The sequence below is a fragment of the Oryctolagus cuniculus genome, chromosome 2 (genome assembly GCF_964237555.1).
Source record: "Oryctolagus cuniculus chromosome 2, mOryCun1.1, whole genome shotgun sequence".
Classification (NCBI taxonomy): Eukaryota; Metazoa; Chordata; class Mammalia; order Lagomorpha; family Leporidae; genus Oryctolagus; species Oryctolagus cuniculus.
The window spans coordinates 78443247-78585553 of record NC_091433.1 but is presented as its reverse complement, the minus strand read 5'-3'; the positions used below and the strand labels follow the sequence as shown (position 1 = coordinate 78585553).

The window sequence follows — 142307 nt, the reverse complement described above, 5'->3', positions numbered from 1 at the left end:
CTTGGGCCCCTGCACCCTCGTGGGAGACCTGGAAGAAGCTCCTGGCTCCTGGCTTCAGATCGGCACAGCTCTGGCCGTCGCGGCCATCTTGGGAGTGAACCAGCAGATGGAAGACCTCTGCCTCTCCTCTCTCTATGTAACTGTGACTTTCAAATAAAAATAAATAAATCTTTAAAAAAAAATCTGCGAAGGACAAAAACCCCTAGACAGGTGTGGGTTAATCAGGGTAGAAGTGTCCTTTTCCTTCCATGTGAATTCAGCTGGCACGGTGTCTCCACAGTCATGAGAAGAAAGACTTCTTCCATCTCGACGCTCCTGTCCTCAGCCTGTGGGTCTCCATCCCAGACACCATGTCGTCATCAGCCCAGCAGAGCAGAAGTGAGAAGAGCTCACGGAGGCTAGCTGGAGCTCCACGGTTGCCTTCAGCCATAGCGCAGGGCTTGTGAACTGTCTCTTTTGCCTTTAGTCTGACTGACAGCTCATTTCCAGAGCTACAGGGGTGAACACCCCTCACCCTTCCCCGTCCCTGCCCCTTCAGTAAGGTGTCTCATAGTTTTGTAACACAGATTGTTGTTTTGCATTCTGCATTCTCTACAGAGATCCCTTAACCTGTTCAATGACTTAAACATTGGCACATATTAAGGCTTACTCTTTGTGTTATCAAATTGTATGAGTTTTGGGGCTGGCGCCATAGCGTAGTAGGTTAGTCCTCTGCCTGCAGCACTGGCATCCCAAATGGTCTTTGGTTCTAGTCCTGGCTGCCCCTATTCCAATCCAGCACTCTGCTGTGGCCTGGGAAAGCAGTAGAGGATGGCCCAAGTGCTTGGGCCCTGCACCCTCAGGGGAGACCGGAAAGAAGCACCTGGCTTCTGGCTTCGGATTGGCGCAGCTCCAACCATTGCAGCCATCTGGGGAGTGAACCAGTGGAACGAAGACTTCTCTCACTGTCTGTAACTCTACCTCTCAAATAAATAAATAAAATCTTTAAAAAATTTTTATGAGTTTTGTTATATATCATTTCAAATACTAAAGATGTCATTTAAATATTATTTTAATACATTTTATGTAATAATTTACTATGTTAATATCAATTTACAATAAACAATAAGATAATTGTCCCAAGATTGCACAGTTGTTCAACAACAGAGCTAGGCCTGATTCCCTTTCCCCTCCTTCCCCCATGGCATTATTTTGAATCAGGAATGTTAAATTCCAAAGCTCCTCATATATTTGGGCCATTTTTAGATTTTACTGGGTAGAGTTCCTGTTCTTTCCCACGTAGCAACATGACCCTTTCCAGACACTGAGTCAGATTTGGAAAGTGGGCTTGTGTTTGTGTTTAGAATTGCCAATGCCGCTGGATGAAAATATCATTACCAACAACTGATTTGCCACTAAATCAATAAAGGGGCACAGATTAGTCAAAAGTGTGGATGGGCATCAGTAACAGTCAACGGTAAAAGTCATGCTGTCACCCACGGGCCTTTCCCGTGGCTGTCGTATCTGGGATCACCTGCACCCATATGCTGAACCAGCCTGCCAGCCGGCCATTGCCTCTGTGTTGCCCCGTGGTGTCTCTCCCCTGGCACTCTGTAATGAACTCATACACATTTCTCCCCATACTCTGTTCGTGATGGCTGACGGCTGTGCGGGCTGAGGGAGGAGGGAGGTGGTGCAGTGACAGGGAAGGACGTGGCATCATGTTAAGTAGATTTTAGGATGAAAAAACTGAGCATTCCATAGCAGTTCAGCAGATGAACCCACTGTGCTGTTCTCCCCGACCTGCCGAGGCAATGCACCCCGTGTGGAGACTCCTGTCTTCTCTCAGCTCTCTTTCCTCCTTAGTAACACACTTGTTGAACAGTACAGACACATGGCCATCCAGAATTCTGTCTTCTGGGCTCTCTGATAGGTTAATGACAATCTCATGCCTCTATACATGTAGAAAGAAATTGAACATTTAACTTACATGGATGTTGGAGGGTGGGAGCCAGGTTTCTTTCTGTCGGAGCAAGGGAGGGAGGCTAGACGGATGCGGGTGGTAATAGATTAGTTGGAGACATCCCTAGGAATTTAAGACTAGTCTAATGTACCCAGCAGTGGAGCGTACAGGAATATCCGTGGATATGTGTAAACCCCTGGGCTGGTACATGCACATCCATTTCCTTCCTCTTCCAGCTGAGAAGCAAAGATACCCCAGCAGCACCAACAATGCCTGATACCCAGATCTTTATTTCTTTTTCTCTTTCTTTCTTTCTTTCTTTCTTTCTTTTTTTTTTTTTTTCAGGCAGAGTGGACAGTGAGAGAGAGACAGAGAGAAAGGTCTTCCTTTGCCGTTGGTTCACCCTTCAATGGCCTCCACGGCTGGCGCACCGCGCTGATCCGATGGCAGGAGCCAGGTGCTTCTCCTGGTCTCCCATGGGGTGCAGGGCCATCCTCCACTGCACTCCTGGGCCACAGCAGAGAGCTGGCCTGGAAGAGGAGCAACTGGGACAGAATCCGGCGCCCCGACCGGGACTAGAACCCAGTGTGCCGGTGCCGCAAGGCGGAGGATTAGCCTAGTGAGCCGCGGTGACGGCCCCAGATCTTTATTTCTAATGCTATTTTCCAATATCAGGAACCAGGGTTCCTTGGAGAAATGGCTGATTCTTGGGCCAGGGCAGGAAATATTTGAGATGAAGCCAGAGCATCTTGTAGAGACAGAAATTCAAGAAATGCTCAAAAGGAAAAAATAAATCACAAAAACAAAAAAATCCCACAATTAAGGAGTATGTCAAAAGGACCAAGGAGCCGACTGAAAAGGTTTGCAGGGGTCAAAGCTGAGAAAATTTGAGCAAGAAAAAAAAAGTATTTATAAAATATCCACACTGAAAAATAAGTTAAGACCATCAGACAATGTATGTAGACACTCTTTGTCAAGGAGGTGGCCATGGCTTTCATGCCTTAGGGGTGGGCTGTATGTAGTGTCATTCTTCCAAAAGTACAGAATGAAGAGAGGGGTGGCGAGGACTGTGCAGGTACAAACTCTGTTCAGCCAGCTGCTCAGGGCAGCACCAAGTGATAAGTCATGTCAGCAGTATGCACGTTGGCAGGACATGATGAAGATGGCCTGTACCGCTGTGGTTGTCCTCCTAGGAACCCTTAGCCCCAGTCTAATAAGAAAACATTAGACAAATCCCATGGATGGGCTTTCTGCAGAATGCCTGAACAGGGCTCCTCCAAACTGTCAAGTTCACCACAAATAAAGCAAGTCTGAGAATCTGTCCCAGCAGAGAGGAGCCCTGGGAGACACAATGTCCTAGTGTAATGTATCTGGGATGGGATCCCAGAGAAAGGATAATAGGTAAACGCTAGGGAAATAGGAATCAAGTATGACTTAGTCACAATGCACTGATATTGATATATTATGTCATTACATTAATCAGAACAAATGTATCATACTAATGTAAAGCATTAATAATAGTAGTAAGTGGACATGGGATTTATGGGAACTCCTGTACTGTTTTTACAATATGTTAATCTAAAACTGTCCTAAACTAAACTGGTGTTGTCAAAGAATGATATATAAAAAGAACCTGGCTCATTGTGAATACGCAATACCTGTGTGTTGACCTGAACTAGCACAGTAGGACAATTGATATGATTCCCCCAAAGGAGAGAACAAATGATCTTCTTGTCCTGGGAATTCTAAAACAGTAGGCTAGCATTACTGGGATTCCCCTAAATTCCTGTGCCATTAGTTCTGCTCTTGAGAGGGAATCTAGAATGTTTATAGAAAAAAAAACCAGACTTTTTTCTAAAAGTCTGGAGTCTGGAACAAATATAGACATGCACATCAGAAGTGACTAGGCAGTCACATGTGATCATTGACTCACTTCACAGAAGATAAGAGAGATGAACTGGACTCGATGATTAGTCACGCTGCTCTGGTCTCATTGTGATTACAAAAGCCAAACTGTTTTTATGGGCAACACCCAATGAGCCAGACTAAACAGAAGGAATTAAGGGAGTGTTCAAATAAGGGTGCTGAATGATGACACTGGTCTCATCCCTTTTGAAAACCTACACCAAACGCAAGCCCAACAGCCTGGGGCAAAGTAGGGGGGAAACAACTCTTTCACAGAGCTTAAGTAATCAAGCCACAAGGCCCAAGCCAAGGAAGGGAGGGAAGGACTCAGGGGTGCTGGCTTCTGGAAGCACTCAACCAGACACAAAGGATGCGAGCAGCAGATGTTCTAGGTCCAGTGATTTAGGATGCTGAGTTCATAGGGTTTTTTCTTGCCGATTTTTAAAAAACACATTTGTTTTTCAGTATTTCTTTCCCTGTTTCTATCTAATTTTCTGTGTGTGTGTGTGTTTTTTTTTTTTTTTTTTTGCTACCTTTTACAATTGAGTAGTACATCATATCGAAATAATCCCAGGGTATAGAATACTCTAAGATATTCCTAGTGTCAATACTGAAATAGTTTAAAATATCTAGAATTACAGAGAAATCTGGAAACCGTGATATGACTGGTGTCCACTGGTCTCCCCGCCTCCTTCGCCCTGGTGCCCAGGAGACCCGTGAACAGAGCCTTCTCTATGAGAACTTTGATCTTGTTTGTGACATACTGTCACGATGCTCAGGCCACCCTCCATGTGAAACAAACCAGCATCTCTCGGGATAGGATCCAGGGTATTATCTGATTCCAAAACAAAGCCAAACTTGACAACCACTGTACCCACATGAAAAGCTAATTGCTGGTTTACAATGGGATTGTGTGTTCCTCTGGCGCATTGAGTTCCGGGTCCTATCATTTCTACTCACGTTTGAAAAATGGAAAGTGAAATTAGACTTTGAGCAAATCTTTTAGAGGCATTGTACAAAGGGTTTCCACCACATTTGCAACAGATTTGGGGTGGCAGGATCCATTTGAAAACTAAACGTGGGATGAGCATTAATGAAAGTGCAAATGACAAATTACTTAATGACCACAGATTTCTGCTTAGATGGCAATTTTCTTTGTGAATTAGTGAACACGGATTGAGGAACGAGTTTTTGAAAGAGCATTCGTGGTAACTGAGTCACCTGCTATTGCAACAAACCAATTTCTCACCTAAGAGGCTTTTAAGTTCAGGAACAGTAAATGCCTTGAAATGAGCTGTTAGAAGCAGAAGATACGGCCAAACAATGTTGCAGAGTCAGTTGCTCAAGACTAGATTGCCAAAATTCTCCTCTTCATCTAGCCTTGACACTCATTCACTCATGGATCTTTGGGGATTTGATCTTTCCATTTTTTTTTTTTTTTTTTAATCTGTTAGATGGAGTATTAGCAACTGTTTTATAGAGTAAAATAAAACTTATTTGTAATGTGCTTTGAAGATGAGAAGTACATGTAATTAAATTCCATGAGAAGTTCCAAGGAGGTTGAGGATGATATGACTGAAGTTTGTTGTTCTAGCAATAGTTAGAATCTCTTTAGAAGTTCTTTTTCAACTCTGGCCACTTGTTCATTCAATAAATATTCATTTGGGGGCCTATGATGTGCCATGGTCTTGGTTAAGTCAGTGTTGAATAAAATGGTCAAATTGCCTTCCTTATGAAGTTCTACTCTTGTGGGGAAAAATAAACCAGGTCGTGATCAGTGCTTAGGGAAGGAGGTGGACAAAGGTGAAGGGTCAGAGAGTTAGAATGGGTGCGAAGTGGATTGTGCTAGGGTCTTCAAGCAAAGCACAAGCTCATGACAGCCGGAAGCAGTGAGGGAGAAGGCTGCTTTTACACTAGGATCAACACACACTAAGAGTTGAAGTGAAGTCCAGGGGGACCTGTCTTCCTCGAATGATGTTTGGGTGTGGCATAGTGGGTAAAGCCACCTCTTGAAGGGCCGGGATCCTATATGGGTGCTGGTTCAAGTCTTGGCTGCTCCTCTTCCGATCCAGCTCCCTGCTAATGGGCCTGGGAAAGCAGCAAAAGATGGCCGAAGTGCTTGCCCCCCTGCCATCCACATGGGAGACCCAGATGAAGCTCCTGGCTCCTGGCTCCTGGTTTCAGATCATCCTGGCTGCAGCCCATCTCTGGCAGTTGTAGCTGTTTGTGGAGTGAACCAGCAGATGGAAGATACCTCTGTAACTCTGCCTTTCAAATTAAAAAAATCTTAAAAAAAGAGAAAAAGATGATAGTTTATAGGTCAGCACAGAACTTCCAAAGATGGAGCACTGGGCATTATTTTCTTCATTAGTATCCATTATTTTCTAGATTGAAAAGAAACAAATTTTAGTTTCAAGAAGTATACAGTTTAGAGAGTATGTACATAAGTTCACTCTCAACTTTACTAAGGGAAACAAATTAACTACAGGAAATTATATAAGTAACAGATTTTGGTTTAATCTATAATAATCTATTTTGGTTTCATTTATGTAAGTTTAGTAGCAATATGTATTTATAGTCTTGCTTTTCACCCTCCTTTTTACATTTTTAAAAAAGTTTATTTACTTCTATTTATTTGAAGGGGGGGGAGAGAGAGACAGAGAGAGAGAGAGCGAGAGAGAGAGAGAGCGAGCTTCCATTAGCCCGGTTCACTTCCCAAATCCCCAAATGCTTGCAGTAGCTAGGGCTGGGCCAGGCCCAATACAGGAGCCAGAACTCCGTCTGGGTCTCCCCCATGGCTGGCAGGGACCCAAGTTCTTAAGCTACATCGACTGCCTCTCAGGTTGTATCCAGCAGGAAGCTGGACTGGAAGCAGAGATGGAATTGTACCAGGCCCTCTGCTACAGGATGCCGGCATCCCGAGCGGTGGCGGAACCCGCACTGCCCACCCCATTCTCATTTTGTACTTAATCAGCTAGTAGCAAGCATTATTTTATCTATATTCCCCTGTTGCTCATCACCAGATTATTCTGAAGCCCATGACAGATAAAATTTCATCTGTAAATATTTCAATTTGTATCGCTAACAAATCTTTCAAAAATGAACATTTTCTTTTTTATCATTGCATATCTCATTAGTGTTCAGATTTCCTTCATTGTTTCATAATTCCTTATTCTTATAATTCAGTGGATTTTTTGAAATTATGATAAAACACCTTACATAAAATGCACCATCTTGACCATTTTTAAGAGTGCAATTCAGTGGCATTAAGCACATTCATCTTGTGTAGCTATCGCCACCACCACCTCCAGAGGTCTTTTCTTCCTCTCAAACTGACATGCCGTGTCCACTCAGCCCTAGCTCCTCACCCTGACCTGTCTCCCTCCGTAGCTTGGAACCCACCATTCTACTTTCTGTTCCCATGAATGTGACTAGTACAGGGCCCTCACATAGAAGTGGACCACGTAGCACTTGTCCTTTTATATCTGGGGGCTTATCTCACTCAGCAGCATCTTCAAAGAGCACCCATATTATAGCAAGCATCAGAATGTGCTTCCTGGGGCCGGCGCTGTGGCTCACTTGGTTAATCCTCCGCCTGCCGCGCCAGCATCTCATATGGGCGCCGGTTCTAGTTCCAGCTGCTCCTCCCTCTTCCAGTCCAGCTCTCTGGTATGGCCCAGGAAGGCAGTGGAGGATGGCCCAAGTGCTTGGGCCCTGCACCCACATGGGAGACCAGGAGGAAGCACCTGGCTCCTGGCTTCGGATCAGTGCAGTGCCGGCTGTGGCAGCCATTTGGGGGGTGAACCAACGGAACGAAGACCTTTCTCTCTGTCTCTTTCTCTCTGTAACTCTACCTCTCAAAAAAAAAATAATTTGCTTCCTTTTAATGACTAATATTCCATGTACCCGTTGCCATAAAATTACTTTTAACTGTTTTACTTTGTTCTTTATTTCCAAATTTGCTGAATTCTTTGGGGGGCCAAAACTACATACAAAACATGTGGCAGTGATACTTTCCAAAATGCCAAAGACATGAGGAACATAAGAATCAAATAACCTCACAGTTAGCCCTTTTTATATGAGTTGTAAAGATTCAAGATTAACCAGTACTAAATCTTTTTACAAGGTTATTTACTTGAGAGGAAGAGAGAGAATTCCCCTCCACTGGTTCACTCCCCAAATGCCTGCAAAGGCCAGAGCTGGGCTGGGCTGGGCTGAAGCTGGGAGCCAGGAACTTACCGCGGGCATCCCCAGTAGGTGGGATCATCATCTGCTGCCTCATAGGGTCTGAATTAGCAAGGAGCTAGAGTTGGGAGCTAGAGCTGGGAATCGAACCCACGGACTCTGATATGTCCCAACCAGCATCTCAACCACTAGGCTAAATGCCTTCTTGACCACATTTAAAATACAACCAAGCTGCTCTCTGCGGCTGCAGGGCCGGGCTGTGGTGTGTAGGCTCTGCTGTGCACTTTGAGATGGTTGCGGAACACCTTGGACCACTGAGATCAGGGCTGCCGAGGAAGAGGTCTGTGATCTTGCACGATGAGCCAGTGCCCCTGCCAGAGATGCTGCCAGTGTCCATTCCCCAGAATTTCCCAGGACACCTGCAGTCGGTTTCTTCAGCGGCAAGGGGCCCTGTGCCCACATCATCAAGCCACTCCTAACATGTTGTTTTGAAGGAACAGGTAAATGTCAGAGGGACCTATGTGAATAGATATGTTGAATTATTGATATCAAGTAGGTAATGCAAATCTAAAGGGTCTGGATTCTTTATTTTTCTACTATTTATATATTGATGGGATTGGAGGATTGGAATTATAATTCTGTGATTGTTCATCACTTCATCCTAATCTACGCTTAAAATATTGTAAGGGGTAAGCATTTGGCCTAGTGTTCTTTTTCTAAGATTTATTCATTTAGTTGAGTTACACAGAGAGAGAAGAGGCAGAAAGAGAGAGAAGGAGAGAGAGAGGCAGAGAGAGAGAGAGAGAGAGGTCTTCCATACATTGGTTCACTCCCTAATTGGCTACAATGGTTGGAGCTGCACTGATCCGAAGCCAGGAGCCAGGAGCTTCTTCCGGGTCTCCTACACGGGTGCAGGGGCCCAAGGACTTGGGCCATCCTCAACTGCTTTCCCAGGCCATAGCAGAGAGCTGGATCACAAGTGGAACAGCCGGGACTTGAACCAGCACCCATATGGAATGCCAGCACTGCAGGCGGTGGCTTTACCTGCTGTGCCACAGTGCTGGGCCTGGCCTAGTGGTTTAGGTGCTGTTAAGTGCCAGTGTCTCACACTGGAGTGTGCCTGGGTTCTAGTCCCAGCCCGGTTTCTGATTCCAGCTTTCTGGTAATGAACACCTGGGAGGCAGCAGACAATAGCTCAAGTACCTGGGCTCCTGCCGCCTCTGTGTTCCCAGCTGCAGGCGTTACAGGCATTTGGGAGAAGGAATTGCAGTTGGGAGATCTCTTTCTGTCTCACAAATAAAAATTTAATAAAATATTGAATTTTAAAAATTCAAGTCAGCATCATAATCATGTAGTGATGACACTGTGTACAATAATCCTTAACACACATTGATTTCAATATTTTATTTGACCTGTGAGATGTGTAAATTGTGTCTGATTTCACACAATTGCAAAATTTCCTTCAGTGCTATGAAATATAATTGATGTTTAAGACATCAATACATTTTCTGTATTTTGTAGCTATTGTGAATGCATACAAAAAAAATCCCTTTTACAGCAAAAACCCTTTTAAATTAAAGAGTAAATGCAGAGGCCGGCGCCGCAGCTGACTAGGCTAACCCTCCGCCTTGCGGCGCTGGCACACCGGGTTCTAGTCCCGGTCGGGGCGCCGGATTCTGTCCCAGTTGCCCCTCTTCCAGGCCAGCTCTCTGCTGTGGCCCGGGAGTGCAGTGGAGGATGGCCCAAGTGCTTGGGCCCTGCACCCCATGGGAGACCAGGATAAGTACCTGGTTCCTGCCATCGGATCAGCGCGGTGCGCCAGCCACAGCACACCGGCTGTGACGGCCATTGGAGGGTGAACCAATGGCAGAGGAAGACCTTTCTTTCTGTCTCTCTCTCACTGTCCACTCTGCCTGTCAAAAAAAAAAAAAAAAAAAAAAAGAGTAAATGCAATTTTCACTTCATACTGGAGTCTAGCCTCACTATGCATGCTATAAAATAATCATTTTTCAGCCGGCGCCATGGCTCACTAGGCTAATCCTCCACCTGTGGCGCCAGCACCCTGGGTTCTAGTCCCGGTTGGGGCGCCAGATTCTGTCCCGGTTGCTCCTCTTCCAGTCCAGCTCTCTGCTGTGGCCTGGGAAGGCTGTGGAGGATGGCCCAAGTGCTTGGGCCCTGCACCCATGGGAGACCAGGAGGAAGCACCTGGCTCCTGGCTTCGGATCGGTGCAGTGCGCCGGCCATAGCAGCCACTTAGTGGGTGAACCAACAGAAAAAGGAAGACCTCTTTCTCTCTCTCTCTCTCTGTCTAACTCTGCCTGTCAAAAAAAATATAATCATTTTTCTAGTCAAGCAAAAGTGCTATCAAAAATATGCATAAAAGGAAAGTGATGGAGTATCAGTGTTCAGTGGCATTAAAGATTGTGTAATTCAGTAGGCCATAAGCTCCCTTGGGTAATAATTAAGAACATGATGAAAGTTGTGTGTCTTTTCCTAGAAACATGCACAACATTTTGCTTATAATTTCACTGATGTTCCTGATCCTTCTGATTCCACTGATTAAGCTTCTGCTCTCAGGAGCTGTAGGTCAAGATGCATATTTTCAGCTGGTAGGAGGGATAAATCCAAGAGATCCAGCATATAGCATGTGACTGCAGTTTGTGACAACATGTTTGTATTCCTGAAAAATTCTGAGAGCGCATGAGAAGTGTTCTTTTCTTAATTTTTTTTATTTGACAGGTAGAGTAATAGACAGTGAGAGAGAGAGAGAGAAAGAGAGAGAGAGAGAGAGAGAGAGAGAGAGAGAGAGAGAAAGGTCTTCCTTCCATTGGTTCATCCCCCAAATGGCCGCTACAGCCGGCGCTGCGCCAATCCAAAGTCAGGAGCCAGGTGCTTCCCCCTGGTCTCCCATGCAGGTGCAGGAGCCCAAGCACTTGGGCCATCCTCCACTGCCTTCCTGGGTCACAGCAGAGAGCTGGACTGCAAGAGGAGCAACCAGGACTAGAACCCGGTGCCCATATGGGATGCTGGCACCTCAGGCAGAGGATTAAACCAAGTGAGCCACGGCACCGGCCCCAAGAAGTGTTCTTATCACAAATGTGGTAACTCTGTGAGTTAATGTAATCTTATTAGCTAGAGCTAACCATTCCACAATGCATAAATATACTTCAAAACATCATATTGTGTACAATAGACATACAATTATATATGTCAATTAAAAATAAATTATAAAAAAGAATCTGATGGAATTCAGCCTTTTTTTTTTTTTTTTTTAAGATGTGTTTCTTTATTTGAGAGGCAGAGTGACACAGAGAGAGGGAGAGACAGAGAGAGTCTTCCATCTGCTGTTCATCCCCAAATGGCGGCAACAACTGGAGCTAGGCTGATTGAAAACCAGGAGCCAGGACTCCTTCCAGGTCTCCCTCATGGGTGCAGGGGCCCAAGCACTTAGGCCATCTTCCACTGCTTTCCCAGGCCATAAGCAGAGAGCTGAATCAGAAGAGAAGCAGCCGGGACTCGAATCAGCAGCCCCTCAGCTCTTTTCTTTATGGTTGATGGAAGAGTGGCCAGAGTGAGGCAGGGGAGAGAGTTCGCTCTAGTTACAAAGCAACGTTTACTATCACTTGGCTATGAAACTTCAGAATAGAGCTCACCCAATCTACATGAGGGACACCAGAGGCTCCATTGCCCCAGATAAATCCCCGCACCAGTCTCAGAGTGTGCCTCCAAATCCTCACGTGTGGGGTCTTCTGGTAGCATGCTTCTATGAACTTGGACAAGACATGTAGCACTGTCCTTTGTTAAAACGCAAGGCAAACTGGTCTACTCTTCCCGCCGGCCAATTCTCTTTGGGGGCTCTGGGTCTCCTTAGCTGCTGTTAACCTTGACTCCTCTACAGATCTGCCTGCAGCAACTGGCTCTGCAGAACAATGAGAAGGTGCTGGAGAAATGTGGTGTCTGAAAGATGTGGGACAGAAGAGCTTGGAGCAGAAGAATCTCTTTAGCAAGATTCAAGTTAAGCCCAAGCAGCTTTTTCAGAACTTCATCTGCTTCAAAAAAAAAAAATTTTTTTTTCAGCTAGAAGAGAGTTCTGGAAACGTTTTGTATTACAATCCTAAGCAACCGAATTCCTGACATTGCTGAAATGTATTAAAAAATCCCCAATTTTATGGGCCTTGCGAAATTAACTTAGGGAAACTGCACATGTTGGATAAGGGTTGTATTAAGGCCGGGAAAAGAGCTTAGACTGATCTGCCAGGAAAGGAAAGGGGGATTCCTTGTGACCATATTTGCTCTCAAGCAATCACCAAGTGAAATGCAGAAGTACATCATTAAAGATAACAAGGGCTTTTCATGATTGTTTAAACAAAAACATGGATGTGTATATTTTCACATGAGTCTCTTTCGAGATGTCATGTATTCTAAAGACATATCCCTGGTATAGAAAGCAAAAGAGGAAGAAATAAGCTTGCTGTAATTCCGGCAAATGGAAGTAAAAACTGCTGACAACATGATGCATCTATTTCCAGGGTTTGCTCCATGAATGTGTATTTACACACACACCCACATACACATACGAATATATACGTTTACATTCTATAACAAGGTTGGTTGTGCTTTATATAAAGAATTACAGCTTGATGTTTTCAACAAATGTGATGGCATATTGACTCATTTTTTTTGAAAAATGTTTTTTTTTTTTTTTTTTTTTTTTTTGACAGGCAGAGTGGACAGTCAGAGAGAGAGACAGAGAGAAAGGTCTTCCTTTGCCGTTGGTTCACCCTTCAATGGCCGCCATGGCCTGTGCACTACGGCCAGCACACCGCACTGATCTGAAGGCAGGAGCCAGGTGCTTCTCCTGGTCTCCCATGGGGTGCAGGGACCCAAGCACTTGGGCCATCCTCCACTGCACTCCCTGGCCACAGCACAGAGCTGGCCTGGAAGAGGGGCAACCGGGACAGAATCTGGCGCCCCGACAGGGGCTAGAACCTGGGGTGCCGGTGCCACTAGGCTGAGGATTAGCCTGTTGAGCCGTGGCGCCGGCTGAAAAATAAGTTTTAATGGGCACTTGGATTTTATAATTTATTCAGCTCAACATTCATTGAACCATTACTTTACTACTGGAAACCTAGGGTGTTTTCAGCTTCTCCACTGAATATCCTTGTACATGGATCTTTGGGTGTATCTCTATTTTTTTTTCTTTTTTTTTTCTTAAAAAATATTTTATTTATTTATTTGAGAGGCAAAGTTACAGACAGAGGAAGAAAGAGAGAAAAAGGTTCTCATCGTTGGTTCACTCCCCAAATGGCCACAATAGCTGGAACAGAGCTGATCCGAAGCCAGGAGCCAGGAGCAGCCAGGAGCTTCTTCCAGGTCTCTTATGTGAGTGCAGGGGCCCAAACACTTGGGCCATCTTCTACAGCTTTCCCAGGCCATAGCAGAGAGCTGGATTGGAAGAGGAGCAGCGGGACTAGAACCAGCGCTCATATGGGATGCCAGAGCTTCAGGCCAGGACTTTAACCCTCTGCGCCGCAGCACCAGCCTCAGGTATTCAATTTCTATTTGCCAAAATTATGCATTTTTCTCTACAAACTATCCAATTTTAGCTTCAAAAACAGTTATGGGGCCGGCTCTGTGACATAGTGGGTAAAGCTACTGCCTGAAGTGCCGGCATCCCATATGGTCACTGGTTCAAGACCTAGTTGCTCCTCTTCTGATCCAGCTCTCTGCTATGGCCTGGGAAGGCAGTAGAAGATGGCCCAAGTGCTTGGGCCCCTGCACTCACGTGGGAGACCCGGAGGAAGCTCCTGGCTCCTGGCTTTGGATCAGAGCATCTCCAGCCATTGCTGTCATCTGGAGAGTGAACCAGCATGTGGAAGACTCTGTCTCTGCCTTTCAAATAAATAAATAAATCTTTTTTTAAAAAAATAGTTACAACACAGACTCTGCTTGCTACTAACTAAGCAAGATGCATGATTAACGTCATTTGTAGATGCTTCCAAGGCTGACTTTAAGCAGCCTCCTATGGCTGGGTATGATCAGAAAGGTGCCTGGTCTGTGAGGGCATTCCTGTTCTATTCTCCTGTGTCTGCTTTTGTCAACGCAACCTTGGCCTGAAATCCCGTTCCTTCTTGCACGGCACTTCCTTGAAAGACTGCAAGAACTGAGCGCACTCTAACAGACGCTTTCTTGTTTAGAGACTGTTCCCTGCTCACTCCATCTGCTTTGACATAACCATTTTCTCTGATGGACTGTAACTTGCAAACTCCCTTGCACGGAAAAATTTCTATGCTAAGATTCTTTCAGCTTCAAAACAGAAAAGCCAATTCAAGGTCACTCTAGCAAAAGCAGAGGATTTATTATAAGTCTGTACGACAGGGAATGCAGCTAGGACTCAAGCATATTAGTCCTGAAACCAAAACGTGCCTAGAAACCCAAGAAATATGCTCTCTCCCTCTCTCGTGTATGCTATCATTTCATGTCTCTTTCTTTTCTTTTTTTTTAAGATTTATTTATTTATTTGAAAGTCAGGGTTACACAGAGAGAAGGAGAGACAGAAAGGGAAACAGAGGGAGAGAGAGAGAGAGAGAGAAAGGACTTCCATCCGTTGGTTCACTCACCAAATGGCTGCAACGGCTGGTGCTGCACCTATCTGAAGCCAGGAGCCAGGAACTTCCTCTGGGTCTCCCACATGGGTGCAGGGACCCAAGGACTTGGGCCATCTTCTACTGCTTTCCCAGGCCACAGCAGAGAGCTAGATTGGAAGTGGAGCAGCCAGGCTTTGAACCGGTGCCCATATGGGATGCCCGCACTGCAAGCGGTGGCTTTACCTGCTATGCCATAGCACCGACCCCTCATGTCTTTTTCTTAGTGAACTGGCTTTTTAAAAATTATTATTGGAGGGGCCAGCGCTGTAGTACAGTAGGTTAAAGCTCCAGCCTGTAGCACTGGCATCCCATATGGGCCCCAGTTTGAGTTCCAGCCGCTCCACTTCTGACGCAGCTCCCTGCTAATGCACCTGAGAAACCAGCAGAAGACCCAGAAGAAGCTCCTGACTCCTGGCTTTGGATCAGCTCAGCTCCGGCCATTGCAGCCATATGGAGTGTGAACCAGCAGATGAAAGACACACACACACACACTCTCTCTACCTTTCTCTGTAACTCTACCTTTCAAATAAATAAAAATATATCTTTAAAAAAACATTATTCTTGGAGAGACAGAGACGGAGAGACAGAGACAGAGAGACAGAGGCAGGGAGAGATACAGTTCTCTCCCACTGGTTCACTGTCTAAATAACAGAAGTCAGGAGCTTAATCCAGGAATTGCTATGGGGACCCAACCACTTGCCCCATTCCCTGCTGCCTCTGAGGGCATGACTTTGCAGGGAGCTGGGATCAGGAGCAAGAGCTGGGATTCCAGCCCAGTTGCTTGGACGTAGGATACAGGCATCCCAAGTGGCATCTTAACTGCTGTGACAAATGTCCACCCCTGAACTGGCTTTCTGATCGCCTTCCTTAATGGGCCAGTTTTCCCCTGCTCCTGAGTCCCTTCGGTCATTTGGAGGTGGCTGCTCATAGCTTTAAACGTACCATCTAGAACCACAGAAAGACTGCTGTTCCCTCTCCCAATTCCAAGTCTGAAATTCTGGAGAGGGACTTTTCTGGTCCAGTTTTGATTCTGTGCCCACGTCAGGTCTTGTGGGACCACAGAGACTGATGTCTGCTGGCGTAGGCAGGGGACAATGAGAAGCAACACTGTGAACTTACAAAGATCCTGGAAAATTGTACACCACACCAGCTGTGTTTTTTAACAGCATGTCCTATACCCCTCTGTCACATTAATGTTATAGATGGGGCAGGGAGAAATAGAGTTCTCTATTTTGTTTGTATAAAAATAAATGAAACTATTCATTTTGAGAATATCATCTGCAAAAAAAAGTGAACTAAATATTTAAAAAGGAAACCTAAGAGTTTGGTTCCAGTTAAATTCAGTTGTTTTGTGGAGACAGAGCCTCTGACACAGTAATAACAAGAGGGTACAAGGGACCTTAGAGTTCATGGAGAATGCCTGTTGTGAAAAATGCCTATTACTTGCCAAAATAAATGCATCTTTTAATTTCTCTTTCTATGAACTTGTTGAAGTTCCTTCATCTGCGATCATGTCACATGGAGTGAAAAATATAAACTGTTAGGATAAAGCTCCTAGAATTTTTCCAGGTAATCTTGGGGTATATTTTCATTTAATTTTTACATCATGTTAAGCTTACTGAAAAACCTATTAAAACAAGCAAACTCAGAAAAAAGAATGATTACCTATTCCCTACCAGAATGAACCCAGATCTTTAATAGGTCAATTTAATAGTCCAAGTAGAGCTTTGAAAGTAAATGAAACATTAATATGAACATAACTGTGTTCTACAATCACCAAGACAATGAAACAGTTCACCTTACAGGGGAAGGGCAGGGCTTCCTCAAATTGTTCTTTAGGACCTGAAAGGCTATATGGTTTGAGAACAAAAGAACCAAACGGAGGTGTCTGCTAGCCACTTGATCTAGAAACCCACCAGATCTGCTCTGAGCACTCTTAAGCGCACAGTGTCTTTTTAACTTAACCAGAGGCCAACAGATTTGAATACAGCCTTGATCAATACTTCTAGTGCACAAACACTTCCTTCCTGCAGATTGATGAAACAAAGATAGAAGTCTTCTCCAGGCATTTTTGTTTGTTTTATTTTATTTATTTGAAAGGCCGGAGGACAGAGAGAGATTTCCTGTCCACAGTTCACTTCTCTACTGCCCACTACAGCCAGAACTGGAATAGGCTGAAGCCAGAAGCTGGGAACTCAGTCTATGTCTCCCATGTGGGTGGCAGAGACCCAACTACTTGAACCTCTTACCTGCTGCCTCTCAGCTGGTGATCCATTAGCAGGATGCTGGGGCTGGGAGCAGAGCCAGGACTTGAACCCAGGCGCTTTGATATACAGGTGTGGTCATCCTAGGTTCCACCTTAATCCCTAAGCCACATGCTTGCCCCCTCAAGTTAGCTTGTACTCAGGTACCTTAGAAAGGGACCTCCATAAAGTTCCTTTTGCTGATTTTATAATGAAATTCTAATCAACTGTGATGCTTATATTATGACACACCACAGTCCCATATATTTACATGGTTTTACTTCAAGGAACATCAACATTTCACAGGATGAAGTTGGCAGTAGACAGGGAATTTAGTTTTCTTGTTCTGTTTTATAGGAGTGTAAACAGAAATGAAATCCTTTTGCTACAAGAATAATAATATCAAGAAGACCATACATGGTAACTGGCTTCCCTGTCTTTTATAATAAATGGCTTTATTATAATAATAATCAAGATCACAGCTCCTTGGGTGTGGGGAGCAACTCGGACTAGACTGTTACTGGAATTAAGACTTATTCTATGCATCTGCTCTCCCACAATATGGCGCTGAGAAGGGAGTAACAACTTCTACGCAGCTGCCTCTCGCCAACTTGAGTGATGACCTGCAGGAGCTGATCCTGCTCCTGATTGGAGGAGAGCAGCGTACTCGGCATGTGGGTAGCAGAGTTGGGATTGGTGGAAGAGGACTATAAAGGAGGAGAGAGACAACATGCACCAGGAACATCTAGCTGAAGGAACACCTGTGCAGCCCCCGAGAGAGCCGGCCGGCAGTGTGCCGCTCCCCCGCGGAAGTGGGGAAAGTGGCAGGGGGAACCGCCCTTCCACGGAGGTGGAAGGGTCGGTAGCCAACCCGGGAAGAACCAGCAGCAAACCCGGGGAGGGCTGAGCAGACAAAAGAACAGCGCAGGGTCCTGTGTCGTTCCTCCGCGAAGAGGGGGAGCGACACTTGGGAGAACTTTTTATTCTTGATGCTGTACTTTATGGTATGTGTTGTGCTATGCCACGGTAGACTTGGAATCTGGGACTATTTTTCATAATCGTGCAGACAGAAGCAAGGTCTTGAACCACTCGTCTCATGGTCATCCAATCTCACTACATTTCAGACTAGTCACCCAAACTCCACAACCAGAGCCGCACAGCCTGCGCACAGCCCTCACCAGCTTTGCAGGGAGTGGGTGGGAGCAAAAATCAGCTGGGCTTCCCTTCCCACCCCGTGCAACATGGCCAGGAACATGGAGAGCCGTGCCTTGTTCCATCTTGCACAGAAGCACCATGGAAGCACTCTCACAAAGCCCCACCCTACGGTGGCCCCCTGTGCCTGGCATACCTTGGGTACTGGGCACAGTGCAGTGGGGCAAGAGGCAGAAGTCTTTCTGCACCCCTGTCTCCCTGTCCCTCCTCCTGGGCGTGCTTCGTGTCAAAGGACCAAGTGTGCTATAGTGAGCTTCGTTGGCCATAACTGTTTCACAGATGTTTTCCATTTATCTTTCATGGGATGCATTTTCCTTCTTTTTCTCTGAAAGAGGATGTTTGCTCCAGAGTTGAGACTGAGAATGGCAGGCAGCCGGGGGGGGGGGGGGGGGGATAGGGCACACCGCTACTTACGGACCCTGAAGGAAAGTTCTGGAATTCTAGGTGACATTGCGGCAAATCCTTTAGCCAGCAGTGAAACAGCCTGGATTCTGCAGGATATCTTCAGCTGAAAGTATTTTCAACGGATGCTAAAAATACATTGCAGTTTATTTTCCTCAGTAGGGAGCCTATGTGTTCCCACTTGACCTGGAAACACAAAGAGATGCAATGTTAAATTTAAGGCTGCCCATTCCAAGATAAATTTGTTTTCTGTAGAGCAGGGGAAAGAAAAAACAACAGACATATTGGTACAATTTTGCCTTTGCTCTCTGGAGGAGTCAGTGTCTTGGACGCATTTCTTATGCTCCTGTTTGTAGTTAAGTGACAACTCTTGGGCTTCCTAGCTCTTGTTGAGATGAAGTGGCTAGCATTCAAAACAGATGCTAAGCCTAGGTACATTTGTTAAATGTGGGGAAAGGAGGTACATTGAACATTTTTTCTCCCATCCTAATCAAAGATGTAACATTCTTTGTACTTCATCTCAGCTTAATGAATTAGTCTTCCATCTTTTTAAAAATGTTCTTATCAAAATACAGTCTTAAATACCTCTAATTGTAATGTAGGCTTATAGACACTGCTATTAAACCTCTCTTTTTCAAAATTAAACAAACTGAACACACACCACTGATGTACAATCAGCACAGAAGTTCTGTTATTTTCCTATAGTAACATTTAATAACAGATGTTAAGCCCTGTTCAGGAAGTTTGGCGATACTGTTTGTTTAGAACTTTTGATTGCACAATATGACATTCTTCGATTTTGTAAGAGTAAAGTTCACTTTCTGTCGAGAACCTGATGTCTGCCATGTCTCCAGCTGGTGTCCCTTCTTACAGGCTGAAGTCCACAGTCAGGTCCTGGTGAACTTGGAACCCCTGCCCTCTGCTCTCCCAACCTCCAGCACAGCTCAGTGATAAACTACATAAGTCCTGCACTCTGCCTTGCTTTGCGTCTTCCTTCTGCTATGAGAGATCTCTCCATTTTTCTCTATCCATAAAATGAGGATAATAGCAAAACCTACTATGAAGATGAAATGAAGTAGTACATGAAAAGTACACAGCACAGTTCCTGGGTACATAGAAAGCATTTGCATGTCAACGATGGGGACTGCCCACTACTCTCAGTGATGCCCAGTTTAGGAGTTCAGACAGCATGACCCCCAAGACTCCCTTGGACTCCCCTAACTGATGTCAATTTTTAAGGCTTTATTTTTAATCCTCTCCTTTGGGACAACTGGAAATCCTTATGGAGGCATTCCTCCTCATTCTCTGTTTTCCCCTTGATTGTCTCCCGCAAAGGCAAGCCAAGAAGGGTGTGGTTTAATGAAAATCATGGAGGTGAGGTTTTTTCTTTCAGTTGCTTTTAGCCACCCAGGAGAGAAGACTCTTGTGATTTAAAGCAAAGTCTTGGCTGCATCCAAAACTCCAAGAATGGGGAAAGGTGGGAAGCCCTGTCCCACATTCATAACAAAAGCAGCACATTCTTCACAGCTCCAGACTTCAAGGAAAGAATGAAGTTCATTCTCTCACAAAATGTTGCAACCTGCTCCTCGGCTTCATTCACACCAAAGGGTTAAGGGATTGCCAAAGTTCCTTTCAAGACCAGACAAGTAGTCCCATACTCCAAAGTTCTGCAGAATCTCCAGCCCACAAATGTCTGGTACATCAGAGAGCAGCTAAGTAATGAAGCAAGCACTGTTTTCAAAGTCTCAAGCCAGCGGAGCAAGAGCTGTGCTCTCTGAACTCCTTAGGCCGGCGCCGCGGCTCACTAGGCTAATCCTCCACCTTGCGGCACCAGCACACCGGGTTCTAGTCCCGGTCGGGGCGCCGGATTCTGTCCCGGTTGCCCCTCTTCCAGGCCAGCTCTCTGCTGTGGCCAGGGAGTGCAGTGGAGGATGGCCCAAGTGCTTGGGCCCTGCACCCCATGGGAGAAGCACCTGGCTCCTGCTATCGGATCAGCGCGGTGCGCCGGCCGCAGATTGGAGGGTGAACCAACGGCAAAGGAAGACCTTTCCCTCTGTCTCTCTCTCTCACTGTCCACACTGCCTGTCAAAAAAAAAAAAAAAAAAAAAAAACAACCAAAAAACAAAAAACAAAACAAAACAAAACACGCTATGCTCTCTGAACTCCTGAGAGTAAAAGGAGAGCAAGAGAAAGGGTTCTTCTTAAAGACCAAGTAGGTAATGAACTTCACTAATTTCTGGGATTACTCTGGTTCTAAGCACACAATGTCTCCCATCCTGGGAAACTCTGCATCTTGTGCACCCTGGACTGTTGGAAAGCTTCAAGATTTAATGGGGCCAGTGCTGTGGCACAGTGGGTAAAACCGCCCTCTGTAGTGCCAGCATCCCATACGGGTGCCAGTTCGAGTTCCGGCTGCTCCACTTCTGATCCAGCTCTCTGCTGTGGCCTGGGAAAGCAGTGGAAGATGGTCCATGTCCTTGGGCCCCTGAACCCATGTGGGAGACCTGGAAGAAGCTCCTGGCTCCTGCCTCCTGGCTTTGGATAGGCACAGCTCTGGCCATTGCAGCCATTTGGGGAATGAACCAATGGAGGGAAGACTTCTCTCTCTCTCTTAGCCTCTGCCTCTCTGTAACTCTGCCTTTCAAATAAATCAATCAATCTTTAAAAATAAAGATTTGATGAAGTTCTGACAGAAGTTAATTCATTGGAAAAGAGCACCTATATGATTTTACACACCATGTGTCTGTAATACAAGTAGAAAAGGTATGGGGATGAAATGCTCTGTGAGAAGCCACCCGCACGCAGGCAGTCCTGCCCAGTTTGTCCATATTCTCAGTGGTTTATTTCACAGCACTTAATCTGACAACTTGATCCCTACAAGGAAATAATTAACCTTTATGAGGCCTTTTTTTTTTAAGTTTTATTTATTTATTTGAAAGGCAGAGTTACAGTGAGGCAGAGGCAGAAAGAGGGAGAGACAGACAGACAGACAGTCTTCCATCCACCGGTTCACTCCCCAAATGGCTGCAATGGCCAGCGCTGGGCTGATCGGAAGCCAGGAGCCATATAGGAGTTTCTTCCAGGTCTCCCTTGTGGGTGCAGGGGCCCAAGTACTTGGGCCACCTTCCACTGCTTTTCCAGGTACATTAGCAGGGAGCTGGATCAGGAGTGGAGTGGTTATATGGGATGCTGGTGTTGCAGGCTGTGGCTTAACCCACTGTGTCACAAGGCCAGCCCCATGCAGTTTTATTTTATTTCTGAGGCTTTCTGATTTCACTGTCTAGTTTTCAGCAAAATGTCTTCCAAAGAATCTGACAAGGCTTCCTGCAATATTAACCGTATCAGTGGTCCCTTCTGAGAGAGGCCGAGGGGCTTTGAAACAATTGTTTCTGCTAAGCTAATTCCCAGTATGGGGGCTCCAGTGAGGCCTGAGAGTTCTTAGTCGAGGGGTGTTCTTGGGTGTTACCAGGTTCTCTTTACTGGAAAAAGAAAATTCTGGGCTACCAAATAACAAGGGAAGAGTACAATCTGCAACAGACATTGAGAATAGCAGGATAATTTTCTAAGGTTTCTGAAGGGTACCAGGTTAGCGTACTACTTAGAGATTATCTGAACCACTTATCTGAACCTATTTAAGGTAAGATAGGGAGCTGTGCCTTCTCTGGTCCGCTTTGCAGGGCCGATGCTCAGGTTTGTGTTAGAGGGATCGAAAGATGGAGGGTTTGGGGTCTGACTCAGCAACATGGTGATGACGATGCATTCTGGGTACAGCCTCGCCTGGGGTGGCAGCACACCCTTCACCTTGCTGGCTGATTGGGAAGTCACTTACCATCTTCGGTCCACTTTTATCCTGTGTGTGTAGGTGGGGGGGGGGGTGTCAGCCTGGACGACTTGGAATTTTTTCCCGTAAAATTCTGACCATCAGGGAGAGGCAAAGAGGGCCCTTGAAATATGACTTTCCCAGCAAGTTTGTCAGAGTGAACACAGATCAGGTGACCCCGTTAAACCACGCACATTCATCTGCCGTGCCACGGCCTCCGGGGTCCCGGAGCAACCTCGTACTGCCCTGGGACCTGACAGCCGGCACCGGGCTAGATTCCTCCGTCTCCGACATTCAGCCGCTGTCTTTGAGGCACCAGTCTTACCCCTAACTCCGCCGCGCACAGGTCCCGAGCGTCCACGTGTAGCGCAGTCAGAGGCGCGTGCCAACCAACCGAGGTCAGCTCCGGGCCCCCGCGAGCCGTCTGCTTCCTTTTTCTCCGACGTGTAGGCAATGGTGAGGTCCTACCACAGCTTTCCGGGCTGCGGCATATTCCGAAGACATTTTTTTTTGCTTGGTACAGATCGGATCTCAAAGAAACTTTTCCTCACAGCGGGAAAAATAAATGCGAGGTGAGCACTGGCCTGAGAGGGCTGCCATTTTCTTGAACCCACAGAGCGGCAGGTACTGAACTCCTGGGCATATAGTGGGGCTGTGGTGAAGATAAATGCGGCACCCCCAGATAAAACCCCACGCGCCCCCCGCACCAGGCCAGCGAGGTGCCCGCGCACCGGCGGCTCTGACACAACACAGGGCCTCGGCGTCCACCACACGAACGCGTGACTGCCTGCTCTGCCCCGCTTTTGTTTACCCGCCCTCCTCCCCCTGAGCCCCCGCAACGACCCCCGGCCCCCCGAAGCCGCCAGACCCAGGACGACGGCGCGTGCGGGGCAAGGGGCAGGCGGGGCGGGAAGTCTGTGGCTCCCACACTTCAGGGAGCAAGAGAAAGACATCCTCAGAGACCCAGGGGCAACAAAGGCGACGCGGACGAACCCGACCCAGGCCGCCCCGCCGCTCCAGGACCCCGCGGCGAGGACAGCCTCGCGCGCCTCCGCGCCCGGCGCGCTCCCGCACCCAGCGAGGCGCCCCCAGCCCCGCAGCCGGCGCTCGTCCGCGGCACCCGCCCCCGGGGCGGTGCCGGGAACACGCGGCGCCTCCGCCGGTCACGTGGGGGGCTGCTCCGCCGGGCGGCGCTGCCGCTTCCCGATCGCGCCCTCCCAGCGCCGGGGACGCGGCGCTCGCGCTCCCGCCCGAGCCCGGGGGAAGCGGAGACAAGGAGGCGCCGCCGCCCCCCTCCTCGCCGCGGCGCCCCGGCCCCGAGCCCGCAGCATGCCCGCCGCGGAGCCGAGCGCCGCCCTCCTCCCGGAGCTCGCGGCGGTGACGACGCTGCCGGCCGCGGGCCCGCGGCTGCGAGGGTAGCGGGACCGGGGAGTCGGGCACCCCCAGGCGCCGCGCGGCGGGCGGAGCGCGAGGAGGAGGAGCAGGCATCCTCCGCGGCGCGGCGCGCCCATGGCCCGCGAGCTAGGAGAATGCGAGCTGCGCTCCCCGCCGGCCGCCGCCTCCCCCAGCGCCGCGTGCTCGGCGCCCCCCAGAGCTGCTCGCGTCGCCGCCGCCGCCCCGCAGCTTCGGGCGCCCGGCCGCTGGCTGCGCTAGGACCCACGGCCGCCGGCCGCCGAGGGGCACTGGGAAGGGAGGAGCGGGCGCCGGCCGGGGCGCAGCGCGGCATGCAGCGGCGGGCTCCTGCGCCCGCGTGAGGCTGTCGGCCCCGCGCCCCGCCATGGCTGGGAAGGACAGTGGCAACCTGAAGACGGTGAGGCTGTGGCGGGACGCCGCCCTGCGCGCCAGGAAGCTGCGGAGCAACCTGCGCCAGCTCACGCTCAGCGCGGCCGGGGGCTGCCCCGGGGCAGGCGCCGACCCGCTCGAGTCCCCCGACGCCCCCCAGCTCGTGCTGCCGGCCAACATCGGGGACATTGAGGTGCTGAACTTGGGGAACAACGGCCTGGAGGAGGTGCCCGAGGGGTTGGGGTCGGCGCTAGGCAGCCTGCGCGTCCTGGTACTGCGCAGGAACCGCTTTGCCCGGCTGCCCCCGGCCGTGGCCGAGCTCGGCCACCACCTCACCGAGCTGGACGTGAGCCACAACCGGCTGGCCGCCCTGGGAGCGGAGGTGGTGAGCGCCCTGCGGGAGCTGCGCAAGCTCAACCTCAGCCACAACCAGCTGCCCGCGCTGCCCGCCCAGCTGGGCTCCCTCGCGCACCTGGAGGAGCTGGACGTCAGCTTTAACCGGCTGGCGCACCTGCCCGACTCGCTGTCTTGCCTCCACCGCCTGCGCACCCTGGACGTGGACCACAACCAGCTCAGCGCCTTCCCCCGGCAGCTGCTGCAGCTGGCAGCACTGGAGGAACTGGACGTGTCCAGCAACCGGCTGCGGGGCCTACCTGAGGATATCAGCGCCCTGAGCGCCCTCAAGATCCTGTGGCTGAGCGGCGCCGAGCTGGGCACCTTGCCCAGCGGCTTCTGCGAGCTGGCCAGTTTGGAGAGCCTCATGCTGGACAGCAACGGGCTGCAGGCTCTGCCCGCCCAGTTCAGCCGGCTGCAACGGCTCAAAATGCTTAACCTCTCCTCCAACCTCTTTGAGGAGTTCCCTGCCGCGCTGCTGCCTCTGGCTGGCCTGGAGGAGCTCTACCTGAGCCGCAACCAGCTCACCTCGGTGCCATCGCTGATCTCGGGCCTGAGCCGGCTGCTCACTCTGTGGCTGGATAACAACCGCATCCGCTACCTGCCCGACTCCATCGTGGAGCTGACCGGCCTGGAGGAGCTGGTGCTGCAGGGCAATCAGATCGCTGTGCTGCCGGACAACTTTGGCCAGCTCTCCAGGGTGGGCCTGTGGAAGATCAAGGACAACCCCCTGATCCAGCCCCCCTACGAGGTCTGCATGAAGGGGATCCCCTACATCGCAGCCTACCAGAAGGAGCTGGCGCATTCTCAGCCAGCGGTGCAGCCCCGCCTCAAACTGCTCCTGCTGGGCCACAAGGCTGCAGGCAAGACCTTGCTCCGCCATGGCCTCACGGAGGAGCGAGTGGAGGGCGGCCAGGGAGGAGGGGACCAGGAGAAGAGCTGCCCACCTGCGCCTCCGCAGGGGAGCAAGGGCATCGAAGTGACCAGCTGGACGGCCGATGCTTCCCGGGGCCTGCGCTTCATCGTGTATGACTTGGCCGGGGACGAAAGTTACGAGGTGATCCAGCCCTTCTTCCTCTCCCCGGGGGCCCTGTACGTGCTGGTGGTCAACTTGGCCACCTATGAGCCACGCCGCTTTCCCAGCACCGTGGGCTCCTTCTTGCACCGGGTGGGGGCGCGGGTGCCTCACGCCGTGGTGTGCATCGTGGGCACGCACGCAGACCTGTGCGGGGAGCGGGAACTGGAGGAGAAGTGCCTGGACATCCACCGGCAGATCGCCCTGCAGGAGAAGCGCGATGCTGAGGGGCTGAGCCGTCTGGCCCGGGTGGTGGACGAGGCCCTGGCCCGGGACTTCGAGCTGCGTTCGGCCAGCCCCCACGCGGCCTACTACGGCGTGTCCGACAAGAACCTGCGGCGGCGCAAGGCCCATTTCCAGTACCTGCTCAACCACCGGCTGCAGATCCTTTCCCCGGTGCTGCCGGTGAGCTGCAGGGACCCCCGCCAGTTGCAGCGCCTCCGGGACAAGCTGCTCTCGGTAGCCGAGCACCGAGAAATCTTCCCCAACCTGCATCGCGTCCTGCCTCGGTCCTGGCAGGTGCTGGAGGAGCTGCACTTCCAGCCACCGCAGGCGCAACGACTTTGGCTGAGCTGGTGGGACTCGGCGCGCCTGGGCTTGCAGGCAGGGCTGACGGAGGACCGGCTGCAGAGCGCCCTCTCCTACCTGCACGAGAGTGGCAAGCTGCTCTACTTCGAAGACAGCCCAGCCCTCAAGGAGCACGTCTTCCACAACCTCACCCGCCTCATCGACATCCTCAATGTCTTCTTCCAGAGGGATGCTTCCCTGCTGTTGCACAAACTGCTGCTGGGCGCCAGTGGAGAGGGCGAGGGCGAGGCAGATGGCTCCCCCGCCGGGGCGCTGCCCGCGCCCGGCCAGGACCTGCTGCGGGCCACCCAGCTCCATCATTACGTGGAGGGCTTCCTGCTGCACGGGCTCCTGCCAGCCCACGTCATTCGGTTGCTGCTCAAGCCTCACGTCCAGGCCCAGCAGGATTTGCAGCTGCTGCTGGAGTTGCTGGAGAAGATGGGACTCTGTTACTGCCTCAATAAACCCAAGGGGAAGCCTCTGAATGGGTCCACGGCCTGGTACAAGTTCCCCTGCTACGTGCAGAACGAGGTGCCCCACGCAGAGGCCTGGATCAATGGGACCAACCTAGCCGGGCAGTCTTTTGTGGCGGAGCAGCTGCAGATTGAATATAGTTTCCCTTTTACCTTTCCACCGGGCTTGTTTGCGCGCTACAGCGTGCAGATCAACAGCCATGTGGTGCACAGGTCGGACGGCAAATTTCAGATCTTTGCGTACAGAGGGAAAGTGCCCGTGGTGGTGAGTTACAGACCTGCCAAGGGGGTCCTGCAGCCAGACACCCTGTCCATTGCCAGCCATGCCTCGTTGCCCAACATATGGACCGCATGGCAAGCCATAACCCCGTTGGTGGAGGAGCTCAACGTACTGCTGCAGGAGTGGCCCGGTCTGCACTACACCGTGCACATCCTCTGTTCTAAGTGCCTTAAGAGAGGGTCGCCCAATCCGCACGCTTTCCCAGGTAAGAGGAGATGGTTGCATTCTTAAGACTGCTGATACTTGTTTCTCCTTTGGCTGAGTGTTGGCTTAACCCCACAGGTTTTCCAGGGACGCTTTTGCAGGGTGCACAGAGGGGGATTTGGGGACCAGCAGAAGGCGGGCAGTCCTCGAGCAACGTAAAATGCTCGCTCACAAGTTGTCACAGTAGACTCAGGCCCCCGAAGCAGGTTGCAGCCCCAGCATCCCCCGTGACCCTTCTGGTTTGAGTCCCTGTCGCGCGGAGGGAGATTTCAGGTCGGTGCCAAGGAGCTGGGTGGTGTCTGGCCTTAAGAAAGCCCTTTGCTCAGGCTCCATTGAGATGCATGTCAGACGCCTGGGAGACAGAGGGAAGGCTGGGTTTTAAGTGCCTATTGTCATGTTCTTTTGTTTAAATTCAGTAGTGCTAGCGTCCAGCAAAAGTTATCTTAGCTCCTTTTTATTAAGAAATTCCAGAGAAGACTGTGGTGTGATTAGGGTGGGTGACGGATGAGTAATGACAAAAACGCATGACTAAATCCTGAGCTCGCCGTCCCGCCCGCACACTCCAGCAGGAGAGAGCCAGCCGTCACCCAGGGCTCCGAGGGGGGACTTTCCGTGGGCTTTTCCTGGCCATTTGGAGCTTTACGTGCAACTCGAGGTGGGGTTTTTTGGTGGTGGGAGTGCAGAGCTCTGACAGTGTTTTAGAAGACAAGGAAAGGATGCAAAACCGACAAGACTTCTGGCTTCTGGACCGTGTTTTCCAATGGCCTCATTTTGTTCCTTTTCATAACCCTTGGAAGATGAATGGGAGAATCCCCAGGACTAGTTGCCTGTTTTTTTTTTTCTTTTTCCCCAAGACTTACTTTTTTTTTTTTTTTTTTTTTTAGAACAATTTCAGGTTTACAACCAAACTGAGCAGAAGGCACAGGGGGTTTTCCATGTTGCCCCCTGCCCCTGTACCCCTCCCCCCGAGGCGTAGCCTCCTGCTCTGTCAACATCTCCCACTGCGTGGGTCACTGGTTCCCACTGATGAAGCTGCAGTGACGCATCATTATCACCCCGAGTGCTGAGTTTACGTTAGGGTTCATTGTCGGCGTTGCGCGTCCCGTGGGTTTGGACAAATATACAGTGATAGGAAGCCGGCATTATACTCTCAGGAGAGTAGTTTTACTGCCCTAAACACCTCTGTACCCCACTGGTTCAAACCTCCTCCTCCACGCCTGGCAACCACTGAGCTGCTTTCTCTGTAGTTTTGCCTTTTCCTTGTCTGGGATGTTTTTCCAGCCTGGTTAATTGGTATCCAGAGAGTCTTTAGCTGGGAATGTGCCTGTTTCCTTATCCCTCGTAGTTCTTTAAACAACGGATTTTTGTGGAGCAGCTTTGGTTAACAGCGTTACAGGCGTTGCAGTGGTGTCACTGCTGGGTTCTCACCTCGGCCCCCTCCCCAGGGTGCACGGCGGGCTGCCCAATGGAAGAGCACTTGCCACTCGGATCTTTGTCCCAGCCTGAGTGCCAACCAGAATGCAGCTCCCAACAGTATCAGGAAGGAATCGGATGCCCCTGTTTGCAAAGAGAACATCTTTCCGTTGCTCCAGATCTAGGCTGCAGTTAGTTCCTCAGTGTGAAGAAAGCCACCATATTCAGTTACCGGTCAGCTGAGCCTTCCACCCTGGTGCTGGCCGGTGTCTTGTCAGGCAGGGTGGGACTGGGTAGGTTCTGTGTATTTGCCTTTGTCTTTTATTCACGGGAGCAAAAGTGCTTTTTCTTGTGTCCCCGAGAGGAATAAAGTGGTGGGGGATTACATATTCGCAGACTCGCTTGGTGACTAAGGGCAGTTCTTCCTCCGGAGAGGGAGTCTTGCTAACACCCAGGCTATCTGCAACAAAGGGAATGACGTATGGTATCGAACAAGTAAAGATCCGCGCAGAGGAATTCCAAGAACTTTGAGGAGTAAGCAGTGAGGCTGGAATCTTTTGACTTCCGCTCGTTATTTTTGCTTTTTAGCAGTCGTACATTCCACAGACAAGCTGGGACTGGGATGCAGACACAAGCCCATTCTCTTGCTGCTGGTTGTCTTTCAAAGGAGACACGCCTGGTTTGCAATCCAGGCTGTAAGGAAGAGGTGACTTTTCTTCACTGTGAACACAAAGAATGGTTGGAGAATTGTGACACAGATATTGAATAGAAATAAGGGATCCGTTGCTTTTATACTGGGTAGACTCTATGTTTGCTTTTGTAATATATAGACTATACATTCATGTTTCTGTCTGATCAAAAATGAGTTACCTGTTCTGAGTTGTCTAGAGTTGTGTTTCTTCCAGAAGCAGCAAAGGGCATGGGATACTGGAAAAAAAATGATGGTATCTTTTTCTAAGAAGACAGGGAGAAAACATGTTTTCCTCTTTTATGTTTCTGTAATAGCCATCATTTGTTATAAGTGTCACTGTTCAGGGTGACATGACAAAAGTGGTCAGGTGATGTGGAAACAGAATTATAGTTTTGGGTGGTGTTCGTTACTTGGGGTACACATGAGAAGTAATTGAATTCCTAGATTATTAAAATATATTCTGAGGCTGGCATTGGGGCAAAGCGGGTTAAGCTGCTACTTGCGATGCTGGCATCCCATGTGGACACCAGTTCTAGTCTCAGCTATTCTGCTTCAGATCCAGCTCCCTGTTAATGCACCTGGAAAAGCAGCAGAAGATGGCCCAGGTGCTTGGGCCCCTGGCTCCCATGTGGGAGACCCAGGTGAAGCTCCTGGTCCTTGGCTTTAGATTGGTCCAGCCCAGGCTGTTGCAGTCATTTGGGGAGTGAACCAGCAGGTGGAAGATCTCCCTCCCTGTCTGGCCCTCCCTCTCTCTAACTCTTTCAAAAAAAAAAAAATCTCTTATACATATTCTGATTCAGCAGAGACTTTTGAATCTGTTATTGGCTGTTTGCCTTTTTAAAAAGTCATTTTGCTTTTCAGGGGCATTAAAAAATTGGTTACTTAGTCTTACATTTTATTAAAGTGTCAGATTCTTTAAATAGTCATAATGTGGTATACAATTTTTAAAAACCTGGATTTTAAAGTTTCTAAACTTGGAGACGTTAAAATAAGAGTAAATAGCAAGTCCCTGCTTCCCTTGAGTTTATATAGAAGAAACAAAATTGCATTTATATTTCACAAGTGTTTTGATGTGAAAAGCCTGTCGTGGCCTTGTCCTGTTGAATTTTCTGCCCTGAACTGCACTAATGTAGTTGGAAATGTAATGCTAGATTTACTTCTCTTATTCTAGTTTATACAAGATAAGTAATGTTTTGGAAAATCCATAGTTAGAAAACTCTCATTTTAAAAGTCCCAGAGACATCACAGGAGATTGTTTGTGTCGGGGCTGTGATGAAGCTCGAGTGTCCCTGTGCCGGTCACCTGATTTCTGCAGGTGCAGGCCCACTGGCTGGGCCTCCCCTCCTTTTGCTCCATTCCTTCTCGTTACTTGGTCCTGTGTTCTTATCCAAGGGCACGATTCCTTTTTTTGTTGTTGTTTTTAAAGTTACTTATTTGGGGCCGGCACTGTGGCGCAGTGGGTTAACGCCCTGGCCTGAAGTGCCAGCATCCCTTATGGGCGCCAGTTCGAGACCTGGCTGCTCCACTTCCAGTCCAACTCTCTGCTATGGCCTGGGAAAGCAGTGGGGGGTGGCCCGAGTCCTAGGGCCTGTGCACCCGCATGGGAGACCCTGAGGAATAGAAATAAGGGATCTGTTGCTTTTATACTAGATAGACTCTGTGTTTGCTTTTGTAATATATAGACTGTACATACATTCATGTTTCTGTCTGATCAAAGGAAGCTCCTGAAGAAGCTCCTGGCTCCTGGTTTTGGATTGGCGCAGCTCCGGCAGTTGCAGCCAGTTGGGGAGTGAACCATCGGATGGAGGACCTCTCTCTCTCTTCCTCTCCTCTCGTAACTCTGACTTTCAAACAAATAAATAAATCTTTTAAAAAATTTACTTACTTATTTGAAAGGCAGAGTTACAGAGAGGGGCAGAGAGAGAGAGAAAGAGAGAGAATCTTCTATCTGCTGGTTCACTCCCCAAATGGCTGCAGTGGCCAGGGCCAGGGCTGGGTCAGGTCCAAGTTAGAAACCAAGAGCTTCATCTGGGTCTCCCATATGGGTGCAGGGGTCCAAGCACTTGGGCCATCTTCCGGTGCTTTCCCAGGTGTGCATTAGCAGGGAGCTGGATGGGAAGTGGAGCAGCCAGGCCTTGAACTGGTGCACCTATGGGATGCTGGTGCTGTGGGCGGTAGCATAGCCTGCTGTGCCACAGCGCTGGCCCCTGGGCACACTTTTTGGAGTAGGATATTATGTTTTTATTCAGTTCCTCCAATATGACATCTAGTTCTTCTGAGGCTAGGCCATGGTGGCCACAACTCAGGCCTGCAGCAAGTCTGCAAGCGCTTTGATACTCTCTACAGCAGCGGAATGAATGCAATGTGTTTTTCAGTTGGAAGAGTCTTAGTGAGTTGAACTTGCGTTGCATATGATTTGTCACTAAATGTTCCACTCTCTCAAGTTTTAAGGGTAAATCACACATTTTTTAAATGCGTGTGAGAGAGAGGGAGGGAGATTGCCCATCTGCTGGTTCACTCTCCAAATGCCTGTAACAGCTGGAACTGGGCTGGTCTCCTATGGGGGTGGCAGGAACGCATTCACCTCCGGCATCACTGCCGCCTCCTAGGGTCTGCATTAGCAGGCCTCAGGGCCTGAGTTGGGGATTAAACCCAGGCACGCCGATGCGGGGATTGTAGATGCCTTAACTGCTAGGGTAACTTTTAAGAATATTGAGGAGAAAACCCCAGATCAGTAGACAGAAGTAGTTACATGGCTTTCTTTAACTTCAGTTCCTTCCTCCATCGGCACTCCCGCCGTGTGCTCTGCACCTCATTTACAGGCCCCGCTGTGCACGTCTCGGAGGAGGCTGGGGCCGCTGGCCTTGTTCTGTGAGTGCTGTGTGTGTCATCATGGCTCTGATTCAGCTGTCAGCTTGCCTCCTCTGAGTGAGCCACACCTGGGCTTTGGAGCCTCCGTGAGCACCTCAGCTGTTTGCTTACGGATGTTTGGTCTTTTGTGAGAAATGTATTTCCTTCTTTGTGACTTGCACACTTGTCGAATTCCCAGGTAGCACTGTAAGGATAATCCTGCTGCGTTTTGCTTCCCAACTTGTCTCCCTTTCTCCCCCAAACACTCCTTGGGCCTGCTCCTGGCAGTTTGGTTTTTTTTTTTTTTGGTCTTGCCCTTGAATGAGTCCCTCATTGTGATCAGTGAAGCAGAGAAAAATTCTAGAAGCCTTATTATGATCTAAGTTTTAGAATGACTGGGGTTTGAGCTTGTCCGAGTTGTTTGAGCTGAATTCCTCATTGTTTTTCCTTTCACAAAGGTTATTCCATATCTTTGTGGTTTAGCTTTATTAATATTGGTGCTGCTTTGCTTTTATTTCTCTAAAGTCTTCTTTGAACTCTCTGCCACTTTGTTTCACGTGAAGACCAAAATCTTAACCCTACAGTGGAAGAAAGGGACGCTGTGCAGAATAGAATTCCCACCCGAGGACTTGGTGTGTCGGCCTTACTTCATGAGATAGTTCTTCTTTAAATTCTGAGACAGAATCTCGGGTCTATTTTTGCACAAATGATCTAGGATTTTCCAGATAAAGTCCTCTTATTTGTTTTAATTGTTGTCAGACATTGATGTCCTAGTATGCTCGCTGCCCATTACTCCCCAGCAAACCCTCTTCCTATTTTAGTTCTTTTCAAAGAAGATTTTATTTCTTTCAAAGGCAGAGTGATAGAGAGGTAGGGGTGTGGGTGTGGGATGGTAAGAGATTCCCATCATTGGTTGACTTTCCAGATGGCTGGAGCCAGGAGCCTGGAACTTCATCTCGGTCTCCCATGTGGGTGCAGGGACCCAGGAAGCACTTGGGCCATCTTCTGCTGCTTTCTCAGATGCAATAGCAGGGAGCTGGGTTAGAAGTAGAGCAGCCCGGATATGGGATGCAGGCTTTGCAGGCAGCAGCTTAACCTGCTCCACCACCATGCCCCCCATTGTAATTCTTTCTTCTTAGTATCTGACACATTGCCATGAGGTCAGGTGAGAGCATGTGTTGAGGCAAGGGTGATTGCCTGTGCCTGTGCAGGAGGAGGAGTTTCTGGCCCATTATACAGGAGAGCGATGGCAGCACAGCACAGGCTGGTGTGGGAGGAGACATTTCTGGTGCTTTTCTCCATCCACCCATTCACTTCCCTCCATGGGAACCTGTTTTGATTAAGGACCTGATCATTCATGCATGCATTAGGGCGTGCTGTGTTTTGTTTTCTCAGAAGCAGCAGCAGGTGCTGGCCTGGTCTCTGGCCTCCTTGGCCCTGCACCGGGGGGTGGAGTGGGATGGAGAGCTGCCTTGTGTCCAGCCTCTCTGGAAGTCACACCAGCTACAGTCTGCTTGGGGCAGGCCTGGCCAGCTCTCACTTCTCCCTGATTCAGCCTTCCTGATGACAAAATCTCAGGGCTGAGTAGTTGTCAGACGTGCCCTCCTCTGGGCGCTGGTGACCTTCTGCTCAGCAGGGAGGGGTATGGAGGCCCTGTGTGGCCCGAACTCTCCAGCCCTGCTGTAGCATTTGCCAAGCTGGCTCTCTGCCCCATGTTTGACTACTCATGTCTGCACAGCCTGGGGAACCCAGAATGAGATGGGCGTGTCAGGCAGCAGCAGATGGTGATGTGTCTCTGTCTTGTGGAAGGATGGCCGTGTTGCTCTGCAGGAGACGCTGTGCGCTAGGGTATCTGAATGTTCCTGGGCGCAGTGCTTAGTGGTTATTTTGAAGGATGTCAATGAGCAGGTGTTTCGCCTCTAGCAGTGTCCCGCACCAGGATGTCTGCATTGACTCCCGGCTCCAGCTTCCCCCAGTGCAGACCCTGGGAGGCAGTGGGTGGTGGCTCAGTGGTTGGCTTCTTGCCACCCACATGGGAAGCCTGGATTAAGTTCCTGGCTTCTGGCTGTGGCCTTGGCCTAGCCCTGGACATTATGGACATTCGGGGAAGTGAACCAATGAATAGGAGCACTCTCTCTCTTCCTCTCTCTCTCTCTCTTTTTGCCTCTCATATCAATAATAATATTAAAAGAAAGAACTAATGAAATTCTTGTGTTTCTGAATTGATTCTTGACAAATGGTTGTTTTGGTTATTTATGGTGTTCTTTATCTAAAAGTGTGTTCTCTAAGGAAGTCCTGTGTCATTTTCCCAGCTGGCTTTTTGGATACATCTGTTCTGCCCTCTGTATGCCTCTCCTAACCCTTTAAGGAAGGTGGGGAGGGGGTGAGCAGAAAGGGGCCAGTTTATCAGGAAGTCAAGGTGAGTTGAGGGGAGGCGCTGACTCTTGAGTGTCTCCTCTCATTCCCTCTCCATGGGCAGGGCCCAGCCCCACCTCCCAAAGCTGGCTTTTCCACTGCTCTCTTTCCCTACCTGAGCTCGATCCCTCCCTGACGATGGCCCCTGTTAGGAAGTACGGATGGTGGAGGAGGAATGGATGCAGGAAGGAAGATGTTTCCCGAGGTTCGTGTCTGATTTTGCCTTTTCTCCAGGTGGTGTTGCTTTCTGGAAGCCCTGGACTGGGTTAAGCCTGCTGATTTGAGTTCTGGGCAGAGGGGCCTGTTGTAATGCAAAGATGACTCAGTGTGCACCAGATACTTGGGTGCCTGTGGGAGAGTATTCCCTAGATACCCCTGCTTGTAGGACCAACTTCCACGTAGTGGGGGAGAAGGAGAAATTTAGTTATTTTTGCCTTTGCCACCAGATGCTTGAAAACATTTTCCCATTCTCGACGTGATCTTTTAGCCAAAACTAGTAGGGCTTGGTTTCTTAAAGGGTAAATTAATGAAAAGCTACCTGCCACATTTTTTTTTTTTTTTTTTTTTTGTCTTTGGCTGTAAATTTACAAAAGGCAAAGAGCATGAAAGGTGCAAACTGGGGTGGGGGAAGGCAATGGGCGGGAGCAGGACACAGGCGCAGCCTTGCTGATGGTGGCTCCCAGCCCGCAGGGTGTTTCATCTGCCTTGGGAAGTGACTTCCCGCCCTGGCCCCCAGGCGGTTCCACATTTGCACATCTGTGCACAAGCACATTGGAGGAAGGGCAAGGAGGAAAGGAGAACTGGAGTTTGCGAAGAGCCCTCTATGAGGTTCCCGTCCTGTGTGTGCTGTCCCGCTTTCTGGGTGGGGTGGCTCCGTGACTCAAGGCCTGTGCTGCTGCTGCAGCTGCTGCTGCTCCTGCTCCTCCTCCTCTTCCTCTTTGTTTTTGGCTGGTGAAATTTACATGTCACAAAGTCACCCATTTTGAAGGGAGGAACTCTTTGGCTTTGAGTGTATTGATTGACAGTGATTGACAGTGTTGACTGACAGTGTTGTACGACCAACTGCTTTTGAGGCAGGGAGCAGATGGACAGGTGGCTTCCTTCCTGGGGAGAACTGGCTGGGGATTCTTTGGCCAGGCTCTTGGTGGCAATTTCCATGTCAAGCCTTGACTAAGAAGGGCTAGGCCCTGAGACGCCTCCTTGACTGGATGTCTTTTCGCGTCAGCATCCTCTCAGTGTTGATGAGGGGACAGAAAGTAGGACCCTCGGCCTTGTGTGCTGTGAGCTGAATGAGGGGGCCGACACACGTGGAGCGCCGTGAAGAACACACGGAGGAGAAGCACGGGGGTGGCTGTGCGCTTCTGCCCGGGGCTTTTCTTCACATCAACTTGGAGCCGCGCTCCTGGAGCGTCTGCCAAGGCCATAGGCAGACACGAGTGTGCGGGGGCGGGGTGGCAGGGATACAGAAGTAGGTCATTACCAAATTAGGTAGGTGTTCCTCTAGTTCATTAGGTTGAGTGTGTCATCAATCACTGTTGAATATTTACTGTGTACAGAAGTGCGTAATGAGCTGGGAAGTTTAGAAAAGATACGTGACCTTGATCCTGAGGGGCCAGGTTGGAATGTTGGCTGATAGAATGGCTGATTCTTGTGTATATAGAATCTGACCACATAGAGAGAAAATAATTTGCATTTTTGAGAAATTGCATGGGAAAAAAAACCTGGAGTTTGATTTTCCCAGAGGAAAATATGATCGTACTAAGAAAAAATTGGTTACAGCTTTGAATTTGCGTGAGGTGGATGAGTAGGTGGAAAGTATACCAGTATGTTCTTTTTCTCTTTTCAATTTGGATCATTTGTTTGTGAGAAATCTCGCAAGGACACTGGAAAAAAGAAAACCCCTTCTATCTGAGGATTTCCAAAACCTTACAAAAGCCATCAGCCTTGTTGAGGAAAAGAAATGCCTTTTTCCTGGGTCTTTGTCTTCTGCCGTTTAGGGGTTTGCCCCCCTTTTGGAAGGGATCTAAGGCCTTGGGAGTCGTTTCTGAAAACCAAAGACTCTGTGAACGCGCAGTCCGAGAGAGTGCACATTAAATCAGATGCAGTCATGGTAGAGATGCTGGCCTGCTCCTTAGAGAGATGCTTTATGGGGTGCCTTCCTGTTATTAGCACACTCAGTGGTGACAACATTAAAGAGTTAATTTTCTTAGATCTTCCCTGCTTCTGTGTGAAGTGTATGCTAATAACATTGCCCTCTGTGGCAGTGCTAGTAAATTTAGGGGCAGTCCTACACGCCTCCAACCCCCCCCCCCTTCCTCTTCATCTATACTGTCCTTCCCCACCCCCTTTTTTAAAGAGAGTTAAAGACAATAGAGGGGGAAAGTATAAAATCTAAAACTTGATATTTTCCTTAGTTATTATTGTTTGACTTATCAAGCTTAGTTTAATAAGCATATTTTTGAAAGATTTATTTCTTTATTGAAAGGCAGAGTTAGAGAGACAGAGAGAGAGAGAGATTCCATCCACTAGTTCACTCCTCCAAATGGTTGCAATGGCCAGGAGCTTCATTCTTGTCTCTCACGTGGGTGGCAGGGACCCAAGCACTTGGGCCATTTTCGGCTGCTTTCCTAGGTGCATTAGCAGGGAGCTGGATTGGAAATGGAGCAGCCAGGGCTTGACTGTTGCCTATATAGGATGCTGGTATTGCAGGCAGTGACTTAACCTGCTACACCACAAGCCCAAGAGTCTTACTTTTCATGCCATAGGTGGTATTGTGTTTATCATCATGTTAGTCTTTCTAAGGGTACAGGTTGAGACTGGGTGACAGTGCCAAGTTCCAGGCTGCCTAGTGCTTCCTCTGCATTCTCATCTCGTCTTCATCACTCCCCTCTCAAGTGGAGATGATCACTGTCTGTATTTGCACAGGGACAAATTGTGGTTTAGTAATCGACTGGACTCATCCTGGCCTCTTAGCTCCTCCCATATTGGTTGCTGTCTGCTTAGCAACCTGTGCAAACTCACCTCCTCTCGCACCTGCCTTTGGCTTGCCCTGCTACCCCTGCTGGGTATCCAGGGACCTGCCCACGTGGAGGCCAGCAGAGGTCAGGATCAGGAGGGGGTGAGAGGCCAGGACAGCTGCGTGTCGGAGGCTGTTTCCAGTAAGTGGAGGATGTGGGGAGGGCATTTCCAACTCAAAAGGCAGGAGTGATGCAGAGTGCTCAGCCAGCCCAGGGGTGGGCATGTGTGTACGGACGCATCTGAAAATCATACTGAGGAAGCAGCTGCCATGTTTAAGTTCCATTCCTGCACTGGTAGGCATTTCTCAGTGACCACTGTAAGCCCACAGCTGAGTTTTGGGGCTGCCGTCTGTGCCCTGTCCTTTAGCATCAGGCTCTGTTGAGAGCAGAGTTCTGGCTGCAAAGACAGAAGGGTGGTTTGAGATGATTTGCTCAGAGCTGTAAGAAGGTCGCTGTTGGGCTGACAGAACACCTGTCCGGGTGTGAGCTGGTCACTTGTCGGGGTCTGAGGACAAGGCGAGCAGGGAGCATGGTGATTCTGACTGCTGGGTGTGTGCTCCATAGGCAGGGCTCCAAGAACGGTGATTTTTCTCACTCTAAATCTTACTGTCAGGGCCGGCACTGTGGCATAGTGGGTAAAGCCTCCTCCTGCAGTGTCAGCATCCCACATGGGCACCGGTTTGAGTCCCAGCTGCTCCACTTCTGATCTAGCTCTTTGCTATGGCCTAGGAAAGCAGTAGAAGATGGCCCAAGTCCTTGGGCCCCTGCACAAGTGTGGGAGACCTGGAAGAAGCTCCTGGCTCCTGGCTTCAGATCAGCACAGCTCTGGCTGTTGCTACCAATTGGGGATTGAACCAGCAGGTGGAAGACTCTCTCTCTCTCTCTTTCTCTCTCTCTCTCTCTCTGCCTCTCTTCTCTCTGTAACTCTGACTTTCAAATTAATGAGTTTTTAGAAAAAGGATTTATTTATTTGAAAGGCAGGGTGGAAGGGAGGGAGGAAGGGAAGGAGAGAGAGATCTTCAATTCATAGGCTCATTCCCCACATGACTACAATGACCAGGGCTGGGCCAGGCCAAAACCAGGAGCCAGGAGCTTTTCCTGGGTCTCCCACATGGGTGGCAAGGGCCCAAGCACTTGGACTGTCCTCCACTGCTTTCCCAGGCACAGTAGCATGGAACTGGATGGGAAGTGGAGCAGCCAGATTGGAACTTGCTCTCAATAAAGGATGCTAGCATTACAAGTGACAGCTTAACCCACTGTGCCACAACGCTAGCCCCAGAATTCAATTATCAATGAATTAGAACAGTGCATGGTGGGTAACAAGAGCTTAATATGTGTTCATTGCCTCTGTCACTACCCTTGCTGCAGAAGATATGAGTCTAAACATATATATGGAAATCTGATTAACTTGTGAATAAAACCCTTCTTTTTTCATGGAAGAGGAGGAGTACAGTGTAACTATTCATAAATATGCTCTTTCTGAAATTCCTATTTTCCTGTGTTAAAATTATGCAACTTTGGTGGGTGGAGGAAAATAGGAAAAAAATGCTCACAGAATAAGTCTAATGTAGTCATTCTGTGCATTTTGCTCTGTTTCCTTTTAGCTTTTTTCCCTCTTAAGCTTAGGTTTTCCTAAATACAGTTATCATATTGTAGAAATAACTTCAATATTGATTTTCTTATCCTAAGCTGATTGTAAATAGAGTCCCATGTGATTTTAGTACCCACACAATAATTTTAAATGTTTACATAATGATACATCAAAATGACTTATCTGTTTATTTAGCTTTTTGGGTACTTATGGTATTTCCAGGTTATGTTGTGATTTGGTTATGACTGTATTTTTTTTTTAAAGATTTATTTATTTATTTGGAAGTCAGAGTTACACAGAGAAGAGGCAGAGAGGTCTTCCATCCACTGGTTCACTCCCCAAACGGCTTCAACGGCTGGAGCTGAGCTGATCTGAAGCCAGGAGCCAGGAGATTCTTCCTGGCCTCCCACGTGGGTGCAGGGGCCCAAGGACTTGGGCCAACTTTTTTTTTTTTTTTTTTTTAAGATTTATTTATTTATTTTAAAGTCAGAGTTACACAGAGAGAGGAGAGGCAGAGAGAGAGAGAAAGAGAGAGAGGGGTCTTCCATCTGATGGTTCACTCCCTGGTTGGCTGCAGTGGCCAGAGCTGCACCGATCTGAAGCCAGGAGCCAGGAGCTTCTTCTGGGTCTCCCACGTGGGTACAGGGGCCCAAGGACTTGGGCCATCTTCTTCTGCTTTCCCAGGCCACAACAGAGAGTTGGATCAGAAGTGGAGCAGCTGGGACTCAAACCGGCGCCCATACAGGATGCTGGGGCTGCAGGCAGCGGCTTTACCTGTTGCGTCACAGCACCAGCCTCATGACTGTATTTCTTTATCAGAGCCCAAAGGCAGAGAATATCAGTGAGGCTCAGCACGCGTGCATATTGTTTTCCATGAGCTCGGCGTTCTTCATGCTCCTGCCTGCGTGCAATGCAAGATGTCGTTCAGTGTCCCTCATGAGTGTTGCGTGTCATCATGAAAACACACTAACGCTGAACAGAAACGTTCCACTGATGATTCAGAATTCCAGGTAGTGAGTGTGTCCTTGTGAACGTGATCAAATCGCGTTGCTTTTGTGAACTCTCTGATAAGGTCTGTTGGCATCATCTTGGTGGTGTTTCATTTTTTTCTTTAATCATGTTGTGTAACATTTCTATTAACTGTTCATATATTAAAGATAATAACCTTTTGTGTGCCACATTTGAAGTATCTTTTTCCTAGCTTGTTTGTCTTTTGAGTGCATAAAAAAAATGGTTGTTTTGGAATTTTTAAATTTCACCTGGGGGCCAGCTTTTTGGCTTTTTGCCTGGTGTTCTGACACCGGAGTCCTACATTGGAGTACCTGGCTTCAGTTCTTGGCTCTGGCTGCTGACTCCGGCTTCCTGCTGATACAGATCCTGGGAGAGGCAGTAATGGCTCAAGTCAATGGTTTTCTGCTACCCATCTGGGAGACTTGGTTGCATTCCTGGATACTGGAAATTTGGGGGAGTTGAACCAGTGAATGGGAGCACACTTGCTTTCCTCCTTTCTCTCCTCTTCTGTCTCTAAAATAAATAAATTAGTTATAAATATTCATTCAGTACAATATACTGATATTTTTATGATTTCTTTCAGAGCTTTAAAAAAAGTAACATTGTCATTTTTCTGAATGCAGAGAGATAATAGAAAGAATCACACAGCAGTTCTCTACCCACATAACTTTAACTGACAGTAAGAAGGTGGTATCTGTGTGTGGATAGCAAATTCAGTAGTAAAAATGGCTTCCAACTCGTTTTCTCTTCTGTGAGATGTTCTTTCTGATTTCTCCCAGAGAAAGCACAAGGTGTATTTGCAAGTAGTTTCACCTGTCCTGCACCTTGCATTTAATCATTAAAAACATATTTTGAAGATAATGGCCTTATGAAGATAACTTCCTTATGGGCAGTGTTCACCTGCTGTGTGCATATGCCCTAATTTTCTACCACTGGATGTGTGTGTGTGTGTGTGCGTGTGTGTGTGTGTGTTTTAGATTTATTTATTTATTTGAAAGTCAGAGTTACACAGAGAGAAGAGAGCCAGAGAGCGCCACAGAGAGAGAGAGGGAGAGAGAGGGAGGTCTTCCATCCGCTGGTCCACTCCCTAATTGGCCACAATGACTGGAGCTGCGCCGATCTGAAGCCAGGAGCCAGGAGCTTCTTCCTGGTCTCCCATACGGGTGCAGGGGCCCAAGGACCTGGGCCATCTTCTACCACTTTTCCAGGCCATAGCAGGGAGCTGGATTGTAAATGGAGCAGCCGGGACTAGAACCAGCACTCATATGGGATGCCAGTGCTTCAAGCCAGGATGTTAACCCCCTGCGCCAGAGCGCCGGCCCCTGGATGTGTTTTATAGCTGCACATTCACACACAGATCTTTAGTCTTTTCCAAGTGGTTCTATAGATTTTAAGCTAAGTTTTCCACCTCCAGAGGTTTAAGAAGTACACTTTTTTTTTTTCTTTCAGGGGTATAAAATTACTCTTTGTGCCCAGAATACTCTTGAGATGCAATTAGCAGAAGACAAATGTCTGCATCAGAATGGTGGGACATAACAAGGGGCTTGGGAATTGTGAAGACTTAACTTTGTGTTTTAAAACAAGGGTAATTTTCAAAATTGGCTTTCGGAATACATGTTGAAATACCATTGCCTCCTCATAATTGCACATTTCGCAGCTTAATTCATCCATCATCCTGCAAGGCAATGTTTAATCATAACAAGAATCAAAATCTTACTCACAGACAGGTAAACGCACCTCAGATCAAAATGAGACCGGCAGTGAAGATAGTGCCGTGTTGTGGAAGAAATGCATGGAGAATAATGGATGATAAACTGTGTCTCCCAACCTCAGCTGCCCTCCAGACGGGCGTCTGCCGGAACCGGCATGACAGTTTCCATTTCTGTCCTGTAACGAAGCCCCCGGCCTCACTCTTTTGCGTTTCTTGGACCTAAGCTTGGTCGGTTTGCTCAGGAGCTTTGTCCCTTGGATGTTTTGTCCCCAGAGTGAGGGTTTAAAATTTAAGCCATTACCCACACTGTTTGGTTTTCTCTGTGCTTAATGAATAAAGAATGGGTCTAACCCAGCATACTAAAATGTGTTTGACCTGGAAAAACTGTAAACAATGAAATCTGCTATAATTGCCCTGTGTTCAAAACATTTGGATAGAAGCTAATGCAGTCAGCAGTCGGGTTCTTGGCAGAAGAGATTTTTACAGGGCTCCCCGAAGTGTTTGGTCTTTATTTTCTTCACAGTTTTATTTTATTCATTTGAAAGGCGCAATAACAGAGAGATGGAGAGAGACAGAGAGAAAGAGATTGTCCCTCCACTGGTTCACTTCCCAAATGACTGCAACAGCCAGGACTGGGTCAGACTGAAGCCAGGAGCCCTGAACTCCCATGGGGGTGCAGGGGCCCAAGTACTTCTGCCATCATTCACTGCTTTCCCAGGCACATTAGCAGGGAGCTGGGTGAGAAGGAGGAGCAGCTGGGACTTGAACCTGAGCTCCGATAGGCGACGCTGGCATTGCAAGTGGTAGCGTAACCTGCAGTGCCACAACACTTACTCACCCCAGTGTTTGGTCTTTAAAATTCTTTATTTCATACTAAATACTCAAATCAACACAGACAAGTGCAGGTCACATTTGCACTGAACATGTTATTTTTTTTTTAAGATTTATTTATTTTATTTGAAAGGCAGAGTTACAGAGAGGCAGAGCTAGAGCAAGAGCGAGAGCGAGAGAGAGAGAGAGGTTTTCCATCCGCTGGTTCACTCCCCAAGTGGCTGCAATGGCTGGAGCTGTGCCGATCCGAAACCAGGAGCCAGGAGCTTCCTCAGGGTCTCCCATGCAGGTGCAGGGGCCCAAGGACTTGGACCATCTTCTTCTGCTTTCCCAGACCATAGCCGAGAGCTGGATTGGAAGTGCAGCAGCTGGGACTTGAACTGGTGTCCATATGGGATGCCGGCACTGCAGGCGGCAGCTTTACTCAATATGGCACAGTGCCGGCCCCTGAACATGTTATTAAACATAAACTTGTTAGGGCTCTTTGGACTGCTGTCCACAGTGTGGCTCAGGTGCCTTTGGTTCAGGAAGATGGTTGCTCATGAATTGATTGCATGGGAAGAACTGAAAATAGAAAAGTGCATTTTTCCAAAACAATGTCGTGATGATCCAAGTGGCTCACAGGGCTTCTGAGAGCCAGGCCATTCTGTGCCCAGGGTACAGTCACAAGTAATGGGCTCCAGAGCCCTTCCAGGGTGCACCTGTGCCTGGCTGCCGACACTGCTCATCCCCAGATGGCTTGTGAGTGGCACAGCCGTGGTTGTGCCTCCCTCAGACCCCCAGGATGCTGCATCTGTAGGACCGAGCAGGTGCTGTTTGGAATTTCTCTGTCCTACTAAGACTCCGCGACTGCGCTCGTCCAGCTTTTCCTCCTGCCCAGGAAAACACTCGTGGGTGCACTGCCTGCTTTCCCCTGGTGACTGCCTCTCTGTAAGGCAAGGGGAAAATCCTCTGAGGAATGTGCCTTCAGTCAGGCAGAGCTTAGCAGCAGCCAGGTTGCCTCTCCAGGAAAACTCAGGCACCCCCGCTTTGCGTCACGGGGTGCGGTCTGGAAAGCTCACCCAAGTAGCAGGGGTGATTGTGTGTTGGTCATTGGCAGGGCTGTTCAGATTCACCTGCTTCCAGGAATACATAAACGGCCGCACGTCCGGCCCCAGGTGTTCCGCAGGATGGAGGCCACACCTTGGAATCCTCTGCCATCCCTTTTTAAGGTCCCTAAGTCTTGTGATTTATTGGGCCATCTGTGATGCGAGGTACGTTTATTCATGGGGGCATCTCCACTGGGATCACAACCCACTGTAACCCAGGAGGAGGAATCCGGCCACGGAATGGCGTGCATTGTTGTCTGTTGGAGAAGAATCCGATTCTGCAGCTGCAGACAGATACTTGCTTTTGAGGAAGCCGGTGGCTTTGTTCCCGTTGTCAGGAGCACGTGCTGCACAGATCGTCCTGGAGCACCTGGAGTCCGAGTGCCTGCTGCGACGCGAAGCTGATCCCCCCCAGCTTCATCCTCCGGCTTTGCCTCCGCTCTGCTGACTCAGCTCATTTCTGTGATGGGATCCGCCTTCACCCGTGCGGGCTGGAGGGTGCCGCAGACACGTGTCCCTGTAGCTGCAGCCAGGGGTGAATATTCCACTGTGAGCCACCTAGCATCAGAGAAACAGGCCTCACATCCTTTATCTCTGGAGGAGGTGGGAGGCAGTGGCTTGGGGAGTGAGGAGGCTGGGACTTCTGGGAAGCCACTTAGCCTCTCTGAGCCTGAGTTTCTTCCTTTGTCCACGAGGACAAAGAATTCTAACAGCTCCTGAGTGTTGGCTCCCACAGTCACAGTGTCCTTAAATGAATTAAGGGCCATCATGTGCCCAGAGCAGGCTCCCCCATGGCATCAGGGCTCTGGAAATGTTAGCCCCGGAGCAGGTGTCTGTCCTAGCAGCAAAAGACACCAAAAAAGATGTCTGCTTCCATATTGGAGTCCTGGGTTCTAGTCCCACCCCAGGCTTCTGACTCCTGCTTCCTGCTAACGCAGAGCTGGGGAGCAGGGACGATGGCTCAAGAAACTGGGAGTTTCCAGCTCCTGGCTTTGGCCCAGCCCAAAACAGGCATTGAGGAGTGAACCCACAGATGGAAGCTGTCTCTGTCTCTCAAATAAATAAATAAACACACACAGGCATGCATAAAAATGTTAGCTCTGAATGCCATTGTCCCTGGCACAGGAGGGCTCAGGAGCTTTGCAGGTGCACAGAGAACCCAGGCTGCCCTGTGGCACCTGCCATCTCTACCATCAACCTCTACTGCTTCTCAGGAAGATAGCAGCTTTCCACCTGTCACACAGGGCCATTGTTTAAGTGAAACAATGGGACAATGTGTGGGAAATGCATGTGGTTGTTTTCACTCCGCAGAAGTGGGCTAAACACTTTCCCTGGGGTCTGCAGAGGCTGGGTGCTGGGCAGGTCACGGCGTCAGAGGGAAACGAGGCCTGATCCCAAGCCGTTGCAGTCCAGAGAGGCTGAGTGAGCTGTGAACCTACAGCCGTGGTGCTGTGTTGCAAGTACAGAGAGGGCTAGGTCTCGGGACCAGGAGTCTGCCGAGGACATGTGTCTTGAAGCGGGAGGGTGGGGTTGAATGGATGGGTGTGTTAATGGGTGTAAGTATCTTAATTTTTATTTCAAGTTCTTGCCCTCCCCCCGCTCCTGCAATAAGGATTTAAAGCAGAGGCATAAGTACAGTGCACACGTGAGAGCAGAATTTCTTTATAAGAGAGTGAGCAGACAAGCAGGTGTGACTGTGGACAACCCGTACAGAGAGGTGCTGTCATGCGGTGCCAGAGGGTTGCCTATGGGGAGAGAGAGTGGGAGGAGACCAGAGAAGGACCCATAACCGTGGGAGACAAGGGGCTGCTCCCATGTGACCCATCCTCTCATGAGGTCAGGGGTGGTACCCTACTTGAATTTTCAGATGGGTGGGGTTTAGTGCGCGTGGGGCTTTCTGGGGGTTACGGGTGTCTCCGTGTGGCACTTAACTTCCATGTGGCCATCGTGGCATTCTTCCTGTCTAGCCCCAGTTGAGACACAGGTGCACCATGGGAAAGTGGGCATACCGGATTGACAGGTAAGGAGGTGGAGTTCCAGTGCAGGCTATGCAGAAATTGTGAGAAAATATTCCAGCTCTGGGATCCCTTCCTAATCTGCTTGCCTGTTGCCCCCCCGATCAGATGAAGGGGTCCAGAGGAGGTGATGCCTTGAGGGCTTTGTGCAAAACGCCAGTGCCCCCGAGTTGTAAGGCGCAGAGGGTGTGAGGATTGTACCAAGTGCTTGGGGCCCAGCTATTCACTTCTCAGTGCATGTTCCAGGTTAAAAAGAGGTGTTTTTGTTTGTTTGTTTTTTGTTTTCTTGGCATAGCTACCTGATTAGCTAAAATTTTTTTCACCAGAAGAGAGCTCTTGGTAGCTCAATATAAAGCTAAAGTAAAGGCTGAGGAATTTTTCTTTGTTCCTGAGGGGGAGAGGGAGAACACTGCAGAGTGAACCAGGGAGGAGTCAGGTTTGTAATTTGTAAGAACACTCAGGGCAGCAGCATGGAGGACGGATGTGCATGGAGTAAGACTGGGGTCCGAGGGACCACGGGGAGGCCATTCGTTCCATAATAAATGGTGCCACGCCCAGGCAGGTCCCTGGGGACAGAGGAAACCAGGGGTGTCATGGAGGTGGGGTCCCGGGCTCCTGTCCTCCTAGCTCTGAGATCTCCCAGGGAAGGAATCTCTCCAAGCCTCAGTTACCCTGTGGGTCAGATCCAAAACACGACCCTTCATTTGAGCGTATGGTTCACCCCAGACCGGGGTGTTTTAAAATAAAAGCAGGAGTGGTTGGATACGACGGAGTGCAACATAACTGGTGCGTGCTGCCGGCTGGCCTCATTGGCTTATTCGGGATGTTGGCTCGCCCTCTCATGCTGTATACCAAGTGAATTCTAGAAGGTTTATAGTCTCAACGTTTGTACTGCTGCCATTTGCAAAAGAATGGAGTCCCTCATTTCTTAAATTCGGAAGAGTCAGGTAGAGAGACTTCATAAATACCTCGTAACCTTTTGCCACTTGAAAATATTGAAAGGATAAATGATGCTGATGGCAGCTTGCTTTGCATCATGAATTATGTATGCAACATGCCCTGGAGTTCTTTATGGCTGTGCATAACGAATCCTCTTTTGTTCTAGCTTATTTTCGGTGGTGGTGCTTGTCAAAGCAGAGGTCAAAGCAGATGCATTCAATTCAAGGGCTCTGTTTGGTACGAGATGATTGGGTTTTGCCGTCCTATTCCGTGTGTTGCTTTTGTCTGTGCTTTGTTTCTTCATTATCAAATTTGGGGGGAGAAGTCCCTGGTGGCGTGCGCAGCTGCGGGTCGGGCTGATGACAGCGCACAGCCTGGACTCACCTCCTCTTGGTCCGTTGCGTCTGCGAAGCAGCTCTCCCTGGCCTCTTCCCCCTCTTCCACCTCTTACAATTGTGCAAGGCAGCGGACCCCCGTGAAGATCTTGATACTTTATGTAGAAGAAATGAGCTCTTAACTACTTTCTTACCTAATAATAAATAAAACAAATTGGAGTACGTGATTGGAAACTTGCCCATGATTGAGTCTCCCATGAATTTTCTCTGGACTCCAGATACAATTAGGGAAGGCTGAAAAAGTAGGAAGCACAGCAGAGAATTAGTTTGAGGCTTTTCTCTCTCTCTTTCTCCCACCCCCTAGCATTGATTCTTTCAGCAGCTGAGCGAGAGATCAAAGGTACTGTTCAAATTTCACACATGAAGTACTTGATGTCTGTAAGTGGAAGCCAATTGTAACATCACCCACCTCGCTCTTTCATAATTTCTTTCTGTCGTGAACACTATGAAAGTATGAAGGAGGAGCCTCGCAGACACAGGTGTCACGCCTGGCTCACCAGTAATGAACTAGAAAGAGTATGGGGCAGGCCTCGTGGTGCAGCAGCTCTGCTTCTGCTTGGGATGCCCTCTTCCATATCAGAGTGCCGGTTTGAGTCCTGGCTGCTCTGCTTCCAATCCAGCTCTCTGCCAGCGCATCCTGGGAGGCAGCAGGTGACGGATCCAGTGGCGCCCGGAAGGAATTCCGCCTCCTGGCTTTGGCCTGGTCCAGCCTGGCTATTGCAGGTATTTGGCAAATGAACCCATGAATGGAAGTTGTATCTGTCTGTCTGTCTGTCTCTCTGTGCCTTTTGAGTAGATGAAAAACAATTATTTTTTTTAAAATACTTTTATTTATTTGAAAGAATTAGAGAGAGAAGGAGGGACAGAGAGAGAGAGAGATCTTCCATCTTCCATTGGTTTACTCTCCAATGGCCACAATGGCCAAGGCTGGGCCAGACCGAAGGCAGGAGCCAGTAGCTTCTTCTGGGTCTCCTACATGGGTACAGGGGCCATCTTCCCCTGCTTTTCCAGGCACATTAGCAGGGAACTGTATTGGAAGTAGAGCAGCAGAGACTTGAACCAGCTCCCATATGGGTTGCTGCTATCACTTTAGTGGCCTTACCTGCTATGCCACAATTCCAGCCCCCATAAACATTCTTAAAATATTTATTTATTGAATTGAAAGGCAATGTTTGAGAGAGAAGGAGGAGGGGAGATCAAAAGATCAATATCTTCCATCTACTGGTTTTACTCTCCAATGGCTGCAACAGCAGGGCTTGATCAGGCCAAAGCCAGGAGCCTGAAACTCCATCTGGGTCTCCCATGTGGTGGCAGGGGCCCAAGCACGTGGGCCATCATCTGCTGGTTTTCCAAGCACATTAGCAGGGAGCTGGACTGGAAGTGGAGCATCCAGGACTTGGATTGGTCCCCATATGGGATGCTGGCATCACAAGTGGTAGCTCAGCTCCCTGGGCCACAACGCTGGCTCTGAAAATAAATAAATATATTTTTTAAAAATTTACCAAGGGCCCTATATATGTATTTCATTGTGGGGGTGATGATCTGCCTCCTCTCTGCTAAGACATTGGTCGGGAGACTCCAAGACGTATACCCAAGGAGTTGGAAGTGACCCCAGGTTGTGGAAATCCTAAGTCCTTCTGGCCACCTCTGAAGGTGCACGTCTGTCCACCAAGCAGTGCTTCCCTGTAGTAGAGTGTCACTAGGTAGTCAGTTTACAGTCACTTTTTTTAACTTTTATTTGATGAATATAAATTTCCAGAGTACAGCTTATGGATTACAATGGCTCCCCCCCCCCCCATAACTTCCCTCCCACCCGCAACCCTCTCCTCTCCCCCTCCCTCTCCCCTTCCATTCACATCAAGATTCATTTTCAATTCTCTTTATATACAGAAGATCAGTTTAGCATATATTAAGTAAAGATCTCAACAGTTTGCACCCACATAGAAACATAAAGTGAAAAATACTGTTTGAGTACTAGTTATGGCATTAAATCTCAGTGTACAGCGCACTAAGGACAGAGATCCTACATGAGGACTAAGTGCACAGTGACTCCTGTTGTTGACTTAACAAATTGACACTCTTGTTTATGGCATCAGTAATCACCCTAGGCTCTTTTTTTTTTTTTTTTTTTTTTTTTACAGGCAGAGTGGACAGTGAGAGAGAGAGACAGAGAGAGAAAGGTCTTCCTTTTGCCGTTGGTTCACCCTCCAATGGCCGCCGCTGCAGCCGGCGCACCGCGCTGATCCAATGGCAGGAGCCAGGATCCAGGTGCTTTTTCCTGGTCTCCCATGGGGTGCAGGGCCCAAGCACCTGGGCCATCCTCCACTGCACTCCCTGGCCATAGCAGAGAGCTGGCCTGGAAGAGGGGCAACCGGGACAGAATCCGGCTCCCCAACCGGGACTAGAACCCGGTGTGCCGGCGCCGCAAGGTGGAGGATTAGCCTATTGAGCCACGGCGCCGGCCTCACCCTAGGCTCTTGTCATGAGTTGCCAAGGCTATGGAAGCCTCCTGAGTTTGCCGACTCTGATCATATTTAGACAAGGTCGTAGTCAAAGTGGAAGAGTTTACAGTCATTTTAAACTGCTGAGACTCTCCTGGTAATCTCAAAGTACGATTTTTAAGCTTATACTAGATTACAAATAAGAACCCTAAAAGGATAATCATCTGACTCAGTTTCTATCATTAACTTCAAGTTGCAATATCATGCTTATGCACTACAGAGAAATGGGATAGCATCTCAAGTTTATCCATAGGTAGATACTTGTCAGGGTGTCTGTTTTAGGCTTGCATTCACTCAGCAGGAATTCACCGATGCCTTCTGGCCATGTGTGAACACGTAGGAGCTTCAGCTCCCTTACAGTCTGCACCCAAGAAACTCACTCCAGAGTGCTTGTGCCCAACTCTAAGGCATTGTACAGAGCAAATCCAGGGGCCAGCATTTGCTGTAGTAATTAAGACGCCACTTGGGGCCGGCGCCGCGGCTCACTAGGCTGATCATCTGCCTGCGGTGCCAGTACTCCGGGTTCTAGTCCTGGTTGGGGCGCCGGATTCTGTCCTGATTGCTCCTCTTCCAGTCCAGCTCTCTGCTGTGGCCCGGGAGTGCAGTGGAGGATGGCCCAAGTCCTTGGACCCTGCACCTGCATGGGAGACCAGGAGAAGCACCTGGCTCCTGGCTTTGGATCGGTGCAGCGCCGGCCGTGGCGGCCATTTGGGGGGTGAACCAACGGAAGGAAGACCTTTCTCTCTGTCTCTCTCTCTGTCTATATCTCTACCTGTCAAATAATAATAATAATGATAAAAAAAAAAGACGCCACTTGGGACATCAAGTCCCAGCTCTGCTCCGATTCCAGCTGATGCGACTCTGGGAGGCAGCTGGTGATGGTCACCCATGTAGGAGACCCAGATTGAGTTCCAAGCTCCTGGCTTCAGCCTGGTCCAGTCCTGTCTGCTCTGGGCACTTCAGCAAATGTCTGTCTCTACGTCTGTGCCTTTCAAAAGCATTGCGAAAAGAAAGAGAATCCCTCCATGTTGTGACCAACTGCAGTTTCATCCCTTACTGTGTTGTGAAAAAAGGACACAGTTAAATGAATGGCCTTTTTTCTTCTGCAGAAATCATCAAATCCCTGGATTTTAGGCTGTTACTGTAAATGTAAAATAATTAAGAATTTTGAATTATCATTAGTCCATTCTTATGTAATAGTATATCACATTATTTTTGAAATCCTGGGTCTGGATTAACAATAAAAGGAGAAAAATAATATTTTTTAAAGGTTTGTGTGAAACCTAGAAGGAGGTACAGAGGTTTATTAAAGATTTATTTGTTTATTTGAAAGGCAGGTAGCCAGGTGAACCAGCGCTCTATTCTGGGATCCTGATGTCCCAACACAGTGATGTTAAACACAGTGGTTTAACCCACTGTGCCACCCCACCTACCCCCTTCTTCTATTTTGACGCACTCTTAGGATGCTTCCAGTGGTTATCTTTTGTTATCTTAGAACAGCTACAAGCGTGCTTTCAAGGGTGTGAGATTGTATTTTTCGACAAAGTTTCTGTGGTTGAGAATTCAGTACGCTAATAACCACTGTGATTTTCATAAAACCGAAGCCCTTGTTTAATTGCCTTCTCTGCTGGCACAGACTGGAAGAGCTCATCCGTCTGCTTTATTATCCTGTTTCCTCCCATCCAAAGACCTCCGGGGTTTCCCTTTTCTCTGCGATTCTAACTCAGCTGAGTCATACAGGAGATAATCTGACGCCATTACGTATGCCTCCACTGTGTGCTACAAAGATTCACGCGCCCCCCCCCCCCCCCCAACGGGTGACCGTCTAAATTTATAGTCAGTTATTTGCAAATGGTGGGATTAGCGCCTTTGGACTGTCTTGGGTCAGACACAGGTCTTGTTCTCTAAAGACGGCTAACTGTGTAAGTACATTGTATTTTCTTGGTCCATGAACTCCTGTCGATTTTATTTTAGGATTCCTCCAGGGTCATTGCTTACCAGTTGGGAGGATCCAGGTGGTCCTGAGAAAGGTTTCCAGCCCACTCCCACAGCTCTGTCTCCAGAAGGGTGTGAAGGAGTCACTGCTGATGAGGATGTGTCAGAGGTGGGGAGGCAGGAGGGGCCCGTGGGCCCTGCGGTGTCACTGATTCTTCCTTGCAGGGCTGAATGATCCTTACTAGGAAGCCACCGATCTCTGTTGAGTCCCCATTTCAAAGCCTGGGTTTTATCCTCTGAAACACCAAGCGTCTGTTAGGAGCAAGCTTGGGGCAGACAGAGACTGGGACTCTGGTGAGCACAGACCAGTGGTAAAGAGGAGCCCTCCGCAGCTCGCTGGTGCAGCTCTTCTATATTCTTCCTGCTTAGAGAGAAAGAATAGCATGGCCACGTCAGCCAGGAGGGAAGCTTTATAGAAAGTGCCCGGCAAAGCACTTGAACTTCTTCCCCATCACCTCCTTTTGAGATGTCCTGGCTTCAAGCTTGGTGCTTTTCCATGGCCACATTGTTGGGAGAGCTGACCCAGGAAAGACAACAAGGAGGGCTGCAGAGGCCAGCTGATCTCCAGTGGGAGCTGCTCCTGCCTGCCTTCTTCTGTCTCCTTGAGAAGACACCAGAACTCCAGTGGTTTCACATGAGCTGCGGATTAAATTCTCCTAAGATGCTTCGTGTCAGATCTTGGGGCAAATCATAGTTGGAGCAGTGGCCAGATGGTTTGATAATAGTGGCTCAATGTTGACAGTAATTAAAGAGATTGCAGAGGTGCTGCAGGCAGCTCTCCTAGACAGGGGGAGGGTTTGACAGGTGAGTGATGTAAAGTGCTTGTCAGCCATTCTCTGGAACCAAGAGACGTTTCAGTGAGTACAGCACCTGGTGTGTTGTCAGCCACGTCTCGTTGTGAGTGTCCCGCTCATATCTCTCCCGAGCAGTGACCGTCCACTCGGATTCCTGCTGGGTCAGGGTGACTCCTGTGTTTTCATCCTGCAGCTCCTGCACCTTTGGCCTCCCTTACCCATTTTAGTCATATCCAGGAGTTTCTGATTTTTGTCTCGTGAGTTTTATTTCTTAAGTGCTTTAGATCTTTGTGGAGAAAGAGTTTCTTGGCTTTTTTTTTTAAGCAATTTGTTTGAAACGCAGAGACACACCCACAAAGAGAGATAGAGAGAGACACACACACAGAGAGATCTTCCATCCACTGGTTCATTCCCTCTAATTCCCACAAGAGCCAGGATCTCAGAACTCATCTGCAGTGCAGTTCAGTCTGGATCTCCTCATGTCGTGGCAGGGACCCAAGAACTTGACCATCCCTGCTGCCTCCCAGGGTGTGCACTCCCAGGAAACTGGGATGGAGTGGAGTTGGAGTTGGGACTCAAGCCCAGCCAGCTTGATACGGAACGTGGACATCCCACACAGCATCTTGACCGTTGAGCTGGCCTCTCATTTTGAGGGGGAATTTCTTTTTAATCCTAGGTGAACTCCTAATCGATCTGTTGGAAACCAGATGTCCTTTTAAGTAGCTGATATGTGATTCATACATAAAGCCAAAAGAAATTTCGAGTAATCTTTCGAGAAAGTTTCAGCACCCTCTTATAGAAGTTTATGATACCGTTTCATTCCGGCTCAGTTCTTCCTCCCAACCCATAGTGTAAGGGGCCAGCACCTGTGGTATAATGGGTAAAGCTGCTGCCTGCAGTGCCAGCATCCCACAGAGGCGCTGGTTTGAGTCCTGGCTGCTCCACTTCTGATCCAGCTCTCTGCTATGGCCTGGCAAAGCAGTAGAGAATGGCCCAAGTCCTTGGGCCCCTGTACCCATGTGGGAGATCCAGAAGAGGCTCCTGGCTCCTGGCTTTGAATCGGCTCAGTTCCGGCTGTTTGAACAGTTGTACTCAGTACTAATTTGAACAGTTACTTTGAAGCCATGTCAATCAAGACCATGTGGTATCAGTGTAAGTATAGACGACAAGTAGACCAATAGAACAGAAGAGATCCCCCGTCCCCCCAGCCCATAGCTGAGTTTAAGGTAAGGTGACTACCAAGTGACCCTCACATCCAAAGACTTCTGTCTTGGGATGTAAGTGGAAAAACTCTCTTTCCATACTAAACAAATTCAAAACTATCTTGTAGGTAGCTGGTACAAATTGTCGGAAGGGATTAGTTAATTGTATGTTTCTTATAGCCTAGAAGATAATGTAAATATATATTTTGAGTATTTTAGGAGGAAGGCATTTAAAAAGTAATCTCACCAAGGCAGTCATTTGTGGTTTTCTTGACTTGTATGGAACATATCAAGGTCAGTGGCAGATTTCAGCATGTGAGTTTGGTCCAGGAAACATTGAAAATACGTGCGTTATAATTTTTGGTGTGAATGCCTTGTGTCTACTAAAGTTGTGAGGCGAGGCGTGGAGAGGAAGAGGAGGAGGAAGAGGAGAGGGCAAGACCTTATTGTTGCTTTCTGTGAATGATGACCTGCAAGTTGGGCAGTGGACAGCCCTTTTGGTCTGTAGCAGTTTTGGAAGGAGGTAGGGATGGGAAATGGCTTTGTTTATTTGTTTATTTTCCTGTGGTTCTGGGTAAAGCTGAGACCCTGAGTGAAACAGGCCACAGTTTGGGTTGAGGACTGGCATGCTGAGGGAAATAATGGTTTTCTGAGGCAGGCCAAAGATACGGGGAATCAGATGATCTGAAATGAGCTTGGAAAGCTTTGATGGTAAGATCTAGAAAATCTCAAAGACCGCAGACCAAGTGTCCAGGGAGTCGTGGCTCATGGAACCAGAGCTTTTTTGTGGTCCTAACAGGCTGAGACCCCGTTCTTGGAGAGGCAGACTGGGTAGGAATTCCTTCCGCCCCATCTGAGCAGGAAATAAATGAAGGCCTTTGGAGTTGCACTGGTGTGTGTGGAAGAGCCACTGTTAATTTGGAAAGAAAGAAAAAGAAAGATAGAGGGAGCAGCAATGTCTAGCTTCATGACAGAGCCATGGAGGGCAAGCTGTCCTGTCAGGACTCAGCCCTGGATATTAAGTTATTTAAAGACAGCTACTCTGGGCCGGCGCCGTGGCTCACTAGGCTAATCCTCCGCCTTGCGGCACTGGCACACGGGGTTCTAGTCCCGGTCGGGGCGCCGGATTCTGTCCCGGTTGCCCCTCTTCCAGGCCAGCTCTCTGCTGTGGCCAGGGAGTGCAGTGGAGGATGGCCCAAGTGCTTGGGCCCTGCACCCCATGGGAGACCAGGAGAAGTACCTGGCTCCTGGCTTCGGATCAGCGCGGTGCGCCGGCCGCAGCGGCTATTGGAGGGTGAACCAACGGCAAAAGGAAGACCTTTCTCTCTGTCTCTCTCTCTCACTGTCCACTCTGCCTGTCAAAAAAAAGACAGCTACTCTGAGTTGGAGGGATTTATTTATTTGAAAGTCAGAGTACACAGAGAGCGATGGAGAGAGAGAGGGAAAGAGAGGGAGAGAGAGGTCTTCCATCCGCTGGTTCACACTCCAATTGGCCACAACGGCCCGAACTGAGCTGATTCAAAGCCAGGAGCCAGGAGCTTCTTCCAGGTCTCTCACGTGGGTGCAGGGGCGCAAGTACTTGGGCCATCTTCTACTGCTTTCCCAGGCCATACCAGAGAGCTGGATCAGAAGTGGAGCAGCTAGAACTCAAACCAGTGCCTCTGTGGGATGCTGGCGCTGTAGGCGGCAGCTTTACCCACTAGACCACAGGTGCTGGCCCCTTACACTACCTGATTTGAACAGTTACTTTGAAGCCATGTCAATCAAGACCATGTGGTAAGTATAGACAAGTAGACCAATAGAACAGAATAGATCCACGTATATTGTCACTTGATTTTTGGCAAGGCCACAGATGGAATTCAATGAGGAAATGATCATATTTTCAGCTAGTGGTGCTGAAACCATTAGATGCCTGTATTCCTAAAAAGGAACCTTGACTCATACCACATACCATGCACATGAGTTAACTTGACATGGATTCAAATGTAGTAGCTGAAGCTATAAAGTCTTACTAAGAAAGCATAGGAGAAACTCTTTGTAACCTTTGGATAGCAAAGATGATGATGACAATTTGCTGGAGTTGATTTTTTAGAGAAGTTTTGGATTCACAGCAAAACTTAGTACAAGTACAGAGATTTGCCATCTGCCCCAGCCTCCACACGCTCGGCCTCCCCTATTGCCAACATCCCAAGCCAGAGTGGTGCGTGTGTTACAGTAATGAGCCTACACTGACCCAGCATTGTCACGCAAAGTCCATGGTTTACATTAGCTTTACTCTTGTACCTTCCACGGATGGTAAATAGAGTGGCATGCACTCACCATGATCGTAATACAGAAGAGTCTCCTGCCCTAAAACCCTCTGTGTATTGCTTGCTCACTCCTGCCCCCCCCCCCACTGACAGCAAAGGTAATTTTTTTACCCTAGAAACTATCTAAGAAAAATGTTTACATAATCAAAATTTAAAATGTTTGCTCTTCAAAATATCTGTTAAGAAAATGAAGAGGCAATCTGTAGTTCAGAAAATACTTGCAGAATATATTATATCTGATTTTGAAAAATTTTACAACTCAATATTAAGGTAACCCCATTAAAGATAGACAAAAGATTTGAATGGACACATCCCAAAATATGAGTGGCAGATGGCTTTACAAAAAGATATCAGCATCATTAGTCATTAGAGAAATGTCAGTTGAGCCACTAGGAGACACTACCTCCCACCCTCCCAAATGGCTGAGATTAAAAGGAGTGACCATAACAAGTTTTGGTGAGGTGCTTTGGGATTGGAAAATTCTTACTTACTTGAGAGACAGGGAGAGAGTTCCCATTCATTGGTTCACTGCCAAATGCCCACAACACCTGGGGCTGGGTCAAAGGTGCGAGCTGGGAGCTTGCGTGGGAGGTAGGGACCCTGTTAACTGAGCCGTCACCACCGCCTCCCAAGGTTCTGCCTTCGCAGGGAGCTGGGTCAGGAGCTGGAGCCGAGACTTCAGTCCTGCTACTCCCGATTCAGGACTTGGACATCTTAATTGCTAGGACAAACATCTTTCCTAACAAGCTTTTTTCTTAACAGCCAGATATTGGAGACAACTTGTCTAGTGAATGGATAGATGATTTGTGGTAACTACCTTCCAGTAGAAAGACATGAATGACTGAGAAGCAACATGGATGAATCTCAGAAGCAATCTGGTACATGAAAGAAGTGAGACATAGTAGACCATGTACTGAAAGAACCCCTATGAAGTTCTGCACAAGGCAGAACCTCTGTAGTGACAGAAAGCAGATCGGGGGCCGGTGGAGTGGGGAGGCATACAGGAAGAGTTTTGGAGGGGTGATGGAAGTGCTCCCCCACCACGATTGTGGTCGGAGTTACAGGACTGCATCCATTCATCAAGCTTCATGAAACTCTACACTGAAAATCAGTGAGTTCTGAAGTGTGTGAATTATACACCATTAAAGGTAATTTTAAACTCAGTTCTGATTAAAATGATCTACTTCAAAAACTTCTTTCATGTTAACTTGGTGTATGCCTTGTAATTGTACCCTTTGTGTATTTTGGTAGTGGGACACTGTTCCTGGGTGTATATCCAGACTTTCCACCTTAGTTTGTGTGATTGATTATATTACTATTAGGTTGAATTATATGAAATTGTTGATATCCAATCACTTTTGACTGAGAAAAGCAGCACTTTCATATGGTGTAACTGATAGTAGAAATTTTGCTTGGTTTTTCATTCACTGGAATGACTTGACAGTGTTCCAATCTTGAGACTGGCAATCATTAAATTTCAAGGATCCTGTAAGATGAAAAAGTCTTTTTTTGTTCTGAGTTATGCATTTTGTCCCATTTTTGCTTTATTCAGCTCAGTGGATGTTTATATCTCTACCACTTCTCAGGTGGTGTTCTTGGGATTCCAGTGGCTCCATAAGAAGAGTTCCATGTTGCCCCACCCCACGAGACAATCTAGGGGGTGGGATTGAAAGGCACTGTAGGCTTTTCCTCACGAGGTGATGAAGGTTCCTGAACGCAACTCTCAGTTGTCGCTGTGTCCATTGTAGTAGTTATAAAAAGTTCTTTCAGTTTTCATACTCAAGAAATAAGTATGGCTGTGGCTTTGTATACATATGAGGATGCTTCAGACATGGAGTTTAAGTAGTAGTTTATTTGGTGCAGGAAATTTCTTTTAAATAGATGCATAGTTTTTTGTGGGATGCATTTTCCCATATACTATGAAAAAAATTTTTCTGCACCAACATAAACTCATCCTGCAATTTTCCTGCAAGCTTTTTTGGAAGCACCCTGATATCCATGCATAACCATGTATGCATATGAGCTAGAAAAGAATGGTAAATGGTAACTAAGAGAGTTTGCCTGAAAATAAGAGTGGTCAGCCCAGTGCCTCACCTCTCGTAGCCTCTTCAGGAGAGGTGTGCCTTTATTTAGTGGGTGACCTGGTGCTGAGTAGTCCTTTGTTACTGAGGGAATCCCTGAGCCGTTAGTCCTCAGTGAGACAGCCTGGCTGTCTTCTTGGCCTTTCATTTGGAGTGGCAAAGACTCTGGGAAAGTGGCTTTCACTTCACCCCCAAAGCCCCAGTGTGCTGTGTCAAATGAAGAGCCCGTGGAAGCCTGGACTGCTGTCAAGAGCCCGCAGCACAGCCGTGTCTCTGGGCTGATGGCCTTGGTCCATGTTTTCTTAGATCCCTGCTGGAAGCTGTCCTGGGGAAGATGGGTGCGGAGGGGATGCAGGCGTTCAGTTTCCTAACTATGGCGTGTTTCCTCCTTCCCTGTTTCCAGTGCTTAAGGACAGGCATCTGAGGAGACCGGTGGTGGTTATTATGTTTATGTGGACTGCACTCAGTGCCTAGCGAGCCGAGCAGAGCCGAGACTGTTGACACGTAGTGCGTGGTCTGTTGTGGTTGGACGTCTGCCACGGAGGAGCGTGTACCCAGGAAGCAGTGTTGTGGAAGTGGGATGGGCTTCCATGTGTTGTTCCATGCTCAGCCGTGCCCTCTCAGGCCTGTGTGTGTGTGTCCCTCTGAGAGCGCCTTCGCTCTTGGTCGAGGGCCCACAGCTCAGGGAGGGAGCGCATACCCAACTTCATGTCTTCCCTAGTTGTTTTGTGGCTCTTTGGGACAATGGAACCAAGTATAAGCTACGCTGCCAGACAAATGTGGCTTCAAATCTGAGATCCTCCTCCTGTTGTGTGTGCTCCTGGCCAAATTCTTTGAGCTCTTTGAGCTGCTGTTTTCCCTCTCTGAAAATTAGAATTAATATCAGCTGCAACCTTAACATTTTGAAAAATGTAAGCAGTACTGTTTAAAAACATTTTAGAAGTTATATAATAAAGTTGATTCTTTGGTGTACAATTCCACAAGCTTCAACTCATTTATAGATTTATTTCCCTGTAATGAGGGCATGGAATATTCTATTACTTCAGAAAACCCCCATCCTGCTACCCCTCTATGATCACTGTCTTGCCCATCATAAAGACTTATTTTTAGGAATGTCTTGGGGTCCAAACCACTCTTAACATATTTCATATTATCACCAATTTAGGAAAATCTTTATCAAATAAAAAAAATTCCCTTGGAACTGGAATGAAATGTGCTTTGAGAAGTGCTAAAGAAATCCAGCTTGTGTTCCTGGATAGCTTTTTTGTCTCATCAGTATTTTCACTTTCCTTGTCTTTATTTAGGTCTGATTTGGAAGTTTTTTTTTTTTTTTTTTTTTTTTTTTTTTACACAGCTGTATGCAGGTGTAAATGACATACAGCAAACAGCACATGTTTCAGATGTTCATTCTAATAAGTTTGGGCATAGGTAATTATCTGTGAGACCATCACCACAATCAAGATAATGAAGGTATCCATCGCCTGAAAGACAAACATTTTTATTATTGTTGTAATCCTAACATGGCATAATTACTGTAAGTGGGATGGACATAGGCTGTGGTTCTAGGTCCTAATAAAATAATTCATTCATTCAATATTGAATCCTTTTAGCTGTCAAAACTGGATGGACTATTCAATAGAATTTTAAAATATTTAATACAATGATAAATTTTAAGTTTTCTTTCACATTGTAAAATTTTCAAAGGGTAATAAAAGGAAGTGGGAAAACCAGAATTTGATATTTTTAGATTTAGATGACATGGAGACATCTGAGAATGTTTCTCTAGCTGTAGAACAGCATAGACAGGGCAGCTGTGTGACCTAGTGGTTAAGAGACCAGTTAAGACACCTGCATCCCATATCAGAGTACCTGGCTTCCATGTCTGCTTCTGGCTCCGGACTCAGCTTCCTGCTAATGCAGACCTGGGGGGCTGTGGTGGTGGCCCATGTAATTGCACACCTGCCACCCATGTGGGCGAGCTGGATTCAGTTCCCAGTTCCCAGCCTCTGCCTTGGCCCAGCCCCAGCCAATGAGGGCATTAGGGGAGGACACCTAGTGGGTAGGAGCTGTTGTTTTCTCTTTCTCTTGCTGCTGTCAAATATATATTTTTAAAGATTTATTTATTTATTTATTTATTTGAAAGGCAGAGCTAGAGAGAGGCAGAGTCAGAGAGAGAGGGAGATCTTCTATCTGCTGATTTACTCCCCAGATGACTGCAATGGCTGGAGCTAGGCTGACCCGAAGCCAGGAGCCAGGAACCAGGAACCAGGAGCTTCTTCTGGGTCTCTCACAAGGGTGCAGGGGCCCAAGGACTTGGGCCATCTTTTTTTTTTTTTTTTTTTTTTTTTTTGGACAGGCAGAGTAGACAGAGAGAGAGACAGGGAGAAAGGCCTTCCTTTACTATTGGTTCACCCCCCAATGGCCGCAGCAGCCAGCTTCTCCTGGTCTCCCATGCGGGTGCAGGGCCCAAGCACTTGGGCCATCCTCCACTGCCCTCCCGGGCCACAGCAGAAAGCTGGACTGGAAGAGGAGTAACCGGTACAGAATCCGGCACCCTGACCGGGACTAGAACCTGGTGTGCCGGCGCCGCAGGCAGAGGATTAGCCTAGTGAGCCGCGGCGCCAGAGGGCCATCTTCTACTGCCTTCCCAGGCCATAGCAGAGAGCTGGATTGGAAGTGGAGCAGCCGGGAATCGAACAGATGCCCATATGGGATGCCGGCAGTGTAGGGAATGGCTTTACCTGCTACGCCACAGCGCCGGTCCCTGCTGTCAAATATTTTTAAGAAAAGCAAAATTTATGTCATAAAGCCATATCAGGATTAAATCAGATAATGTGTGTAAGGTACCTCACACAGTGCTTGGCACATAGTTTTTCTGTTCCCTTAATGCCTTCCTGCCCCTTCCCCCCACTGCCCAGTTTGTGGTCAGATAATTTGATAGATGACTGTTGCTCTGGGATAGGTCAGGAGCTTTGGTCTTGGAGGCGGGGAGATGACCTCCTGAGTGGATACCCCTTAGTGTATTAGTGTATTTTGTTTGGTGCCACTCTCTTGAGTCACCTTGCTTTTTGTCATCTCTTTAGGCAATGGTTTATCAGAAATTGGTACTGGTGGATTACTGGTGGCGATGCATGGGTATCAGCAGGTGCGAACTTGCCCAACTGTAGAGGAAAACTTGCTTTAGGCACTTAAAAATTAACTTATCCAAGTTATCTTTTGTTAGGTTAACCAATAGTTGAAAGTTCTGTATCTCTTCAGTTTATAAATCAAAAGACTGGCATTGAACTTTCTGATTAAAAATACTATTTAAATTTATTTCACTTGGCAGTTGTCTTACTTTTTAAAATTTTATATATATTATTTGATATATACTACTTAACTTTATTTATAAATATATACATGTACTCATCCATGTTTTTAATTATATGCTAACAAATGTTATTAAATGCGGTTAGGGGACTGTACCATTTGTGGGATAAATGAGAGGAAAAAGAAGGTATGTAAGCCCAGAAAATTCACAGATTTGTTTCAAGCCCAAAGAAAATTGGTGTATTTGATTTGGAAGATAGCTTATTATGAAATCAGAGATAGAAAAGGGATAGTAAATTTGAAGCAACTTCTGGTTTGGTTAACCAGTGGAGGTTGGATTGACTGTTTTTAATAGTTAAACAGTGGGGCCACATCTGGAGTTGATTGATCTCATGAAGTTTCTGTTGAAACTTTATTGCCTTGATTGACACATTTCCCGCCCCCAGCCCCTGCCTCATGTTTTATAGGACAAATTTGTTTTTGGTTTTTTAAGATTCTTTTTTTTAATTTTTTTTATTTTTTATTTTATTTATTTTTTTTGACAGGCAGAGTGGACAGTGAGAGAGAGAGACAGAGAGAAAGGTCTTCCTTTGCCGTTGGTTCACCCTCCAATGGCCGTCACGGCCAGCGCGCTGCGGCTGGCGCACCGAGCTGATCCGATGGCAGGAGCCAGGAGCCAGGTGCTTTTCCTGGTCTCCCATGGGGTGCAGGGCCCAAGCACCTGGGCCATCCTCCACTGCACTCCCTGGCCACAGCAGAGGGCTGGCCTGGAAGAGGGGCAACCGGGACAGAATCTGGCGCCCCAACCGGGACTAGAACCCGGTGTGCCGGCGCCACTAGGCGGAGGATTAGCCTAGTGAGCCGTGGCGCCGGCGGTTTTTTAAGATTCTTTTTAGAACTCCTCGGCGCTTTCCGAGATGTTTCTCTTGCACTGCTTCTGAAACACCATTTTAGGCTAATTTTTTTGATATATGACAACAAAATAGCTTCTCTTTACTTTTTTGATGTGTTCAGTTTTGAGTACATGTTACTGTTGAACCTTGGAAGTTGAGAACTCCAGTAGATTTCCTCCTCCTCACCACCTGCAGGCCTGTGTGGGTGCTGAGGGCCGTGTGTGAGCACAGGCATGTGGCAGCAGGTGTCCTGGGCCCATGTGGTGTCAACTTTGGGACACCATCCATGAAACTCAGGGATTTATCGGACCTCACTGGGGTTCTGTTAAGTGCCCTGATAATTCATAGTACTGAAGATGCCAAGAGGAATATGCCAGGAATAAAGACCAAATTTATTGTTTCTAAGTGTTAGTTTTTTTCATGTTGAAATGGGAATCCTTACTGTTTTGTAAGCCACTTGCTCAATTTAAGGTCTTTGAATTATCATCTTTGCTCTAAATCATAGTCTGGGTTTTCCACCAGTGCACCTGGCAGGCGTCGTGACCTCTTGGGTGTGCTCTGAGGAAGTAGGTGGTGCCCCACCTCTCCTGTTCCCTCTCCTTCCCTCCCTCCCTCCTCCTCCTGTTCCTTGTGATCTTGAAGCGAGCTGGCTCCTCAGGAGAAGGCTCAGGGTGTCCTGCAGGCTAGGGCCTCTGCTGTGCCGTGCTGTGCCCACTACACCTGCCCAGTGCCTGGCAAGGGACCAGTGTGAGGCTGCCACAGGTCCCCAGCACTGTCCTTGCCTGACCTCACCTGCACTGTTGACTCTTGTGCCTTGCCCAGCTCCCTTGGCTGCTGGTGCATAAAGAGCAAGAGATAGTTTTCCAAATGTGGGTTCCCTTTCAGAGCTGGGGACGTGAGGCAGATGTGGAGAATTGCTCACCTTAGCAGGATGGCGAGGACTGCCTTCTGACTTGCAGACAGGTGAACTTTCAGACCCTCCTAGATCTTGAAGCATGAGAATTGCTTACAGGGTCATTTGGCAAGGAACTCAGTGTCTTTTTCTCATTGTCTGGGGGCAGAGTGTCCTGGTTGCCTTCAGATTTCCTGGACTGTGACTGGCTCTAGATGCAAGTCACGGCTGAAGGCACGATTCTTTACAACCTTCTCAATTGTTTGGGTTTTGGACTCACTGTGAAGTTGGAGTGCTGGTGGTAGGCCTCTGTTTTCTTATCCAGGTGACCCTTAGTGCACACCCCTGCGTGCAAGCCCCAGAGCTCTTTCCTGCAGCGCTTCTTGTGAGGTTATCATCAAGGCAGTGACTCAAGGCTCAGAACCCTCAGCCCAGCTTGGGCTTTACTTCTCGTGCTGTGGATTTTACTTCCAAAGGGCGGTGGTGGGCGATGTTCAGGTAGAGAGAAGCATTTAGAACACTTAGTAAATTCATGGTTCAGATGGAAGGATCCGGGGTAGGTGTTTGGTCTTGCAGTTAACATGCCAGTTAAGATGCCCGTGTCCTGGGGCCAGCGCTGTGGTGTAGCAGGTAAAGCTGCTGCCTGCAGTGCCAGCATCCCATATTGGTGCTGGTTCAAGTCCTGGCTGCTCCAACTTCTCATCCAGCTCTCTGCTATGGCCTGGGAAAGCAGTAGAAGATGGCTCAAACCCTTGGGCTCTTGCACCCACATGGGAGACCCAGAAGAAGCTCCTGGCTCCTGGTGGCCAATTGGGGAGTGAACCAGTGGATGGAAGACCTCTCTCTCTCTCTCTCTCTCTCTCTCTCTTTCTGCCTTTCCTTTTGTGTGTAACTCTGACTTTCAAATAAATAAATAAATCTTAAAAAAAAAAAGATGCCCATGTCCCATATCAGAGTTCCAAGGTCTGATGCCCACCTATGGCTCCTAACTCTAGCTTCCTGCTAACGCAGACCCAAGAGTGGTAAGGGCTCAAGTAGTTGCATCCCTTCTACCCAAGTGGGAGACCTGGATTGAGTTCCTAATCCCTGGCTTTGCCCTGGCCCAGCCTTGGCTGTTTTGGGCAAATGGGAAGTGAACCACAAATGGGAATTCTTTGGCTCTGTCTCTGCCTTTTGGGGAAAAAAAACTAAGGAATTTATAGAACTGTAGGATAAGTTCTACAATGTTTGTTTTCCTTGGGAAGGATACAGGTTTGTTTGCACCTCAGTTGGGATGTAGTTGCTTCTTCCCCAGTGTCCCTCTAATCCTCTGTCGTAACTTGAGTTACTCTTGTTCACTCTGCTTCTTTAACAAGACAGTGAGCTCCTGGGGACCAAATGTCATTTCTTAATTCATGCTTGTTGGATCAACTCCTAGTACAATATTAAGATTACCAGATAAAATCCAGGATGCCCAGTTAACTTTGAATTTCAGATAAACAGTGAAGTATTATAGGTGTGTTCCATGAATGCATTTATTGTTGCTTTTGAGTTTCAGATAAATAGCTGATAACTTTTTAGTATAAATTTGTCCCAGATGATATTCAGATTCAGTTGGTCATCTGGTATTTTTATGTGCTAAATCAGTCAACCCTACCCAAGGTTTGTTACACATAAACTACTTTTTTGATCTGAAGTAGGTATAATTTGATAATGTGACCTGTCTGTGGACTTGGTACATGCTATGAAATGCAAGAGGAGAACTTTAAAAGTAATTACTCTCCTAGTTTCACCTACAACAACTAGATAACCTTTGACTACAGAAATATACAGCAGTGAACTGAATTAACAGGTTTCCACCTGCTTCTTGCCGTCCACGTACCAGGTGCTCATCATCCAGGTTTGTTAATGTTGTTTATGTTGTTGTTGTTAATGTTGAGTAGAGACTTGGAGTGACTGTATACATTAACTAAGGAAATAGTTAATGGATTGCGGAAATGTGACTAGGGGTCAAGTACTAGTCTCTCTGCCCACTCCGCCACTTCAGACATTCTTACTACAGGGCTCCGGGGCTCCCCTTCATTCTGGTACAGTAGGAAGGGCCATACAGGACAGGAGCTTGTCACCTGCTGTGCCTCCACGCAGACTCTGCCAACATGGGGCACGGCAAGCCTCCGCTTTCTCCGTGGGAAGTGTGAGTGACGTCTGAGTTGGTGAGCATGTGCACAGTGTTCCTTGGCACAAGTGGCCAGTAATTCCCTTGTTTTATAATAGGAGCTGGTAGGGGTGGAGCCGGGGACTTAGGAGCAGAGGCAGGGGCTGAGTCAGGCTGCTGCCGCTGCTGAAAATAGAATCTGAACCTCTTGCCTTCTCTGGGTCAGATTGGGTTTTTTTTTTTAAGGCTATCTTTCCATTCCTAAAGTAGGCCTCTGAAATATGTCTGGGTGGAAATGTCTTTGGGGAAATGTAAATAGTTCTGTCTGTAAGTATTTGGCAGTGAGGCCTCATGCCCTTCTCCTGGAATATAAATTTGGCCCGTAAGGGCTAACGCCAGTTACAGCCTAACGTAGCGCCAGTTACAGTCTAACGTAAGAAACCGTCTGAAAGACCTCCCTCCAATGTCAGCCCCCTCTGAGGGCCGTGCAGCCAGGTGTGCGCCGTGGCTGTACCTGCCAGGGGCAGCAAGCCTAGAAAGCTGTCTCTCTGCACTTCACAACCCACTCGGCACCTGGCTGCTGAAGAACTCAGTGGCACGTGGCCGTGGCCGTGGCGGTGGGACTCTCCACCTTCCCAGAGGATGCTGGCGTCCCAAGAGCACATTCTTGGCCGAGGAGTCACATGCCTCCATTGGCTTTGGAGCCGCTGAAGCCAGCCGAGCTGGGTGTGTGTGAAGTGGTCACGCGATGGCATTCATACCCTGCCTGGCACTGGTGCCACCGCAGCTCCCTGGAGAGCAGACCATGCGGTCATGAGGGTTCCTCGTGTGTAGCTGGGGCCGGAGTTCCTCCTGTGCTCCCTGCGCCTCCCACAGTGGGGCTTTGCAGACTCAGTGCTGAGCCAGCGTCCAGGCCTTCGTAGGGATCCACTTGGTGACCTGATCTCTCTGTCACCGAGCACTTAGTGAGAGCACAGGATGTCGTGGTCGTTCTTAGAGCCCCACTTACCAGAAGGCCTCTGTTTTATGGGAAGCACCAAAACTTCCTAGTTTAATATTAAGCGTTTACTATTTACTTACATACCTTGGTTTAATATTAATTGTTTCAGTCAATGAACTTCCCTGCGTATGTTTCTAGTTTAAGTGCGGCCTTCGGTTACAGTGTAACTTAGTGACGGGGAAGAGAAAAATAGGGCAAGAGGAAGGAGCCTGATACTGAAGAATGGAGTTTTGTTTCCAGTTCTGTTTTTTTTTTTTTTTTTTTTTTATTTTTTTATTTTTTGACAGGCAGAGTGGACAGTGAGAGAGAGAGAGACAGAGAGAAAGGTCTTCCTTTGCCGTTGGTTCACCCTCCAATGGCCGCCGCGGCCGGCGCGCTGCGGCCGGCACACCGCGCTGATCCGATGGCAGGAGCCAGGAGCCAGGTGCTTTTCCTGGTCTCCCATGGGGTGCAGGGCCCAAGCACCTGGGCCATCCTCCACTGCACTCCCTGGCCACAGCAGAGGGCTGGCCTGGAAGAGGGGCAACCGGGACAGAATCTGGCTCCCCGACCGGGACTAGAACCCGGTGTGCCGGCGCCGCTAGGCGGAGGATTAGCCTAGTGAGCCGCGGCGCCGGCTCCAGTTCTGTTTTTGACAACTGTAGATGAGAGCCTGAAGCTTTCTGTTGCCTGGTTGTTTAACAACACACAAAAATGCCATCTTTTTTTTTTTTTTTAAGGTTTATTTTATTTATTTTGAAAGAGTTACAGAGAGAAGTAAAGAGAGAGAGAGAGGTCTTCCATCTGCTGGTTCACTCCCTAAATGGCCACAAACAGCCAAAGCTGAGCCGATCTGATGCCAGAAGCCAGGAGCCAGGAGCTTCTTCCAGGTCTCCCACTTGGGTGCAGGCATACAAGGACTTGGGCCATCCTCCGCTGCTATCCCAGGTGCATTAGCAGGGAGCTAGATCAGAAGTGGAGCAGGGACTCCAATTGGCACCTGTATGGGATGGCGATGCTGCAGGCCAGTGCTTTAACCCACTGTGCCACAAGTGCCACCTTGTAACCAGTTTGGTCCATGGGCCGTATTAAATCCATGAAATCCTTTGGTCTGGTCCTGCCAAGGCAGCTGTAGACCAGACTCCAAATTGCATATGTGTAGAGCAGGCTGATTTTTTTTTTTTTTTTTTTTGACAGGCAGAGTGGACAGTGAGAGAGAGAGAGACAGAGAGAAAGGTCTTCCTTTGCTGTTGGTTCACCCTCCAATGGCAGGCGTGGCCGGCGCGCTGCGGCCAGCGCACCGCGCTGATCCGATGGCAGGAGCCAGGTACTTATCCTGGTCTCCCATGGAGTGCAGGGCCCAAGTACTTGGGCCATCCTCCACTGCACTCCCTGGCCACAGCAGAGGGCTGGCCTGGAAGAGGGGCAACCGGGACAGAATCCGGCGCCCCGACCGGGACTAGAACCCGGTGTGCCGGCACCACAAGGCGGAGGATTAGCCTAGTGAGCCAGGGCGCCGGCCTGGGCTGATTTTTAAGTTGATGATTTTGTATGGCCCTCGAATGATGTTGTAAATATCCACATGGCCCTTGGCAGAAAAAAGACTCCCCACCCCTGGTGCAGCGCTGGTCTTGCTGAGTTTGGTTAAAGTGGCAGGTGTGTTAAGGTGCTTGTGTAGATGGCAGCTCCCTTGCAGAGCTTGAAGCTGCTGTTTTATGGTATCCGGACCTTCCTTTTAATTAAGACTATTTCCCTGAACTTATTCATGCTTCAGTTAAGAACTTTAATACCATGTCGTTAGGCAACCTCCCTTGGTCACTCCCATTTCTGCACATGTGATGCACAAAGACACTAACAGGTTTTATTCCATGTTGCCTGTGTTGAGGGTTAGGCAGGTGGGTGTGCAGCAGCGCTGGCCTGGGAGTTCAGGGCTTTCTTTTTTTTTTTTTTTTTTTTTTAAGTTCTTATTTTATTTATTTGAAAGAGTTACAAAGAGAGGTTTTCCATCCACTGGTTCACTCCCCAGGTGGCTGCAATGGCAGGGGCCCAAGGACTTGGGCCACCTTCTACTGCTTTCCCAGGCCATAGCAGAGAGCTGGATTGGAAGAGGAGCAGCGGGGACTAGAGCTGGCACCTATGTGGGATGCCGGCGCTTCAGGCCAGGGCTTTCTTTACCTCGCTGCACCACAGCGCCAGCCCCAGTTCAGGGCGTTTTGATTTTACTCCTACTGATAACCGCTATGACTTTGCACATTTCAACTCTTGGGCTCCGACTCCTCGTATTTAAAATGAAGAGCTCGATTGAATGATCTCCGAAGCCTCTTCTCATGTGTAGGTTTTATAATCACCTGGAAGTGCACGGTCAGGGCCGTAGTTGCACCACACGCTGTGTCCCTGCCGTGGGAGCTGTTTTCAGGTTGGGTGCTGGCGAGAGCTCCTCGTGCTTTTAGATCCTTCTTTAAATGCTCCCGGGACTCATCGGTGCCTGATGTCACAGGCGCATCAAGCTCCTTGGGTTTCAGTTAATGAAAGAGAACTTTGAGTGACTGTGACTGAGAGTTGGCAGTTTCTAGGTGCTAGCCGGTTTAATAGGTAGTAGATTAATGGTTTAATGGTTGACACTCTCATTTGTGGTTTTGGTGGCCTTACACACAGTTAAGAATACAGGGTTCATCTGAAACTATCTGCGTTAGAAGAGGCGTGGGTTAGCTGTCAGAGGTAGATTTCAGACACCCCGAAGTTGAAGTCATTGAATTCCTTTGCTTTCCTGAAAGTGTCTATGACTCTGAGTTTTCTCCAGAGACCTGGTTGCTCTGTGTCTGAGCGCCTTGCGAGGCGAGCACGTTTGCTCCGAATGGCATTTTCCCTGGGTCACGCCAGGCAATTGGGCTTTGAGCCATGAGCCGTCTCCCGGGATGTGGTTCCTTGTGAGAAAAGAGGAAAGGAGGGAACTTCTGCCCCTCTGCCCTTCCCTGCTTATCTGCCCTTCCCTGCCGGGGGTGAGACAGAGCAGCCGTCTGTGTACACAAAAGCCTTCTGTCCCTCAACCACAGTGCAGCGTCGTGGGGCTGCGCAGTTCTTGACCAGGAGGCACACTGTAGCTTATCAGCCCCCAGGAGGCTCCCGTGGCGCCAGTGGCAGGCGGGCTGCATGGTCAGGGAACCCTACAGGTGGAAATGTCTGAATGGCCAGGGTTTTTGTTGTTGTTGTTTTTAACTCCACAGTCTTGAGATGTGGAATTCACACACACACACACACACACACACGCACACGCACACACGCAGGTGAGTGAAGAATCAAAGGCAGGGAGAGCTCACCTCTGAGAGTTAATGGTTGCACAATGCCCTTCTTTCACCCTCTGCCTTAGCCTTGGCCTTGGGAAGAAATGGTGAGTTCATGTAGTTAGTAATCTGAGAGGAAAGTAAGTAACAGAGGTGTGGATGCAGAAGTAAATCTCCCTCCTGCCTTCAGAAAGGAAAGAAATGCTAATAGGAGTTCATCACATTTTCCCAAATCGGTTGTGTGTGTGCAAGGCGAGTTTGCACTGTTTGAGAACACTGGGGCTGTGGACACGTAATGCTTTTTGTGTGAAGCAGCCTAGGGGCTAGAGGTTGCTGCAGTAGTAGGAGTTTATATAAATACGTTTGTAGCAGTGTAAGTAGTATAAATTTGTTTGCTTTGAAAAACAGTCCTAAGGTAAAGACCAAAAGCTCTGTCCATTTTCTGTTGAATGTTTTACTTAGTGATTAAAAATAACTACCCAGCTCTGTAGTACTCAAAAGACTTGTCTGTGTCTCATAAAATATTTGAATATTTCACTTTCAGCTTAAATTGGTGATGATGAGGGGTCAGTTCCCTGTAAGCCCTGTTTGCTGCTACACTTATGTCTCTGTATTAATGGCTTTCACTTTTATTCCTTTGCCTGTAATTGAGAAGGAAAGGAAATTGAATGCCTTCTTTTTTTATTATTATTATTTTTTTTAAGCCCCACTGGCCCTTTATAAAATGGAGAGAGACTGACTTCCTCCAGGGGGCTACCATGGCGTAGCCCTGTGTAAACGGAGGTCACACTCCTTTCTTTGCGGACAGGGAGGGCTGTATGATGATGAATGGCATCAATGTGATTAAAGGGACGGGGACAACAGGACACAGGTGGCAGCTGCAAACTTTGTGGTGTTAGATGAGACACCTTCCGAGTCCAGCTCAGACACAGAAGCAAAGGCTGCCGGTCTGGAAACCAGTCTCTGCTGAACTCCCCGGGAGCCCGCTTACACCCGTGTCCTGGTGGTGCTGTTCTCTTTCCCTTTTTACTGTAGAAAGGGGAAACACATCCCACCATAGGGAAGGCTGCTACCATACTGCTTTTTATTGCCTGTTGTTGCTGTTCCAAACCAACTCCCTTCTCAAGGTCTGCATTAATTGAGAAGCGTACCCGTGTTGGGGAATTCGGGCTGTTCAGGCTATGCTGAGCAGGATCCCAGGGATTTGAGTTCACCTGAAGCGAGGGAGAGTGCAAATCTTCTTTTCACTGTTTATGCTAAGCTGGAATTTTGGTCACTGCACGTTTCTGGAGGTCTAGGAGGTGCGAAGAGTTCACTGAAAACTGGTCCGTACCTGTGTCCCGAAGTGTCTTTGTCAGATAGTGAACGTGTGGCAGTGCACGCGGTGAGGACCGTGAGGAGCCCGAGAATTTCCCTTACGTGCCAGCTAACACGCCAGCCTGTCTCGGTGTCACGGATGCGGCCGAAGATGCTGGGCTCCCAGGTCGGTGCCAGAGGACGTTGTGACTCACCCACGGCCAGCAGAAGGAGCTTCGTGGTTGTGGCGGTTCCTCTGCTTTCCGTGGAACCGCAGATTTGAGGCAGAGTGACCGGGTGGGTGCTGGGCTCCCACTGCTTTGTTTTGCAGTTGAGGAATCCTGAGTGTAGGAAACCTGAACCTTTTATAGTGGGCAATAAAACTGCCTGACCATTGCCCCGGAGGGAGACATCGTCTTTATTATTCTGGGTATTAACCATGCCTGCCATCTGCTCCAAGGGAGACACTGCCCTCCGTGGTTGTGCACCGGACAAACATGCTGTCAGAGATCATCCGGGGACAAAGCTGTCCATGCCTGTGCTTGTAACATGTGCGGACTATCCATACAGCCGGCAGACTCGCCTGGGTTTGCAGTGTGTGACAGGCATTGGAGGCACTGCCCAAAGTCATTGCTCAGGACTTCACACACTAGTGGTGAGAGATGGAGTATGGGATGTGTTCAGTCGTCTCTTGTGGCCATCAGGAAAGCTATTACGATCTCGTTCAGTCTTCTCAGCACTTCTTCTCAGGAATGAACATGCTTTTGTTGATCTCAGGGCAATGTGAAGGCTACGATGTGAAAACATTTACATCAAAGAAAGCAAACTCCAGAATAAAGACCAGAAAGCATCCCAGAACAGGATCTGGACTCCAGAGGGTGGGGCTCGTAAAGGCAGTTTAATTAAACGCAGGGGTCTGATTGAGATCCTGTTTCTAGGCAACATCCCAGACTCCATTTATGAGCCTTCATTCCTGGATCTGGCTCTGCGGGCACCCAGGTGTGGCTTTGGTGGCGCCAGGTGTGGACTTTGCTCCCTGGGTGCTGGGTGCTAATCTCACCAACAAGGGTTTTCTGCCACTTTCTAGATGCATCCTTGTGACCTTGCCCATGTTGCTCTTTACTGTTAAAGCAGCATTCTTAACGCCTCAATTTTTTTTTAAAGATTTATTTTATTTATTTGAAAGACAGAGTTACAGAGAGGTAGAGACAGAGAGAGAGGTCTTCCATCCATTGGTTCACTCCCCAGATGGCTGCAATGGCTGGAGCTACGCCAATCCGAAGAAAGGAACCAGGAGCTTCTTCTGGGTCTTCCATGTGGGTGGCAGGGGCCCAGGACTTGGGCCATCTTCCACTGCTTTCCCAGGCCACAGCAGAGAGCTGGATTGGAAGTGGAGCAGCCGGGTCTAGAACCAGTGCCCATATGGGATGCTGGCACTTCAGGCCAGGGCTTTAACCTGCTGTGCCACAGCACTGGCCCCCAGTGCCTCTAATTTTCATAGCACTGTTTCTGACTTCCATCTGAGCTATAGAACTCCGTTATTGTTCAACTGTTCAACTGGATAAATCTGAGAAAGAATAGCAAATGAAGCAGAATGTAAAAAAAAAAAAAAGTCCACTTGATTTCATTTTCTTAGCATAGGAGTGAAAGCGGGCCAGTTTCCCTCTCTCCAGCCAAGCACAAACTTGCTTTCCAAACACAGAGGGGTTAGAGAGCTCAGTCCATTTTGTGTGCTTTCATGTTTTCCTCCTCCATCTGTTTGTTGCTGTTGTCCATATCTTCATCCAAGCCTTGCTTTGTCAGGCTCTTAGTACAGGCATTTGGCCCTTGTCTTCAAAAGAAAGCAATAGCTGCCAGTGTTAACAGACCTTGAGAAGGTGGCAGCCCACATCAGATGGCCCATTGGCTGCTCTGCTTCCAAACCAACTCCCTGCTGATGCATCTGGGAAGGCAGTGGATGGTGGCCTGAGTATTTGGGCTCCTGCCACCCACATGGGAGACCCAGATGGAGTTCTAGGCACCCAGCTTTGGCCTGCCCCAGCCATTGTGGGTATTTGGGGAGTGCACCAGTGGATGAAGATCCCTCTCTCTCTCTCCCTCTCTCTGTCTCCCTCCCTCTCTCTGTCTCCCCTCCCCTACCTTTGCTTGTCAAATAAATGAATACATCTGTAAAATAAAAATAAAATGAAATAAAGCGACATCTTAAGTGCCCAGGATTAGACTTTAAATTGGCTTATTTGACCTGGTGGTTCCTGAGCAGCCCCACTGTCCAGGAGTTGACTGGAGGGGAGAGGACTGGGCAGTAATGCAGTATGCACACGGGGAACCTTGGCTTTGAGGAAAGGCAAGAGTGGGCCGGGGTGTCAGCAGCGATGGCACCGTGTAGGAGAGGACTGGAGAAGGGGGCATCGGAAGCAGAGGCCCGGCCTGGCGGGAGCCTCCGGGCTGTGGGAGGAAGCCAGGCTGCACCATGTTGACTGTGTCACTTCAGATCTGCTCAGTTAAGAAGCTGGTGCAGAAGTCTTACTGGTTGTAGGCACTGACAGGAGTGCTGTATGTGCCAAGGCATATTTTATTTGTATTTTTGTAAAGAAAACTGGTTAAGTGTGAATATGATGTGAAGAAAGTTGTAGTTAGTAGTTCCTCAAACGAGCGAACGACACATGTGAAGCCTGCATCTGCTGAGAACATCTGTAGATCCTCGTCTCCATTTTTTAAGAAAGATAGTAGCCTTGGGCCAGTGCCTCTTTGAGGTAAAGTCATCACAAGGAGCTTCAAGACTATTCTGGACAGTTTCTCTGATTTCTTTGAATGACAGTGCAGGGACTGAGACACTCAGCCTGAGGTTCCCCTGCTGGTAAGTGGAGGGGCCCACACTGCATTGCTGGCCTCCTGGCTTAAGGATTCTTTCCTCTCCATCTGCCATCCTCCGAGGTCCACATGTTGGAGGTTGGCCCCCAATGTGCCTGTGTTAGGAGGTTGTGGGTCCTTTAAGAGGTGGAGCTTAAAGTCATTAGGTCTGTGAGTACCTAAAATCGGCTGGCTGACATGAGAGTCTCGCAGAGAGCATGGAGGGGTGGGCAGTGCGTCTCCTTTAAGGGCTTCTCCTGGGAACCCCTGTCAGGCAGGCCTGAGTCTGATGAGACTCGTCAGGGCATTACGGAAGCCTGTTCTGTTCACACTTGGTCTGTCCCAGTGTTTGGCCTTCCAGGTCATTCTTACATGAGAGAGAATCAGGCCCTGCTTGTTCAAAAACATTTGTTTCTGTATTTTTGTTTATATGAAAGGCGGGGAGCTATCTTTTATCCTCTGATTCACTCCTCACATGTCTGCAATTACCAGGGCTGGGCCAGGTGGAAGCTGGGAGCCTAGAACTCAATCCAGGTCTCCCAGGTGAGTGGCAGAAACCACCCATCACCCGCTGTCTTCCTGGGTGTGCATTGGCAGGGAGCTGGGGTTCAAACCAGGCGCTCTGATGTGGGATGCGGGCATCCCAGTAGGCGTCTTAGCCTCTGCACCAGATGCCCACGAGGCCCTGGTTATGTTTTACTGCATGCCCCGCCGAGATGGAGGAGGGGTTTTATTTCCGGCCCTGGCTCGGAGAACCGTTCCTCTTGGTTTAAATGTAGAAAACCTCACGCAGAGCTGCCAGACGAGGACAGCCTGTCTCTCAGAATGATGGAGCGTCCAAAGGAGCTGTTTGCTTGGGACTAAGAGTCGTGAGTTCAAGTCTTCTGTTCAACACAGGAGCGTGCAGAGCAGTGTGGTGTGAACAGGGTCAGGGCAGCGGCATGGGACAGGGGCCAGTGGGCAGGGGTGGGGAGGAGTGAGGGGGCTTCTTACTCCGTCTCCATCTCTGCAGCCTGGAGTGAGCTGATTCCAACTCCGTGCCTTGGTGTTGCTGTTTGTGAAATACCGAGTGCTCGTCTTGAGTGTCTGATGGTCACGGCTGGCCCATTCGGCCTCTGGCATGAGGTGTGCTTGCTCCGGGGGAGTTAGTGGTTTGTGTGTGATGTGTTTGTCTCCACAAACCAGCAACAAGAGGTATCAGCACATGCTGTCTTCATGGTCTTCCAACACGCATCAGGAGGTGTTACTTCTGTAGTGTGATGTCCATTTAGTAGGGAGCTTTGCTTTGTTATTGTCCGTCCTTGTATTGCGTCTTCATTAGTAAATGTCAAATGAAGTCATTTAAAACATTGCATGCAATTGAGGCTCCTCCTGTCTAACTTGTCATATAACACCACAGTGTTTATGCTCTGCTTAAAATGCATCCAATCCATGGGGTAGGCATTGAGCCTGGCAGAGTGTTTGGGTTCCGTACCCAACCCTGGCTCCCAGCTCCAGCTTCCTGCTGCTGCAGACGCTGGGATTCCTGCCATGCACCTGAGAGACCTGGATTCAGATCCTCGTTCCAAGCTTCCGTCTTGGCTCAGCCCCAGCACTTGAAGGCATTTGAGGGGTGAGCCAGGAGCTAGGAGTACCCTCTCTGCCTTCCTCTCTGTCACTCAGATACATAGATAGATAATAAAGTAAATGAATACACTGGACGAGACTATGGAAGAAACAACTTTGTTTTTCTTAAATTTTTCACAAAATCTTTTATAACCCCTATTTCCTTTTAGTCTCTATTTTGCTCAATTTAATTTTCTTGAGTGAGTACACTGTGATGTTAACTAGCATCCAGAATGCGAGATTGTCCTGTAGGAAATGGATTTATTGATCTCATACATTTTAGTCCTCCGGTTGGTCGATATTCTCATTTCTTAATAGCACGAATCTCTTTAAGTAGCAGGTTATAATTGAGTTAAAGTCTTTCACGTGAGCTGAGTTAAGCACCAAAAAATCCGGTGCATGTGTCATAAAGCTGTACATTCCTTCTCTTGGTTTGCATTGCATGGAACCAGACAAATAGGAAATCTTCCAAAATATGAAAACGCCAGACACCAGGAGAGGACAGAGAGAGCTGGCGATGTTCTGCAACTTGTGATGTGAGGTTCATTGGTACAGGAGAAGGATAGGCCTCTCTTTTTTTTCCTTTGATTTGAATACCCAGCAGTACAACATTAACACCTTCTTGGTGTACAGTTGACTTACGATCAGGTGTGTGGAATTACGCACAGGTGTAGCCGCCTGCACGTCACAGTTATAGATCACCACCTCCCTGGAAGTCCCCGTCTGCCCCTGCCCGGGTCTCCCCTCCTCCCAGTTTCGGGAGGCCTCTGATGCAGCTCTGCCTTTGCAGAGCTTCGTGTGGATGGAATCGTAGAGAAGCGTCCTGTGTCGCCTTTTCACCCACTGTACTGGTTCTGAGAATTCACCCATGCATCCGTGTTGTCCCTCATATCAGTAATTACTCCTCTAGGTGCTGATTGTGCCACCGGGTGTCCACTCACCTGCTGATAGATTTGTTTCCAGTTTTGGATCATGACAAATGCAGTTGTTGTACTCTTCCTATATGAGTCTCTGTCAGACAACAGATTATCACTTTCCTTGGGTAAACTTCTAGGAGTAGAATTGCTGGACCATCAGGTATTTGTTTAACTTTGTAAGAATCTACAGAATTGTTTTCCAGAGTGGTGGCTCCATATATTCCCACCGACAATGTAGGAGAGAGTTCTAGTTACATTGTGACCACCATTTACTTTATTTCTCCTTGAAGTTATTCTAGTGGGTGTCTGGTTTTAATTTGCATTTTCTTGATGGCTAATGATGCTGGGCATCTTTCCGTGTGCATATTGGTTTTTCACGTTGTACCATGTGTCAGAATTTCCTTCCTTTTTTATATTATTCATTGTTATATGTAGCATAGTTTGCTTATCTGTTCATCTGTCACTGGACACTCAGATTGCCTCTATGTTTTTTATTGTTAAGATTTATTTATTTCTTTGAAGGAGTTACAGACAGAGAGAGAGAGAGAGAGAGAGAATTTTCCTTCTGCTGGTTTACGACCCAGGTGGCTACAGTGGCCAGGTCTGGGCCAGGCCAAAGCCATGAACCAGGAGCTTCTTCTGGATATCCCACGTGTGTGGCTGGGGCCCAAATACTTGGGCCATCTTCTGATGCTTTTCCAGGCAATTAGCAAGGAGCTGGGTTGAAGTGGAGCAGGTGCACACGAACCTGTGCCTGTGTGGGATGGCGGCATCACAGGCCGCAGCTTTACCTGCGACACCACACGCTGGCCCATGCTCCCATGTTCCAGCTAATGCTGCTGTGAACATGGGTGGATGGATATGCATATCTGTCTTCAAGACCCTGCTTCCAGTTCTTTTGAGTACCCGCCCAGAAGAAGCTTTGCTGGATCATACAGGAATTATTTTTAAAAATTTTTTCGAGGGAACACCATGCTGCTTTCCATTGTGTTGTCCCATTTTGCATTCCTGCAAACATGAATAAGGGTTTTAATTTCTCCACTTCCTTGCCAACGCTTGCTGCTTTCTGTATTTTTCTTAATGGTGTCCATCCTAATGACGATTCTGATTTTCATTCCTGCTGAATGCCTTTTCACGGGGCTACTGGCCATTCATCTTTGGAGAAATGTTTATTCTTTCGCTGCATTTTTTGAATATGTCTTTTGACTTGGCAGAGTGAGTTTTTTTATCTTCTGCTTGCCCAGTTTAAGAGAACATGCGCATCATGTACGCACTGCGCCATGTGAGCAGTGCAGTGGTGTGAGTGTGGTGTGAGTGTCCCCCAAGGCTTCCTACATTGAAATTTTATCCCCACCTGAGGTAGTAAGAGATGGAAACCTAATCTGACCATGAGGTTTAGAGGGAGACCTCCGGGAAGTGTTTGGGGTTAGATTGGGCCATTGGCCTGGAGCACGCATGATGAAATCTTGGTGGCTTTGTAAGAAGAGGGAGAGAGCAGACAGACACACAGAGACATGCGCGCTCCGGCCTCTTGCGCTGTGATGTTTTGTGCCAGCTCAGGCCTCTGCCAGCAAGGATGCCCTCACCAGGGGGGGCTGCTGGTTCTTGCACCTCCAGCATGTGAGCCAAGATAAACCTCTTTCCTTTACAAAATAGCCTGCATCAGGTAGTTTATTAAAGCAGGCAAATGTCTAGTTGCCGGTTACGTACCTACAGTAGTTGATGTCTGAGAATGCTGAGTGAATATTTATAGGCACTGAGCTCCCATTGGTCTCTCTAGCACAATTCAACTTGTACAAAAAATACTTGAAAAAAGGTGTTTTTTTTTTTTGTTTTTTTTTTTTTTTTTTTTTTTTTGCATAAAGCTGTTTCATTTACTACTTTAGGCAGACAGAATGAGACTTACATGCATGCAAAGAGACGTTTTAAATAAACAGTGAGATGACTACCTTGGGGAAAAAGGGGGTAAGAAAGGCTCATTAACTTAAAAAAATGATGAAGTTTAGGTGAGAAAAGGAATTAGGGTTTTCAGACCCAAGTGAGGAGGAGGGGCCCAAAAGCCATCTCCCCTTTCTCTGTTCTCTGACCTGAGTTCACGGACAAAGGTGCTCAGACACCCAGGACATGTTTCCAAAGGCAAGCTGGCAGGGCCAGGTCTTATGACCCGGTGTCCGCCTGCTGCTGGAGATACCCATGTCCCATAGCAGAGTGTGTGGGTTCGAGTCCCAGCTTCACTTCTTTTTTTTTTATTTAATTTAATTTTATTATTATTATTATTATTATTTTGACAGGCAGAGTAGACAGTGAGAGAGAGAGACAGAGAGAAAGGTCTTCCTTTGCCATTGGTTCACCCTCCAATGGCAGCCGCGGCCCGCATGCTGCGGCTGGCGCACTGTGCTGATCCGATGACAGGAGCCAGGTGCTTCTCCTGGTCTCCCATGGGGTGCAGGGCCCAAGCATTTGGGTCATCCTCCACTGCACTCCCTGGCCACTGCAGAGAGCTGGCCTGGAAGAGGGGCAACCGGGACAGAATCCGGCGCCCCGATCAGGACTAGAACCCGGTGTGCCAGCGCCGCAAGGTGGAGGATTAGCCTAGTGAACCGCGGCGCCGGCCTCCAGCTTCACTTCTGATCCAGCCACCTGCAGGCGTGCACACTGGGAAGGCAGCAAGTGATGGCTCAAGTGCTTGGGTCTCTGCCACCCATGTGGATTGAATTCCTGGATGCTGACCCCAGCCTGGCCTGTTCCCAGCTATTGCACACATTTGGGGAGTGAAGTAGTGGATGGAAGATCTGTCTCTATGCCTCTTTTTCTGTTACTCTGCCTTTCAAATAAATAAAAAGTAATAAAACATTTTTAAAAAGGAAAACTAGTTTTTGCAGAAGCAGACTTTTTTGCATGAGGTGCAGTCCTAGGCCAGGAGGGCACTCAGGATATACATTTTATTAGAACCATCAGAAACCATGGACTTCCCTCATGTGGCAGAGCCTGCGGGAAACTGTTGCATCGTGTTTGGCTTTCTCCTGTATTTTCCCCCTGCCTAGCATGGTTTTTGCTCTGTTGCAGGTTAGATACACTGTAGATCAGGGTTCAGGACACTTTTTGCAAAGGGCTGCAGGGTAAATGTTTGCAGCTTTCAGGGAGTAGAGTCTCTCTGGCCTCAGCTCGTGGAGCAGCATTGGAACGCAGAGGTATACCAGCTTGGAAAGCAGCCGCATAGATGATATGCCAGGGACCGGCTGAGCCTGTGTTCCAATAAAGCTTCATTGACAAGAGCAGTCAGTGGGTCATACTTCGCTGACCTTTCTTAGAGGTAATCTCAGGGGCCGAGATAATCGCAAGATAATCTTGCGAGAACTGAGTCTGAAGATGATGTCTTCGACGTGGTGTTTTCTGAGTCTCAGGTGTTCTCGGAAGGTCAAAGAAACTTTTAAGTATCTAATTTGAAATTTCTGCAGTGGTTAGAATTCTTTCTGAGGGAGTGAAAGAGAAAAGCTCTCTGAATACTTATCAATGCTAAAAAATGATATTTCTAAAATAAAATTTATTCTCACATAAAGATGCATTTATAGGACATTTGGAATTCAGTTTCAGTGTTCAGTTCCTCATGGAAACATCTTTATGGTGAGGAAAATTAGAGAATTAATGGCCAGATCGTCCCTGAGTGGGTGCCGAGATGCTGTTCCAGTCACTGGACGGGCAGCTGTCTGGTGGCTGCCACTGACCACCTACCCCAGGTACATGCTGTACTGAGAAGGTGCTCCAGGCCAGTGAGAGAAGAGAGTTTTTAAAAATCATGTAATTTTAGCTGTTTGGCAGATATTTAATTTTAAAACTGACTTGGTTGGGGTATAATTTACATGAAGGAAAAACACACCTACTTTAAGCATATGGTGAGTTTGACGAATTTTGATATTGAGTTGTTTCCATTTTTCGTCAGAGTGAACAAAGGCACTAAGCATCCATGTGTTGTTTGGTCACTTACCATTATTTCTTTTGGATTAGAATTGTTCACTCAAATGGCAGGTCAAGCTTTGCCAAAGTGGTTGTAGCATTACACTCCTGCCAATCATGTACGAATGTTCCAGTGGTCCCATATATTTGCCAGTACTTAGAACTGTCAGCCTTCTAAGTTGTGGCCATTCTACTGGGTACGCTGGCTATCCATGGTATGGCTTTCATTTGCATTTCCATCTCAGTATGTCCTTGTTGGCCATTTGTGGGTGTATACAGTGTGTATACATGTGTTTGTGGTATCTGTTCACATTTTTTGCTTATTTTAAAATTCTTTTTCTTCTTACTTGATTTTAAAAGTTTTTTTTTAAAATATACATTGGATGCCAGTCTTTTTTTTTTTTTTTGGACAGGCAGAGTTGGACAGTGATAGAGAGAGAGAGAGAAAGGTCTTCCTTCCATTGGTTCACCCCACAAATGGCCACTATGGCCGGCGCACTGCACCGATCCGAAGCCAGGAGCCAGGTGCTTCCTCCTGGTCTCCCATGCGGGTGGAGGACCCAAGCACTTGGGCTCATCCTCCACTGCCTTCCTGGGCCACAGGAGAGAGCTGGCCTGGAAGAGGAGCAACCGGGACAGAACCGGCGCCCCAACCGGGACTAGAACCCAGGGTACCAGCACCACAGGTGAAGGATTAGCCAAGTGAGCCACGGTGCCGGCCTGGATGCCAGTCTTTTGCCAGAGACATGTATTGGAGTTACTTCGCCTTCTCAGTGGTTGCTTTATTATTATTTATTTATGTATTTGACAGGTAGAGTTACAGACAGTGAGAGAGAAAGAGAGAAAGAAAGGTCTTCCTTCCATTGGTTCACCCCACAAATGGCTACTACGGTCAGCACTGCGCCGATCCGAAGCCAGGAGCCAGGTGCTTCTTCCTGGTCTCCCATGTGGGTGCAGAGGCCCAAGCACTTGGGCCATCCTCCACTGCCCTTCGGGGCCACAGCAGAGAGCTGGACTGGAAGAAGAGCAACCAAGACTAGAACTCGGCACCCATGTGGGATGCCGGCGCCACAGGCAGAGGATTAACCAAGTGAGCCTTGGCTCCGGCCTCTTCTAGAAGTTTTATAATACTGGTTTTCATAGTTAGGTCTGGGGTCCACTTCAAGTCAGGTCTTTGTGTCCTGAAGTAAGGGTAGGGGCTTATTTTTCTCAATGCAGATGCCTCATTGTCTTATCCATTTCTTGGGAAAAGCTTTGCATTACCTAGACCAGTTTATCAAAAACCAGTTGACCCCCTGTTGTGTGTGTGTGTGTGTGTGTGTGTGTCCTGAACCATCTGGTCCTTTGAGCTAAGTTTCTGTTCCTAGTGCCTTATTGGCATAGCTTTATGGTCGATTTTGAAACCAGGCTGTTCCGGAGGTGATGTACTTTTAAGATTGACTGATCCACTCTTCTCATACGCATCGTTCTCCTTCTGCAAGCTGAAGTACTTGCACTTGGACGTTGCTGTGTACGGGATTGTGTCCCTGCCCACACCTTCCTGTGTTGAAGCGCTTAACCCTCAGTGTGATTCTGCTTGCAGGGAGAGCCTCTAGGGGGATAATGCAGGTTAAATGAGGCAGCGGGATGCACTCCAGCGCACTCTCTCCGCCTTCTCCCACTCCCTCCGCCTTCCCTCTCTCCCTCCCTCTCCCCCCACTCTCTCCACTTTCCCTGACTCCCTTCCCTCTCCCCCCAGGGTCCCCTTCTCAGCCCTGTGAGGACACCGTGAGAAAGCACTGTTTTCAGGCCAGAAAGAGAACCCTTAGCAGGGTCTGACCACACTGCGCCCTTATCCAGGACAGCCCTGCCTCCATTTCCGGTGTCCAAGCCACATAGGCTTAGCACCGAAAAGGCAGGGAAAGTACAGAGAACACAGGACACGAAATTTTGCTTCAGGGCCAACTTCGATGACCTTGGACCTCAGTTTTCTTTTCAAGATTTGTTTATTTTGAAAATCAGAGTTACATAGAGAGGGAGACACACACATACACACACACACACACACACATGTGTGCGCGCACACACACACACGTGGCCACAACATAGGGCTGGGCCAGGCCGAAGTGAGGAGCTTCATCCAGGTCCTCCACATGGGTAGCAGGGGTCCAAGCACTTGGGCCTTCTCCTGCTGCTTTTCCCAGGCCATAGCAGGGAGCTGCATAGGAAGTGGAGCAGCTGCGACACGAACCAGTGCACATACGGGACGCCGGTGTCACAGGCAGAAGCTTTACCTGCTGTACCACAACACTGAGACATGATTGATCCAGAGGATTCTAGAAGAGCCCCCACTAGTGTCCCATTATATCTAGCAACCTGTCAATGAATCATAAGTGAGTTCCACTTCTTTTCCTTAATGCACTTAATGCACTGTGTTGTGATTCAGGTTTTCATGCAATGCTGAAAAGCAATTTAATGAACACAGTGACCGACAGTCATAGCGTGGTACCGTTTTAGTTAAAATGGTTCAGGAAGATCTTGATGCAGAACTGGACTGTGCTGGGAATTCTAAGGTCCTCCCATCCACAGGCCTTTGCGCTTGGCGCTTCTGCACACATAACTTCAAGTCCCGCCCTCTCCTCAGAGAATGAGGCCACCTGCCCTATCTGTGTGCATGCACAGACCTCAGGACTGGAGAGACCCTGGGCCAGCAGCCTCAGCGTCCCTGAGAGTGTGTTAGGGATGCAGAGCCCCAGGCCACGGCCAAGCTCTGCTGAATCAGCTGTGCCCACTAAGGGTGGAGAAGCATTGTTCAGGCTGAACAGGGAGAGTCTTCTCTGTGGTCTTCCCACTAGGCCATCCGACCTGTGAAGCTAACCCCATTAGAAGCAGTCTGATCCACTTGTGGATAATTCCATGCAGCTGTCTTTCTTCTGTGACGCTGTGATACATTTCCCCATACCTGGTAGGGTGACTTGCAGCCGTCCATTGGTACTGCCAAAGTGTGGCCGCTGAGAAGAAGGCATTGTTTAATTTTTCAAAGAACTCGCAGCCTGATAGAGAAATAGCAGTGTCCAGAGGTGGTCTGCTCAGTTCTGTGGCAAGTGCGGAGGCAGCCCCAAGCAAGCAGCGGCTGGGCTGCGGCTGAAATTGATTGAGCTGTTGGGGAAGACCTCCCGGTGTGCATGCTGCTCATGGCACACGCTGGGTTGGAATCTGCCGGCCCTGGCTGGTGGAGCAGTTCTGAGACAGCAATAGAGAAGGAGGACTTTTTGGCCAGAAGGAAGAGCTTTGCAGAGGCCGTGGCAGGATGACACTGGCTGGAGTTTGATTTGCTTGTGGTAGAGTGGCAGGGGCCTGGAGCAGTGGGCAGAGGCCAGATCACGAAGGGCCGTGGTACTGTGTCCTTGCAGGCAACTTTAGGAGATTGGGAGAGATCCACTTGGGTTTTGGTGAGCTAGCTGCTGGCTCCAGTGCAGAAGATTGGAAGGTGGACCGGGGTGCGGTGAGAGAGCAGCAGGGAGTGATCTCTGCACACGGGCAGAGCCTGATCCAAAGTGGAGATGATGAGGGGGTGGACACGGACACCCCCCCCCCCAGACATCTAAAGAAGCAAATCCCATCCCATCATGGAACGCCTCTGGGGGGGGGGTACAGGGTGGGGGGGTTGAGATGAAGGAAGCATGGGCCTTCTCTCCACACTTTAGTAGAGTGAGGAGCCGCCCCAGACTGTCCTTTGTTATGCGATGTTATTTAAATGCCTTTATCTTTTGCATTCTTCCTTACAGAACTGGCCTTGTCCCTAAACACAGTAGGGTCTAGAACAGACTTTAGGGCTGTAGGTGATGTAGAATGAGGTCGAGACATCGCCTCTTTTCTGCGAAGAGAGCATGTGCACCTGCTTGTGTTAGGGTCGCTGGGATCATCAGCTTTGGACAACCATAATCAAAGCCACCACTCTGGTTACCCAGAGGATGCGATGTCTGTGGTGCTGCCGCACTATCTCCCACTCTTCATTCAGCTTTTCATTTCTCTGCATCTAAGTCTAGGCTCTAACTGCGTGCCATGAGACGCTACCTGGCTGTACATTTCCTACTGCCCCAGCCATAGGAAGTTTGTGCTTTCCTCTCTGATCCCATCCTGTTCATTCGTTCTCGTGCTTATAAGCCAACCAAGCGATTTATGAGCTCCTCTGTGTCTTGTCATCAGTGTCACGAACTGAAATGCCCGCGAGAGTCCGAGTCCTGTCTTGGGTTCCCTCCCACTGGGGCCCTGGACCAGGAAAGGCAGTGTTTCTAGTCGCAAACTCCTCAGTGGATGGTGCTTAGGACAGCTGACTAGCTGCTGGGGAAGAAGAGAGCTGGAGTGCCTCCTCATTGCCTAGATAAAAATACATCACACCCGGCGCCAAGACTCGGACTTAGGAAACCGTCCACGTTGCTGGGAGAAACTTCAGTAAATTCTCCATTTATCTTGGAGTGGAGCAGTAAAGACTTGCCCTCGTAACGTGCAGTGGAACAGAAGCTGTAAAGGGAAAGACCAGCTTTCCAACGAGAGAAATTTCATGTAAAAATCTAAAAGTTCAGTTTGGCAAAAATTCCACAATGACAATGTGTTGGGGAAAAATATGTGTGCTATGTTGGAGGAATAATCCCATTTTTGTAGACAAACGTCTCAGAAATCAGAAGAAAGATGAACAGTGTCGTAGTGGTTGAACTAATGTTCATTGCTAGAAGAAGCGTATGAAAACTCTGTAAGAATTCAGAAGCAGCTAGTAATGGGATCCCATTCGTTTCACCCATGAGATTGATACAGTGAAGTTTAACTATATCCTTGTTGCTCCCCGTCTTCGTGGAGGAACGACACAGGACCCTGCGCTGTTCTTTTGTCTGCTCGGCCCTCCCCGGGTTTGCTGCTGGTTCTTCCCGGGTTGGCTACCAACCCTTCCACCTCCGTGGAAGGGCGGTTCCCCCTGGCCACTTTCCCCACTTCCGCGGGGGAGTGGCACACCGCCGGCCGCCTCTCTCGGGGGCTGCACAGGTGTTCCTTCAGATAGATGTTCCCCTTAGATGTTCCTGGTGCATGTTGTCTCTCTCCTCCTTTACAGTCCTCTTCCACCAATCCCAACTCTGCTACCCACATGCCGAGTACGCTGCTCTCCTCCAATCAGGAGCAGGTCCTACAGTTTATTGGTTGAACTGGAGGCAGCTGTGTAGAAGCTGTTTCCCTTCTCAGCGCCATATTGTGGGAGAGCAGATGCATAGAATAAGTCTTAATTCCAGTAACTTAGTCTAGTCTGAGCTGCTCCCAGTTGCTCCCCACAATCCTCTTGTTGGTGAGAGTGTGCAGAAACACATATACATTCAATGAGTTGGGTTTTTCTAAAATTTTTATTTATTTAGTTTTATCTGCTTGAATGGCAGAGAGACAGACAGATCTTCCATCTTCATTCCCCAAATGCCCACAACACCTGGGGTTGGGCCAAGTCAAAGCCTGGAGCCCAGAATTCATCAGGATCTCCCATGTGGGTGGCAGGGACCCAAGTACTTGAGCCACTACCCGCTGCCCCCCAGGGTGCCCAGTAACAGGAAGCTGGGGGTGGAAGTGGAGAAAGGACAGGAACCAGGCACTCTGATGTGGGATGCCGGCGACACCAAACACCTAGCTCTAAGGCGTGTTTGTGAAGGGCACTACTATAATGTCTCTCATACGTTAAGTGGTGTATATCCTTAGACTCAGTAATTCCACTCCGGACTCTTTCCTAGCAAGTAGACAGATTTGAGATTTATTATAACAGTGTTCGTAATAGCAAAAAATGGAAATGGCCTGTATGTTCATCTGTGGACAGCAGAACACTGTGTAGTGGTAAACATGGCACAGTTCTGCATTCATTGACTAGGAAAGACTCAAGATATTCAACGAAAAACCAAATCAATATGTATAGCCGGTATCATAGGTGTTTAAGATGGAGAGAAAGATATATGGCGTATCAGTAAGGAAGATGTTGCCTATTTAACAAACACCTGAAGCAGGGATGTTTAGCTTGTGTTACAAGAAGTCCTCATGTCGCAGTGCAGGCTTGGTCTGTGGTCTCATCTAAGCCATCTCTGCCTCAGGTACTATCTTTCTGTTTTACAGCACCAGGGCCTCTGTCCTCATGGTGGCAAGATGGCTGCATTCTGCCATACCTCCCATCTGCATTTCCAGGCAAGATTTAAGGAGAGAAGTAGGAAGATGGGATTTCTCCTAGATCACAAAAGCTAAAACGTTTCCAGAAATCCCCAGCCAGCTTCTCCTTACCTACGACTGTCCTGGGGCAATGAGACCTTCAAGGAAAATGGTGAGGGCAACATTTTGGTTAGGGACATGTTCTTCCTTAAAACCTAGCTAGGCTTCTGAATGTGGAAAGAGGAGACTGTTGGTGGGCAGCTAACAGTGTGCACCACCACCTCCCGCCGCCACACACACACACACACACACCCCACACACTTGGGTTTGCATACAACATTTCTGGATGGGCACCTGAGAAATGGATTACAAAGGGTCTCTTACTTTTTTTTTTTTTTTTTTTTAAGAATTATTCTGTTTATTTGAAAGACAGAGTTACAGAGAGAGGCAGAGTCAGAGAGAGAGAGAGAGAGAGAGATCTTCTATTCCACTGGCTCACTCCCCAAATGACCGCAATGGCCCAGGCTGCACCGATCCGAAGCCAGGAGCCAGGAGCTTCTTCTGGGTCTCCCACACGGGTGCAGGGGGCTCAAGGACTTGGGCCATCTTCCACTGCTTTCCTAGGTCATTAGCAGAGAGCTAGATTGGAAGAGGAGCAGCCGGGAGTTGAACCGATGCCCACATGGGATGCCAGCAGTGCAGGCTGGGGCTTTAACCCACTGCACCACGGTGCCGGCCCCTAGAGGGTCTCTTACCTAACCACTATGGGATAGACTGGCAGTCGAGAGGAAGAGGGACACATTTTCACCTATGGGGTTTAGTCTGAATCCCCATACCTCAAAATGGGCCTGTATTTGGGGATGCGGCCCTTTCGGGGGGACTAGGGCTGCACGAAGTCATCGTGGTGGGACGGGATCCAGTCTGGCTGTCGTCCGTGTCAGAAGAGGGGATTTGGGCACGGACTTGCCCAGGGCAGACTGTCGCAGACCAAGGGGGACACGGCTGTCCCCCAGCCAAGGAGAGAGGTCTCAGAAGAAACCTGCCCTGGTGACGCCCAGGTCTTAGCTCCCGGCCTCCGTATCTCCTGCCCTCGAAGCTGCCGGCCCTGTGGCCCTTTGCTGTGCCAGCCTGGCAGGCCAGTGCAGTCTGCCGTCCCTGCTTTTAGGAGGGTCTTGCTGCCTTTTGCCATTTCTAGGACAGTCTGGAACTCAGTGCCCTTCCCTGGGGAAAGCTGGTCCCCTGGGGAATGCAGGGGCACCTGGAAATCCTGGAGACAGGGCTGAGAATCAAATCTGGCAGAAGCCGGGAATCTCTGGTCCTCGGAGGCCAGCACAGCCTCTCTGCAGGGCCGTGCTGCTGTGTGCACCCCATTCTGGTTCCTCAGGGCCTCACCTCCAGCTTGCTCACCTGTACTCTGACCCATTTTCTTTCCTTGAACTTCAGAAGTATTTGCTCCCACCCCCACTCTTGTTTTTTTTTTTTTTTTTTTTTTTTTTTTAATTTGATTTATCTGGGGCCCATTGTGGCATAGTGGGTCTGACTGCCACCTGCAACACCTGCGACCCATCTCCTCCACTTCCGATTTAGCTTCCTGCTGTGGCCTGGGAAGGGCGGTGTCGGGCCCTGCTACCCACGTGGGAGACCTGGATGAGGCTGCTGGCTGTTGAAGCCATCTAGGGAATGAACCAATGAATGGAAGCTCTTTCTCTCTTTCTGTCTCTCCCTCTCTCTGTAACTCTGACTTTCAAATAAATGAATAGATCTTTTTTTTTTTTTTAAATAAAGATTTGTTTGACAAGGAGAGTTAACAGAGAGGGATTGATCAATCATCCATCCGCTGATTGATTCCCCAAATGTCTTCAACCCCCAGCCAAAGTCAGGAGCCCGGAACCCAGAACTCAGAATTCCATCTGGGTCTCCCATGTCGGGGGCAGGAGACCAGGACCTTGGGCCATTGTCTGCTGCCTTCCCAGATGCATTAGCAGGGAGCTTGAATCAGCATTCCCACACGGGACTGACTCAGCTGTGGCAGCTGAACCCACTGCGCTACAATGCCGGCCCGCCTCCCTCTGCCTCAATGCCTTGCCTGTCTCTGCTGCTCCATCTTGGCTGCACATGGCTTCATCCTCTGGAGGGGACATGCATCCATTTACCTGGTGAGATCCGAGAGCGAGACCCGGGTTACACAAGGGCAAGCATCTCATTCTGAATGTGATGGCGCAGAAGGGGATGCCTGTGTGAGTCCCATTGCCCTTGCAAGCATCACCCCAGCACTGCATCTGAGCCGGGGCCAAAGGAGCCCCCCCTTCCCCCAGAGGTGTGCAGGGAATGTTCTGGTTTAAGGGAGGCTGAATCTTTTCTGGGCCAGCAAGGGCCCCCTTTCCTCGGCTGGAGTGGGAAATGGCTCCAGGAGCTCCCACATTTCTAACAGATGCTCAGATGTCTGAAGCCGAGCAACGGGAGGTTGGCCTCTGGCCACCCTGCTCCCTCTGCGTGCTGAGCTGAGAGGTCGGCTTTATCTGGGAGGTAGACCAGTTCCCTCTCACAGAGGCAGGCCGAGCACCTGGCTGGGAAGGGAGGCCTGGCCAGTCATGCGTCAGAGTGTCAGAGTCGAGAGCAGCCCAGAAGTAAATATTGATGTCCACTCAAAGGCACGGAGCCTGGACTCCTGGAAGGGACTCTTGGCTGTGCGGAGAGGGAAGAGGACGTGTGCAAGGCTGCGTAGATTTCGCATTTTTTTTGCACCAGAATAAGCTTATCTTTTCATACCATTTCCCACAGGCTTTTGCAAGCACCCTCCTATGTCTAAGGCAAGGGAAACCTCGCCTCTTTTTCTACCATTTACCTTCATTTCCTTGGCTCAGGGGAAATCCACGGGATAGGGACAAGACACTGGCCTGCACTGCAAATGCAGTTTGGTTCTGTGTCGCCAGGGAGATCGGGGGGGTGGGGGCTTTGCTGGAGAGGTGGTTCCTTTTCTTGGCACTGACAGCCCTCTGTGCTAGATCGGAGGCTGAGCACGGTGCTGTGGTCCCCACTGGCATTTCATGGATAGCACTGTTCCCGGTGCCCGTGTGTGCAGGGATGAGGAGGGCAGAGCTAGGGAGGCGGTGGGAGGGTGGCCAGGGAGACTCAAGGACATGTTTGTGGGGTAGATTATTCTACTTCATGCTACATTTGCAAGGCGTTTAACTTGAGAAGCCTGGAAAATTCGGGAGAAAACACATTTTTAACAGTGTTTTAGGTGGAACAGACCACAGGGAGAAACCAGTTCGGCTTCTTCCTTTTGTTGTGGAAGCACTGAGGTGGGGGGTGAGTGGGTGCAGGGTGGGGCACACATAGACGGAGTCAGTGCAGTGCCGGGATCAGAACCCAGGGCCCTCGACCTCGCTCCTTTCTTTCTGGGTGAGCAGAAATGCTGCCTGTTCCCCCATTTCTCTGCAGTGCATTTCTCTCTATGGAGAGACAAACATTATTCATCCTGAAGCATGGTTTCAAAAGCTATTTTGATGGCAGCTTTTAAAGCCACGTAATAACTTGTAAATAATACTGTAGTTAATGAAAGGAATTGATGTTTTCTGTAAAAGCTGTTTATATTTTCAGGGACAGACAGAATTCTTCCATCTGCTGGTTCACTCCCCGAATGCCCACAGCAGCCAGAACTAGGCCAGGCCAAAGCCGGGAGCCAGGAATTTAATGTCGCCCACGTGGTTGGCAGGGGTTCAAGTACTTGTGCCGTCACCTGCTGCCTCCCAGGGTGCAGATTAGCAGGAAGCTGGATCGGAACCGGACCACTCTGATATGGGGATGCGGGTGCCCCAAGCAACAACTTAATTGCTGTGCCATACACTTGCCCCCTAAAACCCATTGATTAATTAGTATGCTGTAGACTGAGCTAATTTCAGTGAACAGCAGTGTTGTGGCAAAGGGAGAATGATCCGCGGTAACCAAGTGTAGTCTTTCCTTGTGTGATTACAGCTCAAAACTCCTCTGTGTCTGTCTGTCTGTCCCTACACCCCGGCTTGTCTCTGTGTCCTCCATCACATGGCTCATGTCTGTCTCCACTGTCCCCAGCCCTATGTACTGGCACCTCCTGTCCTGCCTGTCATTCTGGTTGCCAGTCACCTTGCCCTCATCTCCGTTGCCCTGTTGTCTGTCTCTTGGCCCCTGTCCCCAGCTCTGTCCCCCTGACTTGGTCCCCTGCCCGCATCCCAGACCCTGCCTGGTCCTGTCCTTGTGCCTCAGGCTGTCTCGTCTCTCCCTGAGGTCTTGCTGCATTTCCTTTCTCCCTGAGACCAGCTTCCTCTGTGGCTTGCACATGATCCACGGGACCACTCTAGCCTCCCTCTGCTCCAGTCTCACCCACATACCATTCTGTCCCAGGGAGCCAGCTGACCTGCCTGCTACAGCCTTGCTCAGCACAGTGTGTGCTGCTGCCGCAGAGGGGCTGGCTGCCCATGGCCAGATGGATGGTCCTGCTCTAGATGTGGGGCTGGGGACACGGGCGCCTGGTGCAGAAAGCTTGGGCATATGCATTGTGTCCACCCTGTGAGATGTGCAGAGCTGTCAGAGCCACTTGCCCAGGAACCCACTGTTGGACGTGGCAGATTTCAGAGCCAACCTCTGCGAGGTGCTGTACCTGCTACCGGGCTTGTCTGGAGTTCATCAGTGGTATCCTGATCACAGTAACCCCCCTTATCCTCCAGTGATATGACCCCAGGCCCCCAGCCGATGCTTGAAGCCGCAGCTGGAACAGAACCCTGGAAGTGCTAGGCTGCTTTTTCCTGGAGGCCCCGCAGTGGGGCCACGTGGCAGCAGAGTTAGTTTGTCCTTCTGTTCACGCCCCCTGCCTCCTTGGCCTCACCCCTCTTGTGCTTCTGCTTCATGGTTAGGTGAGATAAGGGAGACTTGAACACAAGCAGTGCCATCCTGGGACAGCTGTTCCGGCACGTGATGAACGGAGGGGAGTGTATATAGCATGGATATGCTGGACAAGAGGGTGAGTCATGTCCCGGGCAGGAGCGGGACATGCGAGGGCTCATCACTCCAGCCTCGACAGCACATAGATTCATGAGTTGTTTCTATCTGGAATTTGCCATATCACGTTTTTAGGATGCAGTCGGAGGGCAGACAGCCGTAAGTCAGAATGCTCCCGTGCTTACAGCCCCAACTGTGTTCTGTGCATATGTTGAAAGTGACTAAAAATGTAAAGCTGTGGCATAAAACACATTTTGATTAAGCACTGGCGTGTGACTTGTATGTTCACAACCACTGGCAATAGTCGAGATCTTGCAGGGTTGATGTTTGGCTGACCCAGTTAGGGTGCTCACATCCCACAGTAGAGGCCCGGGTTCAGTTCCTGGCTGCCGCTCCTGACTCCAGCTTCCTGCTGATGCCAGCCCTGGGAGCCGACGGTGATGGCGCTCACATGATTGGGCTCTTGCCTCCCATGTGGAGGCGTGGATTGAGTTCCCGGCTCTGTATCCAGCCCTGGCCCTATTGTTGTTCTCTCTCTCATTCTCAAATAATTCCATTTATCAAAAAGAAGAATGGCTGTGTATGGACATGAGAATTATGAGGGAAGAAGATGAGCCTTTTGTACTGTCCTCCTTGCCTAACAACAATTGTAAGAGCAGTAGTCCCCCCACCCACAGTTGCACCACCCCCAGTTTCAGTATCCTGCAGTCAAGCACAGTCTGAAAATACTAAATGGAAAACTCCAGAAAGAAACAACTCATAGGTTTTTAATTAATGTTTTTCCCATATTGTTATATGTTCCATATTGTTATATATGTCATCATCAGTTAATGTTCATCTCTTAACTGTGCTTAACTCATAAATTAAGCTGTCGCATGGAAAATGTGTTATTAGAAAAGCAAAAACAAGGTACCTCTAAAAGTTCATGAAGAGATGGAATTAGAAGAGAAGTTTATTTTGCTGAAAAAATTTGAAATCCGTGCACACAAAGGGTCTTCAAAATACTCAGAGAAAATCATGCATGATGTCAGAAGGATTTTGCACCAGCAAAACCGCGTCTTTCAATTTCGTTTTCCCCTGAACTCTTTGAAGGGTGCTGTCTAGTTGCAGGCAGCCACGGACCCAGCCTCCGTGGATAAGAGGGCCGCGGTCTCACTTGCATTCCGAACAAATCGCTGTGATGAAATCTAAGAACCAAGAAATGCAGGGTGGAAACCGGCTTAGTCGTCCGAGACCTTCTATTTCCATCCCCTCCTCCTTACTGAAATTCTTTGACCTCCTGCCACGGGGGCCTTAGCGAAGCTTCCGCTAATCCCCCGGCAGCTGCTCCCTGTCACCCCCAAGGCCTTCAGGCCCCAGGCGGGATGAATGTGTGTGTCACTGAGCGCCAGATGCCTTGCCCGTGCTGCCTCACAGGCTCTGTCCCCTTGGCTGGCTTGTGAACGGCAGAGGGGCAGGAGGACCCGGGAGCTGCTGGCTTTTACCTGCTGGACAGCCTTGCTTGGCCACCTGTGCTGAGGTTTCTTAACCAAATGTGAGAGTTGTTAAAAGCATCCGATCGTTCCATTCCCTGCTGTACATGGTCCTGCTGCCTTGGCCTGGAGTTGTACTTCACGCTTGGCCCAGAGCCCACGCGTCACAGACTGAGCAGCTGGTAGGGGCTGGCCTTGGGGACACCCTTGGCATCATCCTGCCCCTGCCTGTGAGATGCTCCCTGCAGGAGCCAGCCCCAAGTGGCAGGGCCTGGAACCACCGCAGGGTTGGGACAGAGACCTGTAGACCCCCGGCTGAGGGGACGCAAGTGGATTGCTCAGGAAAGGAGGGATTCCATTGAAAAAAAAAGTAATGTGTGGCAGGAATGCATTTCTGCAGCTTTGTGCAGGGGTAGGAAAGAGAAAGACATGGAGATGAGATGAATAAGGAAATTGGGGACAAATACGCATGGACTTTGGAGAGTTTGTGGGAAAGCAGAATGAAAAGTCATTTTGGTAGGAAAAAAGACTGAAATGCATGCAGAGTTTCTTCCTAAGGCATTTTCCACAAACGTTTTGAAGACCCCTGCATACGGTTCTCACCCTCACCTGACCATCAGGTGACATAACTGTCAGAGGAAGAAGAGAGCGCAGCAGCTGGGCTGAGGGTATGATCCTGCTCGGAAGACATCGGACACTTGCTGTGTCCTGGGCTTTTGGAGAAAGGGAAGGAGAGGCTGACTCCCAGCCACCAGGCACTTAGGGGTGTGTGGGCCAGGGGAAGTGGTTGTATGCTTCTCTGCACACACCCTTGTATTCACTGACTTATTAAGATAACCATGTGGTGACTTCTGTAATTCAGTAAAAGTGAAAGGAGTAGCAGTACTGGTTAAGACTCCAGTTGGGAAGCTCAGCTGCCCTATGAGAGCAGTTTGAGTCCTGCTCAGGCGTTGATTCCGCTCTCAGAAAAGCACAAGTCTGGGGCGTCTGTCCTGGAGGAACAGGTTAAGCCACCAGCCGCAATGCTGGCTTCCCATGTGGGCGCTGGTTCAAGTCCTGGCAGCTCCAGTTCTGATCCAGGTCCCTGCTAATGCACCTGAGAGAGCAACAGAAGATGGCCCAAGCTCCTGGGCCCCTGCCATCCATGTGGGAAACCTGGGAGAAGTTCCTGGCTCCTGATTTTGGCCTTGCCAGTGCTGGCCATTGTGGCCATTTGGGGAATGAACCAGCAGATGGAAGATCTCTGTCTTGTCTGTCTCTCTTTCTATAACTCTGTCTTTCAAATAAATAAGTCTTTGGAAAAAAAAAAAAAGGCAAAAACAAAAAAGGAAGAGAGACAAACCTCTGTGGTTCTTGCATTGTGAAAAATTGGAGGTTGCACTGAGTAATCCAGATAGAAGAGCAGTTTGACCAGAGGTTCATTATGATGTGCGACTCTGCTGGTTCCCCAGGAGTCCCTGGTAATAGGTTTGTGGCTATTGGATTACGTAGATTGTCTTCAGCCGCAAAGCACTGTGTTCCAGAAATTCTCTGTAGTCTCCCACTCTTAGGGAGGAGGCGCAGCCCTGAAGCAGCAGTGGTCTCTGTCAGTGCTGGTCAGGCCTCGGGGCTGGCCCAGAAAGCCACGTCCTTATTTCTTGGCACTCTCAGTCCACAGTAGAATGTGTAGTGAGAATGTGTGGAGAAGTAAGGGCTAGAGCCACAGCAAGGAGGAAAATCAGGAGGAGCAAGGAGAGCTCCCGCATCCGTGGGCCGGCACCGAGTTCAGGGCCATGGGTCAGCACCCAAGGCTGCAGGGAGGCTGGGGCTGGGGCCCAGGATCCCGGGCTGCAGACGGCCTGCTCGGGTGGAGCTGCCAGCAGCATCCTAAAAGGACCAGAGTGGAGTATTGTTTTTGGAAGCCAAGTATTTGTAGGTTGGCAACTGCCTGCACTTTGTATTTCAAATAACTTTATTTAGACTAATCATCTCTGATACACCTGATACACATGGGCTTCCACTAAGCAGCGTGGATGTAATTGGGTGCGATTACTTGGCTCAAGAAATAGTGTTTTTTTTTTTTTTTTTCCCACAAAAGCCACAGTAAAACTTCTCATGGATGATAGGGATTGTTACAGTAGTTATTCACTTGTCTGCTCGTTTTATCCAAACGCTGTAATCTGCAGTCTAGGCGGAGAGCAGAGGGGGCTTCTTTGAGCAGCCAGGTTGCCTTGTGCTTCAGTACTGAAAGGAGCCGGTGTCCTGTCTCCATTCACCGCTAGCCCGGTCTTCTCCTCGAATTTTGGGGGTAGTGGTGGATGCCCCACTTTGTTTTATGATGCTCTTAACCTCGTAGCAGGCAGGGAGTAATTCTCTGGGGCAGAAGGGGCACAGGCGTGCGTGTCTGTAGGTGGTTAGAGGCAGGAGAGGTGTATTTACCATGACTTACCTTACCTGAATGTCAGCTCTTCGTGCCTGTCTTTCATCAGGTCACCATGTCATCAGGTGCCCTGTGAGAAGTTACAGCCACTCATTAGCTTTAACTAGCTTGACCTACAAAGTGTAACAGCCATTGGGGGCTGGGGTGGCCGGCCAATTAGTATGAGGTCATATCCAGTATTATTCACATTAGAAGTTTCTACAGGACTGAGTATGGCTTGAGCTTGATTTTTATCTAACAGTAAATACATTTTGTCTTTACCCGGATCACAGGGAAGCACGAATGAAATAACTGTAAATAAAAGCTGATGAAAGGCGCCCCAAGATACAAGCTTAGATGATTTCATGCCTTTCTGGGGCACTGATCTGTGGGATTCGATGATTCTTTAGCAAGAAACTCATGGGATGGGGTCAGTGGGTGAGAGCAGCGAGGGGCCGTCCGTGAAGCAGAGAGCCCTCCCCAGACTCCTCCCCGGCACATGCCCTGGTCTTGCCCTTCCCAGCTCCAGAACCATCAGCAGTGCCGTTCTCTTGTTTCTCTTTGTTATAGCAGCCTGCGTGGACTGAGACACTGGTTAGGTTGTAACAGAAATTGGTATTTCTTAGTGATAGTTTAGTTTTTGGGCTAATGTTCAGGGCTTTTTTGTGTGTGTGCTTGTTTGTGTTTGGTTTTCATTGAGATATGGTGGTCATACAGTAAAATGTATAAATTTTCAAAAATTGTAAAAGCATACAATGGGTATTTTTTTAAACTCATGTACACCCATAAAATCATCATCACCATCAAGAACAAATGTAGCCTTCACCCTCAGCGATGTCCTCTTGCTCCCTCCGGCCCCTTCCTGGCCCCCCTGTAGACCCTGGCGAGAGCCTGGGCTCTGTTCTGCTGGGAGTTCAGGCTTCTGAGCACAGGGTCATGTGTCTGACCCACTGCATTGGAGGGGCGGGTCGAGCAGGTGGGAGGCCGCTGTGCAGTGCGGCATCCGTGCGCAGCCCCGGGAGGCCAGTGCACACCTTGTAAGGAGCTGAGTACGGTGTGGCAAGATGGTGTGAAACATGACGGGGCGGGGCAGGGGGCAGCCTGGGAAAAGAGGAACTGGGGGAGGGGACCGAGAGTCTGCTTCCAACCCTCACAGTATCCACAGGCAGCCGTGTCCTGGTCTGTGGTGCAGAGGAACAAGTCAGGACTGCAGGGCGGCTGGGGCCATTTAGGGGTGTGTAGGTAGGGAGCCCGTGACAGTCTCCGTGTAGGCTGAGCCATAGCTGAGAAATCGCTTCTCCAGGTACCACCTGGGTGCCCACTCCTCTTAGCAAGCGAGGCCCTCTTGGCTGCCTCTCCGGTGCCTTCGTGGGGACATTTCTCTTGTTCTTAACATTCAGGTTTAAATTGTACTTACTTGAAATGCAAAGAGACACACAGAGAGAGTTTCTGTCTCCTGGTTCACTCCCCCAGGTAGACACAACAGATGTTTCTGACCCAGGCCAAAGCCAGGAACCTAGAGCTCAGGCTGGGTCTCCCAGGTGGGTGCCAGGGACCCCAGCACTTGAGCCATCATGGGCTGCCTCCCAGGGTGGGTATGAGTGGGAGACTGGAATCGGAAGCAGAGCCAGGACTCAAGTTCAGGCACTGGGATAAGGGATTCATACATGCCAGGAAGGGACCAAACGCCCAGCCCAAGGACTTTCTCTTCCTGCTGCTCTGCGTTTAGAAGTCAGTTTGCACATCCGCTGTGTCTGCTCGCAGGTGAAGGTGTTACTGAAGCATAAAACAACTAACCTTGTTCACCCTGAGCGCTGGGCGAGGCTCAGGAGCACCGGGTTCTGGGCGTTGGCTCAATGTCATGCTTCTCGGGCCATCCTAGATGCTGTCTTTAAAACGACCTCAAGAACCACATTAGAGGCCGGTGCCGCGGCTCACTTGGCTAATCCTCCGCCTGTGGTGCCGGCACCCCGGGTTCTAGTCCCGGTCGGGGCACCGGATTCTGTCCTGGTTGCTCCTCTTCCAGGCCAGCTCTCTGCTGTGGCCCGGGAGGGCAGTGGAGGATGGCCCAGGTCCTTGGACTCTGCACCCACATGGGAGACCAGGAGGAAGCACCTGGCTCCTGGCTTCGGATGGTACAGCGTACCAGCGTGGCAGCCATTTGGGGGGTGAACCAACGGAAGGAAGACCTTTCTCTCAGTCTCTCTCAGTCTCTCTCTCTCTCCGCGTGACCCTGGGGATGGGTCAGGAAGGAGGAGCTCCCGTTGGGCGAGCCCGGCCGGGGTGCTTTGCCCTTCTTGCTTGTGCATGAGTGTGGGAGCTGGGAGGCTCCAGGGGTCTGACTGAAGCCCACGGTTGTCTTTCTGTTGCCCGCTGCCCCCCTGAGGAACCCTCCAGCCTTGCTGGCGCCCCCGGCCCTGACTTTCCCTGCTCCTCCTTCATCCCCTTCTCAGAGAGGCATGAACTTGCACACAGCCTTCACAGCTTCTGTAAAGAGGCAAGAGCAGGTATTTAACTCCTGGCCTTAGTACTTCAAAACCAGGGGGATTTGGGGGTTGGTGCTGTGGGACAGCCGGTTAAGCCACTGCCTGCGACACCAGAATCTCATGTGAGTGCAGGTTTGAGTCCCGGCTGCTCCACTTCCCACCTGGCGCCCTGCTGATGCACTTGGGGGAGCTGCAGAAGTTGGCCCAAGCATTTGGACCCCTGCCACCCATATGGGAGAGCCACTGGGCCGGGTCTTAGATGTTGCAGCCATTTGGGGAGTGAACCAGAGGATGGAAGGTCTCTTTCTCTGTCTCTCTCTGTAACTCTTTCAAATAAATAAATCTTTTAAAAAATGCTAGGGGGATCCAGCCACTGTTTGAAACTGCAGGCCCTAAACATTCCTGTTCTTTTGCTCGGAGAAGGGACCTAACACTGGAGGGGAACGTGTCGGTCTCAGCTCTTTCCTGCCGTCTGCGCCTGCTTCTCTGAGCCTGGGACTGCTTGCCAGGAAGAAGTAGGTGACAGGCTATGAAAATAAGGAGCAGCCTTCGGAAAGTAGGTGGGCCCAGCCGTGTGGGCTTTTTGTAACCCTGCAGTGCATTTGGAGAGCAGGCTGGGGTGGGCTGGGGCTGGGGTCTGGGCCCCACCCCCACCCCTACTTTGATCTTCGAAGCTTGTCTAATCCCCCGCCAAGTCTGCTGGGACTTTATCCAGGGCAGGAAAAGGGGAAATAGTTTTCCTTTCTTGGGTGGATTTGTGTTTATATAAACCCTTTGCCGTGAAAACCGGGCCAAGTTGCAGATGCACGCGTCTGCGGGCAGGCTCTGGGGTGGGTGAGTGGCCAGAAGGGGCCTGGGTGCTCTGTCCCTGTGCCCCCATCAGATTTAACCTGGGTCAGATGCTATCAGTCCTCTCCACGGGCAGCTAGGGGAGGATGGTGTGAGCCCAGTGCACAGTGTCCTAAAGACATACCCAGACGTATGGCCATGATGGGGCAGCTTGCATGCAGCTGAGCCCACGGCCAATCACATCACAACTACAGCGTGTGGGTGCATACGCGTGTGTGCACCAGGGCAATTCAGAAAGTTCATGGAAAGTGAAATTAAAAGATAAGTTTATTTGTTGCAAAAAGGATTTTGAAATCTAAAAGCAGGTGTCATGGCGTTGCAGGTTAATCTGCCACTTGGGCTACCCGGATCCCATCTCAGAGTGCCTAGGGCAGAGTCCCAGCTCCACTTCCCATCCAGCTTCCTGATAATGCAGCAGATAAAGGCTTGGGCCCTTGGGTCCCTGCCACCCATAGGGGAGACCTGGGTGGAGTTCCTGGCTCCTGGCTTTGGTCTGGCAAAACCCCTGGCTGTTGCAGCATTTGACGAGTGAACCAATAGATGGAAAATCAATCTCTCTCTCTCTCTCTCTCTCTCTCTCTCTCTCTTTCTCTCTTTGCCTTTGAAAGAAATAAAAATAAGCAATATAATGAAATCTGTGCATATGGTAAATCTTCATGAAAATGTATATTATAAAAAACTGCCTGGTTTTAGAAATTTTTTTGCACCAATGGGCACAGCAGTTGAGACCCCACTTAAGACTCCTGCATGCTATATCAGGGTGCCTGGGTTCGAATCCTACTCTGCTCCTGATTCTAGTTTTTTTTTTTTTTTTTTTTTTTTAATGTGCATCCTGGCAGGCAGCAGTAACTTCCTGCCACCAATGTGGGAGACCTGGATGGGGTGCCCAGCTCCTGGCTTTGCCTGAGCCCAGCCCTGGCTGTTGTAGGCCTTTCAGGAGAGAACCAGCAGACACAGGGATGTGATATCTCTTCCTCTCCCTCTCTCCCATCCTCTGACTTTCTATCTCCCTTTCCCTCTCTCTCTGCCTTTCAAATACCTAAAATAAAAATTTTTTAAAAATCATATTATGAAAAACCTGTGCATGAATTTGTCTAAACTGTTTAGACCTGCCCTTTCCATTTCCTGTAGAAATGTGCGTGCCAGTGCTGCAGGCTCTTTCTTGTCATAAAGCCACCTCATTTAAGGTTGAAGCAGTGGATGGGAAGTGGAGCTGGGACTCAGCACCCTGATACGGGATCTGGGTGTTCCAAGTGGCCCATGAACCTGCGACCCCTGCCCCGTGATTCTCATTTTCTAGCATGAGGGCTGACTCATTGTTAGACATTCCGAATAGAGAAACCTCAGCTGGAACTTGAAGGAAGAACTTCTCAGTCTTGGGTACTGCAGTTTGCATAGGAGTTGGGCTAACGAGACGGCCGGAGGTGCTGAGAACCGCGAGCTTAAAGAACATGGATACAAGGCAGCGTTTCCTTCTGCTGAGCTGGAAGCAAAGCCCTTCCTAGCGTCCTGCAGCCTTGCCGGGGTAATCTCTCCTGTACAGTTACAGATGCCAGGGCCCCCACATAGCCTGCTGTCCTGGAATGTTGGCTCTGGCCTGCAGGAATATTTATTCTGTGTCTGTTAGAGTCTCACACTTGTCAGTGGAGTCCTCTCCTTGGAGTTGCAGCCCAGTGCTGGATGGCCCAGTTGGGAATCTCCTTGGGGACCCTAGAACTCTGAGGCCCTGAGGGTTTCACAGCAGGTGCACACCTTGGACAAAGAGCAGCCTGGAAGTGGAAGCCGGGGGGGGGGGGGGGGGGCTCTCCCTCTCCTGCAGGTGCAGAAACAGGGGAATTACAAATATCCCGGCGTGAGGAGGGTTGGGGCAGAGTGTCCTGGAGGGTTGGATTTGTGTGTGTGAATAGAAACAAGGGGAGAAGAGACATTGATGAAAGAGACGTGTAGGTGTGCAATGTGGGCAGAAGGAGATGCGAAAAAGTTTTGCGAGCGGTCTTTTCCCCTTTGCCAGATACTTTGGAAAGGGCACTTTAATATAAGGCCTCTGCTTTTGGGGGGAATATTTACTCCAGACGTTCACACTGTAACAGTATTTACTCAGAGCATTCCCTTTGTAAATGGGGACAAGAACACCAAACAGCAAAGCCCCCTGATATGTGGGGGTGCCTGTCGTTGCTGTCGTTTTTTAAGAAGTCCCAGTATTCAGAATCAAAACGGGACTTGGCTAGAGATGGCAGGCCCTTTACATTGTTAAATTTATTTCTGAATTTTGCAGGGGTATTCCAGAAAGCGTGTGTTCCTGCCCCGGCTGCCTTAGCAATGACCGGGCAGGAAGGCTGCTGCTGAGTCTATGGGTAACTCCAGCCAACTTCCTGGCAGGTGCAGCAGCAACTCCCATGAGCCCCTTCCCAGGGGGTTTTGAGGTGTTCCAGCACCCTTTCCCATGAATGCAGCAAGATTCCCAGGTACTGGTGCTGTTCCCGGTCCAACAGATGCTCCCCAACCAGACAACTTCTCCAGGAATTTTGTGGGCACCGAGGGCAGTTCCTTGGCCACCAGCTGCAGCCAGGTGACTGTGGACTGCTCTGGCTGGAGGCAGCCAGCAGCCTCCTCCAACATCATAGTATCCATGCCCTATCCAGAGGTCTGAATCTCAGCTGGGGTGGGCTCCCTTGGCTGTTATCCAGAGTCTTAGGGCATTCTTTAAAGTCTTTTCCTATTCCCTGTAACCGGTTAATAATTATTTGTATTGACATTAGTCTGTCAATGAGACCTTGACTGATTTATGCATTCATTTGTTTGTTTGTTCATTGTCTTCCGTTCAGTCTCTCCTTGCCATGGTCTAAGTGTTCCCCCAACCACCATAGGGATGAATTGTTCATTTTTAATTGTTTTAATTTCTAGACCATCTTTGCTATTTTTGAAGGATGCTTATAACTTTGGTCTTTTCTAGATCAGGAAGTAGCTTTTGTGTACACTGAAAACATACGTGAGACTTTTAATACTGTGGTTTGGGTTGTTGATAAGATGCACTTGTAGTGTTTTGCCTCATGTGCTCGATATTTGAGGATTCCGATGACTAGCTCGTTTCACTTTCTGTTGATTAAAAAAAGAAATCATTGTGAAACTTGGTATTGTGTTCTTCCGTGGGGGTGGAGGGTACCAGCTGATAAGAGTGTGCTGGCATTCTCCTGGCAGAAGTATTGGGCCAGAGTAATTCAGCACATTTTTCATCAGTTTAATGGGCACAGGGAGCCTGGGTAGTGGTCTCAGCTGCCGTAAGAGCCGTGTTCCGTTCAATGGGCCAGATTTCTGTGTCTTCAGAAAGTGATTGCATTGTAAACTGCAAGCAAGTAGGAAGTCTGTGACGGAGGAGAAAGCATCAACATTTGAACCTCGCTATCCCCCAGTGCAAATAACACCCTTGTTGCTTTGTTATTGATTCACATATAAACATAAAAAATAATCTCAGGGCCATTTGATCTTTTCTTTTAAAGGTTTATTTTATTTACTTGAAAGGCAGATCTACAGAGAGAGAGAGAAGAGAGAGCGAGCGAGCAAGAGTGCTTCCATCAGAGGGAGAGAGCTTGCATCCAATGGCTCACTCCCCAAATAGGCGCAAAGGCCAGGGCTGGGCCAGGCTGAAGCCAGGAGCCTGGAGCTCCGTCAGGGTCTCCCACGTGGGTGGTGGGGTCCAGGTACCAAGGCCATCTTCTGCTGCTTTCTCCAGGTACGATAGCTGGCTTCACAGGCAGCAGCTTAACTCGCTGTGCCACAGTGCTGGCCCCTGGACCATTTAATCTTGAATGACCCATTTCCTTCTGAATTCATTTATGTTCTTTGTCGGTTTGCACTTCTAATTAGAATGTACTTTTAGATTTAAATTTCCATGTAGAAATTTCGGTCTCATAATATGAAACGAATATTCCATTTTTTGCTCATGTGTCATAGTTGTAGCCATTTCCCCATTGTTGGACACCTGGGAGAGTTACTTAGTTTTGCTGTATTATAAATAGTGTTGCTGCGAGCAATCATTGTATAATTTTCTTTTGTCAGAAAGAAAGACCTACTTCCTTTAAGCAAATTCCTGAGGGTGGAAATATACCAGGTCACATGTGTACTTCTTCATCTATTGTTACCATGTTCTCTGTTAAGTTTTTTTTTTTTTTATGTTGCTCCCACCAACTTTGGTATTTATCTTTTAAATTTACTTTTGCTAGTGATGATAGATGTGTAACAACATCTAATTTTTTTTTTCATTTGAGGCGGTGCTTTGTGAGCTAACTCTGGTCTGTTGCTACTGCACAGACTCAGGGCACTGGCTGTATACTATGCGACTTCTTTATGTGGAAGACTGAGCTTCCGCAAAGCCTTCTCCTCACCATAATAATAGTATAAGAACTTCCCAGGTGCCAGATACGATGTTTAGCATTTTTCCATATGTTCTCTAAATTAATCATGATGGTGTTCTTATCTCAGGACACTGTGATCTGGTGGTTGTGAGCTCACTCAGTTCCTGGGTTCGAATTCTAGCACTGCTACCCCGGTCTGTGCCCCCTGGCAAATGACCAGTCCCCTCGGAGCCTCAGCTGCCTCTTCTGTATTACAAGGGTAATAGTCGTCCCGAGACTGAGTGAGCTCATACACGCAGCAGCAAGCACACAGTGAATGCTCATGAAGTGTCCGTTTTGCCATGGCGAGCATCTTTTTGTCCCTCCTGGGTTAATTCTGGCTTGTTTTTCTATCTGCTGCATCTCACAGCTTGATGGTAAGGTACACAGTGCATACTGTTGTCCAGTCTAGTAATGAGCTGGACGAATAATAATAACTACTAGTAATAACTACTACTAATAACACTGCTGGGACTTTGAGCAAAGTGCTCCCCACTCTTTGAGGCCTTTGCCAAACCTGTGAATCAGTATTGATTGCCCCTTCTGGTGACTCCCCCAGCCTCTCCTGTGCTTTGCCCTGGGGTCCGAACTTGCAACATTGTGGCACTCATCTCTGCCGCCACTGAGCCCCTCCACGGTGGAAGCCACATTCACGCAGCCAGCGGGCTCCTGCAGTCCTCTCCCACGGGAGGGGCTCAGTGTCTAGCTGCTCAGCCAGAGGACACCGTGTTTTGGAGATCAAGTTTGTCAAGTTGTATTTGAGGACAGTTAGCTTCTGCCATTTTCCCAGATACATACACAGTATGAACCACTCCATATTTGTGTTAAGATACATTGGAGAGGGAAAAGGCTGTTTCCCTTTTGTCCTTGCCCTAGGAACTGTGCGCATTTCTGACATCCTAAGGATAGTGGTACCAGGCGGTGGGTTTTTGGAGCGTACAGATGTCCTGGAGATTCTGAACGGTTCTGCCTGTGGCTCAGTGTTCATCTGCATCAAGTGACTTTTTCAACTGTGTGAAGCTTCTCCATGCCTCCTGCTTTTGTGCTCTGTTTCCACAACTGGGGGCACTGCCAGGGTTAGGACCCGGCAACCAGGTACTGGTTGTGCGTGACGCTGGGCGTCTAGGGGAGAGTACCGCTACTGCTTTCATACAGTCGTGGCCCCAAGGCTTAGTAGTCTGCTGTAAACCACTTCATTCTCTAGCAAACTGATCTTCTGCCCACCGGAAGCTGCAGCATCCTCAGCAAGGACTTCAGCTATGCCAGGCCGTGCCAGGGGACAGGGCTTGGCACCGTGATGGTGATCCTAACTCAGGTAGTTAGAAGCAGGTGGAGCTGAGACCGCATGAAGTTCCAAGCAGCAGAGAGTTTTCAGAGGAAACCAGAGAAGCCCAGTCTACGGTGCAGCCTTGGAAAGGCTCTCGGGACAGAATGTGGAAGTTGACAATATTAGGGGAGGGGTTGGGGCAGGACATTTCAGGACCAAGGTTCTGAACCGCCTGGGGGTGCTCAGAGCGTCCCTGGTTGCCGCTGGAGCTCCGTGGTCCTCAGTGGGTTGATCGGCTTACAGAGACCAGCTCTCTGTGGGACTCCGAGCCAGTCTGTTTCACTTAGAGGCTCCTGTCTTCTGAACTGATGTTTTTGCCTGGGTGACTTCCAGGTTTCAGTCAAGCGGCCGCGTGCTCCTGCTCGGCTCCATTTTTATCAGTTTGATCGTGTTTCCATTTTTAACATGAACTTTCGTATTTAGGAATCTTTCCCTAGCTGGGGTCAGAACCGTTGTCTGTATCCAGGAGACGAGCTAAGAATGCCAAGTTAACTTTTGCCGTGGCTTGGCGGTTGCTGTGGTTCAGTTATAGAACACAAGATTCAGTTCATGTGGGGCAAAGTCATTGAAAATGCTTCAGTCAGGTGGCTAAAGTCCTTCATAAAATATTATAAACGTATCGGTACTGAGTTCGTTATTTTAGAAGACGGTTTTTAGATGGTCCCTCCAGGAAAGATGGATTCTGGCTGAGAGAAGTGGTTCCCGCTTTGGGGTGGAGCACCTGCTTTCTACCCAAGGGCTGCTCGGATATTTATAACATCAGGTGCAGGCCACACAAAATTCTCAGCTTGACAGTTGAGCCACCTGTAGATGTGTTGAATTTCGAGCCTCACCTGCAGTTGCCTGCAGCAGGGCCGGACCCAGTGATTAATTTCACTGGCCTTATATGGCCACTGTTAGAGGCTGGTGGTGCAGCGAGAGAGTCTCAGAGACGGGTTCCCAGGTTCACATCACAAGATTGCTCCTAACTCTGGCTCCATCACAGAGTCTCCCTGTAAGATGAGGCCAGCCCCTTCTGGGGCACTATGAAGATGAGAAGAGACGTGCCAGGGTCAGGCAGAAGCATTGATATCACGCGTCGGCAGGTGCTTTCGCGAATCTAGAAGAGACGTGGAGGTTTGAGTTTCAGGAGCGTCTGTCCCCGTCGGTACACGACTTTACGTCCTTGGTGTGGCTTGTTTCCTTACAGAGTTTAAGTGGGGCCAGTTTGTCATCCATCAGAAGCTGTTTACTAAATACCCTCAGTGCGGGTGCAGTGCTGGCCACGAGAGCAGAGGGGCAGCAGAGTGCCGGGCACAGGTGTGTGGACAGCAGGAGGGAACGCAGTGTTGGAGGTCACCATGGCCCGCAGGGCTGGAAGGAAATCACTGGGTCCAGCCCTGCCAAGGAGCCGCAGGCAGGACTCCGAATTCTGTCAGTGTAGTGCAGGCCGATTTTTAAGTTAACTTTGTATGGCCTGGAGACATGATATTAGAAATATCCAAATGACCATTGGCAGAATAAAGGTTTGCCAGCCCTGATAGTGGGAGGGAAAGCATATCCAGGGCGTGTGGAGTGCCACGTTTCCCCGTTACTGTGCTGATCGTTGAGTTAATTGTTTTTCACCCGAGCCCATCAGTCCTGGGATAGGGTCGTGCTGGTGCCTTTAGCTGCCACCTCCGCCCACCCAGGCAGCCCTCTTGGCCAGGAGGCGGCGGGGCCAGCCTCATGCTGTGTACCTTGGTACCCGCTTCTGCCTGTGTGCAGGGCTTCGTGGAGAGGCTGCTGCGGCCTGCCCGGAGCCCCATCTGCCCCATCCTAATGAGCCCGTCCTTGGCAGCCCTTGCGCTGTGGGGCTCTGGGGAGCCTGGCTCAGTTTGCACCGGGGAGCTGCGGATCTCTGGAGTCAGGCTGTGGAGAAGCAGGCGGGCAGGGCAGCAGCAGCTGCTGTCTTTGGTCTTTGTCTGGGACACAGCCTTCGAGCCGGAACCACCGGGACGCATTCCTTATTCTCCTGGGTGACACGGGTGAGCGGGCCGCGGTTGGGGTGGGAGCCAGCTGATCTGCTGTCCGCGCCTGCGCGTTGGCTCTGACTGCATGGCCTGGAAATCCTTCGCTTCCTTTCTCCCTGCCCCTCCCCAAACCTTGCCAGGCATCCCTCTGTGAAGTGGGCCCGCTTTGAGGGCGAATCTTAATGGCATTTTTCTCCCTCCTTCTGCAGGGGAGTTGCTGAGTCAGCCCAGACCGGAAGGAGTGGCAGAGATCATTTGCCCCAAGAACGGCAGCGAGCGAGTGAATGTTGCCTTGGTTTACCCACCGACACCGACTGTGATCAGCCCCTGTTCCAAGTGAGTTCTGGAAGTCCAGCTGCGCCCTGCCTGGCGCTCCTGATTGCGCTGCAGAGGTTGGAGGACAAAACCACGCTAAGGTGCATCGGCACAACCCCTACCCTGGGCCCAGGGCTGGCACAGCCTTCTGTTCGGCCTCCTGGTCTGGGCTGATGCAGCAGAATGGTGACTTTCGCTTTCTCTTGTATGATCTTTTTTTTCACTTTTGCTGATAAAGTCAGTATATTTTTTAAAGCCGCTTTATTGCAATCTCATCCACGTGCCACACAGTTCACTCACTTAAAAGGTACAGTGCCTGAATTTTTAGTATATTTGCAGCTACACGATGGGTAGACTTAACTCTGTCATTACAGAAGCGGGCCCTGGCTTTAGAGAACAGAGGGGACCATTAAACAAGGACAGCCTGGGAAAATCTGTAATAGTTCAGGGTTGTTTTTGTCTTGTTTTGATTTGTCCTAGGGCTCTGACACTCATGAACTGTGCTGTTTGCCACCATCTTGACCCCAAAAATAGACTTAGAGAAATGAACACACGTTAAGTAACTTCCGGACAGAATGTTAGCTTCCTACTCTAGATAAACCCATCCCGGTGTTTTAGGGTACATTTGTTTTTCAGAGTATTCAGAGCCAACAAGGCCGCTTGCTAGCCAAGTGGAAGTGCCTTTTGACCCGAGTCTTGAAACAAAAGCCGCGGAGCTTCCTGGGTCAGGGCTCGCCATCTGTGGGTTATCAGCAAGGTGCTGAACCCAGCCAAGGATGCACATCATGCAGCTAGCATTAGTTTTCTTTTTAAGCTGGCCCCATAGATATTTTTTCCCACATATAATAAGCTTTTCGTAGGGAGAGTGGAAGGTGTGCCTTTAAGAATTGTGACCTGTCCTCTTGCCTCGGAAAATTTGCTCCTGGGGTGCCTTCCAGAGCTCTGGGTGGCGCCCTGGGTGGGGGGGTAGGGTCTTCCCTGCCCTTGGTGTGCCCTCTGGGGAGCGCGATGCCCTGTGCTGCTGTCATTCATTACTAGTAGCTGTCGTGCATGTGTGACGCCCCTTTCTCTCCAAACTGGGCGACACATTAGACAGAGCCTGCCCAACCTATCTGTGCTGGAAGAGATCATGGAACACTCCCCGGGAAGCTCTTATCTCATGCTCTGACTTCCAGAATGCTATTTTAGCTACCAGGGTGCATAGTTTCATTTATCACTAACAAGACCCTGCAACACTGCAAAATCTCAAAGTGCTCCTTAAATGTTAGAGCAGGGGAACATATCAGCGTCATATTAACCAGACTCACCCCTATGCAGGATGTGTCAAAGAATGTCGCCGTTGTTTGGTTTGTGCACGTTGGTCCCTTTCTTTGAGATGCACCTAGGGCAAGGATAAGGGGACATGATGGACCCAGCAGGGCAGGGAACGGTGGGAAGTGGTCATTAAGCACGCTGAGCTGAGAGAGGCGTTAATCCATTGTTTTTGCCACAGATCCGCGCCATGTAATAGGCAAGTAGAGGCAGGAGTTAGCTCATCCATCAGCACAAGGAGACCTCAGTGGCACCGAGCCAGCTCTGTCAGTGTCTCCCGTGGGCTGCTTCTCGTGCAGCCACAGAGAGACCACGTGTATACCAATCTGGAACCGAATGCGATCAGCCTCTCCCTCTGACGGTTTATTGAAGCTAAATGAGCAAGCGGCTTTCAGGGCGTGGGCGATCCGGGGCTCCCGGCCTCAGCCGTCTGGGAGCTGGAGGGAGCCCTGTGGTGGCACTGAACCCCTTTAGACCTAGCGATCTGAGTCATTTTATTTTGAAAGGGATCAAAAAAGAGTCTCATTAAATGGATGGCAGTTTTGCAGTCTAATTCTTGACTCTGAATAAAGGCATATCCTCTAAATAGGGCTGTTTAATTTTTCCAGCAAGACTTTCCTTGGAAATTAGTATTAGTATTAGTATTAGTATTAGTATTAGTATTAGTATTAGTATTAGTATTAGTATGGAGGCCAGGAGGAAGTGATCTCTGTCTCCATTTATACAAAAGCACAGTCAGATTCAAATATCTTGCTTGTGCAGTCCAGCCTTGTACCTTACCACCAGCACCCACAGCCCACCTTCCTGAACACTGAACCCAAACAGACATGCATGGAGGCGGGGCCTGGCCCTGCAGGAGGGTTAATTCACAAGTGATTGACAGTATGTTAGAAGCAGGAGACTCAGGGCCTCCATCAGGATAGCTGTCAGAGGAGGCGTCTGCTACGCCTGCACAGCTTGGGCCTGAGCCTGAGACTTGGGGTTCCCGCAGGCACCAGGGATGGGGAGCCTGGGGCTGTTGCGCTGGATTTGCGATTCCACCAGGTTTGCTTGAGCAGGGAACCGCAGAGTGAGATTTCATTGGTCCCTCTTCTCATAAAACGCAGGTGATGGCCAGGAGCCTGCTCTGCTAATCAGGTTTCTACATTAGAATTTTCCCAGAAGAGCAGATTGGGCAAGAAGCTCTGTGAAGCAAAGACGTCCCTTGGGGGATTGCAGCGTGTGTGTGTGTGTGTGTGTGTGTGTGTGCGCGCGCACGCTGGACGTTCTGAGCTCTCAGATCCTGTCCGTGCCTGTGAGGGTGGGCGCCCTGGCCAGTGTGGCCCTGTCTCTGGCCATGTGGCCTCCCGCGGGTGAGGCACAGTTGCCAGCGCCGAGGCGGTGGTCCGTGCCACGTTGCTGTCAGTTTTGGGTGGACAGATTGCTGTGGCTGGAGTCCACAGAGGGTGGAGAGGAACAGGAGTGATGTCCCCGCAGGCCAGGACAATAATCACTCTGCCCTTGGGCCATGGCCTGGATCTTACGGGGGCTTCTAAAACACCTCCGGCTCTTCTTCAGTGAGTTGACGCCTCCCCAGTCAGCCTTGTCACTTACCTGCCTGGCTGCCCGTTTGTAAAATGACGGTGCTGCGTTTGATTTAGACAGAAAAAGCCTTCGACACCAGTGAGTGTTTGACCCTTTCTTAGGAATTGCAAGATTTTTTTAAATTCCCACGTATCTTAATCAACCACAAGGCAACAGAGCAAAAGGAGGAGGCCGTGATCTTTGTATTTTTTTTTTGAGATTTATTTATTTATTTGAAAGTCAGAGTTACACACACAGAGAGAGAGAGAGAGAGGTCTTCCATCCAATGGTTCACTCCCCAAATAGTTACATAGCCGGAGCTGGGCCAATCCGAAGCCAGAAGCCAGGAGCTTCCTCCAGGTCTCCCACATGGGTGCAGGGGCCCAAGAACTTGGGCCATCTCCGACTGCTGTCCCAGACCACAGCAGAGAGCTGGATCAGAAGTGGTACAGCCAGGTCTCGAACCGGCGTCCATATGGGATGCCGGTGCTTCAGGCCAGGGCGTTAACCCGCTGCGCCACAGCGTCAGCCCCGTGTTCCTTATTTTAAAATGTGTTTTACCTGCACAGCTTGTCCCAGCTGGAGGTGGCTGAAGATTCCAACTGCAGGTCATGGTGACTGGATGCAGGGCCTCCACTCCTGCACCCCCCCCCGGGGGGGGGGCCTGAGACGGGGTGGGGGCGGGGGTGCTGCCTGTCCTCTTGCTGAGTATCAGGAGTGTGTCAGTCAGTTTTTCCTTGCTCTAAATCACCCGCTAAGAGCTTGCTGGGAAGGAAAAGGTTGTATCTCCAAGGTTCACCGATCGAGATCAGGCAGGCCCATTAGTCTGGCATCTGGGAGAGGCTGCCAGTGGCGGAGCAGGTGCAGAGGGCCATCACACAGCAAGCCCGGAAGCGGACACGCAGGAATCAAGTCCACTTACTTCATGAACCATCTCGCGAGAACTGCCTTCTGAAGGCAAGCCCTGACGCCCTAAAGGCCTCCCACCAGGCCCACCTCCTGGCCTCCATAATCAGATCAAATCTCCATCCTTCTCCAGCCGCCTTTGGCATTAATCCATTAACTGTTAACATAAGACTTTGGGCCTTAAATGTCTGCCCAAGTCTGGGGAGCCGAGTCCTGCCCGATCCATAAGAGGTAGAAGGGTGAGTGATTTCCACACTTCGCGTATCATGGGCTGATTGCCAAGGACACCTGCTGTTGAGATGATGAGATGAGCATTCGTCTACGAGCCAGTTTGCTGGGGTTGCTGGGAAGGATTTGGAGTTTCTTGATTGTGGGGAGCAATTCGGACTAGACTAAGTTACTGGAATTAAGACTTATTCTATGCATCTGCTCTCCCACAATATGGCGCTGGGAGAGGAGGAAACAACTTTTACACAGCTGCCTCCAGTTCGACCAATAACCTGCAGGAGCTGATCCTGCTCCTGATTGGAGGAGAGCAGCGTACTCGGCGTGTGGGTAGCAGAGTTGGGATTGGTGGAAGAGGACTATAAAGGAGGAGAGAGACAACATGCACCAGGAACATCTATCTGAAGGAACACCTGTGCAGCCCCCAAGAGAGCCAGCCGGCGGTGTGCCACTCCCCCGCAGAAGTGGGGAAAGTGGCAGGGGGTGCCGCCCCTCCACGGAGGTGGAAGGGACGGTAGCCAACCCGGGAAGAACCAGCAGCAAACCCGGGGAGGGCCGAGCAGACAAAAGAACAGCGCAGGGTCCTGTGTCGTTCCTCCGCGAAGAGGGGGAGTGACACTTGATGGTACAGATCGGCTCGGGCACATTTTCTCAAGCTCCACTGGCATAGTTTATATATCGCAAAACACACCCATTCAGTCATCGTCAGTCTGTTTGCAGAAGTGTGCAACCCAGCCCCACAAGCTAATCTGAGGATATTTTCATCACCCCAGAAAGAAAGCACACACTTAATTGCTGTCACTGGATCTAGGGTCACACCTAGTTCCATGCAGTTCATAAGTATGTTTAGGGTCAACTTTTGTTTTTAAAGATTTATTTTTATTTATTTGAAAGAGTTAGAGGTAGACACACACAGTGAAAGGTCTTCCATACACTGGTTCATTCTCCAGATGACTGCGATGGCTTGAGCTGAGCCAATCCGAAGCCAGGGGCCAGGAGCTTCTTCCGGGTCTCCCATGTGGGTGCACGGCCTCAAGGACTTGGGCCATCTTCCACTGCTGTAGTAGAGAGCAGGATTGGAAGTGGAGCAGCTGGGACTAGAACCGGCACGCATATGGGATGCCAGCACTTCAGGCCAGGGCTTTAACCCACTGTGTCACAGCGCCAGCCCCTAGGGTCTCTTTGAAGAATGACGCTGGTGTCTGGTAAGTCGGCAGTGAACTGATTTCTGGTGGTTAAAAACATTCTCATAAAGCCATGTTCCCCCCGGCCACGGTTCAGTCTGAAGGCAGCGCACCCACCTGCTGGCCCCTGGTTCCTGGATGAGGATGGGGAGGTGGAGCAGTGGGAAAAGCCTCCCTTGCACATCAGGAGCTGTAGGGGACAACAAACAATAAAGAATATTCTTTCCATGGGACAGCTAACGCGTTAGTAGGAAGTAGTCTTAGAAATTCTACTTGTGGGCCGGCGCCGCGGCTCAATAGGCTAATCCTCCGCCTAGCGGCGCCGGCACACCGGGTTCTAGTCCCGGTCGGGGCGCCGGATTCTGTCCCGGTTGCTCCTCTTCCAGGCCAGCCCTCTGCTGTGGCCAGGGAGTGCAGTGGAGGATGGCCCAGGTGCTTGGGCCCTGCACCCCATGGGAGACCAGGAAAAGCACCTGGCTCCTGGCTCCTGCCATCGGATCAGCGTGGTGCGCCGGCCGCAGCGCGCCGGCCGCGGCGGCCATTGGAGGGTGAACCAACGGCAAAGGAAGACCTTTCTCTCTGTCTCTCTCTCTCACTGTCCACTCTGCCTGTCAAAAAAAAAAAAAAAAAAAAAAGAAATTCTACTTGTGAATTCCGTCTCTGCTCAGTCGCTCTCCAGGTTGAGACACTCGATATTTCAGCTCGCAGGGAGTGTGAGCTTATTTGGTCAGAGGGCAGCTTGCCAGCACTGTTTCATTTTTAGGTGCCCTGCAGAACGTTTCTTTCCAAAACGGTTTAAACCGGCCTCTCCATCACCAGTTGAACTCCGTGCTGTGTGCTGACCCGGCATAAAACCCCCTGACCACAGCCCACATTGTTCCGTGCGGTTTCCTAATGGACTGGCCCTGTGTCCACAGGATGTGTGTCGCTCTTGCTCCCTGCCCGCGACACTTCTCTGGGGGTCGTCCCAGGTCAGTCTGTGCCCTGTCCTCTTGGGAGCGCTGGCAGTGCCCAGGGACTGAGGAAGGAAGTGACTTCGGATTGGGGCAGGTCACAGGTTGGAGAATTAGCGGACATGGGCTTGTTGGAAAACTGTTGGGCTAAGCTTTCTCCTTTTCCAGAAAGTACTAACAATCATAGAGGGCAAGGCGCCGGTACTGCATTTCAAAACTGCGCTTTGAAAACTTGGCTCTCTGCCTGCCTACTGCAGAGGTCCCGCTCAAGAAAGGTCCCCACGGCACGCCAGAGACTGCCGCGTGTGAGCATGCGCAGAAGCATGGGGCTGGCTTCGCACAGGAGTTCTGGCCATTACACTAGGACAGAGGGGTATTTAAGGCCAAAGGAGAGCGCCTTTTATGAAGCGTGGTATGAAGACTCTGTGCTTTGTCTCACCAGATAAGCAGGCAGAGGGTGGCCACGTGCACTCCAGTTAGTGTGGACTTGATCAGTTTTTCATGAGGCCCTGGAGCCAGATGAAGCTGGCTTTTTTCAAACGACTACACAATCGTCAGACACGGGAGACGGGGAGAGGCAGGGGTTTTGGGCTAAAAGGCAAAGTGTGCGGGTTGTCTGTGGCGTGGGTCACACGGGCATGCGTTGATTTGTTTTGTCCCGGGCAAGGGGCGACACCGCTCATTGCTGCATTACAGGCTGTGGGCGATTGTGTCTCTTTAACTGTCTGGTCTTCCATCAGCCACATTGATACTGGAATTTCTCCCCTCTCTGCTTAGGTATCTTCATACTTTCTTGGAAAATTAAGTGGAAAAGCTAGTGCTTCTTTCCCTTATGCCACCATTTTTACTGTTCCCAATCTGTGACTTTAGGAGCACCTGTGTTTAAGGGTAAGTCTCTGGGAAGCACAGAGGTTCTTGAATGGGGAAGGCCCCTTGAGAACTTGGAGAATTTAGGGAAAATGAGGGCCGGGATGGGTGGGCCGAAGTGATCCCATACAGTCAGGCGTCCTGGATAACAGGCCTTTCTCTTGCCCAGAATCGAGTCACGTTCGGAAATTAGGAATAAGGAAATAAATTGCTTATGCTTTTGCTTCATTCGCTATATTATTGTGTTTATTGGTAACCTGAGATCCTTGTTGGATAAAAGAAGTAATTTTTAAAATGTACTCTGACATTACAGAGGAAGAAGCCCTAGCTGGTCAGCTTAGCATATAGATTTTTCTGAGTGATGCTTTCTATTTCTTTCCCAAGGCAGTTTGAGCTTCCGAATCACTGCCCGAGTTTGAATCCTTACCACTTAGCACGGCTAGGACTCGACACAGCACTAAGATGCAGACCAGGGAGGTACAGGGGTCATCAGAAGGTTCATGGAGACTGGATTATAGAAAAACTGTGCACGGATTTCAAAGTTTTTGGCACCAAAATACTGACTTGAGTTCCATTTTCCCATGAACTCTGAGAAGTGCTTATCTCATGAGCATTTGTCTTGTGAGCATTTAGGCAGTTGCAGATAAAGCATTTTGTGTACTTCTTGACTTAGAGTCAACAAATAAATACTCAAGATCAACAGCTGTTATTTCTACTAGGACTATAAGTGGTGAGTACTGGATGGCATATAAATGTAAGAATAGCAAAGTGTCTCCGCAAATGTAGATACTAGCATGAACTAGCATGAACCCTGGCTTATCTAGGACCCATCCACGGGTGGGTGCTGGACAGGCCGAGGAGAGTGCTGGCATCCCCGCCCCTCACTGCTACACCAGGGCCCAGGTGACTACATGAAGACCTGTATAAGGCCTCCTGCAGCAGACCTCAATGCCCGACCTCAGGTCATGGGATAAGTTGGGGGGTGTGGGGGGGTCCTTTCTTTTACTTTGTAGACAGAGTGCCTAGGTAGACGCTCAGAGCCCAGCCCCAGACTCCTGAGCCTGCCCGCATCCCTGTAAGTCACAAGACAGAGAAGAGCTGAGGCCCAGACCATGGCATCCCCACCCACCCCCACACACACAGTTGCTGAAGTCCACACCATGGCTCCTGGCCGTGTGTGCCCTTGCTCGCTTGCACACGTGTTTTCCAACACGGTGTGTGACTGGAAGACCTGAGACAGGGGCCGGAGATGACAGCCATTGAGAAGGGAGTCGATCCCTCGTAGTTCCCACGCGGAGGGAGCCTGCCCAGCCTGTGGCGGAACTACCCAGAGAAGCATGGCGGTTGGAAAAGAGAGGAGAGAGAGCTGTGGGCGGGAGGCTTCCCTGTCCCTTCCGCAGAGGGGCTTGGGCCAGGCAGGGGAAGCAGGCTGAGGACGGCCTGGTTTGCACAGTGTCAGTGGTTGTGGAGCAGAGACGGTGTCCTTAGCTGCCGGGTGCCTGGTGCTGGGGCGGAGGAGGGCAGGTGGGGTGTGGCCTGTGGCGAGAGCACCCGGTAGAGGAGGTGGATGGGGTATGCGTTCAGGATTGGGTGGTATTTGGAAAGTACCCTCCTGGTGAGTTGTTTGCCATCTCTAGGTCCCGGCTCCCCCTGGGAGGAGCAGAGCCATGGGGGCTAGATGTCAAGGTGCGGGATACGGGACACAAAGACCTGGAATGATACAACACATTTGTTTCTGCCTAAGCGGCTAAATACCTGGAGCCGTGACTTCTCTGTCGGAAGCCAGGGAGGGAAGATTCTCTGATTTGGGTGCTTTCTGGCTCTGAGCCCCTCACGCAGACCTCCCGTCTCCAGCGTCTCTCCTGGTAGCCGCCCCGAGTGTCCTGTAGGCATCACAGGTGGACGCTGAATTTACTGTCTTCCTCCACAAAGAGCCACATCGGCCTGGGCTTCCTGTCTTCAAGGCTGTGCCATTGCTCTGCCCCCACCTGGGCCAGCCTGGGAATCCATCAGCTTTTACACCTCCCCCTCCTCCCTTGCCTGTGCTGTCTCTCACCAAGAGACCTGTGGTCCCATCACGCCATCGGGTCCGGGTGCCTTGACACGAGTGACTTTGCCCATGTGCCTTTCTCCCCAGCTCCCCAACCATTGTCCCTGCCAGGATTCCTGGGGTTGAGTCTCGTCTGGCATCTGGCCTCTCCTCTCTGGCATTATCTTTTAACGCCAGACCCTGGCATATCTCTCCCTATTTAAAAGCCTTGGCTGGCTTCCTGGTGATTACAGAGTCAAGTTCAAAATGACGGGCAAGGCCCTTCACAATCAGACGCCAGCCCCTCTGTGGACAGGCGAGCTGCTCCCTTACTGTGGGAGGGGTCACCCTCAGTGTGCTCCCAGCTGTCCCTCCCAGTGCACACTCGTGGTCCCTCAGGCCAAGTTCCTGCATCAGCTCCGCTGGGAGGCATTCCCCAGCCCTGACTCTCACCTGTCACTCTTCAGCCAGACAGACCAGTGAGTGTGGAATTACAGTGAACCTGGGGTGGGGTGTCAGCAGGGGCCTGCAGGCGTAGTACCGCAGGAGGAGTCAGCCCAAGTCACAGGAAGCAGCTTTGGAAGTGGATTCTCAAAGATGGAGATGAGGTGTTTGCTTTTTAAGGTTGATTTATTTATTTGAAAGGTGGAGTGATAGAGATAGAAGACACAGACAGAGAGAGAGCAACTGATCCATCAGTCAGTCTCCCATCCACTGGTTCACTCCACAGATGGGCATAACAGGCAGGGCTGGGACAGGCTAGCTGAAACCAGGAGCCAGGGACTCCTTCCAGGTCTCCCACATTAGTGGCAGGGACTCGAGTAACTTGGGCCATGATCTGCCGCCGTGCAGAGACGCACTGGCGGGACGCTGGATCAGGAATGCTGAGTAGCCAGGACTTGACCCAGAGACTGGGATCTGGGCTGTGGGGATACCAAGCGGTGTCTTTGCCTGGTGCACAGCAACAGTGGCCCCAAGATGAGTTTATTGAGATGGAGAAGCAGTGAGAGACTGAGAAGGCGGAGGATTTGACAGCCCTCGGTGAGACCCAGTGAGAGCGGGGGTATCGGTGTGGAAAGATGTTCAAGCTGGCTAAGCACTTGGTGCCCTTGATTAGGTACCCTTGTGTTTCTCAGTCTTACATGTGGCCTGGGGGAGCAGACAGCCACACGTGATGCCTCCAAGGTTCCTTGAAGTCAGTGAGAGAGGCATTTAGGTGACCCGTCTCCCACGTGAACCAAACCGTGGTGCAACGCGTGGGGGGACATGTGTCTTCGCAGTGCCAACTCCCTCCCAGCTGGGATTCATCACACTGTCGCTGGAATCGGAGGCACTTTTCAAACCCTTCTCTGCTGTGGTCTGCTATATTAATTGGCCACCAAAAAGTTCTCAGTGGTCAAGTGCTATGAAAAATGTGCCACTCTCCCTGCAGCTCCACATGCCCAGCCTTGCCTTTAGCCCTGACATACTTGGGAGTCTGATCCTAGTTAAGGGTCAGCCTGGCTGTGCCCGTCACTGGTACACCCTCTGGGCTGTTATATCACCTCCTGGAACCTTGGTTTCCTCTGGGTGAAATACATAGCAAGATCGACTCTTAGCTGGAGTAAAGACTTAGGTACAAATACTCCAGGGAAAGGCACCACTCCTGCCATGCAGTTAGCAGAGGGAAGAGACAATACCATTGTTGCTGGGCTCAGCCGAGCCGAGCCCACTGCTGATTCTTACCTGGGCCAGATGGACATTCTATGTCTCTGCTGGTTGGGGAATTCCTGGCGTCCGTGAAGTTGGGTAGCATCAAGAGAGGCAGGGTTTGGGGGAAACAGCTCATAACCTCACCTTTTCCTTTCCTTTGGTTGTCCTCACACGTTTTATTACATGTTGCAAAAACATTTGCAAAAACCACGCGTCGCGTGTCACTATTAGGGATGGGGCCGGCTGATGCTTTTCCCTCTAGCTGGTTTGTTGGAATTGAATGCCACTTGTGTCAACAAGCAGAGGCTGCACAGTCTCTTCATTTTATGCTTGTCAAACTCCAGATTCTAATTGACAGCCCTATGTGTTTACTTTTAAGTAAAATCATGCTTTTTACTCCAGATGAACACCCATTCTCAATTTCTAGTACGCAGTGCCATTCCTGGCGGGGTAGTTGGTGTGTGCCCATGCGTGTGCATATCTGCTTATGAGAGGAAGCAGATGTGTGTGGAGCATTTGGGTCTGTTAATTAGAAATCCAGTTAGATTATAAAAGTACGATAGAATAAGCCAATTAGGGTAGTTGCCGCTTTTTTTGACTAATAACTACTTAAAAGATTCCTCCCTTTGTGGGGACCATAGTCGCCTAACATTTGCACATTTATGAGGAGCTCCAAAGATAGTAGCAGTGAAAATCGGTGCGGGACACAGACTTCCGTCCTGGCTTCCTGTTATAACCCGGTCTCTTTCTCTTGTCCCTCTTGTCATCTCTGCGCTTTCTCTGCAGGAAGAACGTTGGTGAAAAGCACAGAAACCAGTGACTCTTGTGGCTGTAGAAATTCTGCAGAGCAGAGAACGGAGCAGGACGTCCCGGGCCCACCGGCTGGCCCTCCACACTCCCGAGCGCTTGTGCCGTGAACTTGAAGGAAGCTGTGTTCCGGACGGGGAGGGAGCAGAGAAAGGGTGGGAGAAGCTATGGAGCAAATGTTTTACAACCTGAACCTCAGAACTGTGATCCTCCAAGGAGAGCACTACTTGAAGACAAGAAAAAAAAAGTCGAATGGCTTCTCAGGGATTTTGTTTTCCATGTACATAAAAGCCATAGTTTCCGTACAGGTGGCAGTATTTCAAGCACTCAGATTTAAGTTCTGTTCAATGTGAAAGAAGGATCGACTGATGTTCATCGCTGTTTCGTAACTAGTGTAAAATATGTATATGTTTATCTTTATTTTTATAATATGCAAATGCATTTAAATTTATACAGTTTGAAGCTTCTAGCGTTAGTTGACACTGGGTGCAATACTTTGCATGAGAACTGTGCCAAGATGGGGCCCATCTCTTTATTTTCCCGCACCGGCAAGTCTTGTTTGTTCTTCCTTTATTCTTTAATCCGCCTTCTCAGATTCAGAAAAAGAAAACAGATGTCTGTCTAGGAGCCCAGGGTCCGGAGAGATTGCCAGCAATGAGCAAGGGCCTGCCATGCGCGTCTCAGACATTGTCCCCACCCTGCCCGTGAGTCACCAAGGGTCCCCTCCCTTTCCACACACAGCCCGAGTGCATGGGCACCCTGAGTCCTTTCAGTAACTTAAGAGGATCGGGGATCCGTTCTGGATCGTGCCAAGAGCTCTCCTAGTAAGTCCCCGTCTTGGCTAGAACAGTCTGAGATGTAGCATAGCACTTTGAGGGCCCCCACATCTGGCCAGCAGACCTTCGGAGAGGGGGCTGCCTAATTGGAGAGCGGCATTGCTCCTGAGTTACTGGTCCACACAGAGCCTCTTGTTGGACCAGTAAGACCCTGATTTTAACATCTCCATAAGGTACAACTTGCAAAGCAAACCAAGCAAACCGCTCACTCTCCTACTCCTAATTGGGGCCAACCAGCACACAGCACAGTAGTAACACCTACTTTGGAGAATGTGTTTACATCTGTCTCCTCCCCAAGGGGATTAAAAAAAAAAAAAAAACAACACCTCACTGTTTCTCAACAGTGCCAGGCAAGGAAAGTGAGTCAGCTGCTATTACTCTTCCACTTCTTTCAGAAAGTATTGACTCTTGGGATGCCACCGTGTACAAAAAGTATCTCAGAGAAATAAACAAGTGGCTGCACTGCAAGAAATCGCAGGCTGTTTGCATGCTGCACCCCCGGGGGCTCACTGCCCCGCCTCCTGGATGGCCAGTGGAGTGCGTCCGATTTCTCTCCACCATAAAATCCGTGGGAGCAGGCGATGTTTGCATTTCGGAACACTAGAAGGCGGCACATCAAGCTTGGGGTTTCGTTTACTTTTTGAACACAGTCACACGATTACTCTGGTTGATCCTTTTGTCACAGTTCTCGTGTGTGTGCGTGTGTGTGTGTGTGTGTGTAAGCCGAATGTTAACATTTAATTGCTTCATGAACTGTTGAGTTGTTGGGCAATAAGAGTTAATCAATTGGCATGAGACAGTGTCTCCACTGTCAGATGAACCAACTTTGACCAGTCTTCTTAAAGAAAAAGACTCTGCAGTGTTGACTTCGGGCTAACTCCCCAGGGGGCTGTAGAAAGTGGAAGAAGCGCTCCTTTGGGCGACACATCCCGCAGAGTGTCTGCTCCTCTCACGAACGTAGATGCCCACGTTCCTAATACCTGCCGATTTGTGACAAGCGATGTTTTGTGCTGTCATCTGAACCCTAGAGAAGCAGTGTAAGAAGCAACCTTGGCGTCACATGGTTCTAGCGAAAGGGTGGCCGTGGCGGAGGGTCCTGTGACCACGGAGAAGCTCCAGGAAAGCATGAGAACCTGCTGTGGGGGTCGGGGAGGGGCGGGGTCCAGAAACATTGTGATTGTGCTCTACAGCAATTTCTGCCGTCCATGCAAGAAATCCCATTCCCTTTCAACACCTGGGAAGACAGCGGCCCGCCGAGGCTGACAGCCCATCCACTAAGCACAAGAGGAATTTTTTTTCCCCAACCAAGGAGTCCCTCACCTCACAAACAGAAGCCCTCCAAGTTTATTATGGTTTCTATTCCTGAAACTCGTGGTATCAAAACCACTTCCTGGAATTGTAAAAGCATTGCCAGAACAAATGTTTTTCCCCCTTCTAAGAAAAAAAAATGACAGTGCTCATAATTGACACTTGTACGTTGGACTCTCTTTGAATGAATAGAAAGGAAAGGGTTTGCTGTACTTCCTGGCAGAGTGCGTGTGGTTTTCCATGCCACAGTTTGTGAACTGTAATTGTGGTTTCCTACTTCATTGTTGTAACCAGGCAGAAATGAAAAAAAAAAAAAAAATTCAATAAAAGTGCAAAGAAATGGTTAAGCCATTCTAGCTTGGGTTTAGTGATTTCTGCGCGTGTGTTTTGGTTTTATCAGTCCAGGAATTCCGGTGCTGTGTTAGGTCACATTTGCCCTGCAGGAGGTGGGGGATGATGGGCTCCTCTGTTTGGGGATTGTATCCTAGAGAGGAAGAAGGGAGAGTCCCCATTGTAAAGCTGCACCTGTTTTGAGGATGGGCCTTTTGAATCTCAACTCTCATCTTGGCTCTGCCTCTTAAATTTCATCCCTTCAGGGAGCCTTGCTGTGGCTCAGCAGGTTGAGCCACCACTTGGCGAGGCCGGCATCCTGTATTGGAGCACCTGTTTTGAGTCCTTCTGCTCCAACTCCTGTGAGTGAACCTGGGAAAGCAGTGGATGGTGGCCCATGTGCTTGGGTCCCTGCCACCCATGTGGGAGACCAGGATGGACTCCCAGGCTCCTGGCCTTGGCCTGGCTCAGCCCTGGCCATTTTGGCAATTTGGGAAGTCAACCAGTGTATGGAAGATATTCTCTCTCTCTTTCTTTTTCTCTCCCCGCCCCATCCCCTCCAGTTCTGTCACTCTGCCTTTCCTTTTTTATTTATTTATTTATTTGAAAGTCAGAGTTACACAGAGAGAGGAGAGGCAGAGAGAGAGAGAGAGAGAGAGAGAGAGGGGTCTTCCACCTGCTGGTTCACTCCCCAATTGGCCGCAACCGCCAAAGCTGCGCCGATCCAAAACCAGGAGCCAGGAGCTTCTTCCCAGTCTCCCACACGGGTGCAGGGGCCCAAGGACTTGGGCCGTCCTCTACTGCTTTCCCAGGCCATAGCAGAGAGCTGGATCGGAAGTGGAGCAGCTGGGACTCAAACCGGCCCCCCTGTGGGATGCCGGCGCTTCAGGCCAGGGCATTAAAACTCTGCCTTTCAATAAAATCTTTTTTTAAAAAATCTTGATGCTTTCTTCACTGATCCCCTGTATTTCTAAATCAGCTTGTGGATTTGCAAGTGTGAAGCTCCCTTTTCCCTGAGCTATCTTTCAGGGCTCTTCACAAAGGTCCCGCGACACCCCTTCCCCCCACCAGCCATGTAAATAAATGGGACCCTCCACCTACCTCCACATCTCCCTCACCCCGGGCTGTTTTGAGGCAGAAAGGGTGGGCCCCTCAGGCACCCCATCAGAGCCTCTGTTACTCCTTATTTGCAGATGAGAAGACAGGAGAGGAAGAAGCACAGGGCTGCAGAAGGAGCAGCCCGAGACCAAGAAGGCCTCTGTAGGACCCCGGACAGGTAGGCAGAGCCACCCACTGTACTAGCTGCACACGCGCCTAACCAGGGAAAAGCGGAAGCCATGGGGCGGCCGCATCTCCAAGGGAGTGGTGCAGCCAGAGGTGGGTTCCCAGGGAGAGACTTCCCTAACAGCTGCGTCCAGATAACTCCAAGGACTTGGGCTTTTCCCCACTGCTGTCCCCGCCTTTGAGAGAGCACTCAGGAAGCATCCATCATCCATTTGGGCTCTGTTTTTCTTTGGCAAGCAACTCTGAGTTCTTTAAACTTGCTGAACAGGTCACACAGATAAGCAGATGTTGGTGGTGACAACTAGAAGTGCATTATTTATCACCCATCTCTTTCCCTCCCAAGGCTGTTCTGTTTCAGGTTTCCTGAGCTTTGAAAGCAGGGTGCCAGACACAGGGTGGCAGCTTCGGTGCTGAATTCAAATGCCTGGGGTTTCCTTCTCCCATGACAGTTTCTGTCTCCCATGAGGGAGGCTGCCTGGTGGAACTTGCCTTTGCAATGAGTAGGAAGGGGGCGTGGTGGACAGAGCATGAGACAGTTCCCCTGGTGACACACACCGTGTTAGAATATGGTCGTGCACCACAAAGGATGTTCCAGTCTGCAATGGTCCGCCTATGTGTACAACATCAGTCCTGTAGGAGCCTACCACCTAGTGACTTGTGTCAGCACACTCCACGATGTTTGCACAACAGTATGGTCGCCTAACAGTGCACAGCGCGCGTCTCAGTGTACTCTTGCCAGTGACAGTACTACTGCATGTGGCAGCTCCTGGAAGCATCGCCCTCTTCATCTTATATCCGGGCACAAGAAATATTTTTGAGTGAAATGGGTTTTGCTCTACGCAATGAGAATAACCCCAAGTTTCGACATTGCTCTGTGAGCCATGTGTGTCTTCTGAGATACACCTGCTGCTCTGTAAAAGGGCTCTGCGGTCCAAGAGTCTGGGAAATAATGCACTGAAGCAAGCCGACGAGTCCTTCCTGCAGGACTCTGAGGCCATTTAAGATGCTGATGTGAAGGGTGAGTCTGCGAAGGGGCAGAGAGGGCGCAGCGTGTCCTCGTGTGTGTGTGTCTGAGCGTAGAAGGGATCCTTTCCCGAGAGGTGGCTGTGGACGTGGGTGTGCACTGCCCACATGGCCACAGGAGGCCGCCTGAGGCCTCTCAGATGACCGCGGCCTGCGTCTGTTTCTGTCACACAGGAGACTTGGTGGCTAAGAGCGCTGCGTCCAGCTGAGTCTTGTGCCCCAGTTTTCTCGTGCGTCAAAAAGGGAACACAATCAACCTCCTGCACTTGGTAGGAGTATTAAATGAGATACCGTGGGTGCACTGCTAACCAAATACAGCTCATGTTATTCTGGTGCATAGTCTGTCTCTCTCTCTCTCTCTCTTGGAAAAAAAAAAACACATCATCATTCTAAGATACATTATAGTTCTATATCTAACTTCTTGATGTAATTGTACAATACCTTTACAACCTTTAAAAGAATAAAACTTTCTTAGAACCCAAAAACATGTACCATAAAAAATGGACAATTCTTTTTTTAAAAAAAAATAGCAGACTATAAATTTAGAGACTTCTACAGTATCCAGCTAGAATTTTTAACGATTTTTGTATTACGTGTATTAATTGGCTATTTGCAGTAATGATCAAATCTTTGCTTTAAAAATGAATGCTAAGTAAAATATGAAGTGAATATGTACAGGTGATGCATAAAGCCAGAAAGAAGTCAGGAAGCTGGCTGCAGTTATGAAAATTTTATGTGAATGTCTGGCTCACACACTGAAGAGATACCAGGACCACTGAACTGATGTGATCCCACTGGGTTGACACACTCTGCATGGAGACCAGGTGATTGGCCCGAGTAAGTCTGAAGGACCCCCAAGAGCTTTTTTTCTTTTTTCTTTTTTTTTTTTTAAAGATTTATTTACTTGTAAGTCGGAGTTACTCAGAGAGAAGGAGAGGCAGAGAGAGTCTTCCATCCACTGGTTCACTCCCCAACTGGCCGCAATGGCCAGAGCTGTGCTGATCCAAAGCCAGGAGCCAGGAGCCAGGAGCCAGGAGCCAGGAGCTTCTTCTGAGTCTCCCACATGAGTGGCAGAGGCCCAAGAACTTGGGCCGTCCTCTACTGCTTTCCCAGGCCATAGCAGAGAGCGGGATCAGAAGTGGAGCAGCCAGGACTCAAACTGGTGCCCATATGGGATGCTGGCACTGCAGGCAGCTGCTTTACCTGCTTCGCCACAGCACCAGCCCCCGACGATTTCTTCAGGCTGGCACTGTGGTGTAGTAGGTTAGGGCTCCACCTGTGGTGCTGGCATCCCATGTGGGCATCAGTTCATGTCCCGGCTGCTCCGCTTCCCATCCAGCTCTCTGCTAATGTGCCTGGGAAAAAGGCAGTAGAAGATGGCCCAGGTGCTTGGGTCCCTGCACCCATGTGGGAGACCTGGAAGAAACTCCTGGCTCCTGGCTTCGGATGGGAGTGAACCGGTGGATAGAAGATATTTCTCTCTCTCTCTCTCTCTCTCTCAAATAAATAAATCAATCTTTAAAAAATTATTTTAAAAAAGATTCCTCCCCCAGGGACCAGCATTTGGCACAGGGGTTAAGAGATCCCTTGAGAAGCCTGTGTCCAGTCTCAGACGGAGCACCTGGGTTTGAATTCTAGCCCTGCTTCCAATTCCAGCTTTCTGCAAAGCTGTCCCTGGGAGGCAGCAGATGATGGCTCAAGTGCTTGGGCCCCTGCCAGCCCTGTTGGAAGGCCAGTTCCTGGCTTCTGGCTTTGGCCTGGGCCTGCCCTGGCTGTCGTGGCCATTTGGGGAGTGGACCAGAGGTTGGAAGGTCTCTGCTTGTGTCTGTGCCTCTCTCTCACTCTGCCTTTCAAATAAAAAATGAAAATTAAAAAAAAAATAGTACCCCAGTTTTAAAATTTCCAACAGAAAAATTTATTGGAAGATTACAGAATTACTATATATAAAATGATGCCTTAAATTTGAACTAGTGATGCATTCACTGTATCCTACTCCAAAAAGCATACCAAGAAGCAGATGGAGGATTTCCAGTGACAGAGGAAGATGTGGGAGTTCTTGCCAGCAAAACATCTAGGGAAAATTATTTTAAAGCACACACACGCTCACTCGAAATCTCTGAAAACTGTCCTAAAGACATGCAGCAAATGGATATATATTCTTTGAAGAAAATGAACTAAAATAAATCTTGGTAAGAACAGCCAGCGTCTGTGGCATTTCAGCCATGACCTCTCTTCCTCTTCCTCCTCCTCATATCAGAGTTCTAGAAGTTCTACCCTGGTCCCTATACTCTGGGCAGAAGTAGCCAAATAGACAGAGACCCTCTGTTCCCCCAGCTCCCTATGGGGGGTGGGGCATAGGGGTACAGTTTTACCTTGAGCGGGACGGGCTGCTGGCACTCCTCATCTTACCCAGCTGCTTGCGATGGGAGCCGTTTCCCAAGTCCTCTTGCCTTCCCGGGGCAGGGCCAAGAGCATGGGTCTGACCGCCCTGCCCAGCTCCCACACGGGGCGAGGCTCCCATCAGTAGAGGCAGTTACTGGTAGGTTCGCTGCCTGTGCGCGTAGAAGCCAGTATTACGCACAGGCTTTTGAGAAAACAATGGCTTTATTACAGAAATCGAGTTGGCTGGGAGACGGAAGGCAAAGCTCCAGTCTGTCCCTGCGGTGGGGAGTCTCCGCGGACACATCACAGGTCAGTGCCTGCGGGGTCAGCCTGCAGTGGACCCGGTTGTATATAACTGCGAGTCCAGTCCCCGAGTATTGTAACCCCTGGGATCTTTCGCTTCCTGAGGTTGTCCGGCTCTTCCGTTCCTCAATTCTCCAATTCTGGGTTCCCAGGGGCAACTTGGGTGCCAGGCGTCCCCCTTGAGGTCATAATCCTCCTTTATGTTCCTGTGCGACTCCCCTGCTCCGTCTCAATCTAGTGCAAACCGGCTTTAGGCCGGCTTGGTGTTGAACTCTGTAAAAACACACTGAAGAACTGGCGATTTAGTAACTGCACTTTCGTGGCTGCGAGGCGTCAGGGGAAAGAACGAGGTGGGGTTTGTGGGTCTCAAGAGGAAACACGATTAAAGGGACAACAGCCTGGTCGCGGGTCCCTCCTAGAGGGCCCCTCTGCCGGTCCCCGGGCAGGGCGCAGGCCTCTGTCCCGGGGAAACGTCGGTGCTCTGAGTCTGAGGACACTCGCGTTGCTTGGGGCAGTGTGGAAAACCACTGCCTAAGATGGACACCTGAGGGCAGGTGGAGGATGCTGGGAGCCCCGTGATGCTAGCGAGCAAGCCGAGACGCCCGGGGCTCCTACAGAAGCCGCCCAGGAGCGGAGTCCGGGCGGAGTGGGAAGGCCCAGCGCCTGCGCCAGGCTGCACCCTCTCGGGGTCCGTCAGAGCAGGACGGAGCAGGCGGAAAGCAGCCGCAAGCCACACGGCCCCATCAGCGTACAGCTGAGGCCTCTGGCAGAAGCCGCTGAATCCTCGCAGTCCCACTTGTGCCCGGTGGAAGGCTTTGGCAGGCTGTTTAGGAGGGGATAGGGTCGCGAGCGGGGAACCCTCGTGAATGGCATTAGTGCCCTGGTAACAGACGCCCAGGAGAGCTCGTTGGCCCCTGGTGCCTCCACGACACCTTCTACCGGCTCATCAGACACGAATCTGCGGACGCCTTAATCTTGGACTTCCCAGAGTCTAGAACTGTGAGAAACAAACTTCTAGCGTTTGATGGTTGCATAGCCTAAGGAGTTCTTTATAGCAGTCCGAGTGGACTAAGGCCGCACGCGCCTCCTGGAAACCGTTTTGCTGTTTGGGGCACTGGAGAGTCAGCACCGGGAAGACCTCTGGGTGCGGCTGGTTTTCCCGTGGTCGCAGACCCTCCATCCTCACGCTGGGTTACACACTGGGTTACTCACCCTCACCCTGAGGCCTGCTCACAATATTTCTTCTTCATACCATTCCCTTCACAAGCTGAATGACCACCCCTTGTCCTGGTCCAGCTCACTTGCTACCTCCTCCTTGTTGTGGTCTAGAATCTTCCAGGCGCAACCCCCTCCCCTCTTCCCTATACCACTCAGTGCCTCGGTGGTCAACGCAGCGATTGTACCATCTGCCTCCGAGCTAAAGTTGTTCCTATGCCTACTTCATCTTCAGAAACTTAAACCCCTAGAGAAGAACAACTGGGCCTGGGTCCCCCTCTCCCTAGAGCCTATTCCAGAATCTTCCATGCAAGATCCATTCCATGCATATTGGTTAAAATTAAATTCTCATAATATTCGGATCTAGGGAGGGTGGGAGTAAGGACGATACATTATTCCCAGTTTCCACATCCAAGAATATGGCCATGAGGCTTTATCACCCTATCTGCTATAGTAAAGTGAAATAGTGATGTGTAATTAAAGACATTAGTCCAGCTCCTTCCTTTGTACAAACCCAAATTCTCACTCGCTCGTGTACACGCTTGTCATTTTTCAGCCTTGGCATGTGGTCACTCTTGCACAGCAAGGAAGAGAGCATAATGAAATATTTCCCAGTGCTTTGGACTGGCAATGTTTATACAATTACATGGAAACAAGCTAATGCGATGGCATTGCTGAGGTTTAATGGTTTGGGGTCAGGAAATGACAGTTCCCTGGTTACACACTTCCCTCAGATTGGTTTACATCTCATCGGAAAGGAATCTCGCTGTGGAGTTATTCCTTCATGCGTTGGGGCTGATTATAACTAAGGGACTAGGGAAATGACTTCTTATGCTACACTTGATCTTAGCCAAGATGACTTCTTAAGTGAATTTCATTTCTTCCTGAGAGACAAATATGCAGAGAAGTGCACTCAGCTTCCGGAAGGCACCAGAAAATTCCACGAACTACCTTTATGTGGTGGAAACATAAAGAATGATAAGGATGGCTTCTCAGCTGGTCAGGTTTGTCTTTCAATGGATCTGTCAAGCCCTGTGGACCTTGCCAGTACCCCAGGGACATCAGCTACAGACACAACTAGCAAAGCACTAGGAACAGCACTGGACGTGTGATCAGAAAACCTGGTTAAAGACCGAGAGAGGGCCCAAGAAGCCAGAGGATCCCAGGCATTGGCATGTAACTTCCCAAGGACTTAGAGCGTGTGTCTGTGTATACAATGATTGCTTGGGCTTCTTTGCACTGAGCTGAATCTATGCCAGTTCGTTAGACTGTGTCCCACATCTACCAAATCCCTGGAGCTGACCCAGCAACACTGGGGTCATTGTTCTAAATGTGCTGACTCACACGCATGTTCTGACCTGGTTCTCTTTGTAACTAACTGCATTTGCCACACTGTGGCCTGAAGCCATGGGATTTGGCTGAATCTGGGACAGCTTCCCCTTGTCCAAACATGGCATTAAAAGGAATGGCTCCAGGACTTCTGCCTTAACGGATAATCAATGAATCAATTTGTATGATCACTGACATTTAAGGATTTCATCGGGGATTACTTTGGAGCTCAAAGGCAAAGAACTAAATGTTTATGTTCTGAACCGGAGAGGTTGGATGAGTGGGACACTGGCTGTGCAGGGGCAATCACTTGTGAAAATGAGGCGGGCGTTCTACACCACTCAAGGAAAAAGTAGAGCAGGGCTGACCAGACAAGTTTACAGCTCTGGGCGTCTCTGTAACACTATCTGAGAAGCTCTGTTTTTGAAACATGGACTGGCAAGACCATAACATGAGGCATCTCTGAGGTCAAGCTAACCAGATGCAATTGCAAACAGACTTGGGTTGCATGATAAGCATTGTAAAATAAGGAAAGTCAGAAGGATCCTGTTAGCAAACCCACCTTGGTTTTGGCATCTTGTGCACCTGGAGCTATTGGCACTCCCAGACACTATTGTTTTGAGATTTGCCTCCTTGGTACTCATCTGCTGAGGGTACAACGGAAGCTGGACCACTCTAGAAGCAATTGGGAATATCTGTCTATAGTCATCGAGGTAGGGCCTGGGGTTATGGCACAGTGGGTAAAGCTGCCACTTGTGACACCAGCATCCCATATGAGCACCAGTTTGAGTCATGGCCGCTCCACTTCTAATCCAGCTCCCAGCTAATGTGCCTAGGAAAGCAGTAGAAGATGGCCTGGATACTTGGGCCCCTGCACTCACGGGAGAGATCTGGATGGAGTGCCAGTCTCCTGACTTCAGCCTGGCCCAGCCCCTACTGCTGTGGTCATTTGGGGAATAAAGCAAATGATGGAAAGTCTCTTTGTCTCTCTATGCCTCTCTCTCTTTCTCTGTGTGTCACTCTGACTTTCAAGAAAATAAAAAAAAATTTTTTTTGACAGGCAGAGTGGACAGTGAGAGAGAGAGACAGAGAGAAAGGTCTTCCTCTGCCGTTGGTTCACCCTCCAATGGCCGCCGCGGCCGGCGCGCTGCGGCCGGCACACCGCGCTGATCCGATGGCAGGAGCCAGGAGCCAGGTGCTTTTCCTGATCTCCCATGGGGTGCAGGGCCCAAGCACTTGGGCCATCCTCCACTGCACTCCCTGGCCACAGCAGAGAGCTGGCCTGGAAGAGGGGCAACCGGCACAGAATCCGGCACCCCAACCGGGACTAGAACCCGGTGTGCCAGCGCCACTAGGCGGAGGATTAGCCTAGTGAGCCGCGGCGCCGGCCCGAAAATAAAATATTTTTAAAAACCAGTGTGCCCAACTGCTTTCATCAAGTCACTTGACTCAGAAATCTATCTCTAAATCTTAGATAGATGGTCAAAGATATATAAGGAGGATTTAAAAACTTTGTGGAAAATAGACTTAAAAGGTGATTTTATTTTGATGCAAAAATATAAATCCATGCATAGTTTTTTCATAATGTACATTTCCCCAAAATTTTTGAAGACCTCCTCATGTATTATGATGTTTCCAGAAAAAATTTAAAGCAACAATGGGCAATTATTCAGTAAAGTATATGATAGAAAATATCACTAAAATGACACTTCTAAAAGAATGTTTTGGGGCCGGCACAGAGGCATAGCGGGTAAAGCTGCCACCTGCACTGCTGGCATCTCATATGAGAGCTGGTTTGAGTTCCAGCTGCTCCACTTCCAATCCAACTCCCTGTCAATGGCCTGGGAAAGCAGTAGAAGATGGCTCAAGTCCTTGGGCCCCTGCACCCTTGTGAGAGACCTGGAAGGAGCTCCAGACTCCTGGCTTTGGATCAGCCCAGCTCTGGCTGTTGAAGCCATTTAGGGAGTGAACCTTCAGATGAAGGACCTCTCTCTCTCTCTCTTTCTCTCCCTCGCCCTCTCTTTCTCTCTCTGCTTCTCTCTCTCTCTGTCTCTTTCTGCCTCTCTGTAACTCTGTCTTTCAAATAAATAAATAAATCTTAAAAAAAAAAAAAAAAGAATGCTTTATGGAGCAGGCCTTGTGGTGTAGTGGTTAAGCCACTGTTTGAAACACTTGCATCCCATATCAGAGTGCCTGGTTCAAGTCCCAGTCACTCTGCTTCCAATCCAGTTTCCTGCTAATGTGCCTAGGAGGCAGCAGATAATAGCTCAAGTATTTGGGGTTCCTGCTACCACCCAGGTATGAGACCTGGACGGAGTTCCTGGCTCCTGGCCTTGGCCTGGCACAGGCCTGGCTGTTGAGGCCTCTCTCTCTTCCTCCCTCCCTCTCCCTCTCCCTCTCCCTCTCCCTCTCCCTCTCCCTCTCCCTCTCCCTCTCCCTCTCCCTCTCCCTCTCCCTCTCCCTCTCCCTCTCCCTCTCCCTCTCTCTCCTCTCAATTTCAAATAAATAAATACTTTATTAAAAGTGTTTTATAATATACATTCTTGTTGCATTGCGAGTTAATAATTTTCTAATACAGGAAGACAATGGTGCTCGACAATATAAGCAGAGATTACTTTTGATTTGGAAGGAGGGCAATTTTTTCCCCTTCTCCTTTACACTTTGCTCTACTTTCCAAATACTCACGATGAGGTTTACCTGAGAGGTGAGCGCTTGGCCTGGTGGTATGGGGATTTCCAGCTTTAGCTCCTGGCCCTGGCTGCTGACTGCAGCTTCCTGCTGATGCAGACCCTGGGAGGCAGAGGTGTGCCTCAGCCAACTGTGTTCATGTGGGACCGAGACTGAGCTCCTGGCTCCTGTCTTGGGCTCCAGCCAAGCCTTATTTTTCTTTAAAGACTTATTTATTTATTTATTTGAAAGAGTTACAGGGGGAGAGAGCGAGAGTGCGAGAGCGAGAGAGAGAGAGAGAATGACTGAGGGAATCAATCTTCCATCTCTGGTTCACTCCTGAAATGGCTGCAATGGCCAGGGCTGGGCCAGGCTGAAGCCAGGAGCCACAAGCTTCTTCCGGGTCTCCCATGTGGGTGCAGGGGCCCAAGGACTTGGGCCATCCTCTGCTGCTTTCCCAGGCCATGGCAGGGAGCTGGATAGTAAGTGGAGCAGCCGAGACTGGAACCAGTGACCAGATGGCATGCTGGTGATGCATACGGCAGCTTAATCCACTATACCACAGCACCAACCCCTCAGCCCTGACTATTGTGGGCATTTGAGAGAGTGAATCAGCAGATGGGAGATCTCTCTCTCTCTCTCTCTCTCTCCTCTCTTTTCTCTTTTCTCTCTCTCTTTCTCTCCTCAAAGAGATTTTATCCTGAAATTACAAAAATAACTTAAAAACCCACAACTGATGTTTGTCCCTGTGATGTTGACCCCTCCTCATTAAGTTTGTGTCCTGGCTTATCCCCCGCCTCTCCCTCCCCCTCTCCCTACAGATACACTGATGAGAAATTCAAAGCCGTAAGTCTCGCTTCAGCGGTGTAGTTACAAACGTCACAGCCCATACAGACACAGCTCCTGGGAAATTCCAAGGTGGGGTGGGCTGGGAGCAACGCCTTACCTGTTTCCAAACAATTGTTTGGAGGCCATCAGGAAGAAGCCCAGATGGGCATTTATTGGTGACTGTCAACCTCTGAAACCCTAGGCACAGTCAGGTAGAAGAAGAGCAGCTTGCTACCAACACCGCTGTGTCCTGCAAGGGGTCCTGGATGATTGGACACTTTTTCTTAGGAACTCCAAGAAGGTTCCAGAGATTCCTCCTCTAAGTTTAAGTGAACCTCATCTGCTGGTTCACTTCCCAAATACCCACAAGGGCAGGGATGGGCTGGACTGAAGCTGGGAGCCTGGAAGAGGACAGCGACCCGGGTGCTTCAGCTGTCATCACACGGCCTCCTAGAATCCACATTAGCAGAAGGCTGGCCTCGGGAGCAGGAGCCAGGACTTGACCAAGCATTCAGATAAGGGGTGTGGGCTTCTTAACCGGGAGCTTTTTTTTTTTTTTTTTTTTTTTTTTTAAAGATTTATTTATTTATTTGAAAGAGTTACACATAGAGAGGAGAGGCAGAGAAAGAGAAAGAGAGATCCTCCTTCCGCTGGTTCAGTCCCCAAATGGCCACAACAGCTGGAGCTGTGCTAATACAAAGCCAGGAGCCAGGAGCTTCTTCCAGGTCTCCCACGTGGGTGCAGGAACCCAAGGACCTGGGCCTTCTTCTACTGCTTTCCCAGGCCATAGCAGAGAGCTGGATCAGAAGTGGAGCAGTCGAGACTCAAACCAGCACCCATATGGGATGCCGGCACTGCAGGAGGCGGCTTTACCCGCTACGCCAGAGCGCCGGCCCCTTAACCGGGAGCTTAGCCAGTAGGCAGGATGTCTGCTCCTGGAAGGTTGACTTGTGGGATGATGCTGAATGTGCTTAAGGAATCACACAGCACAGGAAGAGATCACATGTGAAGTGGCTGGAGCTGGTGGGGAGAGTGAGGAGCACCGTGAGCTATGAGGCTGCTGGTATATATTGTTCTAGAATGCATGCAAAGACACAGAGCCTGCCGGGATAGCCCGCCAGTATTTACATCCCCGAGTGATGAAGTCATTGTTGTCATTCCCCCCTACATGACGCTTTTGTGCATTTTCTGATCTTTTTGTGTGGGCTTGTGCTCCTTTTACTAGAAGGTTTTCTATTTTTGACATCATCATCGAGGGGATGTGTAAAAAGGGTGCATGGAAAAGAAAACTCCGAAGGTGGCGTAAGAGAGAACTTTTTATTTTCTTTTTTATACTTATCTGTATTTTCTAAGTGCTTTGCCATGAAACTATATTCCATTTTCCATTAGAAAAAAATGTCCTTTAGATGGATTCTAGAGAAATGTTTCTGTCCAGGGCTGGCTATGCTTTTATTTCTGGAGTTAGGAAAGGGATTTTTCTCAGCCACTCAGTGGCTCTCATTGACTAGCGGTCCACATACCTCAACTCCAGTGCTGTCTGTCACAGGCACTGACTGAGGATTTGTTAGATACTTGGCACTGTGTAGGAGTTCATTTGCTTCATTCCTTCAACAAACGTTTTAGATAGTTGGCATTTTTAATGCATTGATAAATCCATTTGTCTCTGCACTTAGAAGGAATACATAAATAAAATGTTTTAAAAAGTATTGATGCATTTCACCAAACATAAAGATACTTTGCAAAAAAAATAAAATAGCCAAACTGAGAGGAAATACTGTGAATATTTGTCACAATTAAGAGGCTAATGTCCCTAAAATAAAAATAACTCCTTAGAGGAATGCAGGCCAAAAGTAAGACAGAAAAGAAGGCAAAAAGCACTCACAGATACTTCGCCCAAACAGAGGAGAAAAATAGCCTAAACATGGGAAAAGGTGTTTAACTCCACTTGTAATGATGGTAATGCAAATTCCAGCCTCACTGAGACGCCACTTCTCCTTTATCCGACTGTGGAAGTTTGACAGTGTGACACCACAGCCCCTCAGAGAATTCGCGGGAACCACGCACCCGCATCCATTGTTGGCAGTGGCATAGCACCTGTAGCAAGGATTCAGGCAGGCTCTGTTTACTACCACCTGCTGACCTCGAGGTTCCACTGCTAATCACTTAGCCTGAAGATATACCTTATGCAAAATGACAATTCATATGCCCAGAGTGTTCATTGCAGCAGTGTTTGTCATTTCAGAAAATTGGAGTGTGTGTATATAGGGAGACGCTGAATGAACTATGGTGTATCCACACCAAAAGTATTATGATGTTATGAAGAGATACAGGATCTTGGGGCCAGCTCTATGGCATAGCAGGCTAAGCCTCTGCCTATGGCACTGGCATCCCATATGGGCACTGGTTGAAATCCCGACTGCTGCACTTCCAACCCAGCTCTCTGCTTGCGGCCTGGGAACACAATGGAAGATGGCCCAAGTGCTTGGGCTTCTGCACCCCTATGGGAAACCCAGAAGAAGCTCCTGGCTCCTGGCTCCTGGCTTTGGATTGGCGCAGCTTCGGCTGTTGTGGCCATTTGAAGAGTGAACCAGCGGATGGAAGACACCTCTCTGTCTCTCCTCTCTCTCTGTAACTCTGCCTCTCAAGTAGATAAATCCTTTTTTTTAAAAAAAGAGTTAGGCCAGCGCCGCGGCTCACTAGGCTAATCCTCCGCCTTGCGGCGCCGGCACACCGGGTTCTAGTCCCGGTTGGGGCGCCGGATTCTGTCCCGGTTGCCCCTCTTCCAGGCCAGCTCTCTGCTGTGGCCAGGGAGTGCAGTGAAGGATGGCCCAAGTGCTTGGGCCCTGCACCCCATGGGAGACCAGGAGAAGCACCTGGCTCCTGGCTTCGGATCAGCGTGATGCACCGGCCGTAGTGCGCCGGCCGTGCCGGCCATTGGAGGGTGAACCAACGGCAAAAAGGAAGACCTTTCTCTCTGTCTGTCTCTCTCTCTCTCTCTCTCTCACTGTCCACTCTGCCTGTCAAAAAAAAATTTGTTTTTTTAAATTAAAAAAGAGTTAGGTTCTCTATGAACCAATGGGGAGTGATTTCTGGGCTATATTGCTATGTGATAAAAAAGAAACAGTATCTGTTGTATAACAGCTCTTGTGTATGAAGGAGAGGGAAATAAAAACAAACTCACAAACCTGCAAATCTGTGCAAAAAGAACCAAAGGAAGGAGAGACCACAAATACATGAGAGTGGTTGCCTTCAGAGTTGGAGCATGGGAACAGGGTAGAGTAGAGAGAGAATGAGTAAGCTCTCTGTGCCATTTTGATTTTTGGAATCATTTATGTGTCACATACTGAAAGAATCAATGAATAAATAAATGTATTAATAACTGTAGTCAATGAGCAGATGGCAAAAATTGAATATGAACGGAAGGAAATAATTCTTTTTAAGGCCGGCGCTGCGCCGATCCGAAGCCAGGAGCCAGGTGCTTCCTCCTGGTCTCCCATGCAGGTGCAGGGCCCAAGGACTTGGGCCATCCTCCACTGCACTCCCGGGCCACAGCAGAGAGCTGGACTGGAAGAGGGGTAACCGGGACAGAATCTGGCACCCCAACCAGGACTAGAACCCGGTGTGCCGGCGCCGCAGGCAGAGGATTAGCCTAGTGAGCCGTGGCACTGGCCAATGAACAGAAGCAAATAATTTTAATGGTGTTTAAAATGACAACAACTATCAGAAAGAAAGCTCAGAGGAGCTAACCAAGTATTTTTGGGCATAGGAATTTCACTTCACATCCTCAGTCTAAAGATGAAAACTGTAAGCAATTATTGTAGTCAGTAGTTTTGTTTTTCATAGTGATATACATTAGCAATTCTGAAATTGTTATATGTATTGAGCAAATAATGGTATCTAGGGTTTTATTTTATTATCAGATAATGGGATTGCAAATAATGAAAGGGAGAAGCCTAGACCGGCATTGGGTTAGAACTGGAGGAACCAGCAAAACCACATGGCTTTCTATACACAGATACAGAAATTGAAATGAGTCTCAAGACACAGCCCCGTGGCCCTGGCTCTGTTTGATGAGAGTGTCTAGAACCAAGGACATCCCAGTAGCAATGGGTACACTCAGCCAAGGGTCTGCTTTTCCATCCCACCCTCCACCGCCTGAGGCTGGAGCTCCTTGGAGAATGGGCTAACTCCAAGGCTGGAGCATTTTGGTGTGGGATAAGGAAGGCAATGCTCCGAGAACAATGGGTCCGTGTCGACCAGGAGCCAGATTGAGGAGTTCTCACTGTCCAACTCCAGGACTCTATGAGCACAAGACAGCAACAGGTAATAATTCATAGACGAAAATGAGGACCCATGACTATCGATGCCGCTGCCAGCAAGTGAGTAAATGAATGGAGAGCAAGAAGGCATGAGGTTTGCAATTTACCATCAGATGCTGTAAGAGAGAGAGAAAGAAATATAGAGCAGATGGTATCCAGCATTAATATTTGGGGAATCTGGGTGGAGAGGGTATTGGAATTTTTTATTCCATTTTTGCAACGTTTGCATAACTTTGAAATTATTCCAAAGTAAATAATAGCAGTAATGAGGAAAAAGAAAGCATTTCTCTCTCTCTCTCTCTCTTTCTCTACACAGACATATACATATATATGTCTGAAGAAAATTTAGCAAAAGCATTAATAGTGTTTATATCTGCATGGTGGGATTACATATTTATTAAAACATCTCACTTAAAACTAATCTCCTCTATGCTTTTATGATTTGCACATAATCAATTGTAAGCATACATTGCTCTTGATAACACCCACTTATTTAAAATCTAGAGGGCGCCACCAGGGTCTCTGGTGCTGGCCTGCCTGTCGCAAGGTGGTTTCCAGGGCTGGTTGTCCTGTTGCTGTCACTGTTCGGCTCGTGTGTGGATACACCCCTTGGGCTGCACCAGCAGCTGTGGCGATGCCAAAATAGATCTGAATGGGACTGTGACGGTAGGACAGCTGAAGTCTCAAGTGACTTGGCGTGTCACATGCTTGTCCCCAAGGCGCCGGCTATGCAGCATGACAGAAGGAATTCTAGAAGTGTCGTGTGCATACTCCTTGGTGCAGAAGTACTCTGGCCACTTTCTGGTGCCCTCAGAGTTCCATGGTGACGAATGTGGAGAAGTGAGTCTGTGTTGTTCCGATTTTTTTAAAAACAAAAGTATTACTTATGCAAATGTAGAAATATGTCTTCTTAATCTAGGGTACCTTGGAAAAAAACTCTTCTCCCTTTCATAGTAGTTTTTTTTTTATAAAAAAGATTTTTTTATTTTATTTGAAAGGCAGAATTACAGAGAGAGGAAGACAGAGTTTTCCATCCACTGGTTCACTCCTCAAATGGTCGCATGACAGGGGCTGGACCAGGCCAAGGCCAGGAGACAGAAACTCCATTCAGGTCTCCCACGTGAGCGGCAGGGGCCCAGCACTTGGACCATCATCCACTGCCTTCTCAGACTCATTGGCAGGGAGCTGGATCAGAAGTGTAGCAACTGGGACTCAAACCGATGCCCATATGGGATGCTGGTGTCTCAGGTGGTGGCTTAACCCTCTGTGCCGCAACACTGGCCACCAGTTATAGTTTCTTAGAATAAGTTTTGAAACAGCACACCTCACTGTGTTAAGCAGAAATAACAGAGGGCCGATAAATAGTGTGATGAGCAGGCAACTGAAATACATGAATCAAAAAGGCCTAATGACTGGTGAGAGTAGTAAGTGCTGCAGTTCAGGCTTTAAAGTTTAGCTTATGGAGGCCGGCGCCGCGGCTCATTAGGCTAATCCTCCGCCTAGCGGCGCCGGCACACCGGGTTCTAGTCCCAGCCGGGGCGCCAGATTCTGTCCTGGTTGCCCCTCTTCCAGGACAGCTTTCTGCTATGGCCAGGGAGTGCAGTGGAGGATGGCCCAAGTACTTGGGCCCTGCACCCCATGGGAGACCAGGAGGGGCGCCTGGCTCCTGCCCTCGGATCAGTGCAGCGCGCTGGCCGTGGCAGCCATTGGAGGGTGAACCAACGGCAAAGGAAGACCTTTCTCTCTGTCTCTCTCTCACTGTCCACTCTGCCTGTCAAAAAAAAAAAAAAAAAGTTTAGCTTATGGGACTGGCCTCCTGGTGCAGTGGGGGTAAGCCTCTACTGTGGACACGGGTATTCCACATGACAGCACCAGTTTAAATCCCGGCTGTCCCACTTCTGATCCAGCTTCCGGGAATGTGCCTGGAAAGGCAGTAGATGATGGCCAAGTACTTGGGCCCCTGCCACCCACATGAGAGATGCAGGTGGAGTTCTGGGCTCCTGGCTTTGGCCTTGCCCAGCCCTGGTCATTGTGACCATCTGAGAGTGAACCAGTGGGTAAAGATTCTCTCTCTCTCTCTCTCTCTCTCTCTCTGTGTGTGTGTGTGTGTGTGAGAGAGAGAGAGAGAGAGAGAGAGAGAGAGACTTTGTCTTATAAATAAAAAGCAAATCTTTAAAAGATAGACTTTGGAAGGTGGCACTGTGGCTCACTTGGTTAGTCCTCCTCCTGCGGCACCGGCATCCCATATGATATCCCAATATTTGCAAAATATTGAAGGAAACAGAATACACACCTTTACCAGTAAATCTTGGCATTTTTAATTTACTTCCCAAATACTGAAAAGGGAATGCATGATAATAAAAATGTATTATTCTGGATCAAAATCTAATGTTGTGTTTAGCTTCCTTCCAGAAAATAACTTTAGTTATGTATTATTTATTAATACTGTATTATTTACTAATAATCATTTAATCATTCAATGTAAATAATGTAATGTGAAATAATTCAATATAAATAAGACAAAGATGGATAAATGGTCTTAGGGTGCAAATGCGTCTTTATTATTAGCATCTTCATACTTTCTGTATTAATCATTTCATTGCTTTTGGGTAACAGTGATAGCTAACACATACAGCTGTTTAAGGTGACTTTAGCATGTTAATTCACCTAATCGTTAGAATCATCTTATGAAGCAGGCTCTGGTGTGCCCTTTTCCCAGATGATGAGACAGGCACTGAAGGTTAACTCTCCAAGTTACACAGCTAAGAAGTGGCAGGACAGATTCACACCGAAAGTCTGACCACAGAGCCCAGATTTGAGTGATTTCTTGCATTGTGCTGTGTCTGAATGGCTTTCAGAGGCAAATTACAAAACCAACTTTCCCTTCTGCCTCCCAGCATAATTTATGGTTGTTCTTCCAAGTTCTCCTCCCAGTGGTGTGTTAACATGTAACTGCAGCCCTCCGAAAGCTGATTGCGGCATTTGCCAATTACCGTGGTGTAAATATTCCTCCCATGCCAATTTCACGTCATCCACTTGATGTCACTGAGCGTGGAGTTGGGAAGAAGCATGCAACAGCACGCCATTACATCATGCACACTACGTACACAACCTCAAGAGCACTGGAAATAATAAAATGCAGTTAAAAAGCCAAAGAATGATGAATTTTGAATATTCCTTTTTTAAAGTATTTATTTGTTTTAATTTGAGAGCGAGAGAAAGAGCACAAGCTTATGTTCACTGGTTTGCTCCCCCAAGCCAGGGCTGGACTAGGCTGAAGCCAGAAGCCAGGAACTCTGTCTGGGTCTCCCATATAGGTGGCTGTGACCCAACCACCTGAGCCATCACCTGAGCCTCCCAGGGTGCACATTAGCAGGAAGCTGGAATGGTGAGTGGAGCCAAGACAGGAACCTATGCCCTCAGACATGGGATGCCGGTGTCCCAAGTGGCATCTTAAATGCTGTGCCAAATTCTCATCCCTATCTTTATTTTTCATTTAACTTAACTCCAGTTTTTTAAAAAAATTTGAATTACAGTCGTGGGTTACAGCCTCTATGCTGACTGTGCCCTCCTCCAGACAAATCTCTGGGGTCACCAGACTCTCCTCTGGGGAGATCACTGATGGAAGGCTTGCTCAGTGCAGCTGAATGTTGCTCTGTGCTCCGACACCTGGTGGCTGGAGTTGGAACTTGCTCTGTTCTTGGTGGCTGTCTTGCTCCATGCTGCAGGCTTGCCTCACTGACACTGAGAGTATTCTTTACCCACTAGCACTTGCAGCTACTTATTAGGCTTGCAGCGGGTAATTGGACTCTTTTTGCTTATAATCCCCTGTACTAAGGGCTTTAAACTAAATTCCCAGGCATTGGGCCAAAGGGCACTCAAGTACCAAAGTAGCTGAGTTTTTCTCCTTCCCTGAGATTCTCACCCCAACCACACGGTGGAGCGGGGAACCTCTCCAGGCTTGGCACATAAGGGGCAGTCAGAGTATCAGTGTCCTAACACTGTCCTGTGTCTATATCTCTCTTTCTTTCTTTCCTTCTTTCTTTCTTTCTTTTTTTGAGATTTGCTTATTTAATTGAAGGGCAGAGTTAGAGAGAGAGAGAGAGAGAGAGAGGAAGGGATCTTCCATCTGCAGGTCCAACTCCCCATGTGGCTGCAACAGCCAGGGCTGGGCTAGTCTCCCACATGGGCAGCAGAGGGCCAAGCATGTGGGCTTTCTTCCACTGTTTTTCCAGGCACTTTAGAAAGAAGCTGGATCAGAAGAGGAGTAGCCAAGGCACTAACTGGTACCTACGTAGGATCCTGGCACTGCAGGTGGAGGCTTAGCCCACTATGCCATGGCACTGGCTCTTTTGTGCCTGTTTTCTAAGAAGCTTACAGGGTCCATGTGCGTATACCATGCTTCCAAAAAGGGAAGATGTAATCCCATCCTCCACCTCATAAGTCAGGCATGAGATGCGGGCTCTACTATGCCACAATAAACCAGGTACCTTGTCAGACGTAAATGATTTGGAGGTTCCAGTTTGATCTCTGGTCTGTTGAGCCTTATCCCTATATGATGTTCCTATAGCAACCACTCTTCCCACCTTTGTCCTTTCACATTCCCTGTTTCATACTGATCCATTCATACAACAGGTTTCTTTGGAGCACAGCAAGGTACCAGCTGCTTGACTACGCGGTGTGGCTACGCAGATGAGTAAGGCACAGACCCAGTCCCTGCTCCTGGGGCTCTGTGTGGTGGCAGTAGAGGCCTGGGGACACATTTGGAAGAGTCCAATGGAGCAGGATTCCCAGCAATCAGGATAATACAGCCTCCTCTCAAAATGGTGGTCAAGGCATGGTCACTTTTGACAAGACACAGAGAATGTCGGTAAGCAACGTTAGCCAGTTCTGGAAAGTCCTGTTCCTTGAAATGAACAAATGTCCCCTTGTAAAAAGAGGAGGAAGAGATAGTATGAGCTGAGGGGAACCATCAGCCCCAGGAGGGAGAACAGGGTTCAGCCTAGGATGGCAGGAATGGAAAGAATGGATTTGCAGGGGGAAGAATTGGTGGGTTTTATTGATGTAGAGTTTCAGGAAATGGAAAGTTGAAAGTGATTCAGAGAGCTTTTCTAAAAAATGGTTTGGGAGCACATCATGGAAGCCTTGAATATTCCTACTCCTTGATTTAGTAATTTTACTTGTAGGGTTTTATCTAGAAACCAACACCAGATGAGCACAAAATGCATATGTAGGGGCTGGCACTGTGGCGTAGTAGGTTAAGTCTCTGCCTGTTACACCGGCATCCAATGTGGACTCTGGTTTATGTCCTGGTTGCTTCTCTTCCAATCCAGCTCTTTCCTAATGGCCTGAGAAAGCAGTGGAGGAAGGCCCAAGTCCTTGGGCCCCTGCAGCTGCATGGGAGACCTGGAAGAAGCTCCTGGCTCCTGACTGCGGATGGGCCCAGCTTCAGCTGTTGCAGCCAAATGGGGAGTGAACAAGCAGGTGGAAGACCTCTCTCTCTGTCTCTCCTCTCTCTGTCTGGAAGTCTACCTCTCAAATAAATAAATCAAAAATCAGAAAAATGTGTGTGTAATATGCTTATCATAGTATTGGCACAGTATTGACATAGGAAGTCAATAGAGCTATCAATGTATAAATTTTGGTACAACAAAAAGAAAGGATAAATTAAAAATGAATTCCTTGAAGGCCCCTGTGGAAAACTGAAATGCATTTTAAAGTTTGGCTTTAGTTTGTCAGGATTTTGATTCATCTTCACATTCCTTTTTGCTCATGCATTTTGAGGACTGTGGTGTTTCTTCAACTACTGAATTCCTTTTGGTTTCATTGAACATTTTACTGCATTTTCTTCTCATCTCCTCCCCCATATTTTTCAGAATTGGTCATCCTGGACTCTGTGGATTGGCAGTAAAGTCTCAAGAGAGCCATTCAGGGAAGCACTGGACATGGGGGGGCCATGGACAGCAGACAGAGGCAGTGTCCCAGGCCACCAGTCACAGGTCACAGCCTCTGCTCTCCGCTGAGCAGAGGATGTAGCCACGTGGGTGGTGAGTTGGGCTGAAGATCAGGCCCAGAAGCCTCTTCAAATGGGGCACATGGCTTAGCCGTGTATGTCATTCTGACTGGGTGACACTGAGCGGAGTCTAAAAGGGCAGGGGCGCTGCCAGGACCCAGCTGCCTCCTCAGCTCCAGAGCAGCCCTGCTTAGACAGAAGGGAGCACCAGGCCCATTAGTACCACGGGGGAGTCAGCGGCCCGCACAAATGCCCCGGGGTATCTCACCTGCCGGCTTTGGAAGCCACCGCCTTTCAGCTAACTTCTCTTTTTTGCTAATTAAATTGGGAGGGTGCTGGCATCGCAACACCAGGTTAAGCCACCGCTTGTGAGGCTGGCATTCCGTATCTGAGGGTTGGTTCGAGTCCTGGCTACTCTACTTCCAACTCAGCTCCCTGCTAATGTGCCTGAGAAGGCAGCAGAAGGTGGCCCTGGTTCTTGGGCCCTTGCC

The 142307-nt window shown here is 49.2% G+C and overlaps 1 protein-coding gene across 6 annotated transcripts; it reads left to right on the top strand.

The window, feature by feature from the left end:
* Window positions 1–23592: 23592 nt before the first annotated feature.
* MFHAS1 (multifunctional ROCO family signaling regulator 1) lies at window positions 23593–123128 on the top strand. 6 transcript variants are annotated; one of them, XR_007914049.2, is made up of 4 exons: window positions 23593–27131; window positions 106337–106463; window positions 113362–113472; window positions 117959–118097. XR_007914049.2 is itself a non-coding variant. In XM_051832512.2 (3 exons), exons 1-3 carry the CDS (start codon window positions 24134–24136, stop codon window positions 121648–121650), a joined length of 3129 nt encoding a protein of 1042 aa, XP_051688472.1. In that variant the 5' UTR covers window positions 23593–24133; the 3' UTR covers window positions 121651–123128. The 6 variants fall into 6 exon arrangements, 4 of the variants coding, with proteins under 4 accessions (XP_051688472.1, XP_017205919.1, XP_051688473.2 ...); XR_007914051.2 differs by lacking the exon at window positions 113362–113472 and having other exon boundaries at window positions 106337–106543; XM_051832512.2 differs by lacking the exons at window positions 113362–113472; window positions 117959–118097 and adding an exon at window positions 121647–123128.
* The last annotated feature ends 19179 nt before the right edge of the window (window positions 123129–142307 follow it).

Bases quoted from the DNA above. Each gene is read 5' to 3' on its own strand.
- MFHAS1 (XM_017350430.3), top strand. From the start codon at position 24,134: ATGGCTGGGAAGGACAGTGGCAACCTGAAGACGGTGAGGCTGTGGCGG. The intron at 27,132-106,336 runs GTAAGAGGAGAT...CTCCTTCTGCAG, and splicing joins CAATCCGCACGCTTTCCCAG to GGGAGTTGCTGAGTCAGCCC. The intron at 106,464-117,958 runs GTGAGTTCTGGA...CTTTCTCTGCAG, and splicing joins GTGATCAGCCCCTGTTCCAA to GAAGAACGTTGGTGAAAAGC.